General features: G+C 41.0%; 2 protein-coding genes across 4 annotated transcripts; one reads left to right on the top strand and one right to left on the bottom strand.

Annotated features, from left to right (window-relative positions):
- The first annotated feature begins 35,950 nt into the window (after window positions 1-35,950).
- LOC105020603 (leucine-rich repeat and immunoglobulin-like domain-containing nogo receptor-interacting protein 3) lies at window positions 35,951-98,939 on the top strand. The gene is made up of 4 exons (XM_010887772.5): window positions 35,951-36,494; window positions 89,842-90,448; window positions 90,570-91,313; window positions 91,416-98,939. The coding sequence occupies exons 2-4, from the start codon at window positions 89,888-89,890 to the stop codon at window positions 91,986-91,988; spliced, it is 1,878 nt and encodes a 625-aa protein (XP_010886074.1). The 5' UTR covers window positions 35,951-36,494; window positions 89,842-89,887; the 3' UTR covers window positions 91,989-98,939.
- Window positions 98,940-104,638: 5,699 nt separating this feature from the next.
- onecut3b (one cut homeobox 3b) lies at window positions 104,639-120,956 on the bottom strand. Of its 3 annotated transcripts, none has more exons than XM_020043517.2 (3): window positions 119,877-120,956; window positions 112,128-112,229; window positions 107,990-108,077 (listed from the first exon to the last, which is right to left on the bottom strand). In XM_020043517.2, exons 1-2 carry the CDS (start codon window positions 120,940-120,942, stop codon window positions 112,135-112,137), a joined length of 1,161 nt encoding a protein of 386 aa, XP_019899076.1. In that variant the 5' UTR covers window positions 120,943-120,956; the 3' UTR covers window positions 107,990-108,077; window positions 112,128-112,134. The 3 variants fall into 3 exon arrangements, with proteins under 3 accessions (XP_010886876.2, XP_019899076.1, XP_034145284.1); XM_034289393.1 differs by having other exon boundaries at window positions 107,991-108,077; window positions 112,123-112,229; XM_010888574.3 differs by lacking the exon at window positions 112,128-112,229 and having other exon boundaries at window positions 104,639-108,077.
- Window positions 120,957-133,697: the final 12,741 nt, after the last annotated feature.

Raw genomic sequence — 133,697 nt, 5'->3', positions numbered from 1 at the left:
AGCTCTGAGTCGATTGGTGTCACTTTCTCGAGGGTAGAAGAACACAGGCGCAGAGGTGACTTACATAAAGGTGCTTTCATTCCAGGACAGACTTCTTTACAAGGCTTGACATGAACAAACATAACATTGACCGCAACATCCAACAATGACTCACAACAAACGCTAGGGCAGGAAGAACTTAAATAGGAACTTAACAAGGGGTAAACGAGGGAATAGGTGATAAGACTAAACTAGACAGGTGAAACGAATAAACGAAGGGGAACTAAACAGAACAAAGAAACAAAGAAACTAGAACTGAATATGGAAATGTCATGACCTGGCACGACAATGGCTGTGGGTGACGGTAGGGGTGGCCAGCCCTCCAGTGGGTGACGGTAGGGGTGGCCAGCCCTCCAGTGGGTGACGGTAGGGGTGGCCAGCCCTCCAGTGGGTGACGGTAGGGGTGGCCAGCCCTCCAGTGGGTGACGGTAGGGGTGGCCAGCCCTCCAGTGGGTGACGGTAGGGGTGGCCAGCCCTCCAGTGGGTGACGGTAGGGGTGGCCAGCCCTCCAGTGGGTGACGGTAGGGGTGGCCAGCCCTCCAGTGGGTGACGGTAGGGGTGGCCAGCCCTCCAGTGGGTGACGGTAGGAGTGGCCAGCCCTCCAGTGGGTGACAGTAGGGGTCCTCCTTGGAGTGGGAATCAGGCATCCAAGTTATTCTGTAACGTAGGAATCAATGAGATAGGATGCAATTGCAAGGGAACAGGTTTAATTTCAAAACACAGAAGATAAATAGAAGACAAAGCCCAATAAGGGTAAATACAAAATAAACAAAATAAAATGCAAAAGACCAAATGGACTGAAACAAAATGAAAATGAAAACAGGGGTGATTGTTGCTGATAATGGGCCTCTATGCCCATCTAGATTTTACACAGAAAATCTGCCACTTCCTGCTACAATAGTACAATATTAGCAATGTCTACACTGTATTTCGGATCATTTTGATGTTGTCTTAATGGAAATAAAAACAGCTACATTTCTATGTGACCCAAAAACTTTTTAACGGTAGTGTACATATAAAACAAACAAACGGGCGCTGATAAGTGTAACGCTTTTGATCACTAGCTACCATTAAATGACCTGTACACAGGACATACCACAGTCAAACCATTCCGTCTCAGTGTAAATGCCTAAGGATTTTCTGTATCAATTGCCATTATTGGGTCAACTATGTAGATTATTGGACAAGACAAACACTACAGTCAGAACTATTTGTGTGTAGAGCGCATGCACGTTTCTTTCTCTGGTGATGATGATTTGACCTGGCAGTACTTGGTAGTGGAACAGCAGGAATAGCTGTCAGTAGGATAGTTATTAACCATGTATTAGGTTTCCTGTGCCGGTTCGACATTTGATATGCCAGGAGGGATGAGAAGGGGAGAAGATGGGAGCAGAGAAGAGAGGGGGTGCCTTATCTTGTTGTAGAGTCTAGCTGAAGAGGACTTGAAGAGGAGCATTCACATTAGTGCCCTCAAACTAGAGAGGAGCATCAGAGGATGGACTGAATTCTGTCTGTCTGGCTGACCGAATAACTATAGACAATGAGGGAACATCAGTTCTTTTTTAGTTGAGGAAAATGTAGTTTGACAGTTCTAGGATATTTTTGGCTGGATATAGGCTTAGGTTGAAACGCGTTGTTTTGAGAACTGTGTCTGTCCTGAAAACCAAGGAATAAAAATATTAACAAATACGTACAAATGTAGTCTGTTTACAGAGGCAGCATGAAAACCAAAAGTGTTGCTTGCGTTGTACTTCTATTCAAGTGGTTTTGAGTAGGCAATATCCACCAGAGACAAGGTTAGGGTTTATTTTTGAATTGGTGAAACTACACCTGCTTTCAACTGAATACCTTTATCTGACACTTTCTTATTCAGCTGTCATATGAAACAGGAAAAACAGAGAGTGATGGAGCGGTATGAGTCTGAGTAAAAAGATGGGGGCAGTCCACATCTAGACAGTAAGGACAAGACTGAGGTTCCACAGCCAAGAGAAAAGCTAGTGAGTTTTCGGAGCAAGAAGCTATAGATAGACTTTCTCCAGGAGTGTGTGGTGTGAATGTTAAGCTCTGTCTCAGATCAGTGCCCTCTTTGTCCCAAAGAACGATTCAGCATCAGGGCTCTTATCATATAGAGCCTATTACAGGCATTAGGGCTGTGACAGACGCTGTGAAGCATTGGCAGAGCATCAGTGCTCTGGAGAGCGGAGGCTGAGAGGCTGAACGGCCTCAGATGAATAGATGGTAATTAATACACACTGCACCCTAGAGACTACACTAGAATGTCAGGGCAAATTACTCTATCAATAAAGCAACCGACAGAAAAAAAGGAGGCAGGGAGGTTTGAGTGTGTAGTCTTTGTGTGTGTGCGCGTGTGTGTGTGCATGCGGTTTGGTGTATGTGTGTGTTTCACCATGGTCATAGGTTGTGTGATAAAATTGTAATCTGATTCAGAAGTACATAACCAGGAAAAACTGACTACATACATCTTCACACACGCACACACACGCGCGCACACACGCACACACACGCTCACACACACACACAATGAATCTGACTGAAGCACTTGGAGCCTAATACCACTTCATTAAACAAAGACGAACGAGCACTAACAGGCCTTTTAGACTATGGAACGAGGTCTCAGGGAAACTGCCTCGACAGGAATTGCTTTCACACTTTCCCAAGTTAAAATTCTTCTCACATATGTCTTGAAAATGGCACAGGGACATACATTTTGTCCAAACTGTTGCTCTTGTTATGATAATACCCAGCCACAAGAACCATATCCAACTGGTAGGTTGACTGTAATGCATTGTGAGGGTTATCATTCTCTATCGAGCGTGTATAACGAATGAGAACATTTGAGTTTCACTTGCAAAGTACTAACTTATTGAACTGTAGTAATCAGGCTCCAGCCTGATGTCTGTACCTCTGCTTTGTCTAACCTGCTATTGTATGGAGTAAATGGTTTTCATTGTGCAGGCCCACTTTCTTGGCAGGGGCCTTTGTGTGCTTTTGTGTGTATGTGTGTGTGTACCCATAGCGTTTTTTAATCAATAGCTCATTGCAGTCTGTCAGCAACAGAATGTCATGATCTGACTTCAATATTTGATGTTTGTCCTCAAAAATTGTGTGTAGACTGTTTAAGTGTAGGTTGCATAAACCTCATACAGGCTTACACAAGATTGTTTTTGAATGCGCATCCATCAAAAGACCCAATACAAAGTTACACATCACATTTCTATTGTTCAATTGATTACATAAAACTGCTAAGTTAAGAATGTTTTAGGGTAGGCAACACATCATGCAGAGCATTCTGCCAGCCATCCTTCATCCATTCACTAATATACTGTACATTTCAACATACAGTACTGTCCTGTACTGTGGGTAGAACTACGGCTAGGCAATATGTCAAAAAGGTTTTTCTCATGTGATTTCATACTGATAAATAACATGATATACATTTGAAATGGGAATTTCCAATCATTTAGTACTCAAACTGTAGCGTATGAAAAATAAATGCTCACAAACATTGCCATGTAATTGCTTTGGATCACACAAAAGTAAACAAGTTAAAGTAACCATGGAGAGGAAGAGCATTTCCACAAACAAATCTGGCACTTTCATACAGTAACAGAAAACTGGAATTCATTTTATTTAGATAGTTGAAATTACCATCTGCAGATGCTCTACAGTTATTCATACTTGCAACAAACCATCAAAACCAAAGTCAATTCTTGTTAAGATTATGATTAGAATAAATGTTGGTGTAAGGCTTAGGGAAACGGTTAAGGTTAGGGATAGGATGAGGTTTAAGGTTGGGGTTAGTGTCATGGTTGAGGGAAGGCAGGACACAGGGCGTAGAGTGAGCACAGGGAAACATCCTTTTATTGGTCTTCTTAGCCAAACAGAATAGAAAAAAAACAAAAGGCGTGGCAAACCACAAACTGAGGTGCAGCACAACACAACTGGCACAAATAATGATCCACACCAGGTGTGGAAACAACTGAACTTAAACAGGGTCCCCAATTAGAGGCAACGCAACACAGTTGGCTCAACCAAAACAGCAGCACAAGAACTGTGCATTGGGAGCTTCATGTAATGTGTTTCCATAGCTGAGCAGCTGTATGCACGCCTCATGTCAACATGCACAATGCCAAGCATCAGCTGGAGGGGTGTAAAACATGCCGCCACTGGACTCTGAAGCAATGAAAACATGTTATCTGGAGTGATTAATAATGCTTCACTATCTGGCAGTCTGATGGACATATCTGGGTGTGGCGGATGCTAGGAGAATGCTATCTAGAATGCATAGTACCTACTGTACAGTTTGGTGGAGGAGGGATAATGGTCTGGGGCTGTGTTTCAGGGTGTGGGCTAGGCTCTTTAGTTCCAGTGAAGGGTCATCTTAACACTATAGGATACAAAGACATTTTAGACAATTGGATGCTTCCCACTTTGTGGCAACAGATTCCCTCAGAGACAGAGACTCCAAAATTGTGTGGAAAGCCTTCCCAGGAGGGTGGTGGCTGTAAAAGCTGAAAGGGATGTCCAACAAGTTCCTACGATGTGATGGTCAGGTATCCACATACGTTTGGCCATATAGTGTATAACAGTGGTGGCTGCTGGTCTTTCAAAGAGGGGAAGCAACATTTTCGGCCTACATTATAACCCTCTGATGGTCTTCATTTGTAGTGACACTCGGGGTCTTTGGGGTCTTTTGGACCCCAGACAATAACATTTAATTTTGTAACAGAACAATATTATTTTTTATTTTATTTTTTCCAAATATAATTTTACTCTTATTATTAATGGCTTCGCGAAAATCAGGTCGACAATATTAGCACTTTCTGCCATCATGTACAGTTTCACCCGCGTACAACGCTAGCCTAGCCTACTACTGTATATGAATGAATGAATGAACTATCTAAAAAAATATATATTAAACTTCGTAAAACTGAAACAAGGATTGTGGTGTAGCCTATAATTGTATGAAATGTATAATGCAAAACGGCTATCAATTTCGCCAAACAAATATCAAGAAATATTGCAGCAGTTTGTCTTTCGAATACACTTGAGAAATCCGCGATGGGACGCGAAATAGCTTCAGTGACTTCTTATAGTACAGACCGCTGTCAGTCAAAAGGAGATGCAGTTGGACAGATCGTCAGATCGTCAATCATCACGCGGAAGCCCGGAGTCTGGGCCAGCCCACTCCTCATTCACCCCCAGAGACACTGAGCGTCCGTGGACGGAATATAATCGCAGCATTTATCCAATCACGTCTACTTTCGGAGCACTGAAAATTTTTTTTCTAAGCAGCCCCATTGAAGTCAATGGATGCTCGGCTACAACAGGGAAATGAATTTTTCTGTTACAAGATTAAATGTAATTTTCTGGGGTCCAAAAGACCCCAAAGACCCCGAGTGTCACTACATATGAAAACCATCAGAGGGTTATAATGTAGGCCAAAAATTAGCTTCCCCTCTTTGAGACCAGCAGCCGCCACTGGTGTATAACCACTGTAAAAATAAACTTGGTGAGTGCTAATAACATAATTTATTTATTAGTAGCCTACCTGGGGGAAAAGTTTTTTTAGTAACTGTGCTAATGGCTAGGAACAAATTCAGTTGGTGTAGTAGAGTCCAGATTGTATACATACTATTTAAACTTTTTACAGGATTTTTTTTTTTGCAGAGCCCTACAAGTTTTGATGTAATTTAACTTTCATGTCCGGCTATACAAATCCTTTCCTATTCGCGGATATAGCTAATGATGCATGCAACCACAACTACTGCAGTAGCTTACTGACAGTATAACAACATGTGTTTAAAAATAAATAAAAGATAAAAGATAAGATAAACAAAATAATTTCTCAAAAGTTTTATTAGTATCGTAAACATTTTTACCATGATAAAATGTATATACTTTAATCACCAAGCCCTAACTATAACCAAGTCATATACACTCATGACTACTTCCTTAAATTGAAATGTATAGGAAACTTATTACAAAAACACTTCGTAAATGTAGTGTCACAAATCAGCTTGCATGTTTGCTATCCAGCTAGCTGTTATGTTAGCAATGCAGTGTCTGTCACATAGCTAGCTAGTTAATTTAATGGTAGTGAATTGAGCCACACGTAAACAAACATTTGGCCGACCACTTATTTAACCAGTCATTGATTACTGTTAGGCAGTCATTTTAGCCATTAAGCTGGCCAGACAGCCAGCTAGTCAGCCTACCAAACCACAGTTGATGTAAGTGTAGAGCCCCATAACTTCATACCAGTTTCCAGAAACAGGAACCCACATAACATAACTAAAACAACCTTTGCCAGCAGATCAGAAAGAAGTAAGATTAACTGATTGACAGCTGAGATGAGGCTGATTTCACCAAGAGCAATGGAGAGAGGTACTTCAAGAGGTGAGAAGCCAAGAGTCAGTGTGGGTAGTCCAGTTCCGATACAAGGAAGGAAATCCAAAGACTTAACTAGATGGATTTTTGAGGCAAAAGTCCACAGGGCAGGCAGGAAGGATTTTCCCCTTTCATTTAGAGCCTGAGGCAAAAGATGTGCAAACAGTAAAAAGAAAGCTAAAATGCATCATGCCTGAGCGGTGCCTTGAGCATGCCTTCACAAGTGTATAACACCTCAGTGTACATTTATTTATGAGACTGAGGGGGCAGTTAGCCATAACCTAAGAGAATATACTTTTTGTCACTCAAAACACTGATAAAACTCAAGAAAGTGTTATTAGTCATTGTGATTTGTGGAATGTAGATCACTACAGACAAAAACTTAGACTGGAAAGCAATTGTGGTAAAATTAAGAGAAAATTTTCCATATGACATTGAAAACATTGTGTTGTGGGCAATTTGGCATTTTTAACCAGATTCCTATTACAGCTATTCAGACTGTTTACACTAAGGCTTTATGTTTGAGATAGGATTAACAGAAACAACTCAATGGTTAAGATTAGGCACAAATTGCTTCCAGGGGCAGAGTTTTTGCATGTCCATGATATCGCAATTATATTGAAGTGATAGTTGCACCCTCTAACTCCTGCACTGGCATTACTAAGAGAGAAGCTAATATTTTTCCGTGGTGCTCAGTGTTGCCTCTAGTGGCTGTTGTGGGCGTAGATAGAATATCGCTGTCTAATTTGGTTGGGATATTGAGAGTGCCCCTAGATATCAGTGAAATTAGATAATCTATTCACATTGGTCAGTCATTCAGTATGTTAGATTCAGGACTATGTGTACATGTGAGGCCAAGTCAAGTCCAGCCAAGTCTCTAAGGAGATAGTAAAACCTTCCAAATAGGTCACCACAGTTTTCTTTCAGGTTCCCACCAGGTAAAATGCGATTTTTGGGTAAGGGTTTAGGGAAAACGTACAATTGGGCGTAACATTAGAATTGTTGTTCATTTCAGGTTTAGGCATTATCAGTTAGAGTTAGTCATATGGGCTGGGTTATATTTAGGCCCAAACGTAAGGTTAATGAGATTAGGGTTAGGTTTTGGGCTAGACAACATAGGAATCATGGATCTCTGGGTTAAGGATAGGTATCAGGTCCCCACAATGATAGAAAAACAGATGTGCGTGTCTGTCTGTTAGAGGGCAGGGTTTGAGTTCGTGCATCCATATGTACTCAGGCCCATGCAAATCATTAAGTGTTAACTGAAAAGCAGAAACAAAAAAGGATGTAAATGGACGAATCCTCATGTCAGAGAAGATCTGCATGACAGCTTTGTTTTCTGTTAAATCGAGTTGTGTGATGATTGATTTGATGCACACAAATACCCCTTGGGCGCGGTTATAGGCTCAGCTCTGCTGACTGTCTTTACCCTTTCTCGCTGTATCCCTGTACATACCAGTGTCCATGGCCTATGATTCATTGTCCTCTCATGGAAATAATAAAACACCAAAACACATAGGTATAAAAGAAGAATGAAAATAAACTCTGTTCCCACTATTGCTGGTTGTTGGGTAGTGGTGGACCGTAATGCATAAACATGAGCTGGTGTGCATATTTTAAACTCCATTGTATACATAAGGTATAATACAGGTTCAAAACCTCGTCATTTTCTCCCATTCCCTATTGTTTGCCTCATAAAACTATTTGTCAGTTCAAATTGCTTTGTTGGCATTATGTAACAATTTACATATTTACAAAGCATTGAGCTTGTCCGCCGAACAATAATAAATGAAAACATAAAATATACCATAAAAAATGACATTTGCATAAAACATGTTCCGTCAGACACTGTTCCTCATGTTGTGGCAGCCAGCCATGTAGTGTTCTACTGATCCGCAGCTCTCTGGGTCCTCCACCAAAAGGTCTGGTAGCTTATTTTCAACAAATGGGTCCTTCAAACCATGAATAATGGTCAAAACATTGGGAAATAACATTGTAGAAAATATAAATTTTATGTATTCCTTTAGGAATTGCAGTTTTCACAGGTTCTGCTGTGGTGCATTGTTTTCACTGCCATTCCTCGACAGGGAGTCAGATTGTCCCGTGTTTACCCGTTGGCAAGGCTGGGCCCAGCCTTTGTTCAGTAACCGTGGTTAGGGCCAGATAGCTCTGGATTTTGCTTTGTGCTTGTGTTCCACAATAGGTAATGTTATTAAGTTTGGAATTGACTGGGTTGTAATTTGAATCATTCAGATTCACAATCCCTCAGCTAAGAAGTAGTCAGATGTGGCTACTCATTATTTTTACTTATTGACATTTATTCAAACATTTATTAATGCCTCTAATGACATGTTTTGTTAATACTTCATCCTTGGTCTGGTTTGGCCAGACATATGGGTGTGAGGTAACACATCATGCCAAGATCAAAAGACCTATCCGAGGCCCTCAGAAGAAAGATTATTGAGTCTGGGTGGGGTTATAAAGTCATTTCCAAGCAATTTGAAGTACATCATTCCACTGAAAGGTGGATAAATATAAATGGAGAAAATTCCAGACAATCTATATAGGAAAGGTCATCCCACCAAATTCCGCTTGCAGACATTTCTAAGAACCCAAGGGTTTCTAAAAAAAAGTTTGCTCTCTTCTCATCCAGCATTACGTCTTTCTCTCCATCCCTGCTCTTCCATGTTTTTTCAGAGTCAGTATCTGAACATCTCCCTGACCAACTGTTGCAAAAACAACCAAACCAGAAACTTGACAGACATGATCCATCCATTGTTTACTTCATTAAAAAACACACTTCAATTATGGCTGATGATTAGGCTACCATCCATTCCCCATGTCATACACTCTTCCTCTCAAAGGGGTAAACGTACTTAGAATGTCCATGTTTTGAGACATTAGATTACATTATATTAGTTGTCAATAGCGCATAACTTCCAATCTAAATGTGACTTCTGCTTTTAACCTAACTTTCGAGAAGTGTTGCGGCACTGCAATTTTGGGCACAACTAGAGAACAGATTGTATAACTTCCCATCCCAACACTCTTAATTGCTACAGAGGGAGTGGGTGAGTAAATTTGTTACTGTTACTGAACCCTAGAGATTTGTGTTGTGTGTTCACAAAGAAACGACAACTACTTTATAACATCTTTTTGGAACGATACAGCCTTTCGGAAGAGTTGTGAGCTAGTAGGAAGTGATTATGAGCTTTTGGATGGAGATATCATTTTTTCTGAGATATTGGCCAATGTGCTTATCAAGTTATCAAGTTATCCTGTTTATTTTTCAGCTAGTTTCTGGCAAATTAGCGAACTCATTAGAATGGAGCCATTTCCGAGGTTAGCGGTCTCTGACTCTGACTCTCTGTTCCTCTCTCCCTCTCTGTCTCACAATCCCTGTGTCGTTCCCACCATATGTTCCCTTTTGCTCTCCCCTTTCTCTCTTTTGTCCCATCCATCTAAAGTCTTTCTGCTCTTGCCTCACACTCATTTTACCTCCCTGTGTAAATTGCCCCTTCTCTCGAATATTAGGATTTTTAAGTTACTGATTTTGCTGTCACCACTCCGTGATGCTCTTGGTCAATGCCAGCGCCCCCTGTATATTTCTCTAGGTGACAATCTCTCTGCGGTGCCTCCGTCTCTGGTTGTTTGTGTGTGAAGTGGGGTGGTGAAGAGCCTTTTAGTGGGCCCTCGGCAGACAGCTGATTGTACGTAATTACAGCTATTAGATGGCAGCTTTTCAGACCCTGTTCTCTGTGAAAGCACTTACAGAGGTAGGACAGAACACTGATGCCAATGGCCCTCATATCTCCGGGTTCAGAGCTACGTCCACACAGGGAATTTGTGTCAAGGCATAATGTGGCTGAGGGGGATACGTTAGACTTTCTGTTAGAACATGCTGCAGATGGGGTTCCTCCTGGACTATTGGTCCAAGGTGACCAGCTAGATCCATGTTGGCAACAAAACATGTATAATAACATGCTAATTTGCATTGACAAGGCGTTGTCTTGGATGTTTTCGACGCAGAATGTTGCCTTCTGAAAGATGACACGTTTGCCCTGGTGTGATGATGATAATGTTGTTAGAACTGTACCTGTAGGGCTCCTCTGTGATAACACTACATGGGTTCAAACACAGGTCTCTTGGCTGTGTGCAACAATAACTCATCAGCCTTCCTTAGAGGTGTTTTGTAGGCCTTCCCAGCTCCCTTTCACACACGCTGTGTCTACTCCTCATTCAGAGAGAAGGTTCTGTTTAAAGCTTCAGCTACATGCTTCCATTAGCCCACTGTTAAATAAACAACCAGTGACTCAGCCCCTTTCTCCCACCTCTCACTGTATCCCTTTGTCTGTCTCTTTCTGTCTCTCTCTCTGTCTCGCTCTGTCTCTCTCCATATGTCTCTCTCTGTCTCACTCTCTGTCTCTCTCTGTCTCTCTCTCTGTCTCTCTCTCTGTCTCTCTCCCTATGTCTCTCTCTCTGTCCCTCTCTCTCTCTCTCTCTCTCTCTCTCTATGTCTCTCGCTCTGTCTCTCTTGTTTAAAAAACATTTGCTTCATTGTATGGAAGGGATAATCAGATGCTGCCAAACAGTTGACTTTAATTGCAATGCAAGTATCAGAATGTTTGGCTTGAATAAATGGAATAGAGACTGTCTTTATCCCTTTTTCCTACCCCACAGCGCAGACAGCTGACAGCTACTTCACTGAGTAAAGTGTACTTACTATTACTGGGTTGTATGGTTGTCCCAGTTAGCTGTCTTAAGATGAATGTGCTAGCTGTAAGTCGATCTGCATGAGAGTGTCTGCTAAATAACGTAAATGTTAAATATATAATGCTCTTGCCTCTATGCTTTGTCTCTCTCCATCTGTCACTGTCTCCATGTCTCTGCATTTCTCCTCCTTCGGCCCCTCCCATCCTTATATAAGCTGTGTGCAGGGGAAAGTTGTGGAGGACTTGAGTTGATCTACACTCAACCTGTCTGTCTGCATTTCATATGGGAAGCCTTGACAGATGCGCACTTGACCCGCAGGCACTAGAAGATAATAGAAAAAGAGATTAAAGGAAACACACTGACACAAGGGAAGGGGGGGAAAATTAAGGAAGTGGGGCATTGAGGAAGGGATTAATAGGGAAAGGAATGAAGCAAGGAAGAATGCATTATTGCACTGTTGGAACAGGTCCCAATCACTGTTGAGCCTGTTTTAGGTTCCGGTAGGCTAGCCCTGCAGGCAGAGAAGGGATTGCTTCCTCTTCTCACACTCCTGGAATTTGGTGATTCCAGAAACCTTGGAGATACTCTAGGAACCAGTATGTATACAGTTGTGCCTAAACGTTTGCATACCCTTTGAGAATTGGTAATATACAGCTCCGGAAAAAATTAAGAGACCACTGCACCTTTTTCTTTCCTTTCCAAAAAAGTCAAAAAGGAAAGTTTTTAGTGAGGAACAGAAGCTTTCAATTTGCAGTGTCTTAATGTTAACCCTTCTGTTCCTCACTCAAGAAAACGGTGCAGTGGTCTCTTAATTTTTTCCGGAGCTGTATGTACCATCTGTAAAGAAAACATGAGTGAACAGACAAAACATGTCTTTTATTTCTTATGGGATTCACATTCAACTGTAGGTCATAACAGAATGGAACAATGATAAAACACAACATGGCAACAAAGAAAAAGAGTAACTTACCCCTGTTCAAAGGTCTGCAGGTGGTATAGCTGCCTATTTCTTTTGGCAAAATGCCTCCAGGTCATGCAAATCTTTGGTCGTTTTGCATGAACCGCACATTTGAGATCTCCCCAGAGTGGCTCGATGATATTAAGGTCAGGAGACTGTGATGGCCATTCCAGAACCTTCACCTTTTTCTGCTGTAACCACTGGAGGGTCAAGTTGGCCTTGTGCTTAGGGTCATTGTCGTGCTGATAGTCCAAGAGCATCCCATGCGCAGCTTTCGTAACGAAGAATGCAAATTGTCTGCCAGTATTTTCTGATAACATGCTGCATTCATCTTGCCATCAATTTTCACAAGAATCCCCATGCCTTTAGAGCTCACGCACCCCCAAAACATCAGTGAGCCACCAACATACTTCACAGTGGGCATGGTATTCTGGTCTCTATAGGCCTTGTTGACCCCTCTCATAATACAACGCTTATGGTTGTGACCATAAAGCTCTATTATGGTCTTGTCACTCCAAATTACCATGTGCCAGAGGCTTTGAGGCATGTCAAGGTGTTTTCAGGCATATTGTAATCAAACTTTTTTGTGGCATTGGCGCAGTAAAGGCTTCTTTCTGGGCAACTCGACCATGATGCTCATTTTTGATCAAGTATTGTAGTATTGTGCTCCTTGAAATAACCACATCGTCTTTTTCCAGCGCAGTGGGTTGTTAATTGTGAGCATGTGGGGTTTTCTTTTGTATCCCAAAAGATTATTCTGGCAGTTTTGGCTGAAATTGTTCTTGATCGACCTGACCTAGGCTTGGTATCAAGAGATCCCGGAATTTTCCACTTCTTAATAAGTGATTGAACAGTACTGACTGGCATTTGCGAGGCTTCAGATATCTTTTTATATCCTTTTCCATTTTTGTTATGTTCCATTGCCTTGTTACGCAGGTCTTTTGACATTTCTTTTCTGCTCCCCATGGCTCAGTATCATCCATGTGAGAGCTAACAAACTCATTGACTATTAATACACAGACACTGACTGCAATTTAAAAAGCCACAGGTGTGGGATATTCACTCTTAATTGCCATTTTCACCTGTGTGTGTCACCTTGTGTGTGTGTATCAAGGCCAAACATTCAAGGGTATGTCAAGTTTTGATCAGGGCCATTTGGGTGATTTTTGTTATCATTAAAAAGGAGCCAAACAACTATGTGATAATGAATGTCTTCATATGATCACTATCCTTAAATAAAATCAATTTCAATCATATTTTCAAAATCAATGCCAACATTTCACAATTTCTGCCAGTGTATGCAAACTTATGAGCACAACTGCACAGGGGGTGAGAAAAAAACATACTATACAAAAGTATGTTTGTGTGTATTTTATTTTTTCTTTCCAATCCTCTGATGGCAACATATTGGCCCTTTTTTGCCAATATCAGTCCACTCTTTTTATTTTTTTATTCTTCCATTTGACTATGATTTGTTACTTGGGTTCTAAACCTCTTTATATATTGTATAATGTATGCCAAAAATGAAGGGAACATGTAATCCTCACAGTTTAACACCAAGTCAATTAAACGTCAGAGAGATCAGTCTGTCCAGTTAGGAAGCAAAAGCCATTGTGAATCATTGTCACCCGTTTTGGTGCAAATGAAAGTGACAACAGGTGCATGGGAGAGGCAACAGCAAGACGACCCCCAAAAAGGGAATGGTTTTGCAAGTGGTGGCCACAGAAAATTGCTCTCTCTTTATACTTTCCGAGGTAGTGCACAGGTAGCACAGCTCCTCCAGGATGGCTGTGGGTGTTGATGGTCTGGAGAGGCATATCTTTGAGTCGCACAGACCTCCATGTGCTAGCTAATGGTACTTTGACTGCTGTTAGGTACCGGGATGAAATCCTCAGACCCATCGTCAGACCTTACACTGATGCAGTGGGCCCTGGGTTCCTCCTGGTGCAGGACAATGCCCGGCCTCATGTGGCCAGAATGTGTATGACAAAGGCATTGATGCCATTTACTGGCCCTTACGTTCCCCAGACCTGAATCCAATTGAGAACCTCTGTGATGGTATTGTGTATCTGACGCTGCCAAGGAGTGCAAAAGACTGTCCAGGAGCTCACTGATGCCCTGATTCAGGTCTGGGTGGAGATCCCCCAGGACACCATCCGTTGTCTCATCAGGAGCATGCCCAGACATTGTCAGGAGTGCATACAGGCACGTGGGGGCCAGACACACTACTGAATCACATTATGAGTTGATGTGATGAAATTCACACAAGTTAGACCAGCCTCTGATTTCAATTGTTTACTTTGATTTTGGTAAGTGATTGAATCCATCAATCGGTTGTTGATTTTTGTTTCCACTGACCATTGTTAAGTCATTTTGTTCTCAATGAATTACACAGTGTACAGTAAATATTATGATCTTTAATATAGTTCCTTCATTGAGACCAGATGTGTGATTTATGTGTTCCCTTAATTTTTTTGACCAGAGTAAATACTTTACCTATGAGTAGAATTGGTACTTCATACTATTTTACTGGGATAACAACTATGGTATTCAGCTCCAGTCATGTTACACAACACAATAACACAATATATAGGGACATTTTGTATTATTATGAAATGAAATTATGTATTTGAAATGCAAAACTCAAATATCATAACTGAAGTCTCTAGCCCCTTTGAAATACTAATCCTAAATTTGCTCAGTTATAACAATTCACCTCAACCAGTTAATTGGCCTCTATCTTAATTCACTTGATTTCAGGATGAATTCAGAAGTTTCTGTAGCTTCCGTCTGTTGGGTAATGATTTGCCCCCCCCCCAAAAAAAACTCTCAACCGTGAGCACCAAGGAGCTTTTAAAAAACAAAAGGTATAAAAAAGATTTCAAAGGGCTTCAACAAATCCCTTGGATCCATGGTCACAATGAGTATTACAAAGTGGAAGGTTTATGGCACCACCAATATCCTGAACTGTAATTTGATTCTTCCATGGACTTTTACTACATAGTGAGTAATGTCCAACAGTACACAAAGACACACAAACATACACTGACCTATTGCCCACACACACTGACCAACTGCCCACGCAAGCAGATACAAACTGATATATCACCACACCACTGTTTCTTTATCTCAATCACACTGTCTCACAGGCTTGCTAGTGATGTCTTTCTGGCTGTTGTTTAAATTGTCTGACATGAGCACAGAAAAGGAAGCTGGATGTATTTAGGCAAATGGGAATGTAGGCAAAGCTTGACTCCATACACACATTGTGTTGCCTATAGATGAATAGATCTTCTGAACAAAATAGTCTAGGATGTGAATAGGAATTTGAGTGTGCTTCAACTGCCTGTTTTCATTCATTCTCTAGTTCTATTTTTAGCTCTTTATGAATGCAAGCTCATAATCATGTCAGGGATTTCCCCCCAGGTCTTTTTATCCCGGAATTCCACATGGTTATTCATGTTAGAAAGTCTTTAGTAAACAAGATTTATGTTATGTGATTTGGGTGCAGTGAGGTCTTTACACATTATGTGAATCCCTCATGTTGGTATAGTTTTGAGATAAGGATACTATAAACCAATATGCATCGATAATTCATTCATTGTGAGCATGTATAGGCTAGATGTGTGTGCATGCACAGAGTCACGTAAGTGTGTTAGAGGGCTTGTTTGCGCGTGTGTGTTTGCGCGTGTGTGTTTGTGCGTGTTATTTGGGTTTGCAGACCTTTGTGTGTGTGGGTGTGTGCACCTGCAGTGAGCGATAAGAATGCAATCATTGTGGACTGGGCTTTGTGTAAAGCTGCAAATGATTGTGAATCAGCCGTTTCAAGCATTACCCTTTAAGAGGGAAAAGCTGAACCTTCAGGGTTTTACCTCCACTACAACAACAATTTTTCTAACCATATTTCCAAAAGGCTAATTTGATTACTCTACAAGAAAACATCAATGCCAAGTAGCTACACAAGTAAAATAATGTCCAATATACTGTACATAGATTATAGTTATGCTGATATTTAATATTAGATCTGCAATAGTGATGTGAGCTCATCAAAATGTATTTTAGTTTTTCAATCAACAAAAAAAGCCATTGTGCCTTCATGAACCCCTGGACAGCTAGTCTACGCTAAACTAGCCTGGTCACAGCAGCAGACACCATACATCGCCTGTCAGCTGCACCCCCATTGGTAGATAATACCCTCCATCACTCACCTGTCCTCATCAGGCCCTCTGATTGGCTCATCATGAGCTGTCCAGCTCAAAGGAGAAATGATCCACGCATTACCGCAAATACTATCTCACACACGCACACTTGTACACACACATTCACCCACAGATTCACTAATGTGCACATACACACATGGATGCACAAATGTGCATGCACACAGACACACACACACACACGCACACACACACAAACACAGTGACCTCTGGGTAGATAAACGATAGTACATACAGACGTATAGGTCACAATCCTCTCACAGCACCCTGTTCAGGGGGAATGGACCAAACTGAAAAAATCTGATACTGGTTATCCATCGAGATATTTGTTGGTTTGAGCTTTTGGTTTTGAAATGTTTTACCTTTAGAAGTCTTTGTACAGGCATAAATGTTTTACCTTCAGGAGTCGTTGTACAGGTGTTAATGTTTTAGGAGTCTTTGTCTAGATGTTAATGTTTTACCTTTAGGAGTCTTTGTACAGGTGTTAATGTTTTAACTTTAGGAGTCTTTGTACAGGTGTTAATGTTTTAACTTTAGGAGTCTTTGTACAGGTGTTAATGTTTTACCTTTAGGAGTCTTTGTACAGGTGTTAATGTTTTAACTTTAGGAGTCTTTTACAGGTGTTAATGTTTTAACTTTAGGAGTCTTGGTACAGGTGTTAATGTTTTACCTTTAGGAGTCTTTGTGCAGATGTTAGCCTAAAGTTTGGCTACCAGGAAATCTCTTCAGATTACCTCAACCAAAACTTGAATATACAACGGTCTGCAAGGCTGTAATTACTGCAAATGGAGGATTCTTTGACGAAAGCAAAATCTGAAGGACACTATTATTTTAATTTAAAATAATTATTTCTAACCTTGTCTATGACTATATTTCAGATTAATTTTGCTATATTTCCTAGTCATGCTATATTTCCTAATTTCATGTATATTTTTAAGGAAAACAAAGACTTGTAAGATTTCTAAGTGACCCTAACATTTTTGAACGGTAGAAGTGTACTTTAGTCTTTTGGCCTGTAACATACAGTGGGGAGAACAAGTATTTGATACACTGCCGATTTTGTAGGTTTTCCCACTTACAAAGCATGTAGAAGTCTGTAATTTTTATCATAGGTCCTCTTCAACTGTCAGCGTCGAAACCTGAAGGATCTGGAGAAGGTCTGTATGGAGGTGCGGGCCAAAATCCCTGCTGCAGTGTGTGCAAATCTGGTCAAGAACTACAGGAAACGTTTGTTTGCAATTATGTCTGTAATTGCAAACAAAGGTTTCTGTACAATATATTAAGTTCTGCTTTTCTGATGTATCAAATACTTATGTCATGCAATAAAATGCAAATTAATTATTTAAAAATCATACGATGTGATTTTCTGGATATTTGTTTTAGATTCCGTCTCTCACAGATGAAGTGTACCTATGATAAAAATGACAGACCTCTACATGCTTTGTAAGTAGGAAAACCTGCAAAATCGTCAGTGTATCAAATACTTGTTCTCCCCACTGTATGTTGTAAGCCAATAAGGCATCATGTATCCCTGAATAGTCTCTTTATGTTATGACTACTACTTTGTTTATTTATTAAGTTAGTTGATTTTTACATGAAGAAATCTCCCGGCCATAGACTCATGGCTTTAACTGCTGCCAAAGGTGGAGTTCTTTTGGTGGATCAGTAGAAAACTCCTGATTAAATCCATTTTGATTTAATCTCGTACCACAGTAAAAAATTTTGAGCCATTGTAATTATGAGGAAATATCTCATTTGCCTTGATGGTGGCACAATGGATACACTGCTGAAACCCAGAAATGCTGCTGACTACTTTAATGGCCATTGTGTTTTGCAGATTGCAAGATAATACTAACAGCGAGCACGTACGTTTGTCCTTCAGTGGAGTGTCCATTCGACTTAACATTGTAAGATATCACAGGAATACTGTGATGGAATATTGGATTCAAACCCACAATTGTCATGGTTTATGAGAAGCTATGCATTGTACACTGTGAGCTAAATGACCTGTCTTTCAAACAAATAAAATTGAGTTGCTATGTTTATCAGTGTGCCACTCTCTCTTCGTTTTGTGAGCTGTTCCAGAGGAGAAATGTGGCTTTCATCAGACCCTTCACAAAATCAGGCCATTTTCAGCTTAGTTTGTTTATTATTGAGTATGGGTGGCAATGAGAGTGTTGATTTGTCATGATGAAAAGTAAGAGGTTGATGTCAACACCTATCACTGAATAGTCAAAAACATTATTAAAATAATAAGATTTATCGATCAATCCAAAGATGTGAATAGGTTGGAACCTGATGTTGTGAGTAACTCTATAATGATTGAATTCAGAGATCAGTTTCTGAGTCACTCTATAATGGTTAGGTTCATGTTGTAGTGTAGGTAACCGTCTCTGAGTGTCTGGACTGTGTTTGGGGTCATGTTGTAGTGTAGGTAACAGTTTCTGAGTAACCCTATAATGGTTGTGGTCATATTGTAGGGATGGCAACAGCCTCTGAGTGTCTTTGCTGCAGTTGGGGCCATGTTGTAGTGATGGCAACAGCCTCTGAGTGTCTGCACTGTCATTGGGGGCATGTTATAATGTAGGTAACAGTCTCTGAGTGACTCGGTGTGTGACTGAGCAATGGATTTAATGAGATCAGTGGATGTGTCTGTGTGTGTTTATGTTGTGCATTCTGGAAGGATGGATTCAGAGACAGAATGATCTCGGGCTGCTTTGGCTAAACGGCCAGTTTTTCTACACTGAGACTTAACCCCCCAGTCGGCACACCAATCAGTGGGTGTGTCCTACAACAGAGGGTATTTAGTCAGACAGGGTGACAAGATGCCAATGCACCAAGGCCAAACACATAGCCCCTCTTCTCCCTCTCTTGCTTTTGTCCCGCCCCTCTCCCCCCTCTCTTGCTTTTGTCCCGCCCCTCTCCCCCCTCTCTCATTCTATTGTTCCTGCCACCTCTCTTCTTATCTCTCACTTAATTTTTTCCCTCTGTCCTTTCTATTCCTCTGTCTTCTCTTGGTCTGTTCTACATATGTTTTCTCTTTATGTGTCATATTAAGTGAATTTATTCTCCGTCCCTGGTAAAATTTCTCGGCACGCCCTCTTTTTCTTCTGTTCCTTCTTCCTGATCCGGTTCCTCTTTCTCTCTGTCCCTCTCCCTGGACTTCCTTACATAAGCAGAACAAATGAGGAGTGGTGGGGCTGCTGTCAGGGGAGGGAAGGGGTGTGTGTGCGTATGTATGTGTCTGAGAGAGATTGCCAGGGGACTGGGGAGTACCAGAGGTGATTAATTGTTGTCCTCTCCTCCAGTCATGCAGATCGGACATCCTGGGAGGTGAGACATGCCAAGGACAGGAAGTAGAACAGGAACGAGGAAGTTGAGAGGAAGTGGAGTAATGGAGTACATAGCTTGGGAGACTTCAGGGAGAAATCAGTACACAACAAAAGTGGATGGTTGGAGTGAAGTACAGGCTAGCTGGAAACGTTACATTGTGTGTGGTCGAGCAAGTGCTTGAATTTCAGAGGATGGGGTGGGGGGGGCTGGTGGAGTAAAAGACAGGATGAAGGAAAGGTTAGAAAGAAAGGGTTCAGAGGGAGGTGAAGAATTAATTTAAGTTGTCTCCCTGCGGAGGTAACTGTATCTTCAGGACTTGGGGCATGAAAGCTTCAGGTTAAAAGGTTATAGGAAAGAATGGGATACAGATCCATAATTGTGATTTTTTTTTTTTTTACGAAAAGGTCGCATTGAATAAAGGAATGAGAGAAGGTGGGGTGGGGCGGAGATTGCGAAATATGGTTAAAAAGGTGTAGGGCTATGGAAATGTAGGTGAAGGGTTAATGAGCATTCTCACCCTGTGGTGGTGACTGGTGATTGGTTGTCAGTTGGATCTCTGTTTGCAGCAGCGGAGTGTGAATAATGTTTTGCACTTCTGTGGTTTCACCCTGAACAACAAACCTAACACACATGATGCAGGCCGGAAAAGAGATATAGCCAGAACAAAACAGGTCACACGGCTTTAAAAAGATGTGTATAATTGGTTTGAAAAATACTCTGATCTGAGAGAGAATATGTGTCTGGTGTGTGTGTTCGTATGTGCCAATGTGTGCGTTTGTGTTGCGCTCTCAGGGGTTTTTAATCAGGCCGTCACGCTCTCGAGTTTGATTAGGACAGCAGACGGCTGCCTCTGTACAACTACGCTCTCCCAAAACGAGGTGTCACTAGCGCACACAGAAATAAACACACTGGTCTTTAGCCTCAGGATAGCACACTTGCAGGATTCAATTTTACTGAAATGCACATATCTTCAAGGACTCATAAACACAAACAGTATGTCTACATTCTCCAGCTGGCATGCCCAAATCAGATTTAAGCTCCGTAAATGAGATTTCACAAAAGCAGACCGAAAACAAGACAATATTAGGTGTATATTATAGGTGTGTATCTCTCTCTCTTTCACCTTCTCCCCCTTCTACTAGCAACCAATACCATAGTAAATGTGCTTTATATCACTGTGCATGTGTGAGTGGGTGGGTGCTTCTGTGTGTGTCAGATTGAGAGAGAGAGGTAGTGAGGACAGAAGCATATCAATACATTTCTATTGCCATGTGCCAGAAACAGGCCTGGGGATAACGTTACAGCAGTCAGACCACTTAACGGTGACGAGTAACGTAAAGCGTTAATTATTTAATTTACGTAATCCGGTAGTTATTTCTTTCAAATAAATAACGCGCTACACAATTCCCCTCTGTGCAACCAACGTAGCTTTGCGTAGCATTTATCTTCTCCAGTATCAAGTATCAACAAAAGGATGCAAAGATGGCAGCACCAGCTCTCCCAGATAAAGTTCATGATACACCGACCAAAGACATGCGGCACTCGCCCAGCTCCCATTTATTTTGAATCGATAAGTGATTCAGGCTTGGGAAGCAGTTAACTATTTCGACTACATCATTATTACCCTGGACTATAACCAATCACCTGGGATGCTGCTACGTTTTGCTGAAATCTCTTGCCTGTTGGACAACCGGTTCGATCCCAAATCATCCACTGTTGGACAACCAACATTGATCGCAAATGAATATTTAAATAGGCTACATCCTCTTGGTTCTCAACACGATTGTCTAATTATTCACCTCTGTATAAAGTCATGAAACATTAATGGATTATGCAAGTTATTGCAAAGAGATTTCAAATTGCAATGTGCCTAACGTTTTCTTTTTTGATAAGGTATGTTTATCAGTGTACACGGCTACAGCTGTTATTTTTGTTCTTCATTGTTTAATGCAATGGATCGTTCCAGTATTAAAATATGAACGCAGTTAGCATGAAACTGATTAAATTTTTTAGGCAAACAGCGTTCCGGTAGTTGTTTAGGCAGTTCATATTAACACATACATTTTGATGAACATGTGCGATTTGTCAGCTCCTGAACTTATTTTATCCCAAGTCTGCATATAGGCGATGAAATAAGATAGGCCTGAAAATATAATGTATTGATTTACGAGCTTCTTGATTAAATAACTAAACGCAAATATTGTTTCTCATTTTGGTATGTGATTCCTTGAAATAATAGGGTTGGTCACTCTTGCTGTATAATGATAAATGATTGATAATGTTATATGCTGGTGGCTGACATTGACTATGTAATGCTTGACTATGTAATTATAGGATATCCCATTACATGTCAGCTTTCTGGGCATAAATAACCAACACATGAATACAGAATCAAAGGACTTATCTTAAAAGTAACTACTACATACTTTCTACAGCAAGTAACTAAGTAATGTAGTAACTGTAACTACTAACTGTAAATAGTTGCTAACTGTAACATTCCCCAACACTGGTCAGAAATCATTACCTTTGCTCTTGCAACACGTTGACATATACATTCTTCTTCTTAACTCTCACTTCGTAGTTGTCGGGTGCCATGTCACAAGAACTTCATTGTGCTGGATGATGCTGTGTTGTTTGGTGCATTTGACAAATAAACCTTGAAACTTGAACTGGGTGATGGACAGTGTCGGTGAGATGAGAAGCTGTCACCTGTAACTCAGGCAATTGAAAACAAAACATTATTTTCTCAGCCTCCATCACCTATGTGGTCACCTATCAGAAGATGCAAAGGAGCTGATTCATTTTCAGTCACCGAAAGGTAATCATGTAATATCAGACAGAGAAAGAGAGATACCAAAGGGGGATAGAGTAAAAGAAGAGAGAGAGTGAGAGAAGACAGAAAGAGAAAAGAGGGCTTTCCAGAAAGAGATAGGTGAAAGCAATGTAGAGAGGAATAGATGGAATGACAGAAGAAAGAAGATTAATACATTTGATTTGACAGGGTAATGTATTGCCTTGATGTTGAGACTAAGAACTAAGAAGGTATGTTTGCAAGAGGATGAGATACTATGCACCTTACTGGGATATTGTAATTCATACTATTTAATAAGGTGTCGAATTGTGAGGGGTATATTGGACTTTTGATTTATAGTAACTGAATTGACCAGTCTTGATTTAAAAATTGTATTATAAAGAATTATTCACCAAAGTTGTCACTGTAGTGCCAGAGATAATTTGGTTGCAATAATGCATACATTTGCATGTCCAAATAAAGGTCCAATATTCATTTGACACACATCTAAACAGCTTGTGAATCGCCACCAATTGGGTGTCATCTTTAATATCACTTCACACATTGTAACTGAGCTTGAATGGGCCAAAATGGAAACTGTTACCTCCTGCAAGTAAATTTTCTGCTGTGTACATATTTGTACTTCACTTTAACTATATATCAATGTGTCACAAATTATCAGTGTATGCAGAATTGGTTTATTTTAAGAAGTTAACTCACCCAAACATACTCACACAGACACACACACATAAACACAACATTGTTAAGAGGCACCCCCCCCCCACCCCCACACACACAAACACAAAGACACACATAGATACACATTTGTTTTTCAGTCTTTGTTGGAACCAGAAAAACTTTTTCTTATTTTTCCATACCTGCCAACCTTAAATGTAACCCTAAACCTAACCTCAATAACTTAACATTTATGCTTACGGTTATCCTGACTTTAAAGCTTAAAACTAACCCTAAACATAATCCCCAATGCTTAAACCTAGAACTATCCCCATTTCTAACGCTTACCCTAATTTAAGTTTTATCTTTTTACCCTTAAGCCAGAAATGACCTCTTATTTCCTTTGTGGGGACCTGTTTAGTAATTCCAGCTCATCGCTGCGGTTGTATTTTCATCATGTTATTCCAAACAATATTATGTTACAAAGCCTGACGCAAATAAATATCGAGGCCACTTTTTTTGCTTTCAGTATGCAAATGTAAAACCCTTGTGGGGACTAAACCTTACTATTTAAAAAAAAAATTACTCTACATATTTAACAGCTTTTACTATATTTGCTATTCAGTGCCATCAAAGGACTAATTGTCCAATTGATGAAGATGAGCAAAAAAGGATATAAAAAATGTGATTGTTGTTCATCAGCTTGATCTTACACCCAAAATATGTGAGAAATCTTACCTTTAATTGAGACAAATGTATACTTTCTAATTGATTATATTTATCAATCTACATAAAACGCCCCATTATGACACAGTGAAAACAAGTTTTAAGAAATTTGTGGCAATTTATTTAGAACTATTTCATGTACGTGTAAGTATCCAGACCCTTTATTCAGTACTTTCTTGAAGCGCATTTGGCAGCAATCACAGCTTTCCTCTACCAGCTTTCACACCTGGATTTGGGTAGTTTCTCCCATTGTCCATTAAAGATGCACTCAATCTCTGTCAGATTGGATAGGGAGCATCAGTTTACTGTGGTCTTCAGGTCTTCCTACAAATGTTCAAATGGCTTCAAGTCTGGGCTTTGGCTGGGCCACTCAAGGACACTAACAGATTTGTCTCGGCTATGTGCAATGGTTTGTTGTCGTGTTGAAAGATGTCTCTGTGTGCCCAGTCTGAGGTCATGTACGCTCTGGATCAAGATTTCATTAAGGACCTTTGAATTTTGCTCTGTTCATTATTCATTCTTGTCTCTCTGTTCTTGCCGCTGAGAAGCATGCCTATAGCATGATACTCCGACCATAATGTTTCACTGTAGAGATGGTAGTAGCCAGGTGATCAGCAGTACCTTGTTTTTGCTAGACGTAGCTTTTGGCATTCAGGCTAAATAGTTCAATTTAGTTTTTTATCAGAACAGAGAATCTTTTTCCTCATGCTTCCATAGAACTTCTGGCAGCATGTCATAAGCATTTTCCTTGGGAGTGGATTACTTCTAGCCACTCTAACACAAAACCTTGACGCCTTGATTGATGGAGTTGTCCTTCTGGCAGGTTCTCCCATTTTTGCAGAGAAAATCTGAAGCTGTTTGAGTAGCCTTTGGGTTCATGGTCACCCACATAACCAAGGCACTTCCTGCCTGGTTACTCAGTTTGACGGGACGGCCAACTCTAAGAGTATAGGTGGTTCCAGAGTTCTTCCATTTAACAATGATGGAGCCCGCTGTGCTCCAGGGAACTTATAAATCAGTGATTTATCTATTTTTATATCCCAATATCTTTATCTCAACATAATTATATCTCTGAGGGCTACAGAGAGTTCCTTGGACCTCATGACATGTATTTTTGCTTACCTGCATTGTGAAGTGTGGAACTTTATACAGACAGATGTGTGCCTTCTAAATCATGTCTAAATCATGTATATTCTATGGGTGGACTCCAATCAAGTCCCAGAGACATCGGAAGAATGATCAAGGGACACAGGATGCTTAAAAGCTCAATGGAGTGTCGTGGTTGCGGAAGTGTGCACACCCTCTTATAACTGGGGATGTGGCTATGTTCAGAATTAACCAATCACATTCAAACTCATGTTAAATAGAAGTCATTACACACCTGCCATCATTTAAAGTGACTCTGATAAATCACAAATAAAGCTGTTCTAGTAGGATTTTCCTGACATTTTCTTAGTTGCATCTAAGAGCAAAAGCCATGGTCCGCAGAGAGCTTCCAAAGCATCAGAGGGATCTCATTGTTGAAAGATATCAGTCAGGAGAAGGGTACAAAATAATTTCCAAAGCTTTAGATATACCATGTAACAAAGTGAAGACCATCCTCATCAAATGGAGAAAATATGAAGAACTGGACGTCCCTCCAAAATTGATGAAAAGACGATGAAAACTGGTCAGGGAATCTTTCAAGAGGCCTACAGCCACATTAAAGGAACTGCAGAAATTTCTGGCAAGTACTGGCTGTGTGCTACATGTGACAACAATCTCCTGTATTCTTCATATGAATGGGCTATGGGGTAGGGTGGCAAGACAGAAGCCTTTTCTTACAAAGAAAAATATCCAAGCAAAAACAAACATCAAGTCCCCCAAAAGCACTTGGGAAAATGTGTTATGGTCTGATGAAACCAAGGTAAAACTTTTTTGCCGCAATTCCAAAAGGTATGTTTGTCGCAAAAACAACACTGCACATCAACCAAAGAACACCATACCCACAGTGAAGCATGGTGGTGGCAGCATCATGCTTTGGGGCTGTTTTTCTTCAGCTGGAACCGGGGCCTTAGTCAGGGTGGAGGGAATTATGAACAGTTCCAAATACTAGGCAAGTTTGGCATAAAATCTGCAGGCGTCCGTTAGAAAGTTGAAGATGAAGAGGAAGTTCACCTTTCAGCACGACAACGACCCAAAGCACACATCCAAATCTACAAAAGCATGGCTTCACCAAAAGAAGATTAACGTTTTGGAATGGCCCAGCCAGAGCCCAGACTTGAATCCAATTGAACATCTGTGGGGTGATCTGAAGATGGCTGTGCACAGGAAAAGTCCTCACAATCTGATAGATTTCGAGCGCTTTTGCAAAGAAGAGTGGGCAAATATTGCCACGTCAAGATTTGCCATGCTAATAGACTCCTATCCTAAACGACTGAGTGCTGTAATAAAATCTAAATGTGTTTCAACAGTGTTAGTTTAAGGGTGTGCACACATCTGCAACCAGGTTACTGTGAGTTTTTAAATAAAAAAATATCCCCCACAAAGATTTCTGTTTATTTTTCAATTGAATTGTTCAGGTTATAGATCACATTAAAGGTTCTGACATGATTTATCTTTGTCTCATTCTATTTACATTACATTATCTACATTACAAGAACCTGGCATTTTAACAGGGGTGTGTAGACTTTTTATATCCAATGTATATTGTAGCAGGAGCACTGAACATGGAGAATGTGTACATAAGAGATGCCCGAAGTTGTTTAATAAAGAACAGAAAGGGGAAACAAGGTTAAACACAGGTGTCTTAATAACACAACAGCTCTTCTCCCGGTGCGGGCAGGGTTCTGAACCTCCATGGCCCGTGTCCCCACACACAAAGGCCGTGAGACGCTGATGGGACCAGTGCACTGCATTATATTGTTTACAGAAAGTAATAAAGAACTCTTTAGTGGTCATCCATGGCTTCACTGAGATACGACTGTAGAAGCCAAATTCCACCAAATGCAGTGTTATGTTTTTCCCTAAACCTAAAATATGAAGCCAAAATCGTGGGTAACCTGCCAAAAACCTTGTGGGGACCAATGTGTCATTTTACTATCTTTGTAGGGACTTCGGGTCCTCACGAGTACACATAAATATGGATCAGAAAGCATAGCCTGACTAGAGGCCTTTTGGCATCACCATGGAGATCTGAAAGGTTAGAGACAGTAAATTAATCCTGAAGGACATCCAATTAGCTACATTTGTCACACACACACACACACACACACACACATAAATGAGCACTTGACCGAACACACATATATGATCTGGTGGTGCAGATATGTGGGCTGACAAACGTGTTGATGAACCATCCTCTGACTGGGCAGTAGTGAAATAATCAATCTAGGCATAGAAACTGTATATAATGTGAGAGGCTACGTAACCGCAATGATAACGGCAAAAACAAATATGTTTTTTGGAGGGGAGTAGATCAGCCATGAGAGAGCAGACATCTGTCTATAAACCATCTATACTAGCATAATTCCAACTCTTTTTTATGCGTCCACACCTACTATACACCCCCCCACACACACACCCACCTTGCACAGACACACACCAGAAAACAAATCCAAAACGATCATGGAAAGCGCCATGATCTGAAGTAGGCACTGGTTCCCAGAACCCAGGACAAACATATCTCTGTCTTCATGTCGTTGTGTGTGTCTGTACGTGTGTGTGTGTCAAGGTGGACAGTGACATGTGAATCCAGTATGGGTAAACAGTGTCTGTGTATTCTCTGTCTTCATGTCGTTGTGTGTGTCTGTACGTGTGTGTGTGTCAAGGTGGACAGTGACATGTGAATCCAGTATGGGTAAACAGATGGCCACAGTCAGATGTCTGACACTGCGGTCGCTCACACTTTGATGTGTCTTTTTTCCCGCTGCGCCTAGCAACGTGCCTGTCGACGCCGCTGTCAATAGGAGCGGGGGTCGGCACGGCAACTAGAGATGCAATGAAGCCAGGAATGTAGGTCACTTCTCTTTCACACACACACACACACACACACAGACACACATACTGCAGCCGACAGCTAATTTCAGTGTCTATTACAATATATACACATTTTCGTAATTTAGCTGATGCTCTTTTTCAGAGCGACTTCCATACACTGTTGATTACATACATTTAGGACCTACAGTACTTTACAATAATATCTTAGGGAGGAGGAGAGTGGAATTATGAATCCACTGGATACTGGGGATGCTTAGGCAGCCATAATGGTATGACGGACAGATTGGAACGGAATCTGTGTCGTTTCTAAGTGTCACAATTCTGTGGATTTGCTATGCCTCTGTCTGTCTCGGTCTCTCTGTCTATCTCTAAGCTATTGTGGACTTGGAGGATTGCTGGTTCTGGTGGCATGTAGGCTAACCAAGGCCAAGTTCAGCCCAGTTTAGTCCACTTTAGCCCCCATTATCCTCTCTTAATCTGGGGTCTCACCCAGACAGCGCCTATTGAATCCATTGGGGTTTGGACTTACAGTGACCTACTGTACCCCAGCTCAGTCTGTTTCTATATGGAGCCTATAACACAACCATCCACACACACTATTCCCAGGAGTTAGCATGCAACTGGTTGGGCTCACGTCTGACATTCTCTAAACCACCCACTCCCCAAATACACCTCATCTCTGGTTGGAATTCATTATATTTCTCACAACAGGCATAACTGCGCTACACATTGCTATTTTGCTGTCTTTGAAAGCATTTCCATCTGTTGTTGGTGTTATCAAAGCTTTTAGTTTGCATTGCCATGGTGTTTTTCTGTTATATAATGTGTTTGGTGTGATGAATTCACACACACACACACACACACACACACACAAACACACACACACAGACATACATAAAACACTCACACAACACACATGCTTTCTGTTGGTAAGCGATGTTCACCACCCACTCATCCAGGTCCTGGAAGAACAGCCAGAGGACAATAACAACTCCTCTCACATCATCTTCTCTGTTCTCAATACTGTCTGTTATTGTAAATGTTTCTCTTTCTAGGGCAAGGCATCCTTAATAAAGAGGTCTGAATTCATACTTCATCCAAATGCATCTACAGTGTGTCCATTCATTTATCTTCTGCAACAGCTCCTCTCATATCACAAATCTCTCCATTTCCACACTCTGGCCATCTTCCTGGATCTTTTCCCACCTTATCTCTGCCCTTCCTCTGTATCATTTTCTTTATCTCTCATCTCAATTAAACAGTAGCACCTCTATCTCTGCTTCGCTCATCTCTTATCTCTCTACCACTTCCCTAAATCTCTTTCCTTCTTTATCTCCATTCATCTCTCCTTGAGTTATTCTTTATCTGTCTATATTTTCTTCATTTCTTCTCCATCTGTCCATCTTTTCTTAATTAATTCTCCATCTGTGCATATTTTCAATTTTTCCATTAAATTCCCAATACTCTCTATTTCCCAGCCATCTTTGCTCGTGCTCTCTCCCTTCCCTGGCTGTTTTTCTCTGTTGCTCTCTCGCTCATTTAAATTTAAATTACATTTTTCAATTTAAAGGGCATTATTGGCCTGGGAAACATTTGTTTACATGCAAAAGCAAGTTGTAAAAAGTTGAACATTACACAAACAAAAGTATCGAAGGGATAAAGGGACAGATGTTTTGTTATTAGCTACTGTAGGTAGTAGGCAGTGTGTGCATCCTGTAGCCTGTCTTCTATCTAGAGCCAAGTCTGCCTGTGACACATGGTCTGTACATAGTCAAGGCTTTACTTCATTCTGTGTCAGACACAGTGATCAGGTATTCAGACACTGTGTACTCTCTGTTTAGGGCATGCAAATCATGTTTATTCTTATAAACTTTCAGTGTGTCAAATAGAAGAAAAAAATAATATATATGTACTCTTCTCTAGAGTCATTTCTGTAGATAGCTGTTTTGTCATGGAAGGTGTGTATCACATATGTGTAGGCGGGTGGAAAATGGAATACCTCTTCTGGTTCATTAGTTATTGTAGTCTAAGGATGAGAACTGCCTGGGACCTCACAATATGATATTATACCAATACGATCATATTGCAGTTCTATGTCATTTGTGATGTGCTCAGTATTGAAATTCTAGTTCGTAATTAATTTCTTATTTATAATCATACACATAACGAAAAGCATTGCTAAAATGTAATACACCTCAATGTAAAACATTTAAGCAACTGCTTTTCCTTTAAGACTTATATTTGAACACATCTTAGAGGAGCTCCTCGGCTACTTAGAAACCTTACTTGGATACAGTTTAAATGCAGTTATTGAGTAAAAAACAGCCAAAGAGAAAACAAAACATTCAATATAAATCTGCAATTATTCAGCATATGAGTCATTAGGGAGACCTGGTGTCCTTTCCAATTGACTAATGTTGCTCTGTTTGAATGTGCCTCCATTATCAAGTTATTTTGATAAATCCTTTGTTGGGTACACTTTTCTGTACTTTTCTGTTTACTATACCACAGGTCAATAAATGTACCAGTCAACTGTCTGTCCTGCCAAATTATGCAGCCTATAACACCAGACTTCATCAATACATTTTTGTGTTTGTGTGTTTTGAAGTGAGGACAATATTGACCATAGTTCTAAACTGTAAATTTAAACTTGAAAATGTTGTTAGAACATTGACACAAAAGACAATTCACTGTAGTCAACTCTTGGAAGATGTTTTATTTAGACTTTTATCCAATTGTTCTTCCCAATATCAATGAATCCAATTCTCAACGAAGGTCCTGCATCACAGCTAATCCCAGTGAGCCTGGTTGAAGTCGAGATGTCTTCTGTATTACATCTGATGCCTTCCTGGTTCTTATCACAGGGTTCACTCAACCTGGAAGTCCAGGTCTGCCTTCTACCTTAGTTGAGCGCACAGGTGCCCTTAGGAGTTGCTAAAGGGCAACTTGGCAAGGCAACCTGATCTGATTACTAATTCTCCAAACCCAGTGGTGTGGGTCAACTGCACCTCTCTCTACAGGACCCCTGTGTTAATCCATGGGCAGGATTCGAACCTTGGTCTTGCAATGATGCTGCTAACTGCGAGGCAGTGAATTCACCGCTACACCATACAAGTGTACCTCCTGACAGATTTTATGAATACAAATGTAACTATAACAAAAGTTCAATAACATTCAGAAATGTTGGCAGCCTCTCTCAATACCCTCTGTACTATCTTTGTCATATTCTAATTGCAGGTAATATTTCAGAGAAATCTGGAAACACTGGGAAGTTACATTAAAATAATTTGTAGATACACTTTTCTGTTCAAATTTGCATTTATTTGTTCTTTTCCATTGACGTCCCTCTAACACACATCTTCTCTTTTCCAGTCAACACCCCCTAACCAACCTTCTCTATCCTCTATCTCCTCTTTCCATCATCACCCCTAACACATCTCCTCTATCTCCTCTTTCCATCATCACCCCTAACACATCTCCTCTATCTCCTCTTTCCATCACCACCCCTAACACATCTCCTCTATCTCCTCCGTTCCATCATCACCCCTAACACATCTCCTCTATCTCCTCTTTCCATCATCACCCCTAACACATCTCCTCTATCTCCTCCGTTCCATCATCACCCCTAACACATCTCCTCTATCTCCTCCGTTCCATCATCACCCCTAACACATCTCCTCTATCTCCTCCGTTCCATCATCACCCCTAACACATCTCTTCTATCTCCTCCATTCCATCATCACCCCTAACACATCTCCTCTATCTCCTCCGTTCCATCAATGCCCCCTCACATACCACCTCTGTCTCTACCTTTCCATCAACGGCAGCTCACGCCCCTCATCTCTTTCCCATCAGCTTCCCGTCATACATAACCTCATTGTCTTCCTTTTTCCCATCAGCTTCCCGTCATGCATAACCTCATTGCTTTCCTTTTTCCCATCAGCATCCCGTCATACGTACCTCATCTCTTTCCTCTGTTTCATCAACGCCTCCTTCACTGCCACACCATCTCTACCCCCGTCACCTCCCTACTCTCCACTCTGCTCACGTAGGGGCCTGTTTCCAGTGATAAGAGGATCAGATGGGGTTAGCATCATCGCTAACAGCTAACTCTCTCCCTTCGTCTCTAATGCTGCCACTAATGAAGCTGTCAGCGCTGATATATCTGCCACTCTAGATGGGTGAGGGAGAGGTGGGGGACGGGGGGAGGTAGAAACAGACATAGAGATAAGGGGTGAGGGGGCTGGAGAGACAGGGTTTAAGGAGGAAGGAGAGAGAGTGGGGGGTGAGGGGGCCAGAGAGAGAGAGAAGAAAACTTCATTACTTGCCATGGTCTTGCAAATAATCTGGTTTACCGGTGAGCGTTAGCTGAGTATTGGGACAGGTTGGAAAGAAACATGTACGTGTATGTGTAGGCAGGAGCCAGTGGACAGTCTTAACTAAATCATTTGTTAAACCTTTGTAAAATCTTGTGGGCTAGTTAGTGCGTTTTAGGGGTAACAAAGCATTATTCCAGACATAATCACAGAACATACAAAGACTGCATGGCACGCCAGACATGACATCTACTGTCCCTGGAAAGGAGAGGGATAGAGCATCTCATCAGGGAAACAAAGGCAACAACATTACAAGCAAATACTTATTTTCATACAGACAATAGAGAACTGTACACTTCCCCACCTGGTATAATACATTTGCTAATTAGCTGGTCCCTGCTGTTTTGCACTACATGGAGACATAAATAAGCACATAGGCTGCAATTTTTTACTTTGATTGGTAACAATAACCACTCTGCTTTAGAAACTGTTCTATTTCGTCTGCCTCACTTGAGCCTGGATGTGCCGAATTCCCTTGCACCGCTGATCGTGTTTTAGCCGTGGTATATTGGCCATACATCACACCCCCTCTTTCCTTATTGCTTAAATAAGCATTGAAAGGAACAGGATAGGGGGAAGAAGATGTGAGGTTTAGACCATTGCTTTTCTTATTGGGTATAATACTGTCCACTGGTAAAAAACTAAAAAAGAAGCATTTTCAATTGGACATCAAATCTATTGGCCTACAAACAGGCTACCATGGAGAGACATAGCATCAAACAGAGCACGCATTAAGCTACCAAATAAACATCCTTACCTTTTGAACTTTTTCCTTCTACAAAGGATTGATGTTACCTTCCGTTATCGTTGAGCGATTAGGTTTTCCTGAGTTTCATTTTCAACAAAGAAGGTTTTCAAATATATCCATATCCACTGTCTCAGTAATTGTGGGCATTTATATGGCTTTCAGATCATTTGAAACCAATACTGCCCAAAGTATTTGAGTTGACAGTCCACTGTCCTTGTCCCCAAACAAGCGGCAATGAAAAGAAAATACATGACCTTTTGTGGAAGAGTGGCCTTCAAAAGCCATTCCCTTGGCACTTCTGTGCCATTAGCAAGTTAACATCTGAAATTGGCTTTTGAAAAGTGTTGTTTCTGGTGTTTGTATTGACGTTCTGATGCTGCTATGTCAGTGTTTTTGTTTTGACATGATTATCATTCTTTTTTAGCCATATAACAATAAAACTGATGCCCATTGTCATCACTTACATCCCACCTCTTCTCACTGACTGTAGCAGAACCGACAAATGCTTCAAAGACAGCAGCCAAATGACAACTATTAGACACACCCAACCTACTGTGCCAGAGACAACTGATTACTTACTACAAATCAACATATATTTTATTCATTATGGTTTTTAGATTTTATGTTTTTTAGGGCAGTTGGTAATGGCCTGAGAGCCCCTGCCTGCTGGCACCCTTTGGTAACAGGCCGGCTTAGCCCAGGGGTTGAAATGTGTCCCTTTGTCAAAATAACCAAATAACCGCTTTTTACCCAAACATAGTTGTTTTTAACCTATGATTTCTTGAGTGGATCTGTTTTTTTCAAAGAGGTTAGATCCTGATAAGGGGACAGAAATGTTGTATAACTGTCGGCATTAGGAGCAAGGTCATGGCATCAGGTCATGCAAAGAGACAGTTTTGTGGTATTAGCTCTAGCCTTTTTAATTGTATTCCCTCCTGAGAATAGTCTAAATCTAGTCCTTAGAATTTCAAATACAGGACAGTTGGTAGGGTAGGTCCTAGAAGATTTTCCTTCTCTAAACTAAAGCGTTGTGGAACACATTGTTATCAACACAGAGGACAGAATGCTGAGACTGGGATGTTATGAGGCGGTTGAGAGGCAGTGTAGAAGGTATAGGGTTTCTGATGAACTGGGTCACGTGAGATATGTGAGAGAATATATTCATGTGTGTGTGAGTTTTTGTGCGCATGTGTATCATGTGTGTTATGTAGGTATGTGTGCGTGTGCGCGCATGTGTGTCAGTGTGTGTCAGAGTGGTATGTGTGCATCCTGAATAACCGTAGGGGGGTTGATGTCACTCGTCTCCTGACTGTCTGACTGACTCCTCCATTCTGACCAGGCACAGATACCCTGGAAACAACCACAACGCCCCGCACTGTGGAAGACCCACCACTCCATTCACACAGCGTTTTTCCAGACGTACGACTGCCTTTGATCTGATATGTTCTGTGTGACTTCACAGTAGCCAGCTCAACCACAGTGCTAAATGTTTTTTTTCTCTAGTCATAAATCTCTCTCCCCCTCAGATATAACCATGGCGCTGTCTGACAGAAAATGTCAACCAGAGTGAAATTCTACCTCGGATGGAGTGAGGGATGTTTGAGGGTATTACTTTACACTCTAAACAATATGGTTTTGGTGGTGGTAATGTTGGTAGTGATATGATATTACCAGATAGTATATAACATTGTACGAAGGCATTTAAATGGCCGGATGCTTTTATCCTAAGTGACTTAACACAATCAACTAAGACAGTTAGCTGGCTATATTTGGCCCATGCAGGAATCCAACTCAATTCGGTTTTTCCAAGCACCATGTCATCTAATAACATAAACCATTTTAGACTGAAATAAACATTGTCTGCTTTGCCAGTGTCTTGTTTATGAGTCATTCCTGGAGGACATGACTAATGGATAATGCAGGCTATATAAAGTATACTGTGTCAGAAATCAACAACCCTGCAAGCGAAGTGGGGGGGGGGCAGGGGGGTTGTGTGTGTAGTACCTGCACGCATATGTGTGAATGTGGTGGTGTTATTTACTAGAATTACATATGAGTGTGTGTGTGTGTGCGTGTGTGCGTGTGTAAGCAGGGCAGCAGGTGTTCCTTGGACTCCAGTGAGGTTATTGAGATGCCTGACCCTTGGACCGCAGGTCAGGGGGGACAGACTTCTCCTGTCCTTTGATGAGCACTTAACTGACCTTGAGGGCACACATGAACTGAGGGAGTTCGTGTGGGAGTGTGTGCGTGCGTGTGTGTGTATACATATACATATGTGTGTATGTGCACATGTGTGCTTGTTTATGTGTGTCTGTGTGTGCTTCTTTGCCTGAACCCAGCTGCCCGATGATCTGATTCACTCTGACAGGGCAGCAGGACACAACAATAAAAATGCCTATTTTCTCTCTCCATTTCTTCTGTTTTTTTTCTCTCTCTCTCTCTCTTTCTCAATTACTGTCATCCCTCTCTCATGTTTCTCTCCCACAATCTTTTTCTCTGACCGCCCCCCCATCTCTTTCTCTCTGTGAACCATAATCCAGCAGAGTTAACACTTGTCACAAAAACCCAATCTTCCATATTTCATAGGCAGGCAGAAAATTCTGTGGCTCTCTCAGCTGGAACAGTGATGTGAAACGCTTCCCCCCAGCTCAACTGACAACATGGTTGAGACGTTCAATATGTTTACTCATCTTAATCAATTGTTCCTTGTCCCTGTATTCACTTAACTCCAAATTTAAATTGAATTGAAATACTCGCATGTCTTCGCATCTGAAAAAAAAACATCACTGGTTGTCATTTTCTAAACATCACTGGTTGTCATTTATGAATTTCAATGTGCCAGATGAAACCAGTTGGGATATTTTCTCTCTCCTCTCTCTCTCTACGTTGTGTTCCAGTCCACCTCTTGCTAGAGGATCCCTAAGCCTGGCAGCAGAGCCAATTGTGAAGCCCAACAGCCTGAGCAGTGGATAGACAGCGCGCGAGAGAGAGGATAAGAGCAAATGGGCAGAGAGCGAGACACACTGAGATAGAGGCGCTCTGTGAAAGAGGCAACAGCTACAGCAACAGAGCCAACCCGCTCCCTCTCTCTCTCTCTCTCTCTCTCTCTCACACACACACACACACACACATACACATAGACCCACTGGAAAGCGCTGTGTCTGGGGAGGAGATCTCACAGACTCCTTTTCCATTTGGGTCTCTGGGGCTCGTTTTTGGATACCAAGGTGTTGAGAAAAGGGTGTTTGCGAAACCAAGAGAAACCGTGAAGACAGACGGACGCTGGGAGGTATGTTTGGCTGCTGCTGATCCCAGGGGCTGACAACAAAACAGGCGGAGAGGAGGAGGAGGCATCTGAAGACCTGAGGATTGGAGGAGAGGAAGACTGGCACATGTAGAGCTGATCAAACTTATGGACAGAGAGGAGAAAAGCCGAGAGGAGAGTGGGACAGTGGCGGGGCAGGACACACGCACATAAACACAAACACACACCGATGAGGAGAGGGCAGGAACCACGCTTCAGTTCTGGGTGAGTTAACTTCTTCTGACAGTAACCAGGAGCCAAACACACACATGCACGCATGCACACTCATATCACACAAGGACATAAACGCCACACACGCCCGCACACGCGTGTGCGCACAAACAGATGCACGTACATACTCAAGATGACAGATGCAGGCATCATGCAAAAACATGGTAGATCTCCTGTCTATGGTCAGGAAGACCTCTTCCGTTACCCTCATGTATCTCCAGGGTTTCCAGAGAGAACAAGGTAGAGGGAGCTTAATTGTTTACCACTGGATAAATGTGTTTGTTTACCTGAGGCTTATATTGGATGATTGCAGTGGATCGGCTTGGTAACTGCACAGCATCTAGCCAGAGAAGTGATTGACAACGTGGTGTATGTATGTGGTTGACTTGTGTTTGCAGGCAGCCCAACATCTGTTGTGAACTCTCTGTTATTCCAAAAGCAGCATTTCAGAAGAGATCTCGTCGCCTGTCTTGTTGATGTAGTGAATGTCACATGGCCTAATGTAGAGACCTATGTCCCGCAGAGAAATTCTTGTAGCCCATGAGAACATTACAGGATCGTGTTTGTAGGCTTTACCGTGTTGTGTGAAAGTCTCTCCGTCTTTCTGCCTCTCTCTGTTTGGCTCTGTGTTTGAGTTCTCGGTCCGTTGCACTGGGATTGAAAGACAGTCAAGCTGCAACGCTGTGCTCCGTTTGTGTCAGCAAATTACAATGAGTTTAAATATTTTAGTAACAGAGAAAAATAACAACTTATTGCACTCGATAGAAGAATACCTGAGAACACGCTTGGTCACATATACGCTGATGTTACAGTTCTCTATACTTCGCTGTTTTGCAAATGGTCACATGATTTCTAGCAATTAATTTGTTTTCTACTGTCATGCTCTTTTGTCATAAAAATGTGGGTATGATGGGAGAATTATCTGAATTACCTTTTGGAAGGCAGACTGATTATATTAGACATTCAATGAACTATAAGCTTGGGTTAATATCCAGACTTAAGGCTTGGTTGACTGCAGAGTCATTCAGCCTGGGATGATTTCTGACCCGATTCCCTGGGGGCTGGAACATAAATATGATAAGCCTGTAATTACAATATAAATAAATATAAACCACTGCAAACCATTACTTGTTGGAAACAGATTCCATAAATTCCCAATAAAAACAAACCATGTTTTTATGTGGACTATGACAGTCTGGTTACGGGCGTATTTGGAATAGTATATAAATCTGAAGGACGTATGGTTTGAAATGCATCAAATAGGTATCGGGAAATTCAAAAGAACAACAAGCAAGTGTATCAGGCAATATTTTTTCATTCCCTAGTCTGATTTAATGCCTGTCAGTTTTGTTGTAAGGTGTATGTGTTTTTCTCCGACTCTTGTCTTCCTGGATTTATAATAATATAAAAATATGTTGTAGCTTAAACAATAAATACAGAAATATGTATTCAACCCCTAAAAATTAATACTTGGTTGGTCAGTTTTCTGCAGAGCTCTTGATATAACTGACCGTATTACTCTGCTCACAGCCACTGTAGCTCATTCAAAGTGATTGTTGTCCTCACCGTGGCTTCTCTCATAGGTTTCCTTATTGTTGGGTTTTGAGGGTCAGGATTTTCTCGGCAGTGTCTGTGTGGTGTGACGCAGCTTCTGCTTTGCAGTTGGATTATAGATACAACTCTGCTGACTGGGATATCCAAACAATTGGATATTATTTTGTGCCCTTGTGTTCCCAATCTCTAAACATGTATTACTTTATCTCATACTACTGTAGAAAGTTCTTACATCTTTGTTTTTTTTTTAGATTCACAGCCTGACCAATGGTCCTTACTCAGTGTGGTTTTTATCCAGAAAATGGAACAGCAACTTATCTTGTTCACAGGTAGAGACCAATGGTAAGGTTACGGTGTCCCTGTTAGGGCACAATTTAATCTGTGTTAACTGAAAGCTTCCACAGCACTGGGGATGAATAGATATCGTTAGTATCGTACTTCAGTTTCACTCATAAATATTTCCCAACATAAAACAAATGTCACTTTTTTAAGTTTAATAGATTTTGGATAGCAGTTTTTTTTTTGAAGAAACTATTAAAACCAGAAAGAAATGTCAATGTAACGTTTGTAATTCGGAAAAATGAAAAAACTGGTCAAGGGTTTGAAAACCTTTGCAAGATGCTGGTTGTATTTTGTATTTATGTTTGGGCAACATTACTGGCACCTTAAATAATGATGAGTGAATAAGATTGCAGAAAACAGAATCCTTCCAGATCTTTGAAATCCATTGTTCTTGCTTACGAACTATCCTCTCCAATTCAATTCACAAGTTTTCAGTGGGATTCAAAATAGCCATAGTAAAATGTTTGTTTTGTGGTCTTAACTAAAGTAATGTAAGTTTGGGATCATTGTCTTTTTGGAGGATCAACTTCTGACCATTTTATAAATGTCATCCTCTTATATTTGTTGGTTTATCTCAATAATATTTTTTCTGGCAAACCTTTCAAAATGTCTGTTGGCATGGAGGTGTCTTTTTATTGTTTATTTAGAGACTTTGTGACCTCAAGATGTAAACAAGTCCTGTAACTCCTTAAGGTCTGTGGCTCTCAGAGATTTAGCCTCTCGGCCCATCTTCTGTTTGTTGAGCAAGATGTTCTTTGGTCCTCTACAAGACAGGTTTTACCATGGTTCAACTGATTTAGAAATGTTCCTTAATAATGGTTTATATAAGTTTTAAGCAGTGTTTATTTACCCATTGTATAACTGGAAATTATCGGGAGATTGAGCCTGGAATACCATGCACGTCTTTCAATAAAAACCTAGTAACAAATAACTTAGGTTGGACGTGATTCCAGGTCTTTTGCTCTTTTGTGGTACAGAAACAACATGGGCTTCCTTGTTTTAAATGGCCAGTTCAGGGCTGACGCCATTCTGGCTGGCTTGGTACCTGCTAACCTGGATGATTTTCTTGAATGTGTTTACTCAGCAGTCGTCAGCTGCCACAAGTGATCAGGATATGTTATGTGATAGTACCACAGTGACAGTCAGGGTTTGTTTGCTTCTCTCTCTAGTGTATCTCATTCTCTCTCTCCCTCTAACACTCTTTATATCTCCTCACTCTCTCTTTCTCTCAGCATCCCCCTCTCTCTCTACGCCCCCTCTCTTTCTTGCGCTACATCTCCCCCTCTCTCATTGCCTCTCTACATTCCTCTTTCGCTCTTCCTCTTTCTGACTCTACTCAGTTCTCCTCCCCTATCTCCTGCGTGATGACAAGGCTCAAGGGGGGTTAGTCTAGCTGAAGAATTGTAACATTCACCCCCAAAAGTACAAACCAATTACTGAATCTGGCCAGACCTACAACCATGTGGTCATTCTCAAGGCAGGTCTCTGACAGGGGACTTCTATTTAACTGGGAATATGCATTGCAGTCCCCCTAAAGCAGGGGGGTCAAACCGGTTCCACGGAGCGCCGAGTGTCTGCAGGTTTTCGCTCTCACCTTGTACTTGACTAATTAGGTCACTAATTGGTTAGTTTAGGCCTGGTTAGTAAAGGTCTGAACTGGGAAAAACCAAAAACCTGAAGACACTCGGCCCTCCATGGAACCGGATTGACCCCCCCACCCTAAAGGAAAACACATGAATGAATGTACCAACTTGCCCACATCCTCCACAACAATCCTCAACCTGTTTTGTATTCTAATATTAAACCATTGTTTGCCCAGACTTTTCCCTTTGAGATAGAGATCTCCATTAGAAGTGAGACAACTCTTCTCTATGTGGCCCCCCTTAACCACCAAGCCTACTGCCACAAACAACACACAGTCTGTCGCACACAACACACAATCTGTCGCACACGACACACAGTCTACTGTCAGACAACACACAGTCTACTATCGCACACAACACACAGCTACTATCACACACAACACACTGTCTACTGTCACACACAACACACAGTCTAGCACACTAGTGCGTTCTCAATTATTCCTGCCTCCCTCTTTAAGACTTTATTCAGTTTTAATTTGAAATGCTTCATTGGCACGTGGAAAAGAATACGTACAGTTTCAATAATAAATAACAAAAGTGGGTCAAAATCAGTAAAAACAAGTAAATACAACATTTGTAAAAAAAAAAGTACATTATTACCTATATACAGTGTTTGGAAATCAAGTATGAACCATTTACAATATTGTTGGTGTTTTTCGCTGGTTGCCCTTTTCAATAGGCAACAAGATCTTGGTGCTGTTTTTGCACACTGCTGTATTCAGTGATGCCGATGGGGGGGGGAGACAACTGTGAATGTTGTCCCGGGCCAAGGCCTGGGGGGGGGCCCATTTGGTTGGCTTACATATAATTATTAATTTGTCAGTCAGTGTTGTATTCAGTACTGTCCAGAAAGTTAACAGTTTTTAAACAGAAGAATTGCATTGATGAAGGGATTCACGGTTTTTAGTCTTTGCTGTTTTTTTATACAGCATTATGATTAAACCCTTTTCTGTAAAAGTTGTTTGTTCTACCAACAGCCAATCAATGATACCCTGACACCTACAGCCAATCAGAGTGATACCCTAACACCAACAGCCAATCAGGGTAATACCCTAAACACCAGTGCCAACATAACTTTGTTAAAGCTGCACTACTTTGGATTTATACAGTAAAAAAAAATAATTAAGTGCTTATGTCATTTGATCATTTTTGGAGCATGCCACTACTTCCCAGCCAATCCCATTCGCCTTCTGCGAGGCAGGCTTTCCTCCTTGGCTTATTTTGCCTGGATGATATTATATATAGCATAATTATGCCGTAAGGGGTGAAGTTTGCTTACTGTAAGAAACTATAGAGACCAGGACATCAGTCAGTTCCTCCCTTGTCTACTACAGCATACACTGCAAAAATAGTAAAGCGAAAGAAGGCTTAGACCAACTCTCTGTAGCTAGCTACCCGAAACCCTAAGCTAACATTAGCAAGGCTAAGAAGAACGTTGCCGAACTCTGAGTTAGTGCTTTTTTTTGGAACAAGTAATTAAATTTTTCATATTTTTATTCAGAACGTGATTCTCTATTGGGCATTGGTGCAGAATCGCTTTCTGATGGATGAGTAATTGCAAAATGCTGTAATTGTTTTTTTTACTGAAAAAATCCTACATAGTGGAGCTTAAAATGTTTTAATATGTAACCAATAAATGTGTCTAAACACAGTACTGTAGCTACCATGCAACCAAAACTAGGAGCACAGAAATGGAAGGACAAAATCTAAAAGAGAACGTCTAAATACTTGTAGCAGTTTTGGACAGTCATTTAATTACTATTAATTTTGTTTTTGTCCTGTGGTTTGGGTCCTAAATGTTACATTCTGTCCCGGGCCCTGTCATTCCTGTCTGCATCCCTGGCTGTAGTTCACCTAAAAGATATGGGAGTCAGGGCCGTCACCAGGTATCCTGGGCCTCCTGAAAAGATATATCCCCGGGCCTCCTCGCTTATAGATGATATTGATATTATGATGAGTGGTCCCGTGGGTCCCGGGAATCACATCCCCTTTCCCAGGGTTAGTGACAGCCCTGATGGGAGTTTGTCAGTGTTTGATTTATTTTCAAATTCTTTGGGTTAGTCACACTGGTCAGGTATTGAGACACTCTGTATTGAGAAAAGAATCTGGAAAGAATCACAGTTTTTGCTTTCTTATGATTTGTTTTTGTCTAAGTATGTTGTTGTTCTGGGGCTTTACGGGGTCTGTTTGTTAGTTAACTGAGCCCCAAAACCAGCTGTTAGGAGGCTCTTCTGTAGGATTTTGCAGGTTTTCCTACTTACAAAGCATGTAGAGGTCTGTCATTTTTATCACATGTACACTTCAACTGTGAGAGACGGAATCTAAAACAGAAATCCAGAAAATCACAATGTATGATTTTTTTTATAATTAATTTGCATTTCATTGCATGACATAAGTATTTGTGTGGCTTTTTCATTAATTTTGTTTCCATTTCGTACCCTTTAGCCAACACCTCATCAACTAAGGTGTGCGTTTCTTCTACCTTTATCCTGTGTAAGTATTTGATCACCTACCAACCAGTAAGAATTCCGTCTCTCACAGACCTGTTAGTTTTTCTTTAAGAAGCCCTCCTGTTCTCCACTCATTACCTGTATTAACTGCACCTGTTTGAACTTGTTACCTGTATAAAAGACACCTGTCCACACACTCAATCAAACAGACTCCAAGCTCTCCACAATGGCCAAGACCAGAGAGCTGTGTAAGGACAACAGGGATAACATTGTAGACCTGCACAAGGCTGGGATGGGCTACAGGACAATAGGCAAGCAGCTTGATGAGAGGACAACAACTGTTGGCGCAGTTATTAGAAAATGGAAGAAGTTCAAGATGACGGTCAATCTCCCTCGGTCTGGGGCTCCATGCAAGATCTCACCTTATGGGGGATCAATGATCATGAAGAAGGTGAGGGATCAGCCCAGAACTACATGGCAGGACCTGGTCAATGACCTGAAGAGAGCTGGGACCACAGTCTCAAAGAAAAGCATTAGTAACACACTACGTCGTCATGGATTAAAATCCTGCAGTGCACGCAAGGTCCCCCTGCTCAAGCCAGCACATGTCCAGGCCCGTCTGAAGTTAGCCAATGACCATCTGGATGATCCAAAGTAGGAATGGGAGAAGGTCATGTGGTCTGATGAGACAACAATTGAGCTTTTTGGTCAAAACTCCACTCGCCGTGTTTGGAGGAAGAAGAAGGATGAGTACAACCCCAAGAACACCATCCTAACTGTGAAGCATGGAGGTGGAAACATCATTCTCTGGGGATGCTTTTCTGCAAAGGGGACAGGATGACTGCACCGTATTGAAGGGAGGATGGATGGGGCCATTTATCACGAGATCTTGGCCAACAACCTCATTCCCTCAGTAAGAGCATTGAAGATGGGTCGTGGCTGGGTCTTCCAGCATGACAACGACCTGAAACACACAGCCAGGGCAACTAAGGAGTGGCTCCGTAAGAAGCAACTCAAGGTCCTGGAGTGGCCTAGCCAGTCTCCAGATCTAAACCCAATAGAAAATCTTTGGAGGGAGCTGAAAATCCCTGCTACAGTGTGTGCAAACCTGGTCAAGAACCACAGGAAACATATGATCTCTGTAATTGCAAACAAAGTTTCTGTACCAATATTAAGTTCTGCTTTTCTGATTAATCAAATACTTATGTCATGCAATAAAATGCTAATTAATTAATGACAACATTTATGTTTCAATAAGATTTACATAATATATAAAATAAAATGTTCTGTTTACACTTACAATGTTTACACTTACAAGTGTCGTACACCAAAAGGTCATTGTCAGCGTATGCACACAGTACCTTGACCTGTCAAAATATTGCTTTAGGGCAACAGATCTAGATAGTTGGCGAGCTTGCTTGTTTAGTTAGTTATTTATTTTGTTAAACTAACATTTTATTTTAGTCAAAAAACTAGTGATGGAAGTCACTTGGATTCAAATATTTTTTTTAAATATAAAAAATTACTTTTCATTGGCTTTTTTTTTATCTGGAAGCAAGCTAAATCTGACGCTAGCATTCCCAACAATAACCACAAACAAAATTTTATTACTGATTTCTGTTTTTAAAAAAAGTCAAATTAGCGCTTATTGTACAGTCATAAATTAGCATTACAGCTACTGATTGTGCTGGGCCAGCCATTCAAATATCATATTAAACAAAAGAGAATAGTGTTGGGGATAACCAGTGCAGCACAAATAAATTTGATTACGTTCCACCAAAAGCTAGCTAGCCAACTAGCTGTTGCTGAGTTAGCAAACAAATATTCACTAATTCTCCTAACGCCAGATGCTGCAATGTATACAGCTGTTTAAAAGAGACTACTGTAAAGAATAAGTGCGGTTGGGCAGGCAAACTCATATTTGATCCTTCATGAAGCAATCTGTTTGTGTCACAGAGAGTTAGCCTCCCTTTACTATATATTTGGGCTTGTTGTCAACAATGGGAATTGTCCATTCAGCTCCTGTGTCTTAGCTCACTAATATAAAACTCATATCCAGCTATATATTGCATTCATAGAGAAGTAATCTGTCAGGGGTAACTGTAGTGAACGTTTTACATTTACCTCGAATGGGGATGATTTAGACGTTCACATTTTGACAGTGGTAAAACATTTATAGCACACATAAATCCGGCATCAGGTTTTGTATATCTAAATAAAACTATTGTTGAATAAAGAAGCCCGTAGCTTCCCACAGCAAGAGGAATGGTTCAGAGAGACAACAATGAAGTTAAAAGGTTGAGAGAGAGAAAAAACGGAGGAAAATACAGAACAGCAAATGTTGCTGAAAACCAAAACTGAGAAGAGGAATGAGGAAAAGAGGGCAAAGAGGAAGACAGAAACAGACCGGAGCAGGAAGTGGATTTCATTTTCTTTGACAAAGTAAAAGAATATGAAATGCTTAGCCTCTGCATTGACGGGGAGAGAATACTGATGTCTCTCTGGTCTCAGGGCACAGCAGGGAGGGGACGATTTAGCAGAGAGAGAAGGCAGTGTGGACAGAGTGGAGAGGAGAGAGGGAGATGTGATGATTTCTGCCAACCACGGGGAGAAGGAGAGTGGGATGGGAGAGGGAAAGAGAGAAACAGGGGCAAGAGAGAGGGTGTTAGGAGTATAAAAATCCTCTCATTTCATTTTGGTGGTCTCCTCTGTCGCTCAGAGCTATGAAAACCTCAGCAGGGGGAACATTTTAGAAAAAAGCATGAAGGGCTGCTTGATGGGGGGATGAAGGAGGAGAGGATTTGAAAGGAGGAGTGAATCTGAGGATTGCTTAGACAAGGGAGAACGAGGCAAGGAAGGAGGCGGGAGATTAAATATGTTCAAAGGAGGACAGGTTTAGAAGAAAAGAGTGTGTCATATAATTATATGGGTTTGTGTAGGTAAGCTGAGTGTGTGTTGTGAGTTTGACCTTGGAAAACATTGGCTACCAAAGTGAGCGTTTAAAGGTAATTCCTTATTATTATTATTATTTGTCCACACAGGGGTTCCTGCACAGAAAACACACATACATGTTACCAACATGTATTCCCATTAAATAACGATTTTCCCCACCTTAGCTTTAACAACAACCTTAACCTGCGTCCCTAACAAAGAGGAATGAGGAAAATAACTCAAAGAGGAAGATAAAACAGAGCCGGGTGAGAAATGGAACTTGGAAAAGTCAAAAAATTAAGGTATATGAAATATCTTACGCCATGATTTTAAATTTTTTTTGGAAAATGTATTTGAATACCTGAAGTGCCGGCAGAATGTCTGTAAAATGTATTTTCTTTCTGTCAATATACAGTTTTTTATGTGCTACAACACAGTCAATATTATGTGAATTCAATAACCATTTAGTTTTGTCTTACTTCATTATGCAGCCCATATTCACTCACCTAAAGGATTATTAGGAACACCTGTTCAATTTCTCATTAATGCAATTATCTAATCAACTAATCACATGGCAGTTACTTCAATGCATTTAGGGGTGTGGTCCTGGTCAAGACAATCTCCTGAACTCCAAACTGTGAAGCCACAACATGCACAATCTTGATGCGGATGGGCTGCAACAGCAGAAGACCCCACCGGGTACCACTCATCTCCACTACAAATAGGAAAAAGAGGCTACAATTTGCACAAGCTCACCAAAATTGGACAGTTGAAGACTGGAAGAATGTTGCCTGGTCTGATGAGTCTCGATTTCTGTTGAGACATTCAGATGGTAGAGTGAGAATTTGGCGTAAACAGAATGAGAACATGGATCCATCATGCCTTGTTACCACTGTGCAGGCTGGTAGTGGTGATGTAATGGTGTGGGGGATGTTTTCTTGGCACACTTTAGGCCCCTTAGTGCCAATTGGGCATTGTTTAAATGCCACGGCCTACCTGAGCATTGTTTCTGACCATGTCCATTCCTTTATGACCACCATGTACCCATCCTCTGATGGCTACTTCCATCAGGATAAAGCACCATGTCACAAAGCTCGAATCATTTCAAATTGGTTTCTTGAACATGACAATGAGTTCACTGTACTGAAATGACCCCCACAGTCACCAGATCTCAACCCAATAGAGCATCTTTGGGATGTGGTGGAACGGGAGCTTCGTGCCCTGGATGTGCATCCCACAAATCTCCATCAACTGCAATACGCTATCCTATCAATATGGGCCAACATTTCTAAAGAATGCTTTCAGCACCTTGTTGAATCAATGTCATGTAGAATTAAGGCAGTTCTGAAGGCAAAAGGGGGTCAACACAGTATTAGTATGGGGTTCCTAATAATTCTTTAGGTGAGTGTATTTATCAGAACTATATTTTTGCCAAACATTGCCAAACACACCATCGCCTTTGAACCACTAATGAGGTGTTTTCTTTACCAGCTTCATGGTTGTGTTGAATTGGTATGTCAGGGCCATAAGGTGAGTTTTATCTCTTCAGCATTTCACTCCATTAACTCGAATTACAGAAGAACTCAGGGTGTTTTGCGACGTGTGTGTGTGTGTGTGGGTCTGACGGGGTTGGGGTAAATCTTTAGGAATGAACCTGACTTCTGGTTCTTACTAAATCAGCTACCCTGAATAAAAGAGAGTGTTGACATTGGCTGTGATTTAAACGGTTCAGAGTGTGTGTGTGTGTGTGTCAGTGTGGGTCTATGAAACCTTGGTTCCACACAAACAGGCACTGTGAATGAGACCAGACGGTTGGTTGGATTAAGGGCCAGAGGTGAACAATAGCTTTTCTCTGTACACTGTGGAGTGTGCAGAGATCAATCTCCCTTGCTCTCATTCCCCCCTATTCTCTCACATTCCCTCCTAGCTCCCTCGTCCTTTTCACTCTCTCCCCATCTTCCGTGTCCCCTCCTCTCTCACCCCATTTTATGTCTCCCCTCCTTCTCTCTCTCCCTTTCTCTCCCCTCCTTCTCTCTCTCCTCTCCTTCTTTGTCTCTCTCAGGTCAGCTCAAGGTGCTTTATTAGCATTAGTTATGTGTTACAGCCACAAAGCAGAATACTATAAATTATATTTGATTGGCTATCCGTGCCTAGTGTTGTCTCTGTCCCTCTCCCTTTAGCCAGGAGTCAGCCTTCTAGCTGGATAACTAAATCCTCACAAAAACATTGATGGACCAGCTGACTAAACTCTCTCTCCTTCTCATTCTCTCTGTTCTTACAAGACCAAATGTTCTGCCTGTTCTCCTGCCTCACAGGCCAGCTACTACAATGGATCTCTGTGCTGTCTCGGCTGGTCGCTCTAACAACATTAGACCATTGTATCTTTTCAGTCTTTGGCGGTGGCTTACTCAGCTGTCATAAACTGCACTCAACAAAGAGAAGGATTGTGGAAGACTTCTTGGGAACCCCAACATGTTTTCAGTGGAAGCCTTTAAGAGGTTTTATAATGGCCTCACAAATAACATTTTGTACTACAGGAAAAGTCAAAACACCTGTATGTGTTCAATTCTTGGAGCTTGATGGGGTGGATTGCTGACCAGAAACTGTATCTATTTAGCATTATTTTGTGGCCTGTCACCTCTTTACAATGAGTGAACGATTCAGCTCACCTGTCCTCTATTCAAAGGTGTCTGTCTACCTTCCGTCTCCCTTTCCACCTGTTCCCTGGAACTAAAGACGCATGTTACTCAGCATTCATTCAATTATTAATGTGGGTTGAACTGTTTCACCTGTTTAATAGCATGTGTGTGTGTGTGTGTTCTTTGTCCATCATTGAATGTTAATGCAGGTCAAGTAGTTTCACCTGCCTCTTTAATAATGCAACTCAATTAATGGCCATCCAGAGGAACCAGAGGCTCAGTGCTTTTCTCCTATCTTCTCCTCTCCACTACTTTTCTTCTCCTCTATTCTCCTTTCCTCCTCTTCTTTTCTTCTCCTCTCATCTCTTTTCTTCTGACATTTCTCCTCCTATTTTCTCCTACCATGTCCTTATTCTTCACTCTACTTCTCATCTCTTTTCCACTCTTTTCCTCTGTTAAAATGTGTGCGTATTCCCTTCTACTGTATGTCTTCCTGTGTATGAGTCATTGTAGTTGTTTTTGTGTGTGTGTGTGTGTGTGTGTGAGTGCGTGTGCGTGTTTGTGAGTGTGTGTATTTGTGTCTGCATGTGCGTATGGTTGAGTGAGTGCGAGTGTCCTCTTTCCCTGCTTGTCATTTGATAAGCCCAAGGTTAGTGATCAGATCTGGTATGCTGTCAGTAAGCTGTGGGAAATTAATTGACATTTTTAATCAAAATAGCCTTTGGTGATTTGGATTACTGTACAAAGTGTCCTGTCTAACTGACATGGTTGAGACCGTTGTGTTTTTTGTGGAAAGGTCCCGTCCCTGGCGACCAAGGTGTGTGTTACTGATGCCTCGCAGTCTGAACTCTGTCGAGGTGTGTGTGTGTGTGTGTGTGTGCGTGGTTGCATCCGATGCCATCTGTTGGTCAGGAGAGGAGGGCAGGAGGCGGGATGCTGCCCTGGAGTGCTTCATTACCTCCAACCACACGACACTAAAGGACTCTGACTCTCATACCAAGGTTTTGTGGTGTGTGTCTCATTGAATATCTGTGTGTGTGTGTGTGTGTTTTTTTGGTGGGGGGGTAGTCAGCAGCAGCTGAACAGATAGGTATGTGTATGTGGGATTGAGGGGTCAGACATAACCCTCAGGTTCTGAAGCCCTCAGGAGTTAGATTGGGTCTTCAGTTTTAAGGTTAGATTGCTTAGCTGAGCATCAATTTCATCTGGGCCCACGCACACACAAAAACACTGTTCCTCTTTCTCACATCCATTCCTTAGTTGTCAGAGTTATCGACAAGATAATGTTTACACACTATCTTGGTGCTGTTTTTCTCCCCTGTTTGCTTGGTGATTTAGCTGTAGATGTTAAACCTTGTCCGCTCTCTCTCTTTCTTTCACCATGACCCCCTCCTCCTTATCTCAGTAGATGAATGGCTCTTGAAGGACTAGCAGAGCTTAAGGAGAGTGTTAATCAGTGTTCAATCTCAATGAGCTGTCCTCTCTGATACTCTGTACTCCTTTGGCTGGTTGAGTTTGTCCCCTTGATTTATTACAATTCTGAGGTTCAGTTTGCTTCACATCTACATGTCTCACTTGGACGCTTGTCCTCCCTTTTAAAAATGTGCATTTAGTTTCTGTATTGAGCATCCAATATTACACTCTAAATCATCCTGTAGTACCATCCTGCAATATCATACTGTACAATCATACTGTCTATTATCATAGTGCAGTATCATACTGTATATTATCATAGTGCAGTATCATACTGTAGAATCATACTGTATATTATCATATTGTATATTATCATAGTTCAGTATCAGACTGCAGAATAATAATTTATGGTGTATTTTCATTCTGCAGTATCAAAATGTAGATTAATGGTTTACTGTGTAGTATCAAACTGTAAAATCACACAGTATAGTATCATATTGCAGTATCGGACTGTAAAATCATAGTGTATAGTATCATACTGCAGTATCAGTCTGTAGAATCACACAGTATAGTATCATATTGCAGTATCAGACTGTAAAATCATACTGCATAGTATCAAATTGCAGTATCAGACTGTAGAATCACACAGTATGGTATCATATTGTATTATCGGACTGTAAAATCATAGTGTATAGTATTATACTGTAGTATCAGACTGTAGAATCACACAGTATAGTATCATATTGCAGTATGGGACTGTAAAATCATAGTGTATAGTATCATACTGCAGTATCAGACTGTAGAATCACACAGTATAGTATCATATTGCAGTATCGGACTGTAAAATCATAGTGTATAGTATTATACTGCAGTATCAGATCGTAGAATAATACTGTGCAATAGATGCAAACATTTTCCGGATGCAAAGTATTGTTTTGAGCGTTAGAGATTTTAAATATGAAAGATTCCTACAGGGTAACATGGGGAAAAACGCCCCCTTCAAAATCAATGGCACTCATTCATGAAACCTTCTCGGAAGACATCTCACATTTGAACGTTGGGAGAGACTTACGATCAACTCTAAGTGTGATTCACGAAACTGTCGCACCTGGTCGAAATGAGCGTAGATGTCATCACAGATTGATAACTTGAATAGAGGCCGTGGATGCGAGAACGCGCTGCACCAGCCCTTTTTTACATATGACACACACGTCATTTATGCGGATGTGGCGATCAGCAACCTATGAAATCATTTAATAGTTGGCTGAAAAGGTGTGATGATACAGAGGAAACTTGTATTTGATTAAGACTATTGGCAGCCGTAAAACTGGGCGTTTTACCCAGGGGGCGCCTTGCCCCATGTTACCCTATTACGGTGCAACATAGACATTCTCTTCTTTGTCAAGATGGTTAAACAATTTGTATGTCCATGCAGTGGCAATTGGTTCTAAATGTTTCAACCTCTGTGTTGAGAAATTTGTGTTTTACCTTCTGTTCCATTTTTCAAAAAGCCAACAAGGACAAAATAGAAGAAAACTTGGTCGGAGGGCAGTTAGTGGTCATACACAGGTATCCAAAATACACCGACAGAAGAATAGAAGGGCTAGGCAGGTATCCATGTCAAGGCAGGCAGAAGGAGGTCTCAAACAGAGTCCAGGCAACGGTACAAGACGGCTTATCAGAAATTACAAAACTCACAGGTAGAAGAGGAAACTGGTCAAACACAGGCAGGCTGAGAAGAATATAATAATTTGTTAAGAAGTCAACAGGCTTAGTACATTACTGAAAGAAAGTCTTAGAGTATCAGGGAAGAACACACACTGTCCACAGTCTGACAGTGTCTCCCTCTTAAGTGGAACATACTTTGTATTTATACTTTTCAGGAGACAAATGACAGGAGGTGGGATTGGGGTTGGTCACCAGGAGGAAAAAGAAGATAAGGACAACCGTCATGCAATTCAAATAAACAAGATAAGGATAACAGTCATGTGATTCAAATAAACAAGATAAGGACAACAGTCATGTGATTCCAATTAAGACAATTCAAATAAACAAGATAAGGACAACAGTTATGTGATTCCAATAAACAAGATAAGGACAACAGTCATGTGATTCCAAATAAGACAATTCAAATAAACAAGATAAGGACAACAGTCATGTGATTCCAATGAAGGCAATTCAAATAAAGAAGATGACAAAAAACTCTCATATAGTTCCTGGCACCCTTGTGAGAGTATGATTGCAACCTCCTGTCATATTATATGATAGAAGCTATAGAGAGATGCATAGATTTTACAAGTCACAGTACCCGTCAAAAGTTTGGACATAAAACAAAATGCACATTTTCCCAGCAGCACTGTAGTATTTTACTGTGTCGTATCATATTGTATTATCATACGGTGGTTTCACACTGTAGAACCATACTGTTCGGTATTATTCTGTGTAGTATCGTACTGTATTATCACAAGATACAACTAATGTAGCGTACAGTGTAGTGTCATTTTGTAGTATTGTACTGTATTATCACAAGATACAACAATTGTAGCGTATAGTGTAGTGTCATTTTGTAGTATTGTAATGTATTATCACAAGATACAACTATTGTAGCATACAGTGTAGTGTCATTTTGTAGTATTGTAATGTATTATCACAAGATACAACTATTGTAGCATACAGTGTAGTGTCATTTTGTAGTATTGTAATGTATTATCACAAGATACAACTATTGTAGCATACAGTGTAGTGTCATTTTGTAGTATTGTAATGTATTATCACAAGATACAACTATTGTAGCATACAGTGTAGTGTCATTTTGTAGTATTGTAATGTATTATCACAAGATACAACTATTGTAGCATACAGTGTAGTGTCATTTTGTAGTATTGTAATGTATTATCACAAGATACAACTATTGTAGCATACAGTGTAGTGTCATTTTGTAGTATTGTAATGTATTATCACAAGATACAACTATTGTAGCATACAGTGTAGTGTCATTTTGTAGTATTGTAATGTATTATCACAAGATACAACTATTGTAGCATACAGTGTAGTGTCATTTTGTAGTATTGTAATGTATTATCACAAGATACAACTATTGTAGCATACAGTGTAGTGTCATTTTGTAGTATTGTAATGTATTATCACAAGATACAACTATTGTAGCATACAGTGTAGTGTCATTTTGTAGTATTGTAATGTAGTATCCTGCTATGAAGCATGTGTTGCTGCCCCGGCTGAGATATTATTTTGAAGACACAAACGCACTCACATGCACATCCACCTGCATGCACATCCACCCAACACTTTGATGGTGCAGTGCTTCTGTCATTAGTTCTGCTTCACTGCCACACAAACAGGCCCTGCAAAAGCCTGGGGTCGCTTTGCAAATAGTGAACACACACATCATACTCCTCAGGGAACCCGGCCCTTAGCGTACGTGTCATTATGTTCTGTTCTCTGTCCCATACGGTGAAAGCGTATGATAGGGCAGCGCACTCACAAACACATACAGGATCTTTGGTGGACCAAAATATGTTTCCATTAGAAATGTGATCATATATTTCCAAACCTAATTGTAAACAATGTAACTGCTTCGTAAACCTAATTCTAATCTTTAAACCTGAATATGAATATGACCGTAATCATATCTCCAACCCTAAAAAAGGGGCAAAAGTTCATCGGTTTCAGCAATTTGCAGTGGGTTACCATCATGGTGAGACTTCTGGTCAGATATAGTAACAGTATAGTAGTACATGTACACGTTTACACACGGTTACACAAACACACACAAGCATATAGTTGTATGTGTGTCTGTAAGAGAGCTAACAATAACATGCTATAATAGACTGTATTTTGGTATTTTGCCAAAATACTTTGGATGTTCTAGTCATCAGTCACAAACACCTCTAATAAAACTGACATATATTTTTTTTTATTATTCCATTAATCTTTCTAAGTGTCTTCACTTTATCTGTGTACCAATAATGTAGTTCACAGATACAGGATTTACCAACAGGAAATATAAATTCTAAGGTAGATTAATATGTTATACTTACATACACATGGGGAAAAGTGCAAATCATTATCATATGGGAAAAAGTGGAAATCATAAACTTCCCAACTGTGAAAACTTCTGTCAAACCCCCAAACTTCTGCACCTAAAAAATAAACTAGATAATTACAGTTACCATTCAATATGGGGCTGCCTAGGTGGGATGGTATTCTTGTTTGGCAGGTTTGTTTGCTGCTCTGGTTGTCCATTGTGTGTACTGAAAGGAAACCAAAATGACAAACTTCCTGAGCTTTACCAAACCTTTAATGCACTCCCTGAAATGTGGAGATAATCTGTAACAGGGTGATCAAATTAAGATCCAACCCACCACACTCTCTTCATCTCTTCATGTGTTCCTACAAAGCTCTGCTTGTCTGCAGTCTGTCAGTTTCCTGGCTTTTGTGTGGTGTTTTCCATCCATTCTCTCTTTGTCCCTCCTCTGTCTCTCTCTCTCTGAGGCCTTTCCGAATCATCGGCTTTGTCGTCATGTTCCTCTTTCTCATCTCCTCCTTATTTTAACAGTGATTCATTAATTGATTATGTGAATCCGAATAGGAGCCTGAAACCTCGCTCCCATTCTCTGCGAGTCATTGGACAAAAATTAATAATTCACCAGGTTCCGGGCTAAATAAGGAGCACGAAAAATTTCATTTCAGAACGTCGCTATTCAGGCTATTTTAAAAACTGTCAGCATCTTTCCTACAGCTCTGTCACTCCTTTCTCTTTTTCCTTCCATCCTCCCACCACTGCTTCGTTTGTCTCGGAGTCTTTTTACCTTTATCTGTCCTTGGGAAGGAGAGCATACTGAGCAGATGGGGGGATGGCTGGGATTGGCTGGCAGTCTGATAATATCATCCCTTTCTTAGGGTTTATAGGCCCGTGGTGCATCTGTGTGTATATGTGAGTACATCAGCATGCTTTCATCATTGTTTGCCTGTGCCTCCCTTGGCTTGTGCATGTGAGCTTTTTGCATGTTTATTTTCCTCTGTGTAACGTTTTTTTGTGGTTATTTTATCTCATTATTATTTACCACAAAAAAAATCCATAATTTATCAGTGTTCTCTCTAAACCAAACATTGTTTGTCAGATTTAGAAAACATTTCCTGTATTCTGTTTTAATAGTCTTTAGAACGGTGGTTCTCAACATGTTTTGCCTTTTGACCTAAATTTAACCTGGGTTTCCTAGTCAGAAGTCAACGTTCAGGTATAAACAATGTTGTGCTGACAGCAAATGGAGCCATTACTGTATATTAGACAAAAGAACAACATTACCATGGTTAACTGTATAATGTCATGTTGACAATTCTTGATGAAAACATTTTGGTAAGCGATGCTGTTGTACCTGATGACTCTTACTAAAATCCACTTAATCATTCATTACATACTGTATTTCAGTCTGAGACTCTTCCATTGCAGTTGTTCAGGTGTCATCAAAATTAGGTGTGTTGTACAAAAGTTTAGTCAGTGACTGGATGTCTTGTTTCCAAGTCGTCCTTACAGTCTGCTAAATCTCCGTTCCCAGTTCCTCCACCCATTTGGCCTTGATAGTGTATCTAGAGGGTAGTTAGACTGGAATATATCAGATGAGATTTTGATGCCTCTGTCAAGCGTAGGAAGTCAATGTATTTTTTTTTTGTAACACAAAAAAATCTGAAGGTGTCCCTGAAAAAGTTTTTTCTGGGAAGGTCGTAGTGTTCTCTCTGCAAATCGAACAACATTACTTCTATGTTTGGATCTTCTATAGTACAAGATCTCCAGCTCTCCCCAACACCGAAAAGTATGATCAAGGTTAGAGAGGGCGAAGAAAATGTTCCTTGCCATCAGGAGCAGTATTCACATTCGCCTAAGGTCAAACTGAACCTTAATTTGTTTCCAGATACAGACTTAACAAGGCTGAAAGGGGATAAATGACTGCACCACTGCATTAAACTCTCTCTGAAATGCGTTCATCCTAATGATTTGTTAAATTGCTTAGAATATAATAGTTTCACAAGATTGTCTTCAACCTTTAACCAAATGTAAGCCTGATTTGTGTCCAAATTAGTCACATTTTCTATATTAAATCCCATTTGCCACTTATTTTTAACAACGAAGCCAAGATGGTGAAACCAAATGAGCACAGATGTATTGTGTGCTCCTGTACGAAGAAAGGCTTGAATCAACTGTTGTACTGTTTGTACTACTAATAGTGGCTCATAACGGTGAAGCAAAATATGTTGCAATTATTATTTATTGTTTGAGAGAAAATGTTTAACTGCAGATATCTTTGTCACTGATTTGAGGCAAGGCAGAAAAGTCACTGTCTTCACCATCTTAAAGTTTAAAATAACTAGTGATAGAAAACAACATCCCCACTAGTGCAAATGTAACACCCAAACAAGGAAGTGATTTGTTTGACATAACTTTAACAGGAATGTGTTTACATTTGGGATGTATTGCCTGATTTTATTCCTGATATTCCCTGACCAGGTGTTGATCATACTATATTATGTTTGCTGGCATTCAAGCAAAAAGACAACCAAGCTTAGGATTTTTTTTATGACCCGTGTATTTAAAGCAAAAAAATATAGCTAGCTTTATTGGTTTTGCTGGATTTTGAATTGTTTTGTTCATCTGAAAGGCTGGTTACAATCTGATTGCTGCCCGGGTAACCAGAGATACTTCCTAGCCAAATATTACAGCCAACAGTTTTATTTCTACTGGCGCTTAGTCAGGCAACTGCAATCCAGCGTGCTTCACCTATGCAACCAACCAGCTGGCTATGGGCAGCTATTTAGCTGAGAACAGATTTTAAATTTAATAGCTGGATATTTGTAGTACTATTGCAAATTATTTGTAGTGCTATTTGAAGCTTCAATATAATTTGTTTGTTTTAAAACACCCCAAATAACAGGTTCATTTCAAGCATACTATTATGTCACAAATACCCCAATGTTCTCATCTTAAGTTATCAATATGACATCACAGTCTGATATTTTAATGTTACATGGCAATCATAAACCCGGGCCATGTTGTAAATGGCAAAGCCCAGGAATTAAACAACTATTATGACATGAAAAATGCTCCGGCAGAGGAGTCATAGCTGATGGATAGATCTGTAAAGTTAAGCGGACGGGAGGGATGGAAAAAGGGAGGGGCAGAGGAATGCTTACTGGCCCTCATCCAATGTCCTGGTCATCATTGTAAATCCCCTGGCAACAGGCCGATGGTGAATCTGATACCCCTGGTGATTTAGACACTTAAAGAGGGCATAAGATGATTAAACCTTCTCACACACATGCACACATGCAGCTATGTACACACACACACTGATTATACTTGTTCTGCTGAAACATTGAGGCAAAGGAGTGTATGTGGGTGTGCATGTGTATGTGTGAGAGAGAGAAAGAGAGAGAGAGAGAGAGAGCGATAGGGACAGAAGAAGACACAGTGATAGGAGAAAAGATCAGGTGATCAGGTGGAAGAGAGAAAGTGAGAGCCTGAACTCCAGCCAAGGACTTGTCTGTCAACAGATTGTCCCTTTGAGAGTAGCCTCATCTCGTCTGTCTGCTCACGGCACATCCAGGAACCCTCCTCAGTATGTGGAGTGTAATAAGTACAGTCTAACTACAGCAGCGTCTCCCCTGGGCCGCCCACCTGCCTGCTGAGCCATGGAGACATCCAGACTCAGCCATACCTGAGGCTGAATGTCACAATCACTTATCAGGGCAGACGAGGGGCCTGCAGGGTGATCTGATCGGAATATCATTGGTTAGTGTGTGTGTGTCTGTGTCTGTGTGTGTGTGTGTGTGTGTGTGTGTGTGTGTGTGTGTCTGTGTCTGTGTCTGTGTCTGTGTCTGTGTCTGTGTCTGTGTGTGTCTGTTTGTTTAGATAACTGTAATGGGGACTGGCAGTGATGCTGTGTCTCCAGAATATCTCCACTATTTCACTAGTCTGCCTTTGTTCAGCAAATCATTGCTGACCTCCCTATCACCTCACCACTAAACAGTACGCAGAAGATACTTTAGCCTCAAGCTTCCTCTTTTCCCTGCTGCTTTGATCGCTCCCCTTTTTTCCATTCCAACAGCCTGTATGTCAGTCTTCTGTCCTCTGTTCTTGCCTGTCCCTAAATCCTGGTCTCCACACCCTGAACCCAGTCTCCAAACCCTGAACCCAGTCTCCGATCCCTGAACCCAGTCTCCGCTCCCTGAACCCAGTCTCTGAACCCTGAATCCAGTCTCCGAACCCTAAACCCAGTCTCCGCTCCCTGAACCCAGTCTCTGAACCCTGAATCCAGTCTCCGAACCCTGAATCCAGTCTCCAAACCCTGAATCCAGTCTCTGAACTCTGAACCCAGTCTCTGAACTCTGAACCCAGTCTCTGAACTCTGAACCCAGTCTCTGAACTCTGTCCCTTTCCATCTAGCGGTGTCATCAGCCTTGAGTGATGTCAGCAGTAAAAAGACAAATCTCTCCCCTCCGACATTATTTTCTTATCTCCATCTAGCCCTCTCTCCCTCTCTTTACACTCTTATCATCTCTGCCTCTCCCTCTCTCCTTCATCCTACTGGTCGAGTGTTTATAGCATTGGAAGCAGGGAACCAATCAGCAGACAGTTCAACAGGGCCATCAGTACCCATAGAGCAATTATACTGTGCTGTGGACAACTCATCCAGGAACACAGTGCCTGACTCCGCCTCTCATCCACTCTATTTAAGGCTTCCATAGGGCACCGATCAGCACATCCACCTCCATACACCCACTGTGTGTAATATCACCGTGTCTGACATCTACCGCGTATGTAGAGAGATGCACTGCACATCTCTCACCACATGAGGTTCAGCTCTCTGTCAAAATGCTGATCTACTGTAGTCACATTTTTGTTTTCCTCAAACAACTTAACTGCGATAATACCATCAGATGCATTGTGAAGGGCATTCACATTATGCAGTCAGGCCCAGTACATCTGTTTAATGTATTTCTCTCTACGGGGATCCAGCACCATCATATACATACTCATACTGGGGAAAGAAAACCGTCCCAATCACTCCATCCCCTATTCTGGCTCCATCTCTCCATTCCGCTCTCACACTGTACCCTGCAGCACTCCTTTTAGACAGTACACGCTTCTATTTCCTCTCCTGTCGCCCGCTCACTTTATATGCTAAGTGATCATGGTGTAGCTGTATCACCATTCTACCACTGTTTAACCAGGGGATAAAGACAGGGTGTAAACACCACGTGCTGGTTTGATTGGATAGATGTGTCAGTACTGTAGCTGTCTGATCTCCCATGTCCTAAGGGATGATATACAAGCTGTTTTGCATCATTAGATGGGGTCTGTCTGGAATGAAGTTGACCTTTACCTGTCATTACTCTCTCTTTCTCTCTTTATTTCCCCCTTTCTCTCCCACTTTCCGTTTGATCCTTTTTCTGTTTGCCTCTGCCTCTTCCTCACTGACATTTTCAACCTCTCCATATATGCTATTTTTTTCATCTTTATAATTGCTATCTGTCTCCACCCTCACTGTCATTCTTCCTCTATCATCACTATTTGCTGTCTTTGTACCATAACTTTTACTGTATCTCTATAATCAATCATCTCTCTCTATCATCAATATCACTCTGTTTACAATAACTTTAATTCTGTCTGTCATCACTATCACTCTCCATCATCACTCTCCATCATTACTATCCCTGTCTCTATTTCCCTATTATTCTTTCTCCCTTCACTATTATTCTGTCTGTCATCACTATCACTCTCCATCATTACTATCCCTGTCTTTATTTCACTATTATTCTTTCTACCTTCCCTATTATTCTTTCTATCTTCACTATTATTCTGTCTATCATCACTATTACTCTCTACCATAATTATCACTGTTTAACTGTAGCTGTCTGATCTGTAGGACCCTCTCTGTCATCCCTCTCCATCCATCATATCCATCTCAATCTTGATGCAGAGATTCCCCTGTCCAGTGTCTGTGTTCGTTTGCCCATCTTTATCTTTTATTTTTATTGGCCTGTCTGAGATATGTCTTTTTCTGTGCATCTCTGACTAAACGGCCAGCATTCCAGAGTCACCTCTTCACTGTTGACGTTAAGACTGGTGTTTTGCGGGTACTATTTAATGTTGAGGACCTGATAAGGGGTCTGTTTCTCAAACTAGACACTCTAATGTTTTTGTCTTTTTGCTTAGTTGTGCAGTGGGGCCTCCCACTCCTCTTTCTATTCTGAGCCAGTTTGTGTTGCTCTGTGAAGGGAGTAGTACACATCTTTGTACAAGATCGTCAGTTTATTGGCGATTTCTCGATGGAATAGCCTTCGTTTCTCAGAACAAGAATAGACTGATGACTTGCTGCTATAGGATCACATAGAGTTATGTCGTTTTGTGAAGCAATGGCATGTGGGTAATGTGTTGGTTACCCGACGCCCAAGTCAATACGTTTAATTCCGTTTGCCTGACCTTTTTGTAGTTATTCTGACACAGCTAGGAATTTGTCCGTACATCCGACATCCAAATCAATACAGTTAATTCTGTTTGCCGGACCTTTTTAGCCTGTAATATTAACCCACAAACGCTGTTGCTGAAGATACTGAACTAGTTTAAAGTAGGCCAGTTTTATTACTTCTTTAATCAGCATAATAGTTTTCAGTGGTGCTAACATAATTGCAAAAAGTATTTTAATGATCAATTAGCCTTATAAATGATAAACCTGGATTAGCAAACACCACATGCCATTGGAACACAGGACTGATGGTTGCTAATAATGGTACTGTATATATTTAACATAATTCCTATTAAATACATTGTAAATACAAGAAAAGAAACAACAGGTTAGAGTCATTCATCTTAATTTATTCACAGTATCATACAACTGCCATTGTGTCACAATATAATGATAAATGTTTAGTAAATACACCAAAGTTTTGTCTTCAGTCACTGTCAAGCAGCATATACTGTAGCACCTCTTTCAGTTTGAATATAATTAATAACTTTGTACTCCAAGTTTACATTTAAAAAAGGACTCATTATGAAAACAATATGCATACATTTTAACACAGTATCATGAATGCCATTCTTTTCTGTAAAAGTACTACAAAGAAACGACTAGATAAACATAATAAGTACAAGACAGGAAACAATACAAATATGGAAATATATCTGTTAGATGTACATTTTAAATGCATATTACCTAACTATAATTTTGTCCTTAGATTTACATGTATTTAAGACATATTAAAACATATTTGAAAACCGCCAAAATTGAATATGTAAATATATGTATGAAATATATTGCCATACATTAGTAATACACATAATGTATATTAGTATATGTTTAAAAAAAAATAAAGGCACATATTAAAACTATATGTTTTCAAAATATATGTCAGTACATAATACTTCCATGTGGGAGTGTATATCTCTATTGATGTTATACTTTAGGTAGGAGGTGCCAGCTCGTTTTCCACCTCATTTTGTGGGCAGTTTGCACACAGCCTGTCTTCTCTGGAGAGCCCAATCTGCCTGTGGCAGCCTTTGTTGATAGCAAGGCCATACTCACTGAGTCTGTAAATATTCAAGGTTTTACTTAATTTTGGGTCAGTCACAGCGGTCAGGTATTTTTCCAATGGGTACATTGTGTTTAGTGCAAGGTATCATTCCAATTGGATTCTATGTCTGGTTGATTTCTTTCCAGCGTGTCTATTTGTTTTCTCATAATATGTTTGGGTATTTAACTTGGTTTGGTGTTTCTCTCCTGGGACTATGTGGGGGTCTGTTTAGGATTGTGAACAGAGCATCAAAACCAACTAGCTTAGTTGGGCTCTTCTCTCACTTCACCTCTTGGTTCATCTCTCTGTAGATGTGGACTTGGTGATGGAAAGTTTGAGAGTACAGTGAGTGTGATATTGATAACAGTTTTTTTCTGACGATTAGTGGGTCAAATTCAGCTCATCATGCCATTTTATAAATTATCGTCTGGTAAGCGAACCCCAATCCTCACAGCCATAGATGGGGATGGATTCTACCACTGACTTGAGTATTTTAAGCCAGATCCAAATTGGAATTTAGAGTTTTATGTTCTTGTCGATGGTGAAGAAGACCCTTCTTGCCTTGTCTCGCAGGTCATTCACGGCCTTGCTACAATTCTAACTACTGCCACTAGTACTCTCTCTGTCATCCCTCTTATTCTACCTACCAACAATATTTCTGTGTTTCTACCATCACTATCACACTCTGTCTTTCACTCTTTCACACACACACCTTCTCTCTCCCCCCGCTCCTCAGTGAGGCAGTCACAGCTGCAATGAGAAGCTGATTGTCTTGGTTTTAAATTCCCCGTTTGGCTTTCACCTGTCTAACAAGAGTGAGGATTGAATTAATTCCTTTTCTCCTCAACTCTACTGGGACATGAACACAGACACAAACACACACGCACACACACACAGACACACACACTGGGTGTATTAGAATGGCTGCTCTTTGAGTAAAAAAAAAAAACACCAGGGAAATAAACACACACTTTACAAACACAGGGTGAATAGGCCCGGTCTCTTTCAGGTGCCAACCCTCGAGGGAAATGCTTTTTTACCCAGAATTCCGTATCTTATCGTCAATCTACGGCTGGTATGTTGGCAAAGTGAGAACGTGATGTTTTTTGCAAATGACCACTCATATCAGCCATTAGTGCTTTACGGGAAATTACATCAGATAAGAACTGTGATTTTCTGGCACTACATTCTACATCAAAACAATCGCATTGCTATTTAGGGATGTTAATTGCCAGTCCTCTTCTCTCCTTGAGACCAACGATGGACGTCAGAAATGTCTTTCTTCCAAATTATACAGTAACTTCTGATTTGCTCTGATTCTTTGTTTCCCAGTTTCTCTCTTTATATCTGTCTTTCTCTGTATCTCTCATTTTTTCTCTATGGATCTTTCTTTCTCTTTCACTGTTTCCCTATTTCTGTCTTTCTAGCTTCCTAATTGTATTAAGAGTCTAAATAACCTCTGCTCTCACTAGCTAATTAGATTTTAACACAAACAACTGCGTGTTTGAATAAATAACTTAATCACAATACACTTGCACACACACAGACACACATAAGACTGCTATACACATACAACAGTAAATGATTTGTCTGTCTAGCAGCTGGCCCCATGCCAACTCACAGATCACCAAGGCCTCTTCATCTCAACCAGAAATACTTGCTTATGGCAGCGCAATGTCCTGAATGATGGAATGCAATAGATCTCGGTTCTTCATGGAGGATGTCAGGAAACCAGAAAGATGTGGCTTCACTGTCTTTGCTTTTCCTTAGAACTGTCTCTGCCTGTCTACTTCCATGTTAATGTCTGCCTCATCCCTTCCACATACAGACCCAAATCACCATAATGTGCAATGTCTGCATTTTTAAACCATCTTTTTAGTCTGAAATTCTGTCTCCCTCTCCAAAGGATCTCAGTGTGGTGGTAATGGCTGAGGGTAGTGGGTAGCTCTGGTTATCATGTAAACCAATCCCTTCCCCATATAGCCACTACATTCTCCCTTGTCTACACACTGACTCATGGAATCTGCCCGGTGACTGGTGGATTTAGAGCCCCGAATTGACCTCTGATCCCACCCATCACGTAAATGCTTATGGCGCCAGAGGGGAACAAGTGATGTCACAGTGTATAAATAGAATGTGTGGATTTACCTTTGCATGTAATATGGGAGCAGGTATCAGCTGTGTGACAGCCTAAGTGTGCCGTCTTGGAGGAATATTAAGTATTTTATTATGTTTACAGGCCAAATTCTACGTTACTGAGCTCAGAATAAACAATGTTCTGTCAGTTATCTGGCTAAATGCTTTTACACTGCAACGCCAAAGGTGCAAACCTTTCAATTTTTCCTTCTATTTCTAATGTTTCAACGCCCTCTTCGTGTGTGATTTCCTACTTTTGTCACTGTGCGTGCGTGCGTGCATGCGCGTGTGTGTGTGTGTGTGTGTGCGTGCATGTGTATTCCATGTGTGCATGCATACATGCATGTGTTTGGGTATTTGTAGACCCATGTATGTACCTAGCACTGCGCGTATATACAGTATGTATGTGTGATTCATGTAGAAAAGCAGGCCAAGTCATTAGCCCAGCCAAAGAGAATTAAATGGTTCCTTCTACAGGCATTACTCCAGTCCTGCTCTTAAGGGACATGCTCCACGCCATGATCCTATTGTAGCACTACTCACTGCAGCTATGTGTCTACGATGTGAAGGTCATTTTCAGTAGCTTCATTTTTAAACATTTCATTCCCAGCTGGGGAACAAGCTGGCAATCTGCCCCAGTGCATTACAGTGCAATATGAGTATACACAGGTCTATCACATAATAATGGCCTCCATTTCATTTCATTTGATATTTTAGTGATCTAAAATAAAGCTGTGCTGTAACTGACAGATATATCTGATAAAAGTACATGTTTCATCCATTGTGAGCATAGGGACAGATTTGCCCATGTGTAATGTTAACATAATAAATGTCTGTTAGTTAGAAACTTAGTAAAGAAAGTCAACTAAACATAACTAAGTTTTTTCTAAAACCAAATACTTCCGCTAGCTAACATTACACCTTTGCAACATTCATTTCAAGACTAAATCTCTATTGGAAAGCAAAATAGTAATTGATGAACCACCTCAAATTGGCAAGCTAATGACAGACTGGGTCAGTCACATCTTTACATTGAACTTTTGGCAATTTAGCAGACACTCATATCCAGAGCAACTTATTGTCAATGCATTCTTCTTTGGATGGCTAGGCAGGACTACCGTACAACTCATTGCTAGCAATTACATTTTTCTCAAGTAACTGTCGGCAAAAGTTAGCTTTCAGTAGATAACTAACAACTGTATAAAGTTACATCTTAGTATAGTTTCAATTGCCAATGCCGAGCTCTTCCCAGAGGCAGTAGACGTGCATGGGTAAAATCACTGAGGAAGTCAAGCCAAGCAATGTTTCCAACATTTTTGGAATACTAAAAAACTATTCCAGCACCACATCCCCTGTTCTTAGAGTAACTCAGTGATTACAACCAAATACCTTTACACTGCCGATAGGGACATGAATACAGTCCTTCTCTTCTTCACACTTCCAGTTGTTGTTGTCCTAGAAGGGGCTAATGTTACATGGCTAAATTCCTTTCCTGACAAATACATTAGTATATAGTTTCATATTTAACTTTTATCCTGAGTAAAACCCTTAAAAATAATAACATTATTTTTACACAGCCATTGCATCCCAAATTATTTCAGCAAGACAATGGAAAACCACATTCTGCATGTATTACATCAGCATGGCTCCGCAGTAAAATGCTAAAATGTACTAAAATGACCTGCCTGCAAGCCAGACCTCTCACCCGTTGACAACACTTGGTGCATTATGAAACAAAAAATAAGAAAAAGGAGACCCCGAACTGTTGAGCCACTGAAATCCTATATCAAGCAAGAATGGGAAAACATTTGATCTCCCCAGTTCCCATACGCTTACAGAGTATTGTTAAAAAAAGAGGTGATGCAACACAGTGGTAAACCTTATTCCAATTGGACTCTTAATATCTCACCCGGCACAGCCAGAAAAGAACTGGTCACCCCTCTGAGCCTGGGTCCTCTCTAGGTTTCTTCCTAAATTTCGGCCTTCTTAGGGAGTTTTTCATAGCCACTGAAATTCAACACTACTGTTGTTTGCTCCTTGGGGTTTAAGGCCGGGTGTTTCTGTAAAAGCACTTTGTGACAACTGCTGTTATAAAAAGGGCTTTATAAATAAATTTGATTGATTGATTGAATTGAGGATGAAAACTCACATAAGATAGCTAGTTGCTAACTCAGCAACAGCACCTAGCTAGTGGTGAAACAAATTCAACTTAATGTGTGATGCGCTGGTTAGCAGCAGCATCTGTATTCTCTTTTGTTTTTTGTAAAGTTTGATTGGCTGATCTTAGTAAGCTAGCTAATGCGGAAAATATCCTTCTAGTTTTGACAGTCAAATTGCATGAATAATACTGTTTCACAAAATGCTTTAGCTAAATGTATAATTGTGCAAATAACGTCCTTATCAGAGAATGTCAGTATTATTTACAGATTTCAAGTCTTTATATTTGACTTCACTCAGACAGTGTTAGTCAATGGACCAAATGGCTCTGAAGATTGTGCCACAATGTTTAATTACATGGGACATTACCTTTGGTTAATGCAACGTTGTGTTACATTTCATTATCTTCTGGGAACCATGAATAATGATAACAAACCATTATTGATTAACGCATGTCTGTTTGTAAATAAACTAGCTGTTCGTATTTTTATAAATTCAAATAAGAGTGAACCTGCCGAAACAAAGATCCAATCGCTGTTTGGTAGCAAGATTAGATTTTGTTGAGGTCCAGGCACTGCACACGTTTCACTCCAGTACTCACGTACTGCAGCAGCATGGGGTCGAATCTGACCCTCTGCCCTTTCAGCAAAAACCCTCTGTATCTCTTCCATATTAAAAAACTCATAAAGAAGTGCACGTAGATATGTCTGACATTATTTTAAACTGTAGCGTAATCCTGAAAAAGGCAGTTTTAACTTGGGCAGCGCGAGACAAGCACCTGGTAGCCATATTTCAGACTCCTGGGTGCCCACCGAGTCAGAGCAACATCTCTGCTGCGGTGACTGAGCATGACAAGGTCTGTTAACCAATCATACCCTCATTAGCATGATTAGAGTGTGTGTGCGTTTGCGTGCGTGCTTGTGTGCGTTTGTGTGTGCGTCATGTCATTACCAATATTATTACATTAGCATAGAAGGAGCAGTAGAGAGTGGTATGGAAGCAGGCTGAATCATGCCATGAATCACCCACCTCCACCATTATCTCTCCTCCACCCTCCAACCTGCCCCTCTGCATGTGTTCATAGATTCATAGATGCTTTGGGTATCACTATGTAACGAGAATTAAAGCAGCTACAGTTATTTGCGCGTTATTTTTATTAGTAAACGCAGCCTTTTCTTTTATGTGATTTTGCTCAATCAATACCAACATTGCCTGCTATTGTAATGTGTTGGTGGGTGTGTGCCAAACGTATGAGCCAGCCCCCTCATCCGCTGTCAGCTCAGACCCAGAGAGGACCGTGTGGAGACAAAGAGGAAGAGAGAAGAGGGAGAGAGAGGGAAAAAGAAAGATGAAAAAGAGGGAGAACAAGAGATTTGTTAAACAAGATTTCACTCAATGTGATAAGCATTACATTCAAGGCAGCGTGCTGAGTTCTGTGAGATTACTCTACATGTCCAGAGGAAAACTACAAACAATGCATGGAGGGTTTTGCATAATTAGGCCAACATCCACTATAAAAAATACATATCCGTTTTGGAAACATCCCCATCTAGTTTGGGTTTGAGCCCTTCTTATGACATTACCAAGACCTGCAATTGCAAGAACTGACCACAAATCATCTGTTCTCATTGAGAAGGACAGATACAAGAAAACCTGGCTTCTTCTCAAGAAAAAATGTGAGTTGTGTTTCCTGAACAATTATCTAAAAAAATAAGAGTTGACAATTTTTCCCAAATGTGCTACCATTCTTTAAGGTTTCAGAAACCTCTCAGATGACAATAATCTACCCATCCTTTCAGGAGAGGACAGAGATCTGTGGATTGGCAGCATACTACATTGCTGGCTCCCAATGAATACGAGAGACTGTTTGGCAGACAAATATATCTTATGCTATATATTCTTTTTATTGTAGGTTTGATTTAGCTTTGATTTCTGTCTAACATCATTCCCCTTTGAATCCTAATAACACACAGCTGAATAATTTTCCGCGTGAAGATCGAGAACTTAATCGAGAAGTAATTGATATTTTATTAGAGTTTTATGTTTGCTTTTTTGCCGGACCGAGTAAGCAGAGAAGAGTGAATGTTTCTTACTGAGTCTCTCATTCCATGTCCGACCGACCAACTACCCCTTGTTAAATAGCGTATGTCCCGCGTTCGCCTCCTGTCGCTGTCAACACACCTGAGGTGTCAGACAAAAACTTCGCTGGCTATAACTATGTAGCTACGTAATAGGAAGCCTAAAATAAAACAGTTCTGGTGGATATAAGGTTTTGTTCAGGAAAGACGAACACTTCGCTGCCTACACGATTCTCTCGTCTTTTCACTAGACAAAAAATTCAGTTATAAATATATTGTCACCTATATTGATAGATATTCAATGTCATTCACGAATGGCTAATTAGCTGTTAAAACGGCCAGTGGTAAAAGAAGATTTGTTCGGAATATTCAAAACATCGCTGGCAACAACCTTGTGTAGCTACGGGAAGCCTAAATGAAACTGTTTACTGTTGGGATGGCCAAACGATGCTTCATTAGCGTTATTTTAGCAGGTTATTATGCTGGCAGCACTCAGATTTTCATTATCACAATAAAAGCCATAATTGACATTTAGAAGGCCATATAGTTAACAATCTAGTATGTAAAAAAAGAAAAGAGAAGAACAATATTGGAACAGACATTAAACATAAAATAACAGACTAGATTGACAGACTTGACTGTTAACTATATCGCCTTATATAATTCAATGATGGCTTTTATTTTGAAAAAGACAATCTGAGTTAGCTCTGCTAGCATAATATCCTGCTGCTAGAAGAACGGCCATCACCAGTTTACTTATATTGCAACTATTTCTGGTGGATTTTCGGATGATGTCTTAGCGTTTCTTCAGGATAGTCAAACACTTCGCTGGCTACACGATTCTTTTGTCTTTTCACTTGACGTAAAAGTCTGTTATCATCAGCAATATTGATACAGTAGTTATTGTATCGGTGTCATTCACGAATGGCAAATAGGCTGTTAGAACGGCCATTGGCAAAACCATACAGTTAATAGATGCTATTTGGGATGGAGGTAAACCTAATAAGAAACATTAATAAGTTTAACACAATGTGTAATGGCGTCCAGCGACATATTACTGGCTAATAAGCTTTTAAAACAGCCAGTGGCAAAAGTCATACAGCATAGGTACTATTTGTGGTGGAGGTCAACTTCATAACAAACGTTACTCAGTTTCACACAATGTTTAACGGTGTCTAACAAAATATTCAAACTTGACGTGACGTTAATGCATGACAACGTTATATAATGTCAATATGCTATACTGACACCCGGCAAATGGTCAGCTCTGTGGTGTTGTGGTTAAAGACACATCCTTTCACGTGGGCGACCTAGGTCCCTATTGACATACCATTGTTTGTTTTAAAAGGGCCACCATACGTAGACGGGTGCACGTTGTGGTCATGCTAGCTAGGTCACGATTTAGACAATGTTCCTATAGCACAGGCCTCGTTCTGTCCAGCCCAGCATTAGAGACAACACTGTTATCCTTTGGGATCTCGCCATATAATGTATTTGCAACGATACATCTGAGTGTAGCCCAATGATAACTAAGGAAAGGGTGCATTTAGACACTCACAAAAGTATGTAATTGTGTGTGATAGCTTAGTGATGAATGGGTGAATTTGTAAGTCGGCATAGAGACAATGATAGCCCAATGAGAAATGGCTGGCCCCGTTCACATACAGAGTAGTTGATAAACGGGGAGGTGAAGGAACATACACATAGGAGCTGATTGCTTCTTTGTTTTCTCCTGGTAGCAGGCTCATTACTAAGAGTTATGGGACGAGCTGCGCGCTACATCTCTCCAGGCTTGTTTCAGTAAAAGAGGAAGGAGGGGACACAGTGAGACACACAAAGACTCACTTAGTTCCTTCTTGTATTGGACTGTGTACTCCCCTCAGAGTACTGTATTCAAGACAAAAAAATGCTTATTTATGTTTTTTTTTTTTATCAAAGCACGCATACACTCACTCATAGAAACTCATAGGCACATACACACACTCAGTCTAGTGATCCCAATAATGTAGCGGGCTTGCCTGAGTATGGATACAGTTGTGCATTGTGTGTGTGTGTTCCAAATCAATGTGAGTATATAGGGGTCATATGTCCTCTCGTCAACAGTAAAACTTGACAAATTAGTCCTCCGAAGATTTTTGGCCCCAATAGGATAAGAGAGATTTTTTGTAACATTGTTCTGTTTTGTGAGTTCTTTTTAATTAGAAGTTCTCCGTTCTCCCTGTGCCTGTGTCCTGCAGCTCAACTGTAATGTTAAAGTGAGAATATTTTGGGACAGTGAGGACCCTTTCTGGCCAGTCCTCACAGGCTTGGGGTTCGGTTTAGAGTTTTGGGGATGGGATATAGGGAAAACCTTAAGAGGCACTACATTTCCAGCTCTCACATGCAAATCCGTTTGTGTGTGTTTGTGAGGCAAAAGTACAATTTCTAATGTTCAGGCATAGACAGAGATACGGAGACTTGTTGTTTACACAGAATCGTCTCCCTGTGTGTTCTGCCTTCATTCTCTGGATGCCAGGAGTTCTTCTTGATGTGTTAAACATCATTGCTGATGTGTAATTTCAGTTTAATCTGCAGACAATTATGCTGCAAGAGGTTTGTTGTTTTGAGTCTGGCTCTCATGTAATGGACCTACAACCCACATAAATGCTGCTCTGTACTTTTATAATAAAGGCTATGCAAGAAAATATTGATTTTGAAGTGGAACACAAGTGTGTTTCATAGTCAGTGCGAAGATGCTACTGTACCTTATCATATAATCATGTGTGTAAGAAACAGAAAGAAAGACAGTGAGACAGACAGGCCAAGGAAAGAGATAGAGGAAAAGAGATAGGTATAAGTACAGTCCATTATAATGGTGTCTGTCCTTCACATACTAATCTCCCTCAGAATGGTTTGTGTGATGAGCACATAGTTATTCCCTGATGGCCTTCTGTCCTTACATCTCTCTCTCTCTCTTTCTGTCTTACATCAATTTCCTCTCTCTCCTCTCTCAATCGATTCATACTGGCCCATGGGAGGTTTCATAGAAAAAGAGGGAAAAAATGATATTGAACACTTCAATATCATGTTGGGTGATGACAATGAGTGCTGAGTGTCCAACACCGGTGGCATACTAACTAAGTGTGAAAGGTTAACTGCTATACATGCATTGAAGAGGTCAATGGAGCACAACCCAAACAATGGAATATAAAAATCTAAGTATGGATGTCATCCCCAATATATGTTATTGTGTTCTTCACTGCATTACGGCTTTTACTAAAACCACTGATTTCTGTGTGCTGGCTATGCTACCGGCTCATGCATTGGAGGTAGCATTAAGCAGACACTGTCTAAGTATAAAACTGTGTTGGATCCATTCATTTGACTGTGCCGAAGACAGCATCCTTCTTCTGTCCCCATGGCCTGTGGTGTTTACTAATACAGAGGATTCAACCATATTCAGATGTAAAAAGTAAAATAACATATTGCATTTTTATCATTGTCAGCCATTGCTTAGTTTCTGCTAGAGTTAAACAGCCACTGTTTTCAACTTGTTGGCTGTGGATTCAAACCCACAACCTGCTGATTACTGGCCCGATGCACTGACAACAAGGCCACAGCACGGAGGTCAAATAACTATTCACAGTAACAATGTTCGATTATAATGGAATACACAAAAACAAATTGAATTATTAATTTTTTGTACTGTGGCACAGCATGTAGATTATGTGTTAATGGATACATAGAATATAGTTAGACATGGTAACTCACACTTGAAAGGACATGCACTGTACTCTTGACTGTGTACTTCACCAATGACAGTCATTCCACATTGAACATCACCTTCATTTTAGTGTAAAACTGTTTATTCGTTTTTATTTTTATTTCTATTTAGAAATTAAACAACAATCCGATTGCTTTGTTGTAAGCTAATTACAGGGATGCATGCTACAACGTTGATACAAGAAAATTCTGTCGAGTGATGGATAATACATTAATTATAGTACTGTGTTTCAGTTGTGTGCAGTATTGCACTATTTTTCCATCACTCAACTTTCAGAAAATGATTACCTAAATCAACTGATGTTTTGTAATAATATCCCCTCATAAGCTTCTCACTAAACAGCAGGCTATCATATGCATATCAAACAACTATTATGCATAATTATCAGAGAACCTCATTAATTACAGTATTGATGTAATTTTTTATTCATAATGAAATATAATGATTCATGTTAGAAGAGTTCCATTTTGTGATCACATACATAATTGTGTTGCCAATGAAATCTTCACCCACCTCATAGGGAGATGAAATGTTGAACAGTTACAGGGCACTTCTGAGAGAAAGTGTCCAAAAGCAATATCCAGGTATTTCACAGGATTCCAAATAATGTACAATTAAGTATGATTTGACAATAAGCAACTATAATAAATTTAAAGAAAGTAAAATGTTTAAAGTCACATGATTTATTACAAAGCACAACAAAGGTTTTGATTCAACTTGCAAGTTATATTGACATTTTGGACAAAGAGTACATCATTTTTTTTTATGTTCCTTGGTATTGGCCCCAGTGGGAATTAAACCTACAACAATGCCACTGAATGCACCACACTCTTACAAAGGGAAAAATATATGCACATATTACCCTTATGTCACATGGAAAGATTATTATTTATGATGTTGTAACACATCCAAGCTGCCCACTACAAGAAACACTCATTGGTAACTTAGTTTATAGAAGCACCTATCAATGTATTGTGTGCTCTCAGCCGTTGGCTGTCAGCCCAAAGTGAGCAGTAGAGGTCAGCAATAACAGCATGCATCCGGAGGTTGTTGGCTGTCCTCTTTACACCAAAACATAATGCAGGCCGGCATTTAGCCAGCTAGCAAATTTGGCCTGTCAACTTTAAAATGTCAATTACAGCTTTTGGCATGTCAACTTCATAATGTCAATGAAATCTTTTGGATACCTGCCTTCGAATCCATATACAGTAATTCTTATTGAAGATACAGGCACACTTCAATCAAATATAGATCAGAAAATAGTAATAATAAATCAATTGTAAATGTTAGAACTGAAGGACATGTGAGGACTCAAGTCCATCTTGGCTTCCGGCTAGCCTGCTCTGAGATTCCTCCCTTTCTCTTTCTCTCCCTCCCTCTCTCTCTCTGCCTTTCTGTTTGTCTGTCTCTATCTCTTTTTCTCTCTACATGACCTCATATTAAGGCAATAGACTGCCACAGTAAAGCTACTGCAATGTTGGACGTGCTGCTAAGCCCTGTTCCACGCTTGACTTGGGCTTAAAATGGGCAATCTAAGCATGGATTGAATATCAGACTTACTGGTACTTAGCTATGGAAAGCACAGACTGTCAGCTTTCCCCGTAAAAGTACAGACTTGTCAAGTTTCCGCCTCAATTTGTTTTGTGGAAATAAATGTTGAAACTCTCCTAATATCCTGCTGACTGGATGACTACGCTCTTGCCCGACTGCTGCTAAATTGTGTTTGTGCAAAAGGTTTAGGAGGCTCATAAAGTGTGTGTGTGTGTGTGTCAAGCAATAGTTTGTCTATGTTCTAGTTGCATTTTGCGGATGGTGGGATGGGCTGCTGTCTTTCTAGCCAGGCAGAGAGGCTGGGCCTCTGGGACCACCATGCTCTAACGACCATCCTCTCGGCTTGTCAGTCACACACTAACTACCCTGCACAAGCACTAGGATGAACACAGACAGGATGGACATTATGCTCAACTTTCATTCCACTATTTCAACTAACCTGTTTAAATAATTAAAAAAAACATGTAAGGTCTACATTCAGTCGATTCAGCAAGAACACTAATATTATTGCTTTTCCTTTAGCTCTGTCAGGGGTATAGCTGAGTTGAAGCTGTCATATTCCCAGGTGGCTCCCGGCATATCGATGGCAGACACTCCCGTTGGATGCCCTGAGTTACATTATCAGAAACCATACGGAAGCTCTAACACTGGAATCTCAATAAGGCTCATTTACGATGACTCATTATTACATCATTTTATTATTTTTGAATTTTAAGGAGATGATTTCTACATGGCCTAGACTCTCTCATTCAGAGCTGCAGGGGATTGGATTTAGAGACGGATTTAAAAATGGATGTCCTTCTACAACTGCAGTGATGTGCTGCCCATTTATGGCGGGTTTGGACAGCACAGGATGTGGACCTAAATGAGTCTGTGTGCCGGTGTGTTCTGTATGTGTGGGGACCAGTGGTTCCTCCTGCCCTGCTCATCTCCCTCAGGTGTAGTCGTTACACGTGGCCAGTGGTTCATTCACAACACTGTGTGAGTTTGGGGACCCTGTGCTACTCAGGCTGACAGATGGGCACAACTGGGCTGTGTTTGTGCACCGCCCTGTGCACGTTCCTCCGCCCGTGCGTGCGTGACCCTGTGTACGTGTCTCGCCCCATAGGTGTGCTCCCCTGGGTGTGGTTTTGCAACTGTCTGTTCAAGCATGTGGACCTCTGTAGGTAGTTGATGAACTCATCTATAGCCTATTAATGAGAGGTTTCATGGTCTTCTCTGTGTTCATTCAATAAAGCTGTCAATTCTTTTTTTTAGTTCAATTTGGTTAGATTTTAATTAGATTTTTTTAAGTAGGATTTCCTAGTGTTCTTTTTAGGAGCTGATGATCTGCTTGTACTAATGATGCATGTTAACGGGACTGGAGACAGACTTCTGCTCTGGGAGGTGTAGACTGCAGGTTAACAGAGACCTAGACTTCTGCTCTGGGAGGTGTAGATTGCATGTTAACAGAGACCTAGACTTCTGCTCTGGGAGGTGTAGATTGCATGTTAACAGAGAACTAGACTTCTGCTCTGGGAGGTGTAGATTGCATGTTAACAGAGAACTAGACTTCTGCTCTGGGAGGTGTAGATTGCATGTTAACAGAGACCTAGACTTCTGCTCTGGGAGGTGTAGATTGCATGTTAACAAAGACCTAGACTTCTGCTCTTGGAGGTGTAGACTGCATGTTAACAGAGACCTAGACTTCTGCTCTGGGAGGTGTAGATAGTATGTTAACAGAGACCTAGACTTCTGCTCTGGGAGGTCACAGGTAGAGAGTTGGGGTGAAGCAGGGTAACTGGAACAACACATTGAGCTACATCAAGCAGACAGATAACACTGAAAAACATCCTGAAGGACTGGCCATGACAGACAGCCCACTGCCTCCGTCAATCATCTCAAATGTGATCTGAGGGAGGAGAAGTGAAGGGCGGTGAGGGGGTGGACAATACTGGAGCCCCTAGAGGAGGTCTGGCCCTGGCCCCGGTCACAGTCCTAATCTATGCAGTGACCCGTGGGATGATGGTCAGGGGAGAGGACACCAACAGACCTCATCCATCACGCTGACTAAGATAGACCAGGCACACACACACACACACATAACACACACACACACATAACACATAACACATATGTTTACTTAGCAATCTACATGGGGACACCAAAGTTGATTTCCCTTAACAAATCATACTTTTACAGGTTCTTTATCCGAACCTTAACATCAACCTACCCTAACTACAATAACCTGATGTTAATACCCACACTTACAAGGCACTGTATGTATGCATGTGTGTATTTGTGTGTTTCCAAAATAGTAAGTCTAGTTAATCATGTATGGGAACATTTAAATGCTTAAGTGTGACTTCAACTGAGCGACAAAAACAAATCATCAGGATCTTTGTTTTATGAATACATGAGTAGTCTAATATATGCCAGTGACAGCCAGGGTTGGGTAGGTTACTTTTTAAATGTCATCCGTTACAGTTACAAGTTACCTGTCCACATTTGTAATCAGTAATGTAACTTTCAGATTACTCAAAATCAGTACTTACTTTTAGATTACTTTCATATTAAGAGGCATTAAAAAATGCCTATAGTTGAACACCCTTTCAGTGTTAGAGTTTACCTAGCTGGCCAAAAACGGAATTTACATTTTAACTTAAGGGTTTTGTACAGCGCCTATGGAAAGGGTTTCTAAACCATTGCTTTCTACTTCAATATGATTGGGCTACATCTCTACATTGCATGCTATGTCATATATTCAGTCGTTCCAACTAATCCCTCGATCTTCCAGAATCTGGAACATAAGCCAAAATCGAAGGAAGTTTTAACCTTTTCTGTTACTTATGTTTTATTCATGTTTCTAATTGCTTCAAAAAAATAAATGGCAATTTCTCAAAAAGGGTATTGACATTGTTGTAAATAGTCTCATGTTTTGCTCTACAACCACCAACATTGTCAAAAAGTTGCAGAAACGTCGAACGCACGTTTATCTGTAATCGTGAACACCCGCACAAAATACATTGTACCTAACGTAACATGATTATTAGGGCCACCAGCAATTGATTTTCAAATCGCAAATGATAGAAATAAACTGTGGTAATACACCTGCACTCTTAGCTTAAAGTCAATGTCGTCTGCAGCCAATGATAACCAACGAATGCAATATTCTGCGATGCAAAGCATCCTGTATGGATGGAGTTGAGGTGGTTGCGTCAAATGCATGTCATCATCCTTCGGCAGAGTGCTTCCCAACACACCTTTTCTCCTTAAATATCATGATTAATTCCACTTAATGTTTTATCTTGAAGGCTGCCCATGTTACAGCTATGTAACAAATAGTTGCATAATCTTCAAAAACATTTCGTGTTTTTCAGTGCAACTTTTCTTGGCTTTGTTGTTCGGTGCATTTGACAAATGAACCTTATACTTGAACTATATAATATAGGCCTATCGCCTATCATTGTTCTGATGCGTCGAGTAGATAACTAAATCACCTTTAAATGAGTCGGCAAATATAGATACACAATATAGGCTACTGTTTTTACCAATTAAACTAGAGCTCCATCAGTCACTAAAGTGCTTATGCGCGTCCACGTTGGCGCGCATGATGATCACATACACAACTGAGGTGCTCAATTGTTATTTTTGGTCATAATTATTTCACGCGCCTATTCTTTTTCAAGTGAAGTAATCCAAAATAATCATATTTCTTTTAAAAGTATCAGTATCTGATTACAATATTTTAGCTGGTAAAGTAAAGGATTGCAGTTACAGTTTTTTTGTAGTCCATTACTCCCCTACTCTGGTGACAGAAACTGTACTCATTAGATGGGCAACAAAGCTTTTGAACACTGAATGTAACTGATGGATTTATTAGCTTGTGGCTCCAACTGTTAAGGTCACCACCGCTTTTGGAAAGAGTATTTCTGCTAAACTGAATTAACATGTGAAGCAAACGAAAAATATGACCGTTTCCTTTCTTCCAGAATATGTAATTTCTTTGTTTATACCTCAAATGGTTGGGGTACTACAGAGGTTTTTGAGACTAATGTATTTTCCAGAAACTTTTACTCTGATTAAAAATCCCATTGTACAAGCCATTCAATATGCAATGCAATACATGTAAAGCAATCAATGCACCCTAGACTGTGGGGGATAGAAGAAGGACGCCATACTTCTTTAACAGTCAAAAACGTGTGTATACCTAAGTCGGTACTCGTAAAACCTGTCATGATTTATTTATTGTTACAGGCCAACAAAGTGATTGTTTAAGTCAAGGACAATTTGGATTTACAAGTGACTGCTAAATGTTACCTTCCATTCATATTAACTGAAAGCATATATGCCATACAGACATCAGTGAAGGTCGTCAGGTTATTTTTGGCTTTTATACACTGGATTTGTTATGATGACATTAAAATATATTGGATGTTGTCATTCATTTAAGCATTACTCCCCTTTATTACCTATAAATAGTCTGAAATACTCATTAAAACTTTTGCATAATTTAGGCTAAATTTGCCAATGGCCATTGTTTTTGGTTGAGTTCCATTGGCCATTACAACAGCCTATATACATAAATGTATTCTAGCATCAGGTTTGGAAGAGTCAGCAGGACACAACAAAAAACAGAAGGTCTCTAACGCAAACACACACTGAGCTATTTATAACAGATCGTGATGACGTCACACTGAGACACATGCAAGGAAACTGATTTAGAATGTAACTATGTGGAATGTGGGAGATTGGTTTTGTTGCATTACATTTTGCGCATTACTGTTTTCCTTTCTGACCTCTGAAAAGGTACTGCACAAGGAAGTTTTTTGATCCATCAGGAAATGTCTGCAATATCTCTGTAATGATACTAGAATGATGGTGTCTCAAATTATTACTTACATGCCACTGTTGTGCTTGGCAGTGATATTCAAATGACAGTAAAAAGTCAAGGGCGAGTCAACTATGTTATTGAGTGGAGAGGGGAAGAGTTGTTTTGCATTTGTTTAATTGACCTACAGTGGGTATAAAAAGTCTACACACCCCTGTTAAAATGCCAGGTTTTTGCAATGTAAAAGAATGAGACAAAGATAAATCATGTCAGAACTTGTTCCACTTTTAATGTGACCTATAATTTTAACAATTTAATTGAAAAACAAACTGAAATCTTCAAGGGGGAAAAATGAAAAAGAAAAACCTTACAATTACCTGGTTGCATAAGTGTGCACACCCTCTTAGAACTGGGGATCTGGCTGTGAAGTCATACCACACTTGCCAACATTTAAAGTGACTCTGATTAATCACAAATTAAGGTCAGCTGATCTAATAGGATTTTTCTGACATTTTCTTAGTTGCACCTCAGAGCAAAAGCCATGACACAATATGGCACAACAGAGACATTGCCAAGAACTGGACATCCCTCCAAATTGATGAAAAGACAAGAAGAAAACTGGTCAGGGAGGCTTCCAAGAGGCCTACAGCAACATTAAAGGAACTGCAGGAATTTCTGGCAAGTACTGGCTGTGTGCTACATGTGACAACAATCTCCCATATTCTTCTTATGAATGGGCTATGGGGTAGTGTGACAAGACGGAAGCCTTTTCTTACAAAGAAAACTTTCAAGCCCGGCTAAAGTTAACAAAAACCAACATCAAGTCCCCCAAAAGCACATGGGAAAATGTGTTATGGTCTGATAAAACCAAGGTTGAACTTTTTGGCCATAATTCCAAAAGGTATCTTTGGCGCAAAAACAACACTGCATATCACCCAAAGAACACCATACCCACAGTGAAGCATGGTGGTGGCAGCATCATGCTTTGGGACTGTTTTTTTTCACCTGGAACTGAGGCCTTAGTCAAGGTGGAAGGAATTATGAACAGTTCCATATACCAGGCAATTTTGGCACAAAACCTTCAGGCGTCCATTAGAAAGATGAAGAGGAAGTTCACCTTTCAGCACGACAACAATCCAAAGCACACATCCAAATCCACAAAAGCATGGCTTCACCAGACGAAGTTGAACGTTTTGGAATGGCCCAGCCAGAGCCCAGACCTGAATCCAATTCAAACATCTGTGGGGTGATCAGAAGAGGGCTGTGCACAGGAGATGTCCTCGCAATCTGACAGATTTGGAGCGCTTTTGCAAAGAAAAGTGGGCAAATATTGTTACGTCAAGATGTGCCATGCTAATAAAATTCTACCCAAAAAGACTGAGTGCTGTAATAAAATCAAAATGTGCTTCAACAAAGTATTAGTTTAAGGGTGTGTACACTAATGCAAACAGGTTATTGTGAGTTTTTCCCCCCTCAAAGTTTTCTGTTTGTTTTTCAATTGAATTGTTCACGTTATAGGTCACATTAAAGGTGGGAAAAGTTCTGACATGATTTGTCTCATTTGTCTCATTCTTTTACATCACAAGAACCTGGAATTTTAACAGGGGTGAGTAGACTTTTTATATCCACTGTATCTTCCAGTTGGGATCCCATGGGATGCTGACAGCCCTGTCTTCTAACTCCCTCCACCTCTCCTCTCTGATCACCAGTTTTTTCTCTCTCAGCCATCTCCATCCTTTTTCCTGACACTGGTAAAATGTTGAATGCACAACAAAGCGAGTGCTGATCAGATTTCCATTCCATTTGTTCATGCTCATCTGCTAATTTTTGGACGATAGACTAAAATAGTTGTCACATCATAATCCAAATAAAATCAACAGTTTAACTTGAGTGTGTCTCTTTCCATTATTTCACTATTCATTTCTTCCATACATGTTTTGTGTTTTGTGTAGTCTTACACCGCCTCTGCATTTTGAAAACTGTAAATATCTCTTGGACAAAGTGACTTTTATAAATATTGTCCCCTATATTTAGCTAACAAATATAAGGGTCTTACTTTGTAGAGTAAGTTGATGCAAATGTATTGTCAAATGTCACATGCTTTTGAAGAGATTTACAGGAGTATCAAAAGAAAAGTTGGAGTAAAGACTGTTCGTATGAAATTGATTTTTAAAATCCCCTAAGGAAGAAAATAATTGTGGTATAATGCAAATATTTGTTTTGTCTCTAGATTTCATCTAGATCATGACTCAATATTTAAATGTTAGTTCAATAATTATTTAATTATAAAAAAAATAACTGAAATAACAGTTGATTGCTGAGCACTACAAAATCAAACAAAAATTGTATCACAAAAATTCCTTACACAAAACCACGGCATGAAGAGATCATCACAGCCTAAACACTGTATAGAGAGATTATCACAGCCTAACCACTGCATAAAGAGATCATCACAACCTAGACACTGCATAAAAAGATCTTCATAGCCTAACCACTGTATAAAGAGATCAATCCACTGCATCATAAAACATGTCCAGCATCATTTCTGATCCCTGTATTATTTACGGTACATATCTAAAGTGTTTGTATAAACCATATGAACCTCCCACCACCTTTTCCCATTTTCCTCATCTTTCTTTAATGGTAAAAATTTTTTCCTTCCATCTATTCCATCCGAAAGAAAAACAAAATCTCTCTTGCCATCCATGATTTGCCTATTTAGTTCACCTGATCAATCTCATCACTCTTCCACAGATCAGCCATCTTCCAGCGTTTTTATTGTGTTATTGTTTAATTTTATGGTGTCTTATATCAATAGATTTTGCCCAAAATTTTCCAAGGAAAGTCTGCCTTTTTGCCCTGTGACTCAGCTTGTGAAAGAACACTATAAGCACAAACACTGGATGTAGTTAATACAGTGTGTCTATACAGTCATGTGACAAAGTACACCCCCTAAAAAGTAGTTGTATTTCAGATTTATACAAATGTTAGATCTAAATTCCAACTCACTGAAGTTAAATTACAATTTCTTTATGATGAAAAATTTACCCAACCCTACCGTTCACCATCACCATCATAGAATAGTACATCAAAACAGGTGCTAGTGATAAGAAAATCATTAGAGAGTAACTTGGGAGGGTCCAGCCTTGGCCTTGTTTGGTAAGACATCATGATCAAAACCCCTATCCAAGGTTCTCCAAAGACTATTGACAAAGCCATTTCCAAACAATTATCTAAATATTGAGATAATCCCAGACCATCTGCAATCAACGTAGGATAGGTCTTTCCACCAAAGACCAAATCGGACAATGCTCATGGAAGTCCCTAACAGCCCCAGGGTAACATCAAGTGATCCATAGGCATTTCTTGATACTATTATTGTCAAAGTATATGAGTCAACTGTCAGAAAGAGACTGTAAATACTTAAACTAAATTCGGAGATAAGGAAGAAAAATGCCTCCACTCTCAAAAAAGAATATCAGGACATATCAGATGTTTCCTAGACAACACCTGGGTAAAGATCAAAACTACTGGAACAGTGTTGTCTGGACAGAGGTGGCGATGTATCGCTGTAATGCCAGATGCTATGCTTGGCGTAAACAAAACGCTACCTTTTAAAACAAGAGCCTAACACCAATTGTAAATCATGGAGGCTGTAGCATTTTGGTTTGGGGCTGCTTTTGCTGTCTCAGATCAACAAGACAACAATCCAAAGCGCAAGGAAATCTACAAAGAAAATGTTGGTTTATGGAATGGCCGAGTCAAAGCCCAGATGGAAATGCTGTTGGGAGAATTAAAGCCCTTGAACCTGAAACAGTTGAAGCAGTACTGTAAAGCAGTGTGGGAAAATAATCTTCCCAGTAGATGTGAAAGACTGATAGACTGTTAGAAGAAATGGCCTTGTGAAGTTATTTCAGTTTCAGTTATTTCAGGTGGTATCACCAGCTATTAAAGCTAGGGGTGTACCTATTTTCTGCACTATGAAATTGCATTTATGTGGGTGTTTGATGAATTATTGCAATCTTTCTGTGTCATAATTAGGCTACTTTTATCTGTCAATGTTGTTGAAGTGAATATCACATATCCATGGGTCCAAATATGTGGGACATTCTTTTACTTTTCAGGGGGTGTATTTACATTTTCACATTACTCTCTCTCTCTATTTCAGATGAGTCACTCTCTCTATTTATATATACGTATAAGTATAATATGTATAATATATATATCTCATCTCATCTTCATCCGCTTATCCGTATCGGGTCGCGGGGGCAGCAGCTCCAGCAGGGGACCCCAAACTTCCCTTTCCCGAGCCACATTTGCCAGCTCTGACTGGGGGATCCCGAGGCGTTCCCAGGCCAGTGTCGAAATATAATCTCTCCTCCTAGTCTTGGGCCTACCCCAAGGTCTCCTCCCAGCTGGACGTGCCTGGAACACCTCCCTAGGGAGACATCCTGGGGGCATCCTTACCAGACGCCCGAACCACCTCAACTGGCTCCTTTCGACGCAAAGGAGCAGCGGCTCTACTCCGAGTTCCTCACGGATGGCCGAGCTTCTCACCCTATCCCTAAGGGAGAAGCCAGCCACCCTTCTGAGAAAACCCAATTCAGCCGCTTGTACTCGCGATCTAGTTCTTTCGGTCATGACCCAGCCTTCGTGACCATAGGTGAGGGTAGGAACGAAAATTGACCGGTATATCGAGAACTTTGCCTTCCGGCTCAGCTTTCTTTTCGTCACAACGGTGAGGTAAAGCGAATGCAATACCGCCCCTGCTGCTGCGATTCTCCGGCCAATCCGATTCTCCGGCTGCAAAAAGCAACGATGAGATCCCCAGCCCACCGAACTGCAACCCCTCCCCACCCCGACTATGCCTCAATATCCTGTCCATAAAAGTTAGAAACAGGATTGGTGACAAAGCGCAGCCCTGGCAGAGGCCAACCCTCACCTGGAACAGTCCGACTTACTACCGAGAACCCGAACACAGCTCTCAGCTCTTGGACGTACAGGGATTGGATAGCCCTGAGAAGGGACCTCCTCACCCCAAACTCCCCCAGCACCTCCCACAGTATCTCCCGGAGGAACCCGGGAGATGCTCTGCTTGGAACATACAGGGTCGTCTTTTTAATGTTAGATTATTTAACTTTCACCTTTGCTTTAACCATCTGTTAAAACATGCTGTGCTGTACAGAATTATCATATTTTAAACCAGCTCTTACGAAAGTTAGTTGTGTTATTTCCTGAACTTGTTGTGTGGAAATGCAGTATGACAAGGAAAACTGGATAATCACCATACTTGAATCTTATTCAAATCCTCAAATTTGTTTGTATTTCCATTAAAAATATACAGAAATAGATATAGCAATTATTTTTGTTATAACAATAGTATTCTCCACTGAGCATTGTCTCTTATCCAAAAGTAGTGAAACTCTGCTTGCCCAAAGTGTAATGAAAGTAGCCAAAAATTGTCTAAGCAACTAGGGAATATTTTTCATCTCTTTGAGACCGAGACAGGAGTGTCAGAACTCAGCCTGGGAAAGGCACCCAATAAACATATACTAGCACATATATTATTAATCTGTTTATCTCTGCCTGAATCACAAACCTCCAGCATAGGCCCTGTAGACATTTGCTTTAACTTTACATTTTTCTCCTTCACTCCATCCATAGACATTCATATCCCCCTAGATGAATGTTGGATGTTGACATAAGACTGGGATATGTTTCTGCTGTAATATACAGTTAGTGCTTTGGAAAAGAAATTAAACCCCTGACCAAATCAGTGGGACCAATTGCATACCGAGTGATGTCGGAGTGATTTATGGCCCATTCGTCTTGGCCGATTTGCTCCGGGTTGTTCAGGTTGTTTGGATTTCAAATAGTTCTACACATTTGCAATGGGATTGAGATCAGGCCTTTGACAGGGACAGTGTAGGACATTCACCTTGAGGACATTCACTTTTTTGTTCTTGAGGTTTTGTTCTTTTGAGAAGGATCCAAACAGCGTGATGCTGCCACCACCGTACTTCACTGTAGGGATGACCTGTCTTGAGTAGTACATTGTACATTGTAGTTGGCCAAAACGCTCTGTCGTTGTCTCATGTGTTCTCAGCTTCCACTTCCTGATTATTGATCGAATTGTGCTTAATGGCATATCCAAACATTTGCATATTATCTTGTACCAAATCTATGGATTTGTATAATTTAATCTCTAACTTCTGTTGAGTTTACCTCATTCTTTATTTTTCTCCAGATTCACAGCCTGAACAATGATCCTTCAATATTGGCATTGGCATCCAGAAAATATGACATTATCTTTAATGGATCACAGGTGGAGGCCTATTATATGGTAACTGTGTTCTTGTTAGGGACATTTATTTCATCTGTAAACCCTGAGAGCTTCCACAACACTGTATTTATTACTGACATTTTTTTGTATAAATTATCAAACAGTAAGTCATATCAATGCACTATTTGTAATTTCGTAAAATCAGACAATTGGACAGGGATTTGAATATTTTTGCAAGGCATCGTATTATAACATTCTCTGCTCATTCATCTTTGCAACTAAACCATTAATACAGTTTAAAGTGTGCCTCTTTCATGGTGGTTCACCCCTAAATAAAAACTGAATATTAATATATGTTGCCTCATCAACCCTTTTATCACAGGCTTTAGATTTGGGACAGCATGTATATCAGTGTCCCATAAGAATACTGTTGTTATTTAAACCCCTTGTAAACATTACGTTTGTGTTAAAAAAAAATCAGGGTTTAATATAGTATAAATCTAGTTTTTCCACATTCCATGACAATCATTGTGAGGAGCATTATGAGCTCTGTGGGTTTTGGTGAGATTAGACAGATGCAAACAGGGTTTTACAATAATGTCTGTAGTCTGAATGGTTAGAGTAAGAAACTGTTAATAATAAACACTATTAATAATAAGCAGAGACTCACACACAGTATATGTAATTCATGTTGCTCCATGATGCATACAAGACAATCAAGAGGAGTTTGAAGGTAAAGGCTACATAGAAGATCTTTAGATATCCCAGGACATCAGCCTGGACTCTTTGATGGTGTATCAACCTCACATAGTTGGTATCACAGCCTCCAACTACACAGTTGTCACTGATTATTTGGAGATTAATTTCAGACTGAGCAAACTTACTCTAGTTTACTTTTTTCCATCAGAAAATAATTTGTCAGCTTTATTGACATTTTGAACTCATGTATGCAAATATTTATGTCAAATACTTCTGTTTCCTACTTGCAGGCCTCCTATGGGAAACCAAGAGCATCTATGGCATAATAAATTGCATGTTCAAGGAATAAGGCATCAGAGGGTTAGTTATATTGCCAAATGATTGGCAGTTGTAAGGCACAGCACAATAAGTGTCTGGATAAGACTATTAACAGTGATGTATTGTTGATTTATCATAAGCTCCCTAGGTACATTTACTGCTAATAAAAACAAAACTGCAACTGTAAAAATAACTCTTTAGTTAGTTCTGTGGTATACAGTCTTACATACCATGGCCTTTCACTAAACAGTGTTCAGGATTCCACCTGGGTAATAATAGCAAGTGGAAGCACCTGGTAATTCATCCTCATTTCCTGTTCATTTAAGTAGGATTTTGATTGGGTTTGAAGTTTGTTGATTTTATAAGGTAGAGTACACTATACTGCAATCTTGTAGAAATCCACAACTTTGGTTGTTTTTCTCTCATAATTTTACAGAATTAGGAATAACAATAGTCTCATATCCTAACGTTGTGGAACACTGCATGATGCCCACAGTGTAATCAAAGCAGCAAGAAAAGAATCCTAAGGAAATAGCTATGCAACTGGGGAATATTTTTCATCTCTTTGAGACAGAAACAGGAGTGTCTGGACTCAACTCATGAACAGCACCCAATAAACATATACTAGCACATGTATTATTAATTTGTTCAGCTCTGCCTGAATCACAACCGATCTTCAGATCCCTTAACACCCCTCCAGTTAAGGCCCTGTAGACATTTGCTTTAACTTCACTCGTTTTCCACTTCACCCATAAACGTTTATCTCCTGCTGAAAAAACGTTGGATACAGACGTGAGACTGTGAGATATTGTTGCTATGTTGCAACACACTCTCCTTCTCATTCTCCTTAAGATCACTATTAAATCTATGAATGCAGAGTAGCAGCATTAGTTAACAGTGTGCTTCGTTCATGGTGTTTCACCACTAAATAACAGCTAAATAAGAACATACAGTCGTGCTCATAGGTTTGCATACCCTGACAGAAATTGTAAAGTTTTGGCATTCATTTAGAAAATATGACTGATCATGCAAGACAACTTTTATTTAAGAATAGTGATCCTATCAAGCCATTTATTATCACATAGTTGTTTGGATCCTTTTTAAATCATAATGATAACAGAAATCACCCAAATGGCCCTTATCAAAGGTTTACATAACCTTGAATGTTTGGCCTTGTTACAGACACACAAGGTGACACACACAGGTGAAAATAGCAATTAAAGGTGAATTTCCCACACCTGTGGCTTTTTAAATAGCAATCAGTGTCTGTGTATAAATAGTCAATGAGTTTGTTAGCTCTCACGTGGATGCACTGAGCAGGTTAGATACTGAGCCATGGGGAGCAGAAAATAACTTTCAAAAGACCTGCGTAACAAGGTGAAGGAACTTTATAAAGATGGAAAAGGATATAAAAGGATATCTGAAGCCTTGCAAATGCCAGTCAGTACTTTACACTCACTTATTAAGAAGTGGAAAATGCATGTTTCTCTTGATACCAACCCAAGAAAGAATTCAGCCAAAACTGCAAGAAGAATTGTTTTGGGATACAAAGAAAATCCCACAGGTAGCCCTAAGGACAAATACAGGCTGCTCTGGAAAAAGACGCTGTGGTTGTTTCAAGGAGCACAATATGACAAAACTTGAACAAAAATGAGTAGCTGGTCGAGATGCCAGAAAGAAGCCTTTACTGCGCCAATGCCACAAAAAAGCCTGGTTACAATATGCCCGACAACACTTTGACACGGCTCACAGCTTCTGGCACACTGTAATTTGGAGTGACGAGACCAAAATTGAGCTTTATGGTCACAATCATAGGTGCTATGTTTGGAGAGGGGACAACAAGGCCTACAGTGAACAGAATACCATCCCCACTGTGAAGCATGGTGGTGGCTCACTGATGTTTTGGGGGTGTGTGAGCTCTAAAGGCACTGGGAATCTTGTGAAAATTGATGGCAGGATGAATGCAGCATGTTACCAGAAAATACTGACAGACTATTTGCATTCTTCTGCACGAAAGTTGCGCATGGGACACTCTTAGACTTTCCAGCACGACAATGACCTTAAGCACAAGGCCAAGTTGACTCTCCAGTGGTTACAGCAAAACAAGTTGAAGGTTTTGGAGTGGCCATTACAGTCTCCTGACCTTAATATCATCGAGCCACTCTAGGGAGATCTCAAATGTGTGGTTCATGCAAGACAACCAAAGACTTTGTATGACCTGGAGGCATTTTGCCAAAATGAATGGGCAGCTATACCACCTGCAAGAATTCAGGGCCTCATAGATAGCTATTAGAAAAGACTGCATCCTGTCATTGATGCTAAAAGGTGAAATACACCGTATTAAGAACTAAGGGTATGCAGACTTTTAAACAGGGGTCAGTTCATTATTTTCTTTTTTGCCATATTTTGTTTTATGATTGTGTCATTATGATTAGGTCATTTTGACCTACAGATGTATGTGAATCCCATAAGAAATATAAGACGTGTTTTGCCTGCTAACTCATGTTTTCTTTACAAATGGTACATATATTGCCAATTCTCCAAGGGTATGCAAACTTTTGAGCACAACTGTGTGGCAAACCTGACATTCATAAAATCGAATTAATGTAAAAGAAAATATCTGCTGCACTATGCTTGATGTATACAATGCTATTTGGGTAAACTATTCCAGACTGTTTGTTTTCTACTTATACTCTGTTAATTCTCAACAGCGTTGAGCAGAGCAGAGATCAACCAAGAGTTTAAAGGGGAGAAAGTAGGGGGAAATTAATCAAACAAGCTGTAGTTTCTTTTTTTCACAGATTTCACAGAGTTGACACAGACTATTTCAAAATTAATTTCAAATTGAGAAAACATTTATTGTACTTATATGATCTTTTCTTATAGTTTTTTTATCAGACCTTTGTTTAGCTTATAAAATGTGCTGATGGAATTCATGAATGCAACTCTTTATCTGAAATTGTTTTGTGTCCTACTTCTAGCCCACATTGTCCTGGAAACTGTAAGACACTTAAGTGTGAGGGTAAATATTAGGGCAGAGCAAGCAGATAAATGAAATTGGGAAGCGACACTAATATTGTGGGCCTCTGGGACGAATAACTCCTGTTAAAACAGGCTGTACTGAAGCTGTTTTTTTTATTCCTGACAAGGTGTTTCATGGGGTCTATCAGTCTAACCTTGCTTGTCTCTGAGGGGCTAATTGTGTAGTGCTGATATCAGCTCTCTTCCAGTGTTTAAAGCTAGTCCTTAATTGAAACAACAACAAAGCAATCACTCTGCCTCTTTCTGTAAAAAGCTGAGGGAGAGGACTGGAAATTGAAATTAGGTGTACAGTATAGTCTTCAATAATCTATTTGGTAAATATAAATGCATATGTCATGTCAGATGTGTACATATAACATTACATGATCAAATCCAACATAAAAAACTTTAACTGGGGATTTGGTGGAAATAATTTTGGATGGAGCTCTCAGATTCTCGGGAGTCTGGTGGTCAGGAGCCTGGTGAGGTCTGGAGCCTGGTGAAGTCTGGAGCCTGGTGATGTCTGGAGCCTGGTGAAGTCTGGAGCCTGGTGATGTCTGGAGCCTGGTGAAGTCTGGAGCCTGGTGATGTCAGGAGCCTGGTGGGGTCTGGAGCCAGATGAAGTCAGGGCCTATTGAGTTCTGAAGGCTGGTGAAGTTAGGGGCTTGATAAGGTCTGGAGGCTAGTGAAGTTGGCCTTGATGAGGTCTGGAGGCTGGTAAAGTTGGGATTGATGGAGTCTGCAGCCTGGTGAAGTTGGGCTTGATGAGGTATGGAGCCTGGTGAAGTTGAGCTTGATTAAGTCAGCAGCCTGGTGAAATAAGATACATGGAGAGAGATCTGTGGCCTGGTGAGATCTGTCTTTGTGCAAAGAAAATATTGTCACTGTGATATGAATCCCAAATGTTGTCCCATAAACACTCATATCACAGACTTTTCTTTGTATTTTCTTTTTACAAATCCAGTCTCTTTGCATAACGTCATGCATTGTGTCATATAGTTTCTGTGTGTAAAGTAAGCACGTGGCTTGCAGAGAAGGAGAAGAGACGTTTGAATCCATGGACTTCTTTTCACTCACGTGACTCCCAGTGACCTAGTTCTACTGCTACACCAATAGATAAAAGAACAAGTATCTTCGGTGTCTTAAATTTAGTAAACTGAATAATCATCCTGTGTGATGGTGTCAGTGGTAGTTTAATGCTTTGTTAAGGAGATGTGACATGTCTAAGCTCTGGTTGTCAGGGGTTTGATGACAGCTGTACGGTAGGGAGCATGGATTATTCAGGGTACTGAATGTCTTTTTAATGAGCATGTGTGTGTGTGTTAGGTGTCTCAAAAGACATCTCCATCTTTCTTCCTCCCGTTCGACTACACTCTTCTGTCTTTGGGTCTTCCCTCTCTCCCTGTCTCATATTACTTACCTCAACTCTTACTTCTCAAGGCTTGAGTTTCAGTGGTCTCACAGTACAGCTGTGCCATTGTGGCCAAGAGTTGGAATACTAGTCGTGATGTACCGACAGTGCCCGGGGGTGCTGTTGAGGCAGTGCAAATTGGCTAAGCAATGCCTGGAGGTAGATGGGTGGGATGCTGGACAGGGCTGCCTTGTCTTGCCATGTTATAGCAACTCCTTGTGGTAGGCGGGGTGGCTGCAAGCTTAATCAGGGTTTTTCCCCGGGAAGCTCCCAGCATGTACGCTGTTGAACGCTTCCTGGTTGAGCAAGAAGCAAAAATGTGGCTAGGAGGCACATCTCCAACTCACTCAAACCTCCTGTGGAGTTGTTGCGATGAGGCGAAATTGGGGAGAGGACAAAATAAAATAAATAACTCCCCCTTTCTCTTTTTCTTTAACCTCCCTATATCTGTCTTTATCTGCTGTCTCCTCAAAATATGATCCATGTTCTTCTCTCTATTCCTCTTAACTCCCACTGGTTCTTACTAATCTCTTCTATATCTTCCCTTTTTTTATAGGTGTGTGGAGCACTGACTCTGCCTGTGATAGGCTAGGAGTCAGACCATGACCACCAGGGCCATGATTGGCTCCCCGGGTAGATGGTCCCTGTCCTCGAGTCGTTTGGTGAGTCTCTGGGGGCCGGGCCTGCTGCTGGTTGCCATTACAACCCTGCTACCAGATGGTTGTCAGGCATGCCCACCGCGATGCGAGTGCTCGGCCCAAATCCGGTCCGTCTCTTGCCAGCGGCGACGCCTCACCGGCATTCCAGAGGGCATCCCCACAGAAACACGTCTTCTGGACCTCAGTCGGAACCGGCTACGCTGGGTTGAGTCGGGCGACCTGGCGCCTTATCCACACCTTGAAGAAGTTGACCTGAGTGAGAACCTCATTGCCACACTAGAGCCCAATGCTTTTGCCAACCTGCAAAATCTCCGGGTGTTGAGGCTCAGGGCGAACCAGCTTAAACTGGTTCCCATGGGGGCTTTCGCCAAACTGAGCAATCTTACCATGCTGGACCTGAGTGAGAACAAGATGGTGATTCTGTTGGACTACACCTTCCAAGACCTGAGGAGTCTGAGACACCTAGAGGTGGGAGACAACGATTTGGTTTACATCTCTCATAAGGTAAGTTGTTTTCCAAACATCTCAGGGTTCCTGGTCTGTCTATGACATCTTATTAATTCTGTTCTGACATCGTTCAGAGAGTTTTATGATTTAATCAAGTTTCATCTGATTATTTTTGTAGGCCTTCTCTGGTCTGATTGGGCTGGAGGACCTCACCATTGAGCGCTGCAACCTGACATCTATCTCTGGCCAGACTCTATCCTACTTACGTAGTCTGGTAACTTTACGACTACGCCACCTCAGCATCGCCGCCCTGGAGGACCAGAACTTTCGCAAGCTGACCAACCTGCGGGGCCTGGAGATTGACAACTGGCCCTATCTAGATTACATCTCCCCTCTAAGCTTCCAGGGCTTGGACCTCACCTGGTTGTCCATCACTAACAGCAACATCACCTCTGTTCCCTCGTCCTCTTTCAGGAACCTGATCCACCTCACCCACCTCAACCTGTCCTACAACCCCATCACCACCCTGGAGCCCTGGGCCTTCAGAGACCTGCTGAGGCTCAAGGAGCTGGTCATGGTAAACACAGGCCTGGCTACAGTGGAACCTCACTCTCTTGGAGGCCTCAGACAGATCCGGGTCCTCAACTTCTCCTCCAACGAACTCCAGACCTTGGAGGAGGGATCGTTCCACTCCGTCAACAGCTTGGAGACGCTGCGGGTGGACGGGAACCCGCTTCTGTGTGACTGCCGTCTGTTGTGGATCCTGCAGAGACGCAAGACCCTCAATTTTGACGGCAGAGTGCCTGTCTGCGCTGGGCCAGTGGAGGTGCAGGGGTACAGCCTCAGCACCTTCACCGACTCAGCGCTCTTTGATCACTTCACCTGCCAGAAGCCCAAGATACGCAACCGCAAGCTTCAGCAGGTAACGTCATCCCACATGGCTGTGCGTGTAAGCATGTTGTAAGTAGAGAGTAGTTACCCATTAATATCTACACTACTTACCGTTTCCATGCCTTCCTCCTAGGTGACCGCTCATGAAGGCCAGCCGGTGAGTTTCCTCTGCAGTGCAGTAGGAGAGCCGGCCCCGAACATCATGTGGATCTCCCCTCAGCGCCGACTAATCACAGCCAAGAGCAACGGTCGTATCACCGTGCTGCCGGGAGGGACGCTGGAGATCCGCTACGCCCAGGTCACCGACAGCGGCACCTACATGTGCATCGCCAGCAACGCCGGCGGCAACGATACCTACTTCGCCATGCTCACAGTGCGGGGTATGCCGCTGGATGCCGCGTCGGCCTTCCTGGCCAACCGCTCACTGTATGGCAGTGAGTTCTTCAACGACACAAACCTGAACAACACGCGCGTCTTCCTCAAGTTCACTCTGGACCTGACCACCATCCTGGTCTCCACGGCGATGGGCTGCATCACTTTCTTGGGTGTGGTGCTCTTCTGCTTCCTGCTGTTGTTTGCATGGAGCAGGGGGCGGGGCCAACGCAAAAACAACTTCACCGTGGAGACCCCTTTCCGGAAGGCAGAGGGGCCAGCGACCGCAGGGGGGGCCGGAGGGGCCCGGAAATTCAACATGAAGATGATATGAAAAAACGCAGCCAGGGGTCACTCGGGGGAGGCATAAACACGTCCCGGAAACGTGTTTGACAAAACACACACAGCGCTGACTCGCAAAAAGAAAAAAGTAATGAAATAAAATGCATATATAATTCACACATGGCACGTTATGATGACCAGATTCGGTTTGGGTTGATGGTGAAAAAAAACATGATGCCCTTGATCTCACTGCCTCTTACTGATTTTATTCAGCTTGTGGTGCAAATGTGTATTTAAGATTAACTTTACAGAATATCTTTTAAAATAAGTACAACCTTTTAATTCAACTTGATAACCTCAAGTATTTTTGAAAATAAGCTACATTGCCATTTAGCTTGATAAGAATTATAGAAGCTAAGAACTTATTGTGATCTTTAACTGGGTAATTACTTTGCTGTGTAAAGTTTTTAGTTATGTCTCTCTCACAGGAAGTGACAGCCCAGATAGTGAAAAGGATTTGTTAAGCTATGTATTTGTTAAGGTCATTGCCATAGAGAAGGTAAGACATGTCTAGTGGCTAAATGGCCATTTTAGTATGGACATCGCTGTTGAAGACCTCCACTATTTTAATAAAGTTTACTTGGTCAGACTTTGAACCTCTAACCTTGTCAATGGCCACCCAGGGCATGGAGAGGCATGGCTATCAAATGATCACAACAATTGTAGTCTTGCATTCTTAAATTCTGCCTTTCTGAGAAATATTGCAATAGCATGTAAATATTGCAATTCAGAGTAAGCTGTATAGTAGTACGAGTATAGTATTGAATAAAAACAAGCCATTTTTGTAAGAGATTTGGAATATTATTTATATTGTCACAAAAGACACCATAAAGACCACAGCTGACGAAGGTTGTGCTGAGACAAGGACTCTACGTAGAGACTGAATCCAAGTGGAATTAATGCATGAAACCTATTCTAATAATTTGACCCATTCCAATTCATATAAAAAAGTGGCTTGCCTATTTGAGCTTTTGAGTACCACTCGTTGAAATTCTAAATTGGGGGCCACTTCACTGTCAGACAAGACCGTTTGCGACAAGGTTAGCTGTGTGAGTTGGAATAAAGCGCACTGGCCGACAGTTTCCATGACGGCCCGTCGCCCCAAGGGCTTGGTTGGGAAACCAAGCCCAGCGGGCGTGGGTCACACGGTATCCATGACAACTAACACAGCCCAGGGCAGGAGGGAGTCGTGGCATTGGTAAGATCGTTCTAACCTTCCGCTAACACCACTGCCAGTAGCAACGGATGTGAGGGGGAGAGGGAGGTGGAGGGGTGAGTGTTAATGCCTCCCACTGACGGTGCTGCCTGCCCTGGGCTGTGGTGGGGAAGAACCAGCCTCCACAGGGCTGTCAGGGGGAGCTGCCTGGAGGTCAGGAAATGCTCAGAGTCCGACCCTGGACAGGACACATTCACACGTCAACAGCACCATCACACGCACCTCTCTTACTCACATATTGAACGTTACTTTTTCTCAGGACAAACACACCCAGATGAGCGTGCACACATGCACAAACACACATGCGCGCAGATTCCAGATGACATTCTACCAATACTGCTTGTAGAAACAAAAATCCATGCATTTAGTAAGCGACCGCTGTATAGTTTTCATTATAAGCCGTAGCATGAGTTTGGATTAGATTAATCCTGTTAGTTTTCCTTTCATATTCAGCAGCAGCTGCATGGTCCACACACTGCTAGAATAATAATTGTTATTACCACCTTGTGAGCCACCATAACGATCCTAAGACCATCTGCTGTACTTTAACAGGCAGAGTGGCCCAGTCAGTCATATAGACAGTCAGACACCACCCTGCCATCACTCACAACATTATAGAACTGTAGTATCCAGAACAGCACACCACCCTGTGATCACTTACAACATTATAGAACTACAGAAGCCAGAATGGCACACCACCCTGTTATTGCTCACAACACTATAGAACTGTAATATCCAGAATGGCACACCGACATATTATTACTCACAACACTATAGAACTGGAATATCCAGAATGGAATGTCAAGCTATTATGAGTCACAAAAGAACTGTGTTGACAACTAAACTCTTTCATTCTCTGAGACGGCCAGTGCGCAAATGTTTGTGCCCCCCTAGCCCAGTGCATCCCCCCTCAATCCCGCACACCGCGCCCCCCACTGGGTCCACCAATGGGAGGGGTCCCTGGCTGGAGACCGATAACAAGAAAATGTATGTGTAGTAATGTGAACCCTGCCCACACCACCTGCATTGTAAAGTGGAGAGTACTGTGGTATTAATTATGACCTGTTCTGTTCTCATTCATTTAGTTCCCTCTTTTATGTTTTACCTCAGTTGACCTCCCTAAACATTTACTTGTTAACTGTTAACCGTTTAACTTTGGCATCTGTCAGAGAGATTACTGCTGTGCTCAACATGAGCTTCCGTTTATAGAAGGTTTGTGTTATGTGCCTGCGTGTGTGGAGAGTTCACTATTTTCCATGATGCAGATAAAAGTTTTGGGGTAAAAAAAGGTTTGGAAGCTTTGTCTAGGACAAGTCTTCTAGTCAGATTAATTCGGAAAGCTTTAGAATTATCCTCTAGTACATCTGTAGAACATGACGACCAAATGGCCTGTGTGATGATAAATAGTTCTGTATTTATTAAAGTTTAATGAGGCTGAATGGAAATAGATTAGGAAATTGGCCTTGTTTTCTATCTGCCAGAAACGAATACATCTTGGCTCCCATCACGCCAGTCTTGAGAACAAAGTAAGTTACTCACTGGATGTTTCTCATTCCAGTCTTGAGGTTTTCCTGTTTGTGGCAATGACTGTTGTGATTGTTGATGATATAATGGTGTAAATGTCAGTCACAGAAGTAGGGATTAGATGAAGGTATTTAGTTAGGCTATCTTTCTCTCCTTCTCTTCTTCATCAGTTCATTCCCAGACATCATTGTTGTCCCCATTCACAGTAACTAGGCTGGAGTATGGTTGTGTGGTAGTTGTTCTATGTGGTCAGTGATTTGATGTTGTTTTGAGTCATTGCTCTAAGTAATGTTATCAATCATTGATCAGGGACTTAATAAATTATTATAAAGGATGACCCAGGTTCCCTAAAACGTTATTTCCCCTTTTAGAAGAACCCTACTCTAGGCCCTCCTTTTAGAACGTTCTATTCCAACCTTTCACTGCATTCTGGGATATCTTTTGAGTACAAAAACTTATCAGGACTGTATGTACAATATGTAATCTCTGCCAATATTTTGTCTGAGCCACTAACCCACTGGTCTAAACCATAAAAGCACACCTCTTTCCCATTTCTTCATTATTGTCATGAGGGGAATCTTTATTTTTCTCTTCCTTGTAGGTATTGCTACGCTGTCCAGGTTTGGAGATAAGCATTTGCATACATATGAAATCCATTCGACATTCAGAGATCCTTGATTGTAAGAGGAAGAGTTACAGTATAATGCACTTGAAATAGAGGGCCCTTTGAACTTCACTCAACCTGTTCTATATCCCACTGTCTCTTGCCAGGACCAGAGTGCTCGTTTCCCAGGTTACCTAGCTATTCATTTAACCCTTTGCAGAGCATGCAGCACACTTAAATTAATTCTAATGGAGGACATTCAATGGACGGACTGCTAATTCATTTCTCTATTCAACTGTGCCACTGCTGAATAGAACACTGAGAATGCAGTGTACCAGATGAGCTGTAGCCTCTCAAGTTTCTACGGAAACACTGGAATGGGAGACATCACAGTGACAGAGGGAGTGTCTTGTCTCATCAGAAGAGTTTTGAGAAACTAGGCTGAGCGCTCCCCTGCTTCCTTCTCCACTTTGTCCTTGACTGCACTGTTTGCGTGTGTGTGTGTGTGTGTGTGTGCATGTGTTCATGTGCATGTGTTCATTTTTTAGCTTCCCCTGTGGTAGAGTACATCCGTGATGGTAGACCCCTCTAAGCATGGCCCAGAGAGTATGCGGATGAAAAGAAGACCAACGTTAAAAGGGACATCATTAGCCCCTACAGGGGGCTAAACCATTGGTTTTTACATATGTCTATTTTCAGCAGGGTTAAGGGTGGCACCTGGGTACCGGTCATTTCCCCCGGTCCATTATTGAAAACATCAGAGGAATTCGATTTCTGGGGCGACTTAAAAGTAGGATATGATGGTGTTTTAACCATTTACCTCACACGCTTGTACTGTCCAATTGCCCCTAACTTCAATAGTCCCCTCAGTGTTCAAAAGGAATGAGGTCCGGTGTCAAACCCTTGTCTTTCCATATATATTGACCTAATTGGGCTGAGAGAATAAGAAACATGAAGATGAAATGGACCCCTGAAGGCAGAATCTTGTTTTGTGGAGGTTTCGGTCTTTCCGTGTCATTGTAGAGTAGAGCCATGTTCTTCAGAGAGTCTGACCCTTGTCATGGTAGTTTTCTCGGTAGGTCAACTGACCATGACGCTGGGATCGGGACAGCTGAGAAGACACCTGATAAGTATAAGTGTTACATTATCAGCTGTAGTTCCTTCAGGCCCTGAAGCACTGTATGCGTTACAAGCTGGCTATTCTTTTGGCTTCTAGGATTTGTCTGTTATTTTTGGGTCCTTGAATAAAAACTTTAATATGCGACATCAGAGCTGCAAAAGCCCACACTAATCACCACATTGACACGAGTGCACTCTGCTAGACACAACGTGTGTTTTTCCCACAACACGCCAGGATCCCTGTGGAACACGCATGCACCGCTATGTCATTTAAACACTGATGTTCATTCGTATGTAGGCGGGAGAGACTCGAACTAGAACACCACCATGCAAAGTCACCCCTGGTTTCACACACGGGTATCCTTCATTTTAACAATGACAAACACCCCACATGGGTCTTTGTAAAAGGTGGTTAGGGTTAGGGTTACGGTGGGACTGGAGAAAATTTAACCAGACACTTGTCCATAGATAAATAAATTAATACAAGGTATGATATAGGAAAGCAATATTTGTAGTATAAAAATATAGTTCACACCATGTTTTGAGGCCATACGGTATTTGCAAACATTAGAATAAAACAAAGCTGATATTTTGGGTTGTAACTGATTCCGGCAGTTTAAATATGCTTGTGCTGTGTTATGCTTTAGAATCTTCCAGAATCAGTGGGTGTACTTACTGTGTATCATTCATTTCAAACTAAAAGAATGTATTAGGAAACTAAGGATCCTTGCTTTTAAGTATGGTCACACTGACCCTTAGTGGTGAGAGTTGGACATAGCACACAACGTGCATTGGCCACGTTCACAAACTATTGTTACTGAAACACGCATTTTATGGCTTATCAGATGTCAATGACACGGCAACTAATTGTGTAATTACCGATGACAAAACATTATCATATAGACAAATTGACTGTTCTTCACAATATTCTACTGATTGCCATAAAACATGACTTACATATATGTCGGGTATTTCACCGAAAGAGATTCATCAGAAAGAGACCAGAAAGATTTATCTGAACTACGGTTGCTGTTTTGGCTATGTTAACTGTAGCTCAGACTGTGTCTAATTAAATATCAAGTTTAAAGATATTTCTGACTACTTGCCTGGGTTCCAATTGCAATGATGGCAACGAATAACTGTTGCCAATCCGGTTGATCTCCTTCTGTAAGACTCGTGACTATTTTCTTTTCCCAGTGGGTTTAGCAGGTTTTATCTATGCATGCTTTTTATATACCTGAACTTACCAAACACTGTCACACCTGCATAGATAGTACATAGAAATACATTCCATAGATGCTGACCATGGGACTGGGTGAAACTTCAAAAACTAAGACTCCCCTTTAGGAATACATAGACTTACAGTACTTCAAATTATTTAGATATTCTACTTCCTCAGATCATTTATGCTTTTAGTATTTTGAGAGGTTTTATATTTTCTAAATGAGTGTCTAAAGCAATTGTTTTTTGCAGAAACATTGTGATGATTGTCCACTTTCTATTCACACCAAGAATTAACCTTTTGAATCTACTATGTTCATGGCGTTGTAAGACTACCTGTCATGAATGTGGGACACAAGTTCAAGCTCAGTAAGAATACTAATCATTCCTCATGAGTGGGAGGGGATATGTGACAGTCTGACCTGGTCGACACTCATTCCTGGGTTTCTTGTCGCCATTATTATGAAAAAGTTATTAGAATGTAATGTCCTCTGAAACAAGACAGAGCCAGGAAAATCCTCTATCTCTATCGGGTGTGAGCGTACTTAGCCTTTCAACCTTTTCAGAACAGGTTAGGCAGACACTGTAAGTCTCCCTGGATTATAACATTAATATTCCAACAATGGGACCACCACAGAAATTCTTGAGCTACTTATGTTTTTATACTGATATTTTGTCTTTACATTTGTATAAAAACCACTCTCGGAGGCAACGCACTGGGCAAGCAGTCACTGGACGGGTCTTATCAACTGCAGCTTGCAATTTAAGTGGTAATACTGGAGAAACCAGTTGCCAGAAGGTTCCACCTGAAGGCTAGCCCAAAGAAACATTCACCCACATATGTTTAAAGGGGAAATATCTGATCCCAAAATAACAACCCAGCAGAGTCACAAATGCAAAATAATGTTGCACTGCCCACTGAAAATATTGCTTCAACATTTGACTTTGGTGAACAAAACTGTACAAATCCAATAAATCCATACATTGGCCATTTCATGTCATCTATGATCTGTAATATCTAACAGAGTAACGTGACTAATGAAATGTAAATACCATAGGTATGGTTGTGTAGAATGCGCCAAGTATTTGCTATAGTGTTTCTTCTCCAGAGTTTCATCCAGTCACATAGCTACTAGAGAGGTATAAATATGTGTCACTCGGCCATCTGTTTTTATTTTATTAATTTGTTTTATACTGTCTGTCTTGTAAAACATGAACTCTTTTGGTCATTAAAGCATGTTGGTGCACTGTTAAACCGATCTACTCTTTCTCCTTGGTCTGTCTGTGTGCCTTGGTGTAAAGTTGAAAGGAATTCACACTAACACATTCACAGAATGTACACATCATCAAAACACTGGTCATTCTGCTGGTTGGCCACTAGAGGACAGCAGTAGCATCAGAAGGGCTATCCTCTCAAACGCATTGTTACACATTATACATCAATTAGCCAAAACATTATGACCACTGACAGGTGAAGTGATTAACACTGTTAATCTCGTTATCATGGCACCTGTCAGTGGGTGGGATAGATTAGTCAGCATGTGAACATTCTGTCCTCAAAGTTGATGTGTTACTAGCAGGAAGACCAGTCAGGGTGCCCATGCTGACCCCTGTCGAATGGTCATGTGAGCATCAGAACTGGACCACGGAGCAATGGAAAAGGTGGCCTGGTCTGATGAATCACGTTTCCCTTTATATCACGTGGATGGCCAGGTGCGTGTGCGTTGCTTACCTGGAGAACACATGGCACCAGGAAGCACTATAGAGTAGAGGCAATGTTCTGCTCGGAAACCTTGGGTCCTGCCATTCATGTGGATGTTACTTTGACACGTACCACCTACCTGAGCATTGTTGCAGACCATGTGCACCCTTTCATGGCAACGGTATTCCCTGATGGCCCTGGCTTCTTTCAGCAGGATAATGCGCCCTGCCACAAAGCAAAAATGGTTCAGGAATGGTTTGAGGAACACAACAACGAGTTCAAGGTGTTGACTTGGCCTCAAAATTCCCCAGATCTCCACCCAATCGAGAATCTGTGGGATGTGCTGGACAAACAGGTCCAATCCATGGAGGCCCCACCTCACAACTTACAGGACTAAAAGGATTTGCTGCTAATGTCTTGGTGCCAGATACCACAACACACAGATATCAAGGGGTAGTCCATGCATCAACAGGTCAGGGCTGTTTTGGCGGTAAAAGGGGTCCTACATAATATTAGGCAGGTGGTCATAATGTCATGGCTTATCGGTGTAGCTCAACAGCTTACATACAAGATGCTTGCAAAATGTACTTAACAAATGGATCAGTATTTCTAACTGCGTCTATACAGCCAAAGCCAGCAAGACATATCTACACCTGGTCAATAAATAAAACTTTTTTTACATTGACCTAAAACCTTTTTTTTATTCAATATTTGTTACGTAAATTCAAATCCACAATAGACTGCCATCCAATTGTTTGTTTCTTTATTTAATTATTCAAAGCACACATTTTACCCATGTTGTATTTTCTGTTACAGTTACTACTCATTAAGGGTCTCAGCAGGCGAACATCATGAGTAACTGCACGGACTTGCTACACTACTGTGGAATAAATATGGAGGAATGGCTCTCAGACTGTCTGCACACTGATGGCTGCCCTGGGAAGTCATGTGGTATAAAATCAGAGTCACCGTACCCTGAGTGAATGGAGCTAGAAGACGGTAGATGTGAACGTTGTGGTATTTGCATAGCATTCGGTGCTAAAGTCAACCAGTACATGAACATTTAAATCTAACTTCTAGTCACAACACACATTCGATGTGACTAGAATGACTTCGGAAACACGGAGAAACTCAATTTCAGAGAAATTGGTGGCTAACCCGAGGGCCAATCAATCAACGACTGAGTCAATTAATAAGGAGTACTATGTGTTTGTTACAGGGCTTGACAAGTTCAACACACCGGAGGCCCTAGACTGAAACTCTTAATACTCTCACACATCCAGGCCAACTCAATGTGTGTGTCCAATCCCTTATGTGTTTAGGAATTTTATTTTTTTATTTTATTGAAAGTCCAGTTAACCAGTAGCATTGTACTTGGAGAAAGTCCCTGGCGCCTTCACCTATTCAGGAGAGGTCAATCCTAAAGGTTGAAGACCAAAGGGGAGGGGTCACACACAATGCCAGGTTTACCCTGAGAGCCATTCCTTCTCTTATCCACCTGTCAATTCGTTTTAGCTGTCCTACATCCCTCTATCTTTTCTCTTTATTGGAAATTGATTGTCTTCTACCATCACAAAGACACTTGGTTCTGATTGATTGACAGGTAAGGGAAGAAGGAGAGAACATTTTGTACTAGGGCTGTGAGAGCACTGGGACTCTTTCTCTTGGGAGATGGAGAGTGGGGTTGTAAATAATGTCCCTGTTGTTCTAGTTATGTTGGTTGGATGATTCCATAATGGCTGTTTATTCCCTCCTGATTCCGAAAAAAAAAAAGAACGTTTTATGAAATGTAGGTATCCTAAAACCACGGAACAAAAATTATGCCATTACAACCCAATATACATGAGCCTTTTTAGTGGCCTGAGTACCGGTCTGTTTCTGCATTAGCCAACTTTATATTTTAGCTTTGGGGAATGCAAAACCAGTCAGGTACTCAGGTTACTACTGCGCTAGTTTGAGAGATAAAAATGTTTTCCTTTTATACAACAACATGAAAAATCTTCTGAATACACACAAATGCAATCAACATAGTTCAAATAAACAGTATTACAAAAACAGGGAGAAGACCACTCAGAAGGACAGGGCTCCATCCACAGAATCACACACAACAGACCAGGGGGGAAAACACACAACAGACCAGGAGAAAACACACACAACAGACCAGGGGTGAACAGCCACAGACCAGGAGAAAACACACACAACAGACCGGGGGAGAACACACACAACAGACCAGGGGAGAACACACAACAGACCAGAGAACACAAAACAGACCAGGGGAGAACACACACAACAGACCAGAGAACACACAACAGACCAGGGGAGAACACACAACAGACCAGGGGAGACACACAACAGACCAGAGAACACACACAACAAACCAGGGGAGAACACACATCAGAATAGGGGAGAACACACACAATAGACCAGGGGAGAACACACAACAGACCAGGGGAGAACACACAACAGACCAGGCTAGAACACACACAACAGACATGGGGAGAACACACACAACAGACCAGGGGAGAACACACAACAGACCAGGGGAGAACACACAACAGACCAGGGGAGAACACACACAACAGACCAGGGAAGAACACACACAACAGACCAGGGGAGAACACAACAGACAAGGGGAGAACACATAACAGACCAGGGGAGAACACACAACAGACCAGACAACCAGCACAAGTTGAACAACAACTGACATTTTAAAGACAACATCAGACAACATCAGACGACGTCGTCCCTGTTCTCAACCTCTTCCAGCCCCAGTCATTTTTTAGTTTTCTCTCCCTCTCCTCTTCCCGGGAGTACAGTTCATCCTGCGTTTTCTAGACACTTACATAATATCCATGCATAAAAGAATGGCTCACATCACCCCTGACAACAGAGGTGATCTGGTAGGTTGTTTCTATTTTTTAATATGGGAACACTGGAACACACAGAAGACAATTGGCAAACAGAACTGTAGATTTAAGAAAAACAATTTGAAAAAGAAATGATTTGTGTTGTCAAATGAAGAAATCCTTTTACTATTCTGCATTATTTTACTTCATTCAATCATTTACCCTGATTTCTTCCTCCATGTTACCAACAGTGCGCTGAAGAAGTATTAACCGTTTCTGTAACATATTTTTGACACTGAATGCTATCTTTCAACCAAACCCTATTATAAAATGTATAGAAGGTAAGGTATGTAAACCAATAAAACAAAGCATGTATGTTTATTTAATAGGCAAAGGCATGCAATAGTCAATACCTCTATGCGCACAAGCAATTTTTTACATTCCATACCTGGTCTGATTGTGCCACATTTATCTGCAATGATTACAACCAAATGCTTTCTGGCCAATTATTTCACGGCCAATTCATTTCATGGCCAATTCTCACTGGAAATTCTGTCCAATTCTTTAATGCAGAAGTTTTTTAATTCAGTCACATTTGTGGCTTTTTGAGCATAAAATGTCTATTCATTATTCTGAAGGAGACAGTTAGGCCATTGGTCCATAAGTGAAAGCAGAAGCTTAGATGGGTCATGCAAAAGACAATGATGTTAAAAACACTCAAGCAAGTCTATATCAGAATGGCTAAAAACCTACAAATACTAAGTTTCTAGTCAAAGTCCAGACTTAAACCTGATTGAGGTATTGTGACAGGACCTGAAAAGAGCAGTTCAAAAACACACAAATGTCACTGAGTTCAAGCAGTTTGGCATGTACTTTGTAAAAGTATCAACTATTTTTATTATCTGTTCCATTAGATTGACTTTATTGAATATCAGGTTTTAGTTAAAGATCTGATAACATTCAGTTTCAAAAATACGAAAAAGTCAAGAGGCAAATGCTTTTCACAGCACAGTACTCCTCTTCCCTAGGTTTCCTACCACCTTTGCCCTTACAACGACAGTAGCACAAGCCCTCTCCAGCCTTCTACCACCTGACCTCCTTTACACCCTAAAACCTTTACACCCCACGACACTGCCCCTCTGTCCAACAACATTATCTTGTTAAACCCTAGCTAGCAACCTCATATCCTACTTCTGGTTCCTTCTGGCCAAAAGCTCTACCACAACACTTTCATATTTCTCAGCCCAGACGCAACACCTTCCAGCTCCTCAAATCTACAACACCTTTCCATTCTTCAGCCCTGAGAGCACCTTCCCATTCCTCAGTCCTACAGTTCCTCTTCTCAACACACCTTTCCAGATTTAATCTTCAGTCTTTCACACATTTTTCTTTACCAATGCCATTCTGTTTTTGTCACAGTCAGAAAGTATATTCATCATGATAGCATACAGAGGAATTCATGCAACTGAGAATAAATCAATACATAAATAATTAAATCAATCAACAAACCATATGAAACAGTAAAAAGGCTTCTAGTACACTCCCTAAATATAAACAATTATTTTAGCAGTGATTCATGACTCTCGTTGCTAATAACATTGTTTGTTTTTGTTTTACTATGTACGCTTTACATGAAAGATTTGAGGTATATCAGGATGAATTGTCTACATGTGCCTGCCTAGTCATGACACAAGCCAGGACAGAGAGTAGGTGAAGAGGGCTTGAGTGGTGGGGGTTAGAGAACTGTTTTTTTTTTTTTTGGTGGTAACTAACTGGCTCTTGAATTAACCTCAATGCTAGCCAATGAGAGAGAGGGATCTGAGGGTGTGGTTTTGGATCACAGGGAGACATCACTCGGGACATACACACTCCCGTTTCAATTACATAAAAATATCTCTGGAAGGAGTGTGTGTGTGACGAAATACAGACACACCTCTACACCTGGGGCCTTCTTTACATTCACACCCCATTGCACGCAAACACACACCCCCACACACACACACGCACACAAACACACACACACATACGTGTGCACAATCTCAGGCTCTCTGTTAGTCAGACCTGCACCACCATGTGCAATGTGTCTCATTCATTAACCCATGTGATTGTTTGGTTTAGTTATCATAAATAATAGAAGCAATGAAATGCACAAAACTAAGTACTTGTGAATTCAAAAAGGAGTTGATGTTTAAAACCCCCTCTTTTTCCTTTGTGTTCCCTCCTTCACTTTGACATACATATCATGAGGTGAGTGTTTACTAGAGAGAGAGTGTGTGCGTTTGTGTTCTTAAGAGAGAGGGTGTATTTGTGGGTGTGTGTTTTGGTTGTGAGAGTGTGTCTTGTGTTTGTGTTTTTAAAACAGAGAATGTATGTGTTTTTAAGCGAAAGAGAGAGAGAGCATGTGTGTGTGTGTGTGTGTGTGTGTGTGTGGGTGTGTGTGTGTGTGCGCGCATTGGCGTGCATGCATGCTTGCCTCTGTATGTAAATAACGTGTGTATAAATGCACGTATTCTTCTGTGCATGACTGTTTGTGCGTGTGTGTGTTCAGAGCAGGCCAACACGGATTTGAAGGAAAAAGGCACTCCACTCTTTCTGCATAGCAACCACCTCCCTGTGGTCCATCTGCAGCGCAGCTGCTCTGTGTGCCCATTTAGAATGTACTGTGTGTGTGCGTGTGCGTTTACTCAGTGTATGTGTGTGTGCATTCATTTACACACCTAGAGACAACGTGTGTTTGTGAGTTAGGATTGTGTCCTGGCTCCAGGGTCAGACAGGCAGCTGAAGTATCTTTGGTATTGGTGGCTGTGTCACAGTCCACTCTATTCTGTGAGGTAGCCACAATGTGTCTCTATGACGTCTGCTTCACTTGGGATTTGAACGCAGCACTTTAACATCCACGCTATGAACCTCCAAACTGCTCCGTGGATGCCCCGGTCTCTGCCCTGCCTCTAAGTGAGAGCCCTCTACACCCCCCATGGTCGCTGTCCGCATCTCCACCTTAAATATGATTATCGCCCGCTAGAAGATGCTACACAAGTGGAGGGAAAAGGTTTCCCGAAAAAAATATTTATCTTCCTGGTTCCTGCCTTTTAAAGTATGTCCACCAACAGGAAACAGGAGGTCAAAGGTTGAAGTGGAAGTGACATTGTCACCCCGTCTTTCGCCCAACACAGTGCCCTCTCATTGGCCTTTCAGCAGAGAGGAATGCAGGGGACGGTCCAGTTCAGGGGTAAAAGTTCAGAGTTCAGGGTGAAAAGTTCAGTCATAAAGAGTTCCTTTGGTAAGTCCAGCTAGGAGTCCATCTACTTCATCACGCAAGTATTCACAAATTTGCACAGTCATTCATTCGTATTCCTTTGTTTCCTTAGTGAATGATCAGTCTTTTTCAAGTTTTTTTTCTTCTTCTTTTTTTTTAAATACTTTTTATGTTTCGTCAAACAAAGTGCTTCTTTACATGTAGTTTCAGCACAACAGAGCACAATAGTCACAAGAGAGATTAACTTTGTGTCTAGAGTACTACTTTTTACCCGCATCAATATCATAGGAAGAAAGACAGAAGAAAGAGGAGAGGAGGGCAAGAGAGGGGAAGGGACACCTAAAGCTTGAAAGACAGAGTTTATTTACAGTTCATTTTCAGTAGGTTTTGGTTAGTATTGATCGTATCTATGCATCCATTCATTTGATGTATGGAATGGCCACATCACCCCATAGAACAAAAGGGGGGGTCTAGAATGATTTGTTGGTTGCTATGGCACTGGCCCCCGCTAGAGGACATGGTAGTGGACGGAGCTCCCCCTGCTCTCTCTGATTATCATAGAAGGGTTAACGTCATTGGCACTCAAATCATATTGTGACGTTTGACCCTTCTTTTTGGCCACTAGAGCAGGGAAGTCCCCTCCCGTTACTTCGATAGAACACTCAATAAGGTCAAGATTATTCCCATTTGATTGTTACTCTTAGGTACCTGAAAATACCCTCCAGTAGCTACATGGTTAACAGCCATAAAAAAAGATGAAATCTCAGTGAAATCAACGTGAATATATGATTATGGATGATTCACGATAGTCTTTGGACATGTCCTCGGTTCCCAAAATAGCTCGGGCTGTGTGTGAATCCTCGTGCATGTGTGTGTGTGTGTGTGCATGTTTCAATACAGTAACCATACCTACTGCTAGATTCTGCGCATTGGTGAAGCAGTACAACCCACTCATTCCAATGCATCCTCAGACCAGCCCGTTTCTGTCACATAATGGGTCTAATCTGAATGCGCTCCAGTGTCCCCCTTCCTCCCTTCAGTATGACCTGTGCTGATGTGAAATGGTAGGGAGGTGGAAGACAACAGTGTAATGATTGTCCTCCTGGCATTTTGGCTTTCACCTCTCTGTCTTTTACACCAGCGCAGATGAAGAAGAACCTGAGGGATCTGGTCAACCCTGGCTAGATCCTCAACCATCCGAACAAACCTTATGTACGATGGCTGACATTTTGTGACTGCTAGAATGTATGTAGTTATGCGTTTGTCCTATTTGAAGCCTAAAAGTGTATTTTTCAATTGAAAGTAATTACAACTGACGTGGATTTAGACATATTAAAAAAAAAAGGTTTTACTGTTGATTCTAACTGCTGGGTGGTCGTGTTAGGCAAACAGTATTTGATGGTTCAGAATGTCAAATTCAAGAGCAGGTAGGCTATGGTAAATGTAGCCGACTCTGTCAAGGAAATGTATATTAAAAACTAGTTTTCTAAAAAGAATGCCTGCATCTGCATTATATGACACTGTTGAGATGTCTGCATCCAGGGTGTCAGACAGCTCCACCTGCAGTGAGTGTCAGCAGTATGGGGGAACGACCAGCAGGTGGTACTGTTGCACTTAAATAGCAGAAACTAGAGACTTCACACGCCTGGACTGTAACACACTAAATGCATTGAACACACACACACACACAAAAACATACAGACACACACAAATATATAACCTACATACAAACAAACACACTGTAAAAGGTGTGTGTATCTGACTGAGAAGAAGTAGCGAGGACATGTCTTTTGGTTGCCTGTTTAACACATGTCCACTGGTGCTGTGCAGTCAGGTCTATTGCCGTAGGTTGTCTTTGGTGTATTTGCTTTGCCCATTAGTCAAACACTTGCCTGACTAATCTTAGCTATTTTAGGCTCACAACGCATCAACCCTCAGACTTTCCCCTGATTGTTGTTTTGTTTTTGGTTTACCGACAGAATTGCTAAAACTAAATTGTCTGTTGGTTTCTCTTTGGTTTCTGATAATGTGAAATTCAGCACAAAACGATTTCAGACCAAGGGTCATACCCACCTGATTCAACTCATCAACTATTCTTGAAGACCAGGAGTTGAGTCAGGTGTGTTAGTTGTGGAACAGAAGCCTGCATACACTACTATGGCCCTCCATGACCAGGGTGGAGGACCACTGCTTCAGACACAACCCCCCTCCATCCTCTCCCACCTCCTTCCCTCTCAGGCCTTGGAGAAGGTGGCAGCAGAGGAGGTGCCCGGTTGTGCAGGGGATGACCCGCCGTTGTTGTTGTTGTTGCTCCCGTTCCCGTGCATGTGCCCGTGGATGTTCCCCTCGGCCCCCCCGGCAGACCCCCAGCGGTCATGGCAACGTCGACGGGCGTTCATGAAGAAGTTGGAGACCGTGGAGAGCTCCAGGCCCAGCTGCTGGCTGATGGTGATCTGCATCTCCTTGGAGGGCCTGCGGTTCTCCCTAAAGATGGCCGCCAGCGTGCGGCGCTGCAGGTCGGTGAACACCAGGCGCTGTTTCTTTGGGACCAGGTTCCTCTCACGTCCCTGGTCCTGCTCCTTACGTTTACAGGCTGGAGAGGGGAGGAGAAGGGATGAGAGGGGAGGAGAGGGGGAGAAGAAAGCGGCAGAGTTATTCCAAGTTCTTTCCAAATGGCGTCCTGGTATTTTTGAAAGTGACTTTACACATCTTTCTGGCATTATTGGTAATATACAAATGTCATTGCCAAAGAAGAACCCACTAAATAATCCATATTGAGAGAGGTTGGACAGGAAGGGGAGATGCATGCAAGCCAAATAAGATGATGGATTGATTAATGAATGATTGAACTAGTGGATTGAGTAATATGAGATGGATGGATGAAAAGGTAGATTGGTTGACAGGTGGAATGATGGAAAGGCTAATAGGAGTGAGGGATGAGATAGCTGGAAATGAACTGGGGTTGGGGGCCCAGTCCAAAAAGAACATTTTACTAGATAGTTCCTTGCACTCTAGATGCACTTCCCCTTCTGCTTGAATGTGCTGCCCCTATCAAGTTGTTCTGGTATTTCTGGGAAAGGCTGTGTTTTACTGCACATTTACTATACCACAGGTCAATACAGTCTCCCAATCAACTGTCTATCCTGACCCCTTACTATACCACAGATCAATATAATCTACCAATCAACTGTCTATCCTGACCCCTTACTATACCACAGGTCAATACAGTCTCCCAATCAACTGTCTATCCTGACCCCTTACTATACCACAGATCAATATAATCTACCAATCAACTGTCTATCCAGACTTCTTACTATACCATAGATCAGTAAGTCTACCTGTCAACTCTTTCCTAATCTCTCACTATACCGCAGGTCAATATAGTCTTCCAGTTATCAATCCTGACCTCTTACAATACCACAAGTCAATAAAGTCTGTCAAACTGTCTATCATATCCTCTTACTATACCACAGCTCAGTATAGTCTACCAGTCAACTGTCGAACATACCGTATATTCACATAGTGACAGAAGTAGTAGCAATAGACAGCTAATCGCTGTTTACATATGGCTTTGATTGTAGAGCCCCTCCCACTATAAAAAACCAATAGTCCCTAAAATGAAAGCTGTAGTAAAGTGAAAGACTGTCTGCTAGGTAGAGAGGAGAGAGTGATAGGCTGACAGATGTAAATTAAGGGGATGAAAGGAGAGGTGTAGAGTCCCAATGTGGACATGAATGGATTTTTAGGGGGGAAAGGAGTGAGATGGAAACAAGACAAGTGATTCTTCAGCACCACTGAACAGACTTTGCTTTAGTGTGTCTGGGCTGAAACAGTGGACTGATTTACATATCACAACAGAGGAACATCTCTATGCTTTTGTTAAATATATGTCACAATTCAGAGCATCAGTTTAGCATGTCCTGATAGGATTGTTATTGAAGTATAGTATTATTTAGCTTACAATAGGTATAGGATCTGATTTTCTGTTTTGGCTGTGAAAGCTGCAAGTCATTGATAATTCCATAATGATATGGGATATTTCTTATCGCTAATCACTTTCATTTTGCCTGCACAAGGCTAGGTTAGATTTGAACCTTGCTATTGCCTTTTCAGTGGTTGGCCTTGAGTCTCTTTGATCTGCATTGGTAGCTAGTGGAGTGTTGGTGTAGAGTATTTTCTTGCTTTGTCGGCTGCAATAGGTCTAGCGTTTCTGAGCCGTTCTGTGCGGCTGGCCTAAAAGCTGCAATGATCGATTTTCCGCGGTTTTCTCCAGAACACGTGGTCCAGTAATCAGGGCTCCCTTCCCCACCCAATCGATCTGTATTGATCTGTGAGCCCGCGGTTTCTGTGTGTGCGCGTGTGTGTTAATTTGTGTGTGTGTGTGTACGTGTGTGTGGGTGTGTGGGTGTGTGTGTGTGTGTGGTCGTGCGCCGGTGTGCAACCATGTGTGTGTCTGTGCATGCACACGTTTCCACACGCGGCGGGAGAGGGAGAGAGCGGAAGCGAGCGTGTGACAGCCAGCCAGAGAAGAAATTGTTTATCTCAGGAGGAACAAAAGAGCCGTCGTGAAACAGACTGTCAAACCCCTGGTATTAAAGCAATGGAAAAGCACAAAGAAATCCTTTTCCTTCTTTCACAATATGTGTGTGTTTGTGTGTGCGAGGCTGAAAGAAATGTTCTATGCAATGTGGGTGATGTATGGAAATGATTGATGACTGAACTGCAGGTTTAGACAACAGCAGAAAACAGATTTGACTGTGTGAAGGCAATCAATGTGTGTGTGTGTGTGTCTGTGGGTGTGTGTGCTCGCAAGCCTGGGTGTGTGACGACTGTTTTGGCAGGAGGGTTTGGGTGTTTGTATTGGCCAACTAGTCTATGTCTACAGGGGAGCAGTGTGAGTGTGTGTGGTCTGTGTTTTTGCCTCAAGTTTGTATGTGCTCCAAAGCCGGGTTTCAATTGTGGCGCCCCAGACACGTACTCGTCCAGTTGCGACCTGGTGAGGAAAACGTCTACATCCTACCGTGCGGAATAACACCCAACCTAGGGGCTAGGGTGAGTGTTGGCCACTGGTTTAAGCCGCTACCTCAGGGACACGTACTGCTGCAGTTTGGGATCGAACCTGGCCCGCAGTTTTTTTTCTGCAAAATAACCTCTTTTTCCATACTCTCCTATTAAATAAAGCATAACATTGCCTGATCAATATATATTTTAAATAGAAAAGAATGTGTGCATGTTTTCTTATGCAAGCTGCAACTTAATAGTTTTTTGGTGTAAACCATTCCCAAACCTAAATCCTTACCGTAACTATTTGGAGTTAATAACTTGGGAGTTAATAAACTTAGATTTAACCTAATCCTCACCTTAACCTTGGCCTTAACACTAAACCTAACCTTAAAATCTAAACTAAATATTGAAGTGAGCTACATCAACACGCGCGCGAGAGAGCGCGCGCACACATATGCAGGCAAGCACACATTCACACACACACACACACACACACACACACACACACGTGAACACTTTGGTGTTCCCTTCTTTACCCATTTTGGGAGCAGAATGCATAGCAGCAGTCCATCCACTCCAGTGTGCTTCGTCTGTTAGCTCCCTTGTTGTTCTCAATTGTTTTAATTTGCCCTCAGATTGATAGTCCCCATATCGATTGATCCCCGCTTCAAAACCATTTCATGGAACGTTTATTCAATTCGTTCAGGCTCGGCCACGCCAAGCTCTCCCCCGGCTTTCTAAGTGACGTTCCAACCCAACTCAATACTGACTAATGTAATGACTGAATGCTAGTGCTAATATACTGATAATTTAATACGTAATGTCTGTTTCCAAACAACTGCTGCTTTCGGCCATTTTACAATGCCAACACCGCTCCTCTCGGTTTCCCTCTCATTAGCCCAACCAATAGCATTACAAACACTCCAGAGGCAGACTGCAACGTACAACTTGCATGGAACATTTATTATAGGTCTAATCAGTTAACCCGTATATAAAATTGTCAATTCAATATACAGTAGGCTATTATATTCGTTATTGTAAAATAATACAATATATAATGAATATATGGGGTTAAGATTAGCCCAAAAAAAGGACTTGGAGGAATATATTATTACATATTATGTTGGCAGTAAGTAGGTGTAGACTATATTAAGTAGAAATAACCGCTCGGTGCTAGGACTGACTAATCAAACGGAGCTGCGTCTTCTGTTTAGAGTGGCTGTTAATTTGTCGTAGCCAACCCCGAAAGCTCCCTCGTTGTTTCCACATAAGTTAAATAGCTTACACCATATGCAAGAAAGATCTTCTTCAGCATTATTTTTCCTTCCATTGCAGTCTTATTGCTTTTGAAAGAACAATAATAACGTTTTGCTCAGAATCGCTCCCTCATTGACAAGTTTACACGTGACGTCTCACACCCTAATAAAAAAACGTTAGGCGCTTAGTAGAATCATAATTCTTTACTATGACCTTTGGCACTTGCCGGTGAGCAGCACATGACCGACATGTAAGAAGTAGTTTAAAGGGTGTGTGTGTGGGGGGGGGGTATATTAATGTGCAACTATGGGTGTGTTGTATGTGTGTTGGTGTAGGCATGTGCGTGTGAATGTGTGTGCGTGTATTTCATAACTGACCGCACCGTGCTGCTATAGCGGTGTGCCTGGGACCAATGCTGGGGCGGAATGACGTGATCGCGTTTTGCGTGCGGTGAGACGAGCCCTCTCCCTTACTGGACGGACTACTGCAGGCGAAAAACAGTTTATGTCAATCAATCACTGTCGGTCACACCTCTGGGATCTACGCTCATTGATTGTATTGATTAAAGCCAGTGCATTGCTGTAAAGTCAACGGTTGGATACCCACAAAGACATGCCACAGCAACGGTGCAGCCGTCACTATTTACATACGAATCTACTGTAATTGAAATTTGATTGATTTTACTTAACCATTTCGTTCATTTGTTGATAAAATCATGTGCTTTCTAATGTAGCCTAAGCCAAGCATGTAATTGCTTTATAATGAAGTTTCTTGTAGTTGCCTTGAAGCAAGAGATTATTTTATTAGCCTACACATTAGCTACCTAATGTTTGGGCTAATAATTGTGGAAAATATGTTACAATATTGTGAAACGAGGTTCCTTAGAACCTAATTAAAAATTTAATTTTAAATCGGCATTTAGTCATTTGGTATAAGCCTAGTTTGCAGCAAAAATAAAAACGAAAAGGGACAATTAATTCGATATGATTAACGCTAGCTTATATAGTGCGTAAGCTATGGGTCTGAAAATGTATTTTATAGGCTATGTATTTTTATGTCACGGGCTCCTACCCCAATATTTATTGTGGTTTACAGTTAAAATAAGGGGCTTCAGAGCTCCGAAATGTATGGAAATTAATTTAAAATAAATAAATGAACTCCTGGGATACGCACAAATAGCCGGTGATCCATATTCATTAATATATTCGTTAATGAAGCGCTGATTTTGTTGGACCGATTGGTGTATTTAGAGATAGTTTGATAATTATGGACGATTTGACTATTTCATACAAAGTGGTCTTAACATCATTAATTACTCTGTTTCTTTATATTTATATTAATCAGATTATTTAATTCGTAGTGAAATGTACAGATGTGTTTTTCCCCCTCATAATTATAAGATAAAAGATAAGATACAATTTTAACCGATTGCTTTGCCTTAATTTTGGTTTCGTCTTCAGTTTCACTCAATAACCTTTTTGTAAATTAAGTGTTGTGATTGTACATCATAAACATGGCAATAGGTGCTAATATTGCTGAACATAGTAACACACACACACACACACACACAAGTAGCCTGGTAATTGCACTGCATGGTTTAAAACCCTGAATTTTGGCAATATTAACTATTTTGTCGTTTGTTTAAGGGGCTTGTATATGTTTTCCAGTGAGAATGCAAATACAAAAGTTGTTGTCATTTGTGCCCAGTGTAAAATAGGTTCATAACAATGAACAATAGCGAACAAAAACTAAGGACAGCCGCTCGTCATTTGAACAAGTTGCTCAAGAACCATAGACAGCCCAAGTGTTTTCTCTACATTTAATTAATTGTCTCACAACCTCTTCTCTCTTACTTTTGAAAAAGTTCTGGAGGAACTTTTTTCAAGCTGTGGAGGAGAGACATGCACTACAATGCGCTAGAACATGAAATTAGACAGTCCAGGGGTGAGGTGAATCCTAAAATCAAATTGTCAAATTAATTTACTCGTGCAACAGTAAAAGGTAAAATAAATAAATAAACATACTGTTTTTACACTTTTTTTCCTGGGGCACAACAAAAGTTGATTCAAAGTGCAGCTGATTTCAGCAGAAGTCTTCAGGGGTAGGATTCAGTATCGTTGATAAAGGTCTACTACCACGGAGAGGAGGACACTATTCCACTAGTGGACTAAGAAACTGACATCTCCCCAAACACTTAATCAAGTACTGGTTTCCAGGTCAGAAGAGGAGAGAACATAGGAGAGAGAACTTGGATAAACTTATCAACAAATGAAATGAAAAGTGGCTATGGACCACAGAAAATATAAAAAATGGATCCCTATGTATTTATAAATGATGCATGAAGTCATCTGGAAGGGCATTTACAACCCTTTGAAGGTGTTAGCCATTTTAATCTAGTCAAGTGGGTGGAACATCTTTCCTGAAGACCAGATCTGACTTAAACCAAATCTTCTGCAAGGGTCAACCAATAAAGTTGAAAGTCCCACCTAGCTGATGGGACCGCAGTCATCAGTAAGCTTTTTAGTGTATTTTTATTTCAATGTTATACATTAAGGATTTCCCCAAAATAGCCATGAGATTTGTACAGTACGCCATGTAAATATTGACATATTGGTCTAAAACAGGCTATTCACTGTTGAATTCTATTGTTTAAGCCTGTTGTTTAATCTGAGTATTGCATATGTGTGGTGTGTTCTGTGGTCCTGTTCATGCAGTGTTACTAAACATGGGGTGTTTGTTCTGTAGTAGCAGGGAGGACCATTGATGGTGGAGACGGGGAAACAGAAGGGGGTGGAGGCGGAGGACAAATCTGCTCGGCTGGCTGCTGCTGGTGCAGTGCCAGAGATGGAGGGAGAGTGAGAGAGAGAGAGATAGAGAGAGCGAGTGAAGGGAGCAGAGGAGAGGAAATCGATACAGATTCCAAGTGAGTCAGATAAGCCTGAACAATGTAAAGTGCAGACACACTCTATAACCCAATCACACACGTACACACGTATACACTTACACACACACATACACACACAGTACAATGTGGTTGCATTCCTCCATAAAGATGCATTACAAACCCCATAAACCATAGCAACCTTTAAAAATCAAATGACATCACAGCCTTGGATTGCATGGATGTGGCTTTGCTGACATAAGCAGAAACTCATCATTACCAAGCCATACAACATACGCTACAATGTCCCAGTTCAAAAAAAATATCTAACTGGTACATTGAGATCAGGTCAAGAAGGATATTTCTATGCCTACTTGACCAGATCTTCTTTCTACAAGAGATGGTTTATCATAAAATGAATTTCAAGTTTCAGTAAAGATCTCATCCCAAACTGTCAGGATGTTATTATACAGTCTGTGTTTTTTCTTACTTTTACTCCATCTTTCTCTCCAGTTTGGTTGAATCCAATTGATAATTAAGGTTCTGCCTGATTTCAGCAACTCCGAGTGAGGTAGGACAGTCAATGAAATTTGTTGCTTGCTCAACCAGGATGTGTGGACCGTAATCCTTATGCTCCAGAAGGAACACAACCTCTACCTTTACTTAGCTCACAGCAAAAATTGTGTCCATTAAAATTACATTAAAGTGATCAGAACTACAATGTAGACAATGTTAATGTTGTAAATGACAATTGTAGCTTGAAATGTCTGATTTTTAATGGAATATCTACATAGGCGTACAGAGGCCCATTATCAGCAACCGTCAGTCCAGTGCTCCAATGGTTTTTGTGTGTGATAATCCAAGTTTATCCTTTTAAAAGGCTTCTAATTGATCATTAGAAAACCCTTTTGCAATTATGTTAGCACAGCTGAAAACTGTCTTTCTTTAGTTTAGTTGAGTATCTGGAGCAGAGTGTCTAGTCTGTGAAACAGATGCCTCACAGGTCCTCAACTGGCAGCTTCATTAAATATTACCCACAAAACACCAGTCTCAATGTCAACTGTGAAGAGGCGACTCCAAGGATGCTGGCCTTCTAGGCAGATATGAAAAGAGAAAGCTATATCTCAGACTGGCCAGTAAAAAGAAAAGATTAAGATGGGCAAAAGAACCCAGACACTGCACAGAGGAAGATTGGAAAAAGGTCTTATAGACTGACTAATCTAAGTTTGATGTGTTCAGATCACAAAGAAGAACATTGGTGAGATGCAAACCAAATTAAATGATGCTAGAGGATTACTTGACACCACCTGTCAAGCATGGTGGAGGCAATGTGATGGTTTAGGGTTTATTTGGTGGTGGTAAAGTGGGAGATTTGGACAGGGTAAAAGAGATCTTGAAGAAGGAAATTATGCAGTGCCATGCCGTACACTGTAGACAGCCCTTGATTGGAGCCAATTTCCTCTTATATCAGGGCAATGACCCAAACCACAGCTCCAAACTATGCAATAACTATTTAGAGAAGAAGCAGTCAGCTGGTATTCTGTCTGAGTGGCGGCACAGTCACCGGATCTCCACCCTGTAAGAGGTGCCCATCAAGACAATCCAACTTGTGGGAGGAGCTTCAGGAAGCATGGGGTGAAATCTCTTCATATTACCTCAACAAAATGACAACTAGAAAGCCAAAGGTCTGCAAGGCTGTAATTGCTGCAAATGGAGGATTCTTTGACAAAACCAAAGTTTGAAGGACACAATTATTATTTCAATAAAAAAATATTTCCTACCTGGTCAATGACTATATTTCCATTCAAACTAATTTAATGCATGTTTTCATGGAAAGCCAGGAAACGTCAAAGTGACCACAAACTTTTTTAATGATAGCGTACGTTGTGGCCGTGGTGGATGGCATGTCTTGTTAACCACATCATGTGACTTTGCTTACCCACGAATCCAGGTTGTTACATAGCCGACACCACTCTCCTCCACCGCCTCCTCTCTTCCTCCTGTTCTTCCCACTCTCCTCCCTCTCCCTCACGCTTATCAATTATTAAAGTCTCCATCGATCGTTTCACTAGCCTGCCTCTATCTGCCTGTTGACGGCTTGCCCAAACTCACCAAGCTTCCACCATCCCAGCTCTTGGCTCACTGGGGGTTGTGGGCTATTGTGGGATGGGGTGTGGGTGGTGGGTACAGGGTATGGGCTAATGGTACATGTAGTGTAATTCCAAAATGTATCTTAGTCTATTCTGTATATCAGGGATTATAAAACCTCTCTGGGGCTAAAATGAATGGAATGGCTTGGGGTTCCTCAGGAAAGTTTGAATAACCTATAGATCACATAGCTGTTACACCCCATTGACAATACTCACACAAAATCTCCCTTATGATGACTTATGATCTATCCTGGTTCTTCCCTACAATCATTAATCTGTTCCCAGCTGTCTGAATTATCATTACCATGGATAGCTCCACAACTGGCTTTATGTAAAGATACTGTCTACTGTCTAAGAGTTTAAGCTGAATCATGTTTTGGTGCTGGACTGGAGCAAAAGCATGACCCACAAGGGCAATCATTTCTACACCAGTGATTGAATCCTAACTTAATATCAATGGTCACAACTCACATTTTCTTGCAAATAAAGTACTGTTATTTCTAGAACACTGGCACAGACAGAATATTGCTGGATTGATTTTCATTAATTCCTACTTGCAATCATGGGTCTATTTTGTCAAGTTTTATCAGATGGTTTTCTTTCTATCATCCAGATTTATCTCTCAACTCTTTGTCCTGCAGTGCAGTTTCCAATTCACTGAAGCAGCCAGTCTAGTGCCAAAGGCAATGGCAGTCATAATGGATGATAGGTTATAATTTTGTGAGGTACTGCAGAAAAGGAAGGAGAAACAAAGGGAAAGGGAAAAACTGAAAGACAGATATTGAAGGAAGGAAAGGGAGTGAGACAGCGAGTGAGAGAGTGACAGGTAAAAAGAGAGAAAGCAAAGTGAGAGTGAGAGGAAAAAGAGAGTGGGGGTTGGGAATGGGAAGCAGCTTTATTGATCTCATATGTGCAAAGCCAGGCAAACAGGGAGGACAGAGCTACACTATTAATGACACACCACACTAGCACGGCTACTGGTTACAGCTATCTATCTTTTTGACTGTATAGAATGTAGATAGGTTGTCTATAAGGAAAATGTTACCCCGGTATCCAAGCTATGACTGTGCAAGTTCAAATAGCTCTAACAAGGGCCTGACCTGCAGCTTGTGATCCCAACACTATCCTACATAACATTATCCTCCACAACATTATCCTCCATGACACTATCCTCTGCCATGTTATCCTCCACAACACTATCCTCCACAAAATGATCTGGCACAACACTATTCTCGACAATATTATCCTCCATAACAATGACCACTAGAACACTATACTCCACATTATCCCCTACAACCTACCTCACAACATTATCCTCCACACCATTATCCTCCAGCCATACATTTTGACAGTGCAAATGAATTAGTGGTATTGACTGTAACACATTATGTACTGTAGAAAATAATCTGGAGGTGTCAACACCCTCTCTACAACCTGCCAACACCAAAGCATTCCTTACAGAACCCTTTAGCTATCCTGCTGGCCCAGTCAGTTTGTGCTGGTTTAATGCCTCTGCAAATGTGTAGTGTGATGAATTGGGACCAGGCTACTCTTATACAGATACACATAGGAAACTTGATTGTGATTTGGTAAGACATGCAACTCAACTCATCCTTGCTGACACACACAGACACATACACACACCACCCAAAAAGGTGTACAAACTTATTGTCAGTAACTCCTAAGCCATTTAAATGTAATGTACACTAATCAATTTAAAGCTGTAGCCAAATTAAAAGTTGTGGAGGGACATTACAGTCAACGAGTCTGGACACTTAAGAAACACAGATATATTTTGTTTTATTTAATTGTTAATTACGGGTGTTTACTAGTTTCCACTGTCTGTTGATGAGCACATTTGAGATTTAAAAAGAAGCATTCAAGTATATGTCTGTCATAAACGGGTATTCTGTTTAGTTTCTAAAAATTTAGGCTTATTTATTAGTTGGTGAAAACATCCCCTCCTATTTTACAGAACACATCTTTTAAAAAATGCAGTATAAAAACATCTCTTATTCTCCTATTACACTTAATTTGGATGTCTCTTCTTTTGACATTATTGATTGGATTATAAATAAAATAAATTAACTTAAGAGACAATCGAATAATAACTTGATAATACCTTTTATTTGGATGGTTAGTAGAGCACTATTGCCGATGAAAAATGAATGTGGCAAATGAAGACATGTAGCCTACCTAGCACGCAATTATCTTATATTTATTTTAGTACCGTTTTTCTATTCTCAAGGGATTGGCCAGTCTACATCATTTTAAATATTGGCATGAACCAAAAGCCTACATCCTCGAAGCGGAGGGACGTGGTAAAAGGAAAACCCATAGGCTACCTACGGTCTAATTTTAGAACGTTAATTACGAAGCGGCCTAAATGAAAAGCCATCATAGCCGTGTGGCTAGCTGTCGCTCAGGTCGGATTCGAATATTGATCCGTGTGCCATATTTAAAAGGGAAGAGTGGGAACTCGCTTATTGATCAGCAGCCAGAGGTCACGCGCCCCTCTTACCGACTCTCCACCAGCGCGACTATACTCGTCTGTGTTCAAGCTGGCCATCAGAGACACGTGAGGGTGTGACTAAGTGAGTGTCTTGTTTGGAACGTGTGGTTTACGAAGACCCCGATGGACAGGACAACATGTTAAGACATACACAGAAACCGGCTTCTCTTTTTAGAGAGGGCTTTGGGGATACCCCGACACTCATGGTGGTCGATTATCCTCTAGGTGGTTAATATGGTTATTAAAATCATGTGAATATAACGTGTAGGAGAGTGTAAGCAGTAGATGCTTTTTCAATGACCCCTGTCCATGGTGCTGAATAATTTGGATGTTGTGGTTTAATCTGATGGGTATAAAGTTATTTTGTATTCGGAATGACCTAAAATAACAAACCGTTAACCTAAAATAAGTTGTACAAAGCGTATCACGTGTATTATAGCAGCATATGCAATTACCAATTCAACTTAACAGATGAAGTTCGAAAAAAGCGTGAACATATGCCTTTGAGCTCAAAGCGTCAATAGGTTACTATTGATTGTTAAATACGCTTACCACCCGACAAAGGCCAAGAGACCATAAGTATCTTACCCGCCAACCGAAGAGCAGACATCCGCTGAAACTCAGGCTCCTGGAGCCACTTCCACATCCTCCTGAACGTCTCCCTGCCGGACTTGAGTTTACTCCACGGCTTGGGGTTCCGCAGAAGATCGGAGAGGGTTCCTTGGGATCGACATAGGATCCTCTGGGCGAAAATGGCTTGGGGAATGGAGTAGCGCTTCAGTTCTGCCGTTATCCGCTGAGCCACCTCCTTTGTGTTGATCTCCTCTGCCTGTCCACCCGACCCTCCTCCCTGGCCGGACCCAGCGCCGTGCCTCTCCCGCTCTACCAGCATCGCTGCCCCATTGGCCTGGGAGTGGAGGTGGCTATGTGGATGGTGCATCCCGTTAAGGTTGGAGATCATGCCGTGCCCATGGCCACCTAAACTCCTGGCAAGGTGCTCTTCACTCCTGGACAGCATAGTTGCGTGGGACTCGAAGCCTGTCACCGGGGAGAGCATCTTGGCATCGTTAGAGAGGTGAGCACTTGGGCCGTAGGCTGAGAGCGTCTGCTGGGAGTTGTGCAAAGACCCGAGGCCGTTGGACAGCGGGGATAGGGACCCATGGCCCATGCCGGACATATCTTTCGGATAGTGGCCATATAGGTTGCCCATCGACGCCAAACCGCGATGATCATCTCTCATCAGCGTAAAACTCCCGCTGACGTTCCCGGCGGAGAGTCGTTGGTGGGCGGCTGCGTGGTGGTGGGAGTGCGGGTGTGGGTGGTGAAACTTGTCGGAGACCGTGGATATGGGAGGTAGGTGCTGGAGAGGTGTCAGGGTGGTGTAGGTGTTGCTTAAGCTCATCCCGGACTCGCACATGCTCATGGCTGGGTGAAGATGGCCGGATAGCGCTGAGGCGTCTGTCCGGTAATCTCCGGTACTATCCAGGATGGAGGCCATGCTGGACACCATCGCCGACCGACCGTGCGCGTGAGAAACTAGGTTACGGTGTGAATGGGCGGAGGACTGCCGAGCGTGTGAGGAGCTCATCAGGTCCCCCGCCTGTGAGTGCGAGACACCGTGGAGGTTGCCAAGATTTTCCATTGTGAGTTCCATCGCTGAAAGTATATATTTCCCAAACCCACCTCCCTCCCCTTCTTATCTTTCCCTCCCCCTCTCGCTCTTTTCACTCACACTCACACACAGACAGCCGGGCGCGCTCACACTCCCTCTGTCGCCCACCTGGAGCGATAAAATGTGGCTACCAAACGGTGTCAAACCGTATCCATTGATTTGAGTTTTTCTCCAGTCAATCCTACATAGTTCTGTAAATAATTTCTTTTTATCCAAGGTACGGGAAAAATCGCGTGTAGTTCTCGTCCACGTTCGGTTGTGTTGGTGTCCAGTGTCTTGGGCGCTCGTAGCTATATCTCATCCCTTGTCCAACAGCGCTTCCACTGAAAACTGGCTAAGCTGCGTGTCAGTGTGTATTTCAGCGCGCCCCTGTGTATTTAAAACGGGATCGGTTACGCGCATTATAGTGTGGGATTTACTGACAGACAGCGTAGATATGTGAGAGGTGTAGGCTCGGGCTTTAACTCATGCACCTGTGTGTGTGTATGTTGGGGGAGTGGCGTGTCGGGTAGAAAGAGAGATACAAAAGTTACAATATATCCCCCCTAGTAGGCCACTACATCACAATACACGCACAATTACATTTTATTTTCACTCGTCGCTCAAGTGCCCTTTCTAGATAAACTTAGTTTTCCCATGGAGTGAATGGTTTGGCATTTATGCGCTTAGTGATAAACCTGATCAATGTATTGATTGACAGAGATTAATGTGGCATGACCCTGTTAGGAGGGTGAAGGGGTGGCGAGGTCACAAAGTTAGGATCCTAACGCTGTTCATTGTGATGGTGAGTTAAAAGGGGAAATGTATCTTGTCTGAATTATTTCCCCCTAATCCAGTGTTCTGACGTTCTGAGGGTCCAGTGTTGAAGTTCGGCTGTTATGTAGAGCTATTTGTTTGGCCCAAAAGAGAAATTAAACATGGGGACGTATACCAAGATTTTCTATATACAAGTGTATTTTATTGTTCCGATTTCAGAAATGTTTGTTTTTGTTTTCATACTTAAATACTTGATGATAAGATGCATCATGTCTTGAAAATAAACCAATATAATGTAGGCCTACATTCTTTGCTTATATTTAAACTACGTAATAATATTTATTTTTCTTTTATAATTACTTCATTGGGAAACATTGGGAAACTGTTTGAAGTTGTACTTTAATTATTTTTTATAGAATTTGTGATAACGCGTCATGCACGGTTTATGATTACTTATTTAACAGAATTCTGAATTTTATTACATCTTTAAATAATATGCTATGAATTTGTATCATATACACGTATTTTCTTTTTTTTTTTATTAGGCTAAATATCAGCTAACGTTGCAACATACTGCACATGTAAGCGTATATACAGACATTCTTAAGGACTTAAGGTCTTTCAGTGTGTCTGGCCGGGTTGGCCTACTCTCCCTCTATCGATGACCAACCACTATTGGAAATAAATTACCTTAGGAGAGCCAGAGAATCGGTTAGCTCCGCATGCAGAGCGGGTTTTCACCTTGGGAATTGGCTCCGAGGCGCAATAGGTAGTGATAGATGTTAGCTGGAGGTCTGACCCGAGTGTGTTTGTGTCCTGTTTGGAAGTTATGAAGCTGACTTGATTTTATGTTTCTGCCATGAACTACATAGGCCCTATCCGACTAAAGCCCGCTGTGGATCTTGTAAGTGTAAACAGACAAGATCCGGACAGAAACAGCATAGGATAATAATGCACGACGTGTTAGAACCAAACACGGATATACAAATCCCAAAATGTAAATGATTATATGACGAAAAAGAATTTCGAGAAATGGTAGAGATGCAACCGTACAATTGTTTATTTGATGAGTGTAAGTCATTTCGTTAATTATATTGCAATTATTTAAATGTTGATCGCATGATGGCTGCACGCTGCAATCTCTCTTGTGACCATCGTCCCACTTCTGAAACAATATCCTAGTCAATATTTAATTTAATGGGATCAAAGAAAGTTTACATTTAAATTAAATATTTTTTTTATTTTTTTTTGAAACACCGGAAACTCTTGAAACTAACTAGGCTATTTGATCAATGCCATCGCTTATTCGGATTTGTAATCATTATGATTTTGTAAAAACATTTTAGTTAAGAACACATATATTTTTTTTAATCAGAAAATGGTAGCAAGTGACCGACATTTTCTAGAGATCATGACATCAGATTCACCTGTGAGTATTAACGGCACCTGTTATTGGTATTGTATGGCCGTTATGATTAGAAATTAACAACGTAACGACCGGAAAATAAAACCTTTCCTTTGTGAGGACAATTTACTAAAATAATAAATAACCCCAAAATTGTACATCCAAGTTAATATAGCTGTTTTAAGGCAAGCATCAATGTTTGGACGTTGAACCGATTCGAATTTCTTTTGAAATTATGAATCAAGTAAAATGTTGGGCCAATGTAGAGTTTAATATGAGAAACTGTAAGAATTAATCCACTGCTTTTGGAAACCAGAATCAACCTGTTATTTAGAAAAGTGCAAAAAAAGTTGGATTAAGTGAAAACATATTATCTATATTAATGCTTATCATCTTTATATATCATGTTGCTCTTAGTTTTATAATTATATTTTTATAGTTTATAATATTAGTTCATAAATAAGAAGGCTGATTACGCGTAATTTTTTGTACCACACAAATCTCTTTGTAGTTAGTACTGGTACTCAATTATTTTACCACGTTGTGTAAGTGATTTAGTAATTCGCTTTATTGACTAGCTCTATACACTTCTCAACCTTCATTATAGTTATTTCCCCCAAAAAAGCAAGTTATCCCTCGTCCTTGAAACACATTTTTGTTCGTAGATTATTTTCATAATTTATAGTCTATTTCCTAGAAACGGTCAAATACTTTTGTCTTTAGCTGTGCTTGTGTTTGTAAGTGTGTGTGTGTGTGTATTTGTATTTGGCCTAGTTTGTTTGGCTCCATATCTATATGACATCGAGATATTGGCTCTCACCCATGATACATGAGAACAGTAGTTATAGCACAATACATAAACAATATATAGGATAATCCGTGAGTCTCCGTTGTGTTTGAAGTCTCAAAAATGCTAAAGTTTGTGGACGCATTTTATAAAAACATGAAAGGCTTTTAATCAAAACAGGGCTGAATGCAGCGAGTGACGGACTGTGGACAGAATAATGAAAAGCGTGGCCTACGTCTTGGTCCTATCGATACGATTGGTAATCGATATTTAGTGAATAGAAATTCAAAGGTTGTTAAATGGATCTGTTTTAGGTAAACAACTTCAAAAATAGATTGTCTTCATAAAGCAATAGGCCCACTAAGACAAACTTTGTAACAGTTACATTCAGAATATACTTTTGATAGTTATTACAAAATACTCATTTAAAAAATGAAGTTTATTTCTTCTTATGTAAACCACGATAAATTGTAGGTCAAACTTCAACTTAAATATTTAGGCCAACTTCAGGTTAAAATAGGTCCAAAATAAAAATAAAACGTTGAAATAGGTGTGTGAAATATTCGTTGAAATAGGTGTGTGAACGTAATATCAGGGTTGTACTGTACACGTAGTTTTCAGAAAGACACATTATTTTAAATAGTTATTCAATTAAACCAGTTCGACAAAATGTACGTTTTCTATCGAATTATTTTTTCAAATGGCGTTCAAAACTGCTTTTTAGTAAGTTGTAACTAGTACATTTAAACAGGGCCGGTTCTCCCATTAGGAAAGATTAGGCGAAGTATCTACATTAAAAAATAATAATATAGTCCTCTATCTAATTAGAACAGAGTCAATATACATCTACATTATTATTTATAAATCCATGGGGCTAGAAGAACATCTCTGCTCTACAGTATGAGTATCATATGTGTTTTTAAATTATTATTAATGATCAATTAAAACAAGTATTGTTATCTTTAGAGCTAAATGGATTTAAGTTAAATGACCGTGTTATTCAATTGTTTATTGAAATTCACAATATTATGTAAAAAGTTTTAAATGTTGTGTATAATTTATAAATGGTCTATATTCAAGAAGTTATCATCATTTGCATAATCTTCATCATTGTCATCATCGTCGTCCTCACCATTTTTTTCTTTTTCATCATTGTTTTTACTGATTCTCAACAAACAGTATTACAAAACAGGATGGGAACTATAATACTATTTCGTGGCTTGCAAAGCTATTTATTTGATTCAGTCTAACATCCAAATGTGAATTCTTTTGGCGGAGATTTTAATGATACTGAATTTATGAGGATTTGGGAGGTAGGTAACAAGGTAGGGAAGTTCGGGAAGAGAGGCTTTTTATCTTTGAAGCAGCACTTCATCATTGCTTGTTTTTCATCCTCCTTTTCTATGGTTTTCAGTCAATTTCTTTACATGTTTGATTTAATTTGTCCTTCGTTCATCCATCTTTGTATTAACAAATGTATGGATCTGTTGAATGGTTGTTAGGCTGATTTATTGATTAATCGATTTCATGTGTAATGAAAGAAATCCAAACATTAAGGTAGATTTTTGTATTTAACAATTTCAATATTTTGCTACAATTATATGAAATTATAGTCCACACATATTCTATATTTTATACCTTATAAAATTAAATTGAAACATAAAAAAAGACACATTTCTACATTTTATGTCATCAATTGCTGATTCAATATGGATGTGTCTTTTTTTCTTACCAACTTGACCACCAATTCAGAAGTTTCTCCATAAAATATTTTAGCAAATATATTCTTTGGTAGAGACACATTTGCTTCCAGAACTCCTTTTATAATAAACCACAATATATCAATACAAATATTAAACCAACTTAATGTAGCATACATGATATGTCTGGCATTGATATGAATAATATTTTTTTTATTTCCTGAAAATACACTAGAAGAAAACTCCCACAACCTTTAGATCCACTGGGGCACTGGTTGCTAAGTAACAGAGGGAGAGATAGATTGAGAAGAATAGTGGATCAATTCTGCAGGGATGTGTGTGTGTGCTTGTGTGAACGCGCTTATATGTGCACTCTTCTCCGTGTGCACGTGTGCATGAATATACAGTAAGTAAGGAGGGGCTGGGGAAAGGAGGAGCTTGCTTTCATCCATTGTTCACAGGCAGATAGAAATACTGTGTGGATCACAAAACACAAATTCAAATGGTTAACCATACCAGTTCCTTAATCCCAATGAGGATATTCATTCTAAATGTTGTGTTTCTATATGTCACAGGTCATCCTCCGTCCCTCCAGAGGCTTATCTGTTCGATTGGTTGTGTCTTGTTTAGTGAATATGGGAATCTCTTATCTTCTCCACACAGAGGCATGGCCTAAACAGTCAGATATACCTGTACACTCACAGCACCGCAAAGCCCAACAGGGATACATTGATCTTCCAACATCACCTGAAAATATGACCCTCTTCATAACCTTGAGCCTAGATATAAGGTTCTAGACATGTTCTGTTGCCCATGAAAAGTTTGTAATTTTCTGTTCTTATTAAGTATCTGCCCACTAGCAATGAATACTTAGATGACTGAACAGTACAGCCTGACCAATAGGACTGGGGACTGTTGACAACACAAACACAGTGTTGAGTCCAGTCGAGTGCATCCTAATGATCACAGCAAGGTTTAAAACCACCTTGTGGATTTTGTCTGTGGCCTGTTATCCTTCTGTCCCATCAGTGCAGGTAATGGGAATTAAGTTATATTGGTTAATGCAGATGGTTACTGCTAGTGAGACTGAACGGGATGACTACATCAACACCACTGTGGGAATGTCATGTGCAGCGTACAGTATTTTGTAAATGACTAGAAACACTTGGCATGTCTTACCCACGTTGAGTGTTCCTCACACACACTAGTACAGAGGCTGGTCTGGTATACAAACCCCCTACAACCTCCATAACCTGTATAAAGGATAAATACTTAAAGTTATGTAGGGGGGGGGGGGTGTCTGTTGCTGTTTATTTTTTCAGCCAATTCCTCACTCTAATCCAACATGTCTGCTCCTCCACCACACATCTCTCCCCCTGGCGGTTACAACGAGAGGCAGAGAAATATGCCTGTTTCATACACCTATCGATCGATTTTACAGAACGAACAAAGACAGACTGACTGAAGGGTGGGGGTGGGGGGTGGGGGGGGTGTGTGTGGGGGGGTTGGGGGGTCAATGCTTGCCATTGTTAATTATTTTCTCTTTTCTTATAATGCACGGCCAGTTGTCTATATAGGACACAGATAGTCCTGGATCAGTATGGAATTCACTAGTATGTTGGTTTTCTTTAGTATTTTGTAGTGTGTTATGGAGCGAGAGACAGTGGAGAGGGAGGGGAGGGTGGTGGAGGGAGAGAGATGGGGGAGGGGGAGGTGGAGAAGGATGAAAGAGATGGGGCTGAGAGAGAGATAGAGGAGAGATAGGAGGACAGAGATGGAGGAGAGAGAGGAGGATATAGAGGAGAGGGAACTGGAGTGAGAGATGGAGGACAGGGAGGTGGAGAGAGATGGAGGAGGAGAAGATGGAGAAGGATGGAGGAGAGGGAGGTGGAGAGAGGTGGAGGAGGAGAAGACGGAGAGGGATGGAGGAGAGGGAGGTGGAGAGAGAGAGATGAGGAGGAGAAGACGGAGAGGGATGGAGGAGAGGGAGGTGGAGACAGAGAGATGAGGAGGTAGAAACAAAGAGATATGGAAAGATGGAAGAGAGAGATGGAGAGATGAAGAAAGAGAGAGTTGGACTGGTGTTAAGGTGATTAGTCTGGTGGGCTGGCGATAGAGAGAGTTGATCAATAATCTATCGATCTCAGCAAGCGAGTGTCGGGGGACAGTGGGAGAGGGAGGGGGCTGGGGAGGGAGGGGGCCCTGGGTTGACTTTTAAAAATCCTTTACTCTACAGATGACAAATAACCCTCTGAATTGAAATAGAGCTGGGAAACGGTCATATTTCTACTTCGTACAGAATCACATATAAAGACACAGACCAGTGTATGCATGCAGCAGGAACACACACACACACAAAATGGGGTTTCAGGATGTTTATATTTGTTTGGGTCTGGATAAAAAATATCAAGAACCAAGACAGGAAAATATACCTGTGTGTGATGAAGAAGAAAACAACATCATTTAGTGCCGCATGTGTTTTGAGCACTCTGCAGTCCCAGCAGTAGAAAACCTTTCTGTCGTGAAGAAAGAGGAAAGCTATTGAATTATATGCAGTGTATGCGTTTAACAGAGCAGAGCATCACAGGATTTCACTAGACCCCAATGTTCACTGGACCAAACTTGGTCAAATACTTGGTCAAATACCTTAAAGTCAATTACTGAGGTATTGAAAGATTGTGTATCAGAATGAAACATATAGGAGAGCATGAATGGCGTTTCAGAAAATAGTGTGTATTGGAGCAGCGGAAAAGTGGGATTAAATACAATGTCTGAAATCGCATGACCATTCATTAAACCCATCAAAATCAGTTGTGGTGAAAAACAACCTTCAACTTCAAAAACACTTGCTTTTAAAGTTGAAGATTGTGTTCATAAGGAAAAGTGTTTATGTTCATATGTAGAATGTAGAAGGAACCAGTAATGGTGGTTATAATCTGCGGAGCTATTTACATTCTGTCCAGGTATTTCTCGTCTTTCCCATGAAAAGCCAATAGTTCCATCCCATCCTCCTCCTCAGCATAGTCCAGCCTGTGACATCCCAGAGGAGCTCTTTTAGTATTCTAAACAGATAGATTGGAAGATCAGGCAAAACTATTAATAACCATCCGATAGGAGGGGAGCTAATTAAATCAATCAACCCAGGGAAGCAAAGATGACACCAAACCAGAGGAGTGTGGAGGAGTTGGTGGGGGTGCCGTGTTATTCACTCCCCAGTGTAATCTGGACCACGCAGTTTGGGTCAGAGTTGGGGGGTGAGGGGTCGGAGGTCAGTGTGTCTTGTAGAAATACCTCAGGGCCCTGCAGATGGATGTGGAGGTGATGGGGATGAGACGTGGAGGTGATCGGGAGAAGATAGTTACCCAGTAGCCCCATCATGTTTACTGTAAGGACTCCTTGGACTGGAATTGTTTTAACTAGCCTTGTACTGTAAGGACTCCTTGGAGTGGAAGTGTTTTTACTAGCCTGGTACTGTAAGGACTCCTTGGAGTGGAAGTGTTTTTACTAGCCTGGTACTGTAAGGACTCCTTGGAGTGGAAGTGTTTTTACTAGCCTGGTACTGTAAGGACTCCTTGGAGTGGAAGTGTTTTTACTAGCCTGGTACTGTAAGGACTCCTTGGAGTGGAAGTGTTTTTACTAGCCTGGTACTGTAAGGACTCCTTGGAGTGGAAGTGTTTTTACTAGCCTGGTACTGTAAGGACTCCTTGGACTGGAAGTGTTTTTACTAGCCTGGTACCCAAAAAGGGGTCAGTGGAGGACCGGTTGGTATTCCAGCAGTAAAATTAGATGGCACTTCTCCCTAATAAATCACTGCTCCCCGACATCCCGGCCCTGAAGAAGCCCGGAGATTTGATGGCTGAGAATGATGGATTCGACATGCATTTTAGCCCAGTGTTCACTTGGCCATTATCGTTAAGGATTCTTGCTGAGTTCAGGCCTTTCTTACACAATGGGAGTACGTTTCTCAGACCATGCCGTTTGATACTTGACGAATGGGATTGAAAAGAGAATAGATCAATGTACTCTTCATCTTCACTCTTACAGTAATGGAGATAATACAGCCTGCACGGTTTCCTTGTCCAGACTCCAGTGTTAATCTCTCTCTCTCTCGGTCTCTCTCCTCTTATTCTGTTCCCCCGTTTCCTTTCATGTACTCTCATTTCTCTTTCAGCCTTCTCCCCTTCCTCTGTCTTTGTCTTACGCCACCTCTGTCTCCGCCCCCTTCCCCCATCGTGCCTCCACACTGGCTCGTTACACCTCTGCTTGGAGATCGTCCATGGGCCTGTCTGCATCACCATGTAACATTAATATATTGGTATTGACAAGCCATCTGCTCAGGGGGCATGACTCATCAGGAGGAAGGAAGACTGGCTGAGGATGAGATCACATCGCTTCATGTGGGAAGCTTCAGGCTGTAGACTACTAGGGCAGGGATGCAGTGTCTTCTCCGAATGGATGGCAGGACTTTGATCCGGCTCATCGTTAACACTGTGGCATGTTCTGACTGAAGTCCGGCAGGAGTTAATTACTTGTCTTAGTGGTACTCGGCTGAATAGTGGAAATACTGCATGGAAATCGCTGAATGAAAACGATATATACTCAAATAAATAATAAACTAAAACATAGTTTTGCAGAACACACAAGCCTTCAACTAACACGTTCAACTGGTACAGTTATTGAATTAAACAGTCCTATAATGGTTGTATATAACACCTCACCCACTACACTTTAAGCCTGTAAAGTGGATAAGGTGTTATGGACAGTGTACAAGGGGCCATTTGGTCAATACTCCAATTATATAGATGAGGCTATTGCCAGGGCAAATGATAGCCAATCAGTGAAGTGCTTTAACTGCCCCTCTGGCCAGGGCTGACCCCCTGACCCATGCTGATGACCCTCAGACCAAAGGTCACATCTCCAGGGGTCAGAGGGCAACACTATGGCACTGGACAGAGAGCTGTTGCCATGGTTATACCGTCCACCGAGGGACTGAAGGTGGTGTGTGGGTAAAGAGAGAAATGACTTATAATTATATACCAGTGATGACTAAGTAGAAGGGACAACAGCTCCCCCCAAAGGTTAGAAACAAATACAGTGCTTATTGAAATTCTACACAACTCTTGCCAAGTCTTCACATTTTGCTGCCTCACGAATTACATCTAAAAATTGATTAGATTGTGTTTTCCCCAACATATCTACACACCAGTTGTTGTAGATTTCCACTCATTGCAATATTGCTAATTAGCATTGGCTAGAAAAACTAGTACAGATCCTTACAATCTTTATCCACTGGTTCGCCTAACTCTAGGGAAGTAGCTAAAGGTCTTCATTGCCAATGTTAGGCTACAGTGTTAACATATCAAAGCAGTGTGTAGACTTTCATCTGCCACTGCAGGCTACAGTGTTAATATATCAGTGCAATGTGTAGACTTTCATCTGCCATTGCAGGCTACAGTGTTAACATATCAGTGCAATGTGTTGACTTTCATCAGCCACAGTTGGATGCAGTGTAAACATATCATTGCAGTGTGTAGACTTTCATCAGCTACTGTTGGATGCAGTGTAAACATACCGTTGCAGTGTGTGGACTTTCATCAGCCACTGTAGGCTGCAGTGTAAACATATCATTGCAGTGCATATACTTTCAACAGCCACTGTAGACTGCACTGTTAACATATACAGTCACCTAAAGGATTATTAGAAACACCTGTTCAATTTCTCATTAATGCAATTATCTAATCAACCAATCACATGGCAGTTGCTTCAATGCATTTAGGGGTGTGGTCCTGGTCAAGACAATCTCCTGAACTGCAAACTGAATGTCAGAATGGGAAAGAAAGGTGATTTAATCAATTTTGAGCGTGACATGGTTGTTGGTGCCAGACGGGCCGGTCTGAGTATTTCACAATCTGCTCAGTTACTGGGATTTTCACGCACAACCATTTCTAGGGTACAAAGAATGGTGTGAAAAGGGAAAAATATCCAGTATGCAGCAGTCCTGTGGGTGAAAATGCCTTGTTGATGCTAGAGGTCAGAGGAGAATGGGCCGACTGATTGAAGCTGATAGAAGAGCAACTTTGACTGAAATAACCACTCGTTACAACCGAGGTATGCAGCAAAGCATTTGTGAAGCCACAACACGCACAACCTTGAGGCGGATGGGCTACAACAGCAGAAGACCCCACCGGGTACCACTCATCTCTACTACAAATAGGAAAAAGAGGCTACAGTTTGCACAAGCTCACCAAAATTGGACAGTTGAAGACTGGAAGAATGTTGCCTGGTCTGATGAGTCTCGATTTCTGTTGAGACATTCAGATGGTAGAGTCAGAATTTGCCGTAAACAGAATGAGAAAATGGATCCATCATGCCTTGTTACCACTGTGCAAGCTGGTGGTGGTGGTGTAATGGTGTGGGGGATGTTTTCTTGGCACACTTTAGGCCCCTTAGTGCCAATTGGGCATCGTTTAAATGACACGGCCTACTTGAGCATTGTTTCTAACCATGTCCATCCCTTTATGACCGCCATGTACCCATCCTCTGATGGCTACTTCCAGAAGGATAATGCACCATGTCACAAAGCTTGAATCATTTCAAATTGGTTTCTTGAACATGACAATGAGTTCACTGTACTGAAATGGCCCCCACAGTCACCAGATCTCAACCCAATCGAGCATCTTTGGGATGTGGTGGAACGGGAGCTTCGTGCCCTGGATGTGCATCCCACAAATCTCCATCAACTGCAAGATGCTATCCTATCAATATGGGCCAACATTTCTAAAGAATGCTTTCAGCACCTTGTTGAATCAATGCCACGTAGAATTAAGGCAGTTCTGAAGGCGAAAGGGGGTCAAACACAGTATTAGTATGGTGTTCCTAATAATCCTTTAGGTGAGTGTAATTGCAGTGTGTAGACTTTCATCAGCCGCTGTAGGCTGCAATGTAAACATATAATTTCAGTGTGTAGACTTTCATCAGCCGCTGTAGGCTGCAATGTAAACATATAATTTCAGTGTGTAGACTTTCATCAGCCACTGTAGGCTGCAGTGTAAACATATCATTTCAGTGTGTAGACTTTCATCAGCTACTGTAGGCTGCAGTGTAAACATATCATTGGAGTAGTTGCAGACCAAGCGGCATGAAATGGTATGATAAAGAAATAAGGTAAAACAGAACATAATGTTTTTGTGAATAGATTTTAGTTCTTTGGCCTTCCAAGTTTGCTTTATGGGAAACTGAGTGAGAAGTTCCTTGGCTTCAACGGGTTAGTGTGGATAGGGAACAAAATAGTGGAAGTGCGTGACAGATTATTTATACAAATGAAATAATATATATTAATTTTATCATGGTATAGACAACCATTTCAGTTATAATGACCTTGCGCCATCTAGTGTTTTTTTACAAGCCATTGAACAATGTTGCTGAATGGCAAAAGCATTTTGTAGATTTTATTGAATATTTAAAGATGAATGTGTGATCTCAAACATTCATTAATATAATTACAGTGTAGTTACATTTAACAAATGAAATGTTTGGAAGTAAATGACATGAGATTACAGATGTAATCAATTGAAGTAATTTTAATTATGCAAGTGCCAACGTCTTCATGATTAAATAAAAATATACATATTTGATTAGGCCTGATAAGGCCTTCAGGCAATCTAACGTGTATGGACAAAACTGCTGTTATAATCAGTCTTTACAAAATGTGCTGACCAAGTGTAACAGGTTTGGTAATCCATAGCCTATTGGTCACAATTATGTCAAAATACAAACAATTGCATTACTATTCAGAATATAATTAATAATGAACTAATAATTGTAATTAAACATATTTTAGAACACAAACTGACATAACATTCAAAATAATAACCTCTCAATTTAAAGTTATTGTTTTAAACATCTTGAAATAATAACATTTAAATTCCTCAAACCAAAAGCTATTTTGGCAACATGGGGAATCTATATTGCTTCTCTGTTGCTGCACTGGTTACGTTTACACAGGCATCCCAGATCTGATGTGTATTAAACAAATGTGTATTTTGACCAATCAGATCATTAAAAAAAACAGGAGTAATAATTGTGATTG

The sequence above is a fragment of the Esox lucius genome, chromosome 3 (genome assembly GCF_011004845.1).
Source record: "Esox lucius isolate fEsoLuc1 chromosome 3, fEsoLuc1.pri, whole genome shotgun sequence".
NCBI classification, from domain to species: Eukaryota; Metazoa; Chordata; class Actinopteri; order Esociformes; family Esocidae; genus Esox; species Esox lucius.
Note: the sequence above shows the minus strand (reverse complement) of the source record. Positions and strands in the feature narration are given on the sequence as shown.

Excerpts from the sequence above, each read along its gene's own strand:
- LOC105020603 (XM_010887772.5), top strand. The coding sequence starts at position 89,888 with ATGACCACCAGGGCCATGATTGGCTCCCCGGGTAGATGGTCCCTGTCC. Across the intron at positions 90,449-90,569 it reads TGGTTTACATCTCTCATAAG|GCCTTCTCTGGTCTGATTGG; the intron begins GTAAGTTGTTTT and ends TTATTTTTGTAG. Across the intron at positions 91,314-91,415 it reads GCAACCGCAAGCTTCAGCAG|GTGACCGCTCATGAAGGCCA; the intron begins GTAACGTCATCC and ends CCTTCCTCCTAG.
- onecut3b (XM_010888574.3), bottom strand. The coding sequence starts at position 120,942 with ATGGAACTCACAATGGAAAATCTTGGCAACCTCCACGGTGTCTCGCAC. Across the intron at positions 108,078-119,876 it reads GTCTGCTCTTCGGTTGGCGG|CCTGTAAACGTAAGGAGCAG; the intron begins GTAAGATACTTA and ends TCCCCTCTCCAG.